This window comes from Elephas maximus, chromosome 3 (genome assembly GCF_024166365.1).
Source record: "Elephas maximus indicus isolate mEleMax1 chromosome 3, mEleMax1 primary haplotype, whole genome shotgun sequence".
Taxonomy (NCBI): Eukaryota; Metazoa; Chordata; class Mammalia; order Proboscidea; family Elephantidae; genus Elephas; species Elephas maximus.
Genome location: NC_064821.1, coordinates 143,929,289 through 144,073,467, shown reverse-complemented (window position 1 = coordinate 144,073,467; position 144,179 = coordinate 143,929,289). Strand labels below are relative to the sequence as shown.

The following is a 144,179-nucleotide window of genomic DNA, read 5'->3' as shown; positions in this document are numbered from 1 at the left end:
CTGTTGGCCCAGGACAGGAACCATTCCCAAAGCCAACTCTTCAGACAGGGTTAGGCTGGACAATGGGATGGAGAGGGATGCTGGAGAGGAGTGAGCTTCTTGGATCAGGTGGACACTTGAGACTATGTTGGCCTCTCCAGCCTGGAGGGGAGATGAGAGTGTAGAAAGGGTTAGAAGCTGGTGAAATGGACACAAAAAGAGAGAGTGGAGGGAGGGAGCAGGCTATCTCATTAGGGGGAGAGCAATTGGGAGTATGTAGCAAGGTGTATACAAGTTTTTGTGTGAAAGACTTACTTGGTTTATAGACTTTCACTTAAACTGCAATAAAAGTTTTTTTTAAAAAAAAGAGATTGGCTTAAGACACTAAAAAAAATTTAAAAAGGAATGGACTATCACAACACAACTGGCTTAGAATAATCCAAATTTGTCCCTGAATTACATGAAGGAAGAATAGGTGCTACAACAAAATGGCAGCTTTGCTTGCTACAAAGAAGGGCAGAGAGAAAAGAGTGATACCTATTGGTCGGCAACCAATACTGTCACAGCCTAAAAGGAAAATCCAAAAGAAGAAGACAGTTAAATGATAAAGATAAGTTCTAATTTGAACATGTTGAGTTTAAAGCATTTGTACAATACCAAGGCAGAGGTATATACAAGGCAACTGGTTATACTGGTCTAAAGCCTGAAGCCAAGATAAGCTGGAAACATAAATTTGGGAATTAGCAACACTTTTTCTATGTAGTAGTAGCTAAAAAATCAATGTAAGTTACTTATAGACAACATAGAAAGTGGGAAGAGTACTTCATCTGAGGACAAACTTGAGAAACACTAACATTGACCAAAGCAATACGAAAAATACCCCTTCAAACAGAAGAGAAAGAATGAAAGAAAAAAAAAAAAACAGCAGGAATAACCAGGAGATTGCAATGTCATGGAAACTAAGATTTCGAGAAGGGGAGAATGATAATGTAGTTAAGAAATATCTAATAGTTTGAAAATAGACCAATGAATATGAGAACTAGGGAGCCCTTGGTGAATTTTCAGAAAGCACAACTAACATGAAAAAGTGGTTGCTGGAGTCAGATTAGAACAGGTTGAGAAATAAATTGTGATGGGGAAAAAAAAAATTTTACCAAAAATTTTGAAAAAAATAAGGAGAAAAAGGAAGAGAGAGATTTGACCTAATACAGAGGGACATGGTAGGCACATATAATTGTGCAGGCTGTGCACAGGACCCACTGGCATCAAAGGTTTATGTACTTATTATGACAAATGTGGCAGAAAACATCAAAGTGCCTTGTTCTAATACATTTAATATATTATGACAATTTCCCAACAGATAAATGTTTTGAGGAAGGGATGCCTTTACTAATTCACACAATAGTGTCATATAGGTTAGCAACAAGCTTGATTCATGGTGTCAAAGCAGGAATTTTATTTGTTCGTGTGTGTGTGTGTGTGTGTATGTGTGTGTTGTGTTTAAGATGGGAGAGACTAGATTGTGTTTATAGGTCAGGAAGAGGCCAGCAAAGAGAAAAAGGTTAATGATAGAAAGGGGAAGTAATTGATGAATCAAGGATCCAGGTGGTACAGTGTCAAGAGCATAGAAAGATAAATTGATTTTGAATTGGAAGAATGACCCTTCATCCTCCAGAGTAGGGGAAAGGGGTAAAAGGGAGTGGTTTAAATATAAATTATTCCATAAGTAAGAGACCTGCAAGTTAAGAAGATTATGCATTATGGCCTCAGTTTTCCAAATGAAGGTGGTATTATCAAGTGGAGAACTTGATAAGATTTGTACAGATTTAGAATAGTAGCTGAGGGATATGGCATAGAAGGATAAGTAAAAATTAAAGGATCAACGGGAGAGGCTAAGAATCTAAGTGAGTTTTGAAAATATGGCTTTGTGGGGGCAGAAGTCTGTAAGACTGGGAAATTTTTCACTATCATCTCTAACTGCTCAGTTGTAGGAAAAAGAAGACAACAAATTGAAATTTGGAGTAAGATTTTTTGGGGCTGAGTTGGGAAGATAGTTATTCAGATTTTCCGTCTGGCAGTTAAGAGCTTTCTTTAGATGATCAAAACTTATATTTTAAAAATTTCTTTCCCAATAATCCTATAATGAGCTAGAGAAAATTGTATTCATCTGAGCTTCTCTTGGGGTTAACAATGTACAGTATCATTTGGAAGAATTATTTCATGAGGTTGAGGGTGAGACTCCCAAGAGCATGTTCAAGCAACAAATAATGCTCACTAAAATAATATGAATGAAAGGGAGAAAAAAAAGTTTTGTTCCATCAGGGAGAGAGAAGAGTACAAATCAGGAAGGAATGAGAAGGAAGATGAAAGAGTGCAAAATTCAATCTTCTGCAGGATATAACACCTCATTGCCACTCCAAAATTTTTGGAGACAACCTCATGAATATATGATGGAAACTGATTTATTGTATAAACTAGCCAAGGGGCTGAATTTTACATACAGGTTAGTGTAAAGGTGAACAGGCACAGAATACACAGATTCAAGACATGACATCAGAGTGGATCATGGAAATGCAAGCTCCCAGGAGTGGATTTTCACATGTTGTGAAATTTGGTCATTTCAGCCAAGTTTACCTTCAATGGCAGAAAGGCCCCCACTACAGCTTCTCAAGGACAGGATTCAAACTGATTCTTCTCTGTATCTCCAGACTGTATAGCATACACCTTATACCTAGGAAGCATCCAATAAAATAAACTGTTCTGAGGCATCCCTCTCATGGATGCATGCTACTTTTTGTAACAGGAGCTGTAGAGAAAGAATGACAGATCTCTGACCTTTCATTGCCTTCAGATAAACAACTCCAAGCACAGCTCAGCACTGCCATTTTCGTATAACAAGGGCATGACATTTTCAAACATCAGAGTACTATGATAGCACATGAAAATTTTCTGAGAGAGGCTGGATGGCCTGAAATGTATATTCAGTTACTATTGTAAATTCCTGTGATTGAGCTACAAGTAAAACTACCCTTATAACAACCTTGTACCAAAAGTCATAAGACATCTTTTCCCAAAGGTAAGAGCTGACTCTCGGTTCTCCTCTAGCTGGTCCAGAACATTGTCTAGAAAAAGCTTGTCAGGATGGTCACTATATAATGGCTAATGCTGGATTAACCAATAATCAGGCTAAGCTGGTGTTTAGGATGCCTCAAAACAGGGGCATCATATTTTTTCCAATGAAAAGCTTCCAAGTCCTCACTATTGGAAAACCTGTTGGGCAATGCTTAGAATTCTTTTGGTCTTGGATTACGTTGGAAGCTGGAGAGTTTGAAACTCCACTTTTGTTGGTAATTATGTCTTCAAAAAATATTCTTATGGCTTCTGTATTTGGATATTATCAGCAGACAAAATGGTGCTGGGTTTTAAAGTAAGAGGTAACAAACAAGTTGAGATCATCATTGAGGAGGGAAGGAAAAATATATCTAAATTCATTTGTTGCTGAAGGGCAAAAAATGCTTTGCATTTTTGCTTTGTTCATTCAGCTATCAGGTCCTAAGCAGCTCAAGCTAACACTGTGTTGAATAATAGAAGTCCTTGGGGGACCGATTTAGTGAATAGATAAGAATTATTCACACACAAATCATAATTAGCATATCAATTGTTTGTATGTAAATTAACTACTTCTGAAGTACTTGAGGGTGTTGAAGGTGCTTAGAAATGGTTTATAGTGTATATCATTTTAAACATCTTGCTTACAATTTTACTTATACAATTAGATTGCACTGTCTGTAAACAAAGAACCATTTAAGCACACATGAACTTCAAGTCCAGCTGAACCTCAGAAATTCAAATCATCATAAAATCTGAATGTTGTGGAGTTTTTTTGTTTTAATTTTTATTGTGCTTTAAGTGAAAGTTTACAAACCAAGTCAGTCTCTCATACAAAAACTTATATACACCTTGCTATACACTCCTAGTGGCTCTCCTCTACTAAGACAGTACAGTACTTCCCTCCAGTCTCTATTTTCATGTCCATTCGGCCAGTGGCCAGCTTCTGCCCTCTTCTGCCCTCTCATCTCTTCTCCAGACAAGAGCTCCCCATATAGTCTCATGTGTCTGTTTGATCCAAGGAGCTCACTCTTCACCAGTACCATTTTCTATCCCATAGTCCAGTCCAATCCCTGTCTGAAGAGTTTGCTTTGGGAATGGTTCCTGTATTGGTCTAACAGAAGGTCTGGGGACAATGACCTCTGGGTTCCTTTTAGTCTCAGTAGGACCATTAAAGTCTGGTCTTTTTACCAGAATTTGGGGTCTGCACCCCACTGCTCTCCTATTCCCTCAACGGTTCTCTGTTGTGTTCCCTGTCAAGGCAGTCATTGGTTTGTAGCCAGGCACCATCTAGTTCTTCTGGTCTCAGGCTGATGTAGTCTCTGGTTTATGTGGCCCTTTCTGTCTCTTGGGCTTATAATTACCTTGTGTCTTTGGTGTTCTTCATTCTCCTTTGATCCAGGTGCGTTGTGACCAATTGATGCATCTTAAATGGCCACTTGCTAGTGTTTAAGGCCCCAGACGCCACTCTTCAAATTAGGATGCAGAATGTTTTCTTAATAGATTTTATTATGACAATTGACTTAGATGTCCCCTAAAACCATGGTCCTCAAACCCCCACCCCTACAACGCTGGCCTTTGAAGCATTCAGTTTATTCAGGAAACGTCTTTGCTTTTGGTTTAGTTCAGCTGTGCTGACCTCGCCTGTATTGTGTGCTGTCTTTCCCTTCACCTTAAGTAGTTCTTATCTACTATCTAATTAGTGAAAACCTCTCTCCCACCCTCCCGCCTCCTCCCTCGCATAACCATCAAAGAATATTTTCTTCTCTGTTTAAACTATTTCTGTAGTTCTTATAATAGTGGTCTTATACAACATTTGTCCTTTTGCAACTGACTAATTTCACTCAGCATAATGCCTTCCAGGTTCCTACAGGTTATGAAATGTTTCACAGATTCATCATTGTTCTTTAATGCTGTATAGTATTCCATTGTGTGAATATACCAGAATTTATTTATCCATTCATCCATTGATGGGCACCTTGGTTGCTTCCATCTTTTTGCTATCGTAAACAGTGCTGCAATGAACATGGGTGTGCATATATCTGTTCGTGTAAAGGCTCTTATTTCTCTAGGATATATTCCAAGGAGTTGGATTGCTGGATAGTATGGTAGTTCTATTTCTAGCTTTTTAAGGAAGCGCCAAATCGATTTCCAAAGTGGTTGTAGCATTTTACCTTCCCACCAGCAGTGTATAAGAGTTCCAATCTCTCCACAGCTTCTCTAACACTTATTATTTTGCATTTTACAGATTGATGCCAGCCTCGTTGGAGTGAGGTGAAATCTCACTGTGGTTTTGATTTGCATTTTTCTTTTTTTTTTTAATAATTTTTATTGTGCTTTAAGTAAAAGTTTACAAATCAAGTCAGTCTGTCACATATAAGCTTATAAACACCTTACTCCATACTCCCACTTACTCTCTCCCTAATGAGTCAAACCGCTCCCTCCTTCCAGTCTCTCCTTTCGTGACAGTTTTGCCAGTTTCTAAACCTCTCTACCCTCCTATCTCCCCTCCAGACAGGAGACGCCAACACAGTCTCAAGCGTCCACATGATACAAGTAGCTCACTCTTCATCAGCATCTCTCTCCAACCCATTGTCCAGTCCCTTCCATGTCTGATGAGTTGTCTTCAGGAATGGTTCCTGTCCTGGGCCAAGAGAAGGTTTGGGGACCATGACCGCCGGGATTCTTCTAGTCTCAGTCAGACCATTAAGTCTGGTCTTTTTATGAGAATTTGGGGTCTGCATCCCACTGTTCTCCTGCTCCCTAAGGGGTTCTCTGTTGTGCTCCCTGTCAGGACAGTCATCGGTTGTGGCCGGGCACCATCTAGTTCTTCTGGTCTCAGAATGATGTAAGTCTCTAGTTCATGGGGCCCTTTCTGTCTCTTGGGTTCATAGTTATCGTATGACCTTGGTGTTCTTCATTCTCCTTTGATCCAGGTGGGTTGAGACCAATTGATCCATCTTAGACGGCCGCTTGTTAGAATTTAAGACCCCAGGAGCCACATTTCAAAGTGGGATGCAGGATGTTTTCATAATAGAATTTATTTTGCCAGTTGACTTAGAAGTCCCCTTAAGCCATAGTCCCCAAACCCCCGCCTTTGCGCCACTGACCTTCAAAGCATTCAGTTTATCCCAGAAACTTCTTAGCTTTTGGTCCAGTCCAGTTGAGCTGACCTTCCCTGTATTGAGTATTGTCTTTTCCCTTCATTTAAAGTAGTTCTTATCTACTAACTAATCAGTAAGTAACCCTCTCCCACTCTCCCTCCCTCCCCGCCCCGTAACAACATAAGTATGTGTTCTTCTCAGTTTATACTATTTCTCGAAAACTTATAATAGTGGTCTTATACAATATTTGTCCTTTTGCCTCTGACTAATTTCACTCAGCATAATGCCTTCCAGGTTCCTCCATGTTATGAAATATTTCACAGATTCATCATTGTTCTTTATCGATGCGTATTATTCCATTGTGTGACTATACCATAATTTTTTAACCTTTCATCTATTCTTGGACACCTTGGTTGCTTCCAGCTTTTTGCTATTGTAAACAGAACTGCAATAAACATGGGCATGCATATATCTGTTGGTGTAAAGGCTCTTATTTCATTAGGGTATAATCTGAGGAGTAGGATTTCTGGGTTGTATGGTAGTTCTATTTCTAACTTTTTAAGAAAACACCAGATAGATTTCCAAAGTGGTTGTACCATTTTACATTCCCACCAGCAGTGTATAAGAGTTCCAATCTCTCCACAGCCTCTCCAACATTTATTATTTTCTGTCTTTTGGATTAATGCCAGCCTTCTTGGAGTGAGATGGAATCTCATCGTAGTTTTAATTTGTATTTCTCTAATGGCTAATGATCAAGAGCATTTTCTCATGTATCTGTTAGCTGCCTGAATATCTTCTTTCGTGAAGTGCGTGTTCATATCCTTTGCCCACTTTTCAATTGGGTTGTTTGTCTTTTTGTGGTTGAGTATTAACAGAATCATAAAGATTTTAAAGATCAGGCGCTGGTCGGAGATGCCATAGCTGAAAATTTTTTCCCAATCTGTAGGTGGTCTTTTTACTCTTCTGGTGAAGGCTTTAGATGAGCATAGGTGTTTGATTTTTAGGAGCTCCCAGTTATCTGGTTTCTCTTTGTCATTTTTGGTAATGTTTTGTATTCTGTTTATGCCCTGTATTAGGGCTCCTAAGGTTGTCCCTATTTTTTCTTCCATGATCTTTATCGTTTTAGTCTTTATGTTTAGGTCTTTGATCCACTTGGAGTTAGTTTTTGTGCATGGTGTGAGGTATGAGTCTGTTTCATTTTTTTGCAGATGGATATCCAGTTATGCCAGCACCATTTGTTAAAAAGACTATCTTTTCCCCAAATAACTGACACTGGACCTTTGTCAAATATCAGCCACTCATATGTGGATGGATTTATATCTGGGTTCTCAATTCTGTTCCATTGGTCTATGTGCCTGTTGTTGTACCCATACCAGGCTGTTTTGACTACTGTGGCTGTATAACATGTTCTAAAATCAGGTAGTGTGAGGCCTCCCACTTTGTTCTTCTTTTTCAGTAATGCTTTACTTATCCGGGGCTTCTTTCCCTTCCATATGAAGTTGGTGATTTGTTTCTCCATCACATTAAAAAATGTCATTGGAATTTGGATCAGAAGTACATTGTATGTATAGATGGCTTTTGGTAGAATAGACATTTTTACTATGTTAAGTCTTCCTATCCATGAGCAAAGTATGTTTTTCCACTTATGTAGGTCCTTTTTAGTTTCTTGCACTAGTACTTTGTAGTTTTCTTTGTATAGGTCTTTTACATCTTTGGTAAGATTTATTCCTAAGTATTTTATCTTCTTGGGGGCTACTGTGAATGGTATTGATTTGATGATTTCCTCTTCGATGTGCTTTTTATTGATGTAGAGGAATCCAAGTGATTTTTGTATGTTTATCTTATAACCTGAGACTCTGCGAACTCTTCTATTAGTTTCAGTAGTTTTCTGGAGGATTCCTTAGGGTTTTCTGTGTATAAGATCATGTCGTCTGCAAATAGAGATAATTTTACTTCCTCCTTGCCAATCCGGATGCCCTTTATTTCTTTGTCTAGCCTAATTGCTCTGGCTAGGACTTGTAGCACAGTGTTGAATAAGAGTGGTGATAAAGGGCATCCTTGCCTGGTTCCCATTCTCAAGGGAAATGATTTCAGGCTCTCTCCTTTTAGAATGATGTTAGCTGTTGGCTTTGTATAGATGCCCTTTATTATGTTGAGGAATTTTCCTTCAATTCCTATTTTGCTGAGAGTTTTTATCATGAATGGGTGTTGGACTTTGTCAAATGCCTTTTCTGCATCAATTGATAAGATCATGTGGTTTTTGTCTTTTGTTGTATTTATATGGTAGATTACATTAACGGTTTTTCTAATATTAAACCAGCCTTGCATACCTGGTATAAATCCCACTTGGTCATGGTGGATTATTTTTTTGATATGTTGTTGAATTCTATTGGCTAGAATTTTGTTGAGGATTTTTGCATCTATGTTCATGAGGGATATAGGTCTGGAATTTTCTTTTTTTGTGGTATCTTTACCTGATTTGGGTATCAGGGATATGGTGGCTTCATAGAATGACTTAGGTAGTATTCCATCATTTTCTATGCTTTCAAATAGCTTTAGTAGTAGTGGTGTTAACTCTTCTCTGAAAGTTTGGTAGAACTCTGCAGTGAAGCCATCCGGGCCAGGGCTTTTTCTTGTTGGGAGTTTTTTGATTACCTTTTCAATCTCTTTTTTGTTATGGGTCTATTTAGTTGTTCTCCTTCTGATTGTGTTAGTTTAGGTAGGTAGTGTTTTTCTAGGAATTCATCCATTTCTTCTAGGTTTGCAAATTTGTTAGAATACAATTTTTTGTAATAATCTGATATGATTCTTTTAATTTCAGTTGGGTCTGTTGTGATGTGGCCCATCTCGTTTCTTATTCACATTATTTGTTTCCTTTCCTGTATTTCTTTAGTCAGCCTGGCCAATGGTTTATGAATTTTGTTAATTTTTTCAAAGAACCAGCTTTTGGCTTTGTTAATTCTCTCAGTTGTTTTTCTATTCCCTGATTCATTTTGTTCAGGTCTAATTTTTATTATTTGTTTTCTTCTGGTGCCTGATGGATTCTTTTGTTGCTCGCTTTCTATTTGTTCAAGTTGTAGGGACAGTTCTGTGATTTAGGCTCTTTCTTCTTTATGTATGTGTGCATTTATTGATATAAATTGACCTCTGCGCACTGCTTTTGCTGTGTCCCAGAGGTTTTGATAGGAAGTGTTTTCATTCTCATTGCATTCTATGAATTTCTTTATTCCCTCCTTAATGTCTTCTATAACGTAGTCTTTTTTGAACAGGGTATTGTTCACTGTCCAAGTATTTGATTTCTTTTCCCTGATTTTTCTGTTATTGATTTCCACTTTTATGGCCTTGTGGTCTGAGAAGATGCTTTGTAATATTTCGATAGTTTGGATTCTGCAAAGGTTTTTTATGACCTAATATGTGGTCTATTCTAGAGAATGTTCCATGTGTGCTAGAAAAAAAAAAGTATACTTTGCAGCTGTTGGGTGGAGTGTCCTGTATAAGTCAATGAGGTCATGTTGGTTGATTGTAGCAATTAGGTCTTCCGTGTCTCTATTGAGCTTCTTACTGGATGTCCTGTCCTCCGAAAGTTGTGTTTTGAAGTCTCCTACTATAATTGTGGAGGTGTCTATCTCACTCTTCAGTTCTGTTAATGTTTGTTTTATGTATCTTGCAGCCCTACCATTCGGTGCATAAATATTTAATATTGTTATAACTTCCCGGTCTAAAAAAGAAAAATTTTTTTTTTTTTTTTTTGTCCCTTTAATCATTATGTAGTGTCCTTCTTCATCCTTTCTGGTGGATTTAACTTTAAGGTCTATTTTGTCAAAAATTAATATTGCTACTCCCACTCTTTTTTGCTTGTTGTTTGCTTGATATATTTTTTTCCATTCTTTGAGTTTTAGTTTGTGTCTCTAAGTCTAAGGTGTGTCTCTTGTAGGCAGCATATAGACGCTTCGTGTTTCTTTATCCAGTCTGAGACTCTCTGTCTCTTTATTGGTGCATTTAGTCCATTTACATTGAGCATAATTAAAGATAAGTATGTGTTTAGTGCTGTCATTTTGATGCCTTTTTGTGTGTGTTGTTGACAATTTCATTTTTCCACTTACTTTTTTGTGCTGAGATGTTTTTCATTGTACATTGTGTGTTCCTCATTTTCATGGTAGTTGAATTTATGTCTGCTGAGTCGTTATGTATTTCTTGGTTTTTATTTTGAGTTGTGGAGTTGTTATACCTCTTTGTGGTTACCTTAATATTTACTCCTATTTTTCTAAGTAAAAACCTAACTTGTATTGTCCTATATCGCCTTGTTTTCCTCTCCATATGGCAGTTCTATGCCTCCTGTATTTAGTCCCTCTTTTTGATTATTGTGATCTTTTATGTATTGACTTCAATGATTCCCTGTTTTGAGAAATTTTTTCTTTTTAAAATTAATCTTAATTTGTTTTTGTAATTTCACTATTTGAGTTAATATCAGGATGTTCTGTTCTGTGACCTTATGTTGTACTGGTATCTGATATTATTGATTTTCTGACCAAACAATTTCCTTTAGTATTTCTTGTAGCTTTGGTTTGGTTTTTGCAAATTCTCTAAGCTTGTGTTTATCTGTAAATGTTTTAAATTCACCGTCATATTTGAGAGAGAGTTTTGCTGGATATATGATCCTTGGCTGGCAGTTTTTCTCCTTCAGTGCTCTATATATGTCATTCCATTGCCTTCTTGACTGTATGGTTTCTGCTAAGTAGTCTGAACTTATTCTTATTGATTCTCCTTTGTAGGAGACCTTTCTTTTATCCCTGGCTGCTTTTAAAATTTTCTCTTTTTCTTTGGTTTTGGCAAGTTTGATGATAATATGTCTTGGTGATTTTCTTTTTGGATCAATCTTATATGGGGTTCGATGAACATCTTGGATAGATATCCTTTTGTCTTTCATGATGTCAGGGAAGTTTTCTGCCAACAGATCTTCAACTATTCTCTCTGTACTTTCTGTTATCCTTCCCTGTTCTGGGACTCCAATCACACGCAAGTTATTCTTCTTGATAGAGTCCCACATGATTTTTAGGGTTTCGTCATTTTTTAAAATTCTTTTATCTGATGTTTTTTCAGCTATATTGGTGTCAATTCCCTTATCCTCCAGGTCCCCCACTCTGCATTCCAATTGCTGGATTCTGCTCCTCTGTCTTCCTATTGAGTTGTCTAATTCTGTAATTTTAGTGTTAATCTTTTGGATTTCTGAATGCTGTCTCTCTATGGATTCTTGTAGCTTATTAATTTTTCCACTATGTTCTTGAATAATCTTTTTGATTTCTTCAACTGCTTTATCAGTGTGTTCCTTGGCTTGTTCTGTAGATTGCCTGATTTCATTTCTGAGGTCATCCGTGATGTCTTGAAGCATTCTGTAAATTAGTTTTGTATATTCTGCATCTGGCAATTCCAGGATTATATGTTCATTTGGGAAAGATTTTGATTCTTTAGTTTGGGGAGTTGTAGAAGCAATCATGGTCTGCTTCTTTACGTGGTTTGATGTCGACTGCTGTCTCCAAGCCATCTACAAGATATTGTAAGGATTAATTTTATATTTGCTCACTGAGTCTTTTCTTGTTTTGTTTTCTTTCAATATAGGTAGATGGGCTACTAGATTGCACTGTCTTGATTGTTGTAGCCCTTGAATCACTTATGTCCTATTACCGGCTGGTTTGGGCTGTTACCAGATATATAAGCCTAAGAGTCCGTTCACTTTTCTTGAGTAGAATCTGATTTTGGGTCATCAAGTGTGTGGTGCAGACTGTCACCTATCCACCTAGAGGAGTAGTGGTGATAGTTGTGTGCACCAGATTCTAGTAGCACCAAGGGGTCACACTCCAGGGGAGCAGGATGCTGACAGACTTCCCCCAAGTGCCAGTGAGATAGGTGTGTCTCTATTCCTAAAGCACTTTGGTGGGTGGGCTCTGCAGCTGTACCTTAGGCACCCAATGCAAGTACCTCTACAGATTGGTAGGTGTCATGATCCTTAGACCCCTAAGGCAGGAGGCTAGGTGGTCTGAGGGGGAGCTTCAGCCCTCAGTTCCCCGTTGTGGGTCAGTGAGGGCTCTGTTGAATACGCAGATATATCAGACTTGGTAAACTTGTCTTTCCAGTAATCTGCTAAAACAATTACAGTCAGATCCCTATCAGAATAGCCTTTGCATTATAATAGCCACCTTGTTCCCTGCAGGGATGAAAGCCCAAGAGTGTGCATCTCATATGCTTGGCTATAGCTGGTTCTGTATTTTTAACCCAATTAGGGAAGGATTTTGGTCCCCGGGTTTTTTGGAGCTGCTTCTCTCAGGCCAGGAGAATGGGTTAAGAAAACAACCAAAAAGAAAGAAAAAACGCAGAGCACTTCGCTGTCTGGCTCAGAAAATTCCAATCTTAATGAAGCCTCCTGGGAAGGGGAGGGGAGGGATCAGATAAATAGGAGAGAGTAGCACCCGGGAATATAGACAAAGTTACTTATCTTGTTTGGTGATGACTGTTTTATCTGAGATTCCCGAGGGGCATGTAGCCTGTGTGCGTTGGCTGGGTCGAGAGTGCCCCCGAAGGTCAGGCCCGTGTCCTGTGCTTGTGCTGTCCCAGAAGCCGTGGTCAGTTCCTCTGCTCCCAGTCCAAAGCCCAGTGCCAAGGTTCCCCAGCTGGGATGCCGCACTCCAGGCTTCAAAACCAGTCGCTGCCTCCTGGTGATTTCTCCTCCTGTCAGCCATGTCACTGCGCTGCCTGCGTGCACTGGCTGGGCTTCCCCTGAGGTCACTTCTGGGGGCTAGGGCTGCGTCCCGTGTTTGAACCATGTCAGCGTGCCGTGCTCAGCTCCCCTGCGCCCAGTCCAAAGCCTGGCACCAAGGTTTTCTGACTGGGATACTGGCTCCAGGCTCCAAAAACAGTCATTGCTTCCCCGTGGTTGTTCGTTCTCAGTCTCTGTCACTCAGGTCAACTCTTTAGATCTGTGTTTGGTGGTCAGGGTTCGTAGATTGTCATGTATGTGATCGATTCACTTGTTTTTCCGCGTCTTTGTTGCAAGAGGGATCTGAGGTAGCTTCTACCTAGTTGGACATCTTGGCCCCGCCTCTTGATTTGCATTTTTCTAATGGCTAATGATCCTGAGCATTTCCTCGGGTATCTGTTAGCTACCTCAATATCTTCTTTAGTGAAGTGCCTGTTCATATTTTTTGCCCATTTTTTAATTGGTTTATTTGTCTTTTTGTAATTTAGTTTTTGCAGTATCATATAGGTTTTAGAGATCAGGTACTGATCAGAAATATCATAGCTAAAAACTTTTTCCCAGTCTGTAGGTAATCTTTTTACACTTTTGGTGAAGTCTTTGGATGAGCATAGGTGTTCAATTTTTAGGGGCTCCCTGTTATCTAGTTTCCCTTCTGCATTGTTAGTAATGTTTTGTATACTGTTTATGCCATGTGTTAGGGCTTCTAACGTCCCTATTTTTCTTCCATGATTTTTATCATTTTAGATTTTGTATTTAGGTCTTTGATCCATATTGAGCTCGTTTTTGTGCATGGAGTGAGGTATCGGTCTTATTTCACTTTTTTGCAGATGGATATCCAGTTATGCCAGCACCATTTAACTGTTTTGGGATCTTGTCAAATATCAACTGCTCATATGTGGAAGGATTTACGTTTGGATTCTCAATTCTGTTCCTTTGGTCTATGTATCTGTTGTTGTACCAGTACCAGGCTGTTTTGACTACTGTGGCTGTATAAAAGGTTCTAAAATCAGGTAGAGTAAGGCCTCCCACTTAGTTTTTCTTTTTCAGTAATGCTTTCCTTTTCCGGAGCCTCTTTCCATTCCATATGAAGTTGGTGATTTGTTTCTCCATCTAATTAAATAACGTCATTAGGATTTGGATCGGGATTGCATTAAATCTATAGATCGCTTTGGTAGAATAGACTTTTTTATAATGTTAACTCTTTCTATCCATGAGCAAGGTATGTATTTCCACTTGTGTAAGTCTCTTTGGGCTTCTTGCAGAAGTGTACTGTAGTTTTCTTTGTATAAATCTTTTACATCTCTGGTAAGGTTTATCCCTAAGTATTTTATCTTCTTGGGGGCTACCATAAATGGTATTGCTTTGGTGATTTCCTCTTTGATGTTCTTTTTGTTGGTGTAGAGGAATCCAACTGATTTTTGTATGTTTAACTTGTATCCCGATACTCCGCTGAACTCTTCTATTAGTTTCAGTAGTTTTCTTGAGGATTCCTTAGGGTTTTCTGTGTGTAAAATCATGTCATGTGCAAAGAGAGATATTTTTACTTCTTCCTTGCCAATACGGATGCCATTTCTTTCTTTCTTTCTGTTTTTTTTTTTTTTTTTTTTGGCTAATTTCTCTGGCAAGGACCTCCAGCACAATGTTGAAAAAGAGCAGTGATAAAGGTCATCCTTGTCTGGTTCCCGATCTCAAGGGGAATGCTTTCAGCCTCTCTCCATTTAGGATGATGTTGGCTATTGGTGTTCTATAAATGCCATTTATTATGTTGACAAATTTTCCTTCTATGCCTATTTTGCTAAGACCTTTTATCATGAATGGGTGTTGAACTTTGTCAAATGCCTTTTCTGCATCAGTTGATAAAATCATGTGCTTCTTGTCTTTTCCTTTATTTATGTGATGGATTACATTAATTTTTTTTCTAATGTTGAACCATCCCTGCATACCTGGTATGAATCCTACTTTGTTGTTGTTAGGTGCCGTCGAGTCAGTTCAGGCCCATAGCGACCCTATGCACAACAGAAAAAAACACAGCCGGTCCTACTCCATCCTTACAATCGTTGTTATGCTTGAGCTCATTGTTGCAGCCACTGTGACAATCCACCTCACTGAGGGTCTTCCTCTTTTCCACTGGCCCTGTACTCTGCCAAGCATGATGTCCTTCTCCAGGGACTGATCCCTCCCGACAACATGTCCAAAGTATGTAAGATGCAGTCTCACCATCCTTGCTTCTAAGGATCGTTCTGGCCTCACTTCCTCCAAGACAGATTTGTCCTTCTTTTGGCAGTCCATGGTATATTCAATATTCTTCGCCAACATCACAATTCAAAGGCGACAACTCTTCTTCGGTCTTCCTTATTCATTGTCCAGCTTTCACGTGCATATGATGTGACTGAAAACAACATGGCTTGTGTCAGGTGCACCTTAGTCTTCAAGGTGACATCTTTGCTCTTCAACACTTTAGAGAGGTCCTTGGCAGCAGATTTACCCAATGCAATGTGTCTTTTGATTTCTTGACTGCTGCTTCCACGGCTGTTGATTGTGGATCCAAGTAAAATGAAATCCTTAACAACTTCAATCTTTTCTCCATTTATCATGATGTTGCTCATTTGTCCAGTTGTGAGGATTTTTGTTTCCTTTGTGTTGAAGTGTAATCCATACTGAAGGCTGTGGTCTTTGATCTTCATTAGTAAGTGCTTCAAGTCCTCTTCACTTGCAGCAAGCAATGACACAGGTTGGTAATGAGTCTTCCTCCAATCCTGATGCCCCATTCTTCATATAGTCCAGCTTCTCGGATTATTTGTTCAGCATACATATTGAATAGGTATTTAACGCCTTTCCTGACTTTAAACCAATCAGTATCCCCTTGTTCTGTAGAACAACTGCCTCTTGATCTATGTAAATGTTCTTCATGAGCACAATTAAGTGTTCTGGAATTCCATTCTTCGCAATGTTATCCATAATTTGGTATGACCCACACAGTCAAACGCCTTTGCATAGTCAATAAAACACAGGTAAACATCCTTCTGGTATTCTCTGCTCTCAGCCAGGATCCATCTGACATCAACAATGACATCCCTGTTTCCACATCCTCTTCTGAAACCGGCCTGCATTTCTGGCAGTTCCCTGTCAATATACTGCAGCAGCCGTTTTTGAATGATCCTGAGCAAAATTTTGCTTGCATGTGATATTAATGATATTGTTCTATGATTTCCACATTCAGTTGAATCACCTTTCTTGGAAATAGGCATAAATATGGATCTCTTCCAGTCAGTTGGCCAGGAAGATGTCTTCTATATTTCTTGGCATGGACGAGTGAGCACCTCCAGCGCTGCATCTGTTTGTTGAAACACCTCAATCGATATTCCATCAGTTCCTGGAGCCTTGTTTTTCACCAATGCCTTCAGAGCAGCTTGGACTTCTTCCTTCAGTACCATCGGCTCCTGATCATATGCCACCTCTTGAAATGGTTGAATATCGGCTAATTCTTTTTGGTATAACGACTCTGTATATTCCTTCCATCTTCTTTTGATGTTTCCTGCTTGGTTTAATATTTTCCCTATGGACTTCTTCGCTATTGCAACTCGGGGCTTGAGTTTTTTCTTCAGTTCTTGCAGCTTGAGAAACGCCGAGCGTGTTCTTCCCTTTTGGTTTTCCATCTCCAGCTCTTTGCGGACGTCATTATAATACTTTACTTTGTCTTCTTGAGAGGCCCTTTGAAATCTTCTGCTCAGTTCTTTTACTTCATCAGTTCTTCCTTTTGCTTTAGCTGCTCAATGCTCAAGAGCAAGTTTCAGAGTCTCCTCTGACATCCATCTTGGTCTTTTCTTTCCTGTCTTTTCAGTGACCTCTTGCTTTCTTCATGGATGATGTCCGTGATGTCATTCCACAACTCATCTGGTCTGCGGTCACTAGTGTTCAATGAGTCAAATCTATTCTTGAGATGGTCTCTAAATTCAGGTGGGATATACTCAAGGTCATATTTTGGCTCTCGTGGACTTGCTCTGATTTTCTTCAGTTTCAACTTGAACTTGCATATGAGCAATTGATGGTCTGTTCCACAGTAGGCCTCTGGCCTTGTTCTGACTGATGATATTGAGCTTTTCCATCATCTCTTTCCAAGATGTAGTCAATTTGATTTCTGTGTGTTCCATCTGGCGAGGTCCATGTGTATAATCGCCATTTATGTTGGTGAAAGAAGGTATTTGCAATGAAGAAGTCATTGGTCTTGCAAAATCCTATCATTCAATCTCCGGCATTGTTTCTATTACCAAGGCCTTATTTTCCAACTACTGATCCTTCTTCTTTGTTTCCAACTTTCGCGTTGCCATTGCCAGTAATTATCAAAGCATCTTGATTGCACGTTAGATCAATTTCAGACTGCAGCAGCTGATAAAAAATCTTCTATTTCTTCATCTTTAGCCCTAGTGGTTGGTGTGTAAATTTGAATAATAGTCGTATTTACCCACTTGGTCTTCGTGAATTCTTTTTTTGATATCTTGTTGAATTCTATTGGCCAGAATTTTATTGAGGATTTTTGCATCTAAGTTCATGAGGTATATTGGTCTGTAATTTTCTTTTTTTGTGGAGTCTTTACCTGGTTTTGGTATCAGGGATATGCTGGCTTCATAGAATGAGCTTGGGAGTATTCCGTCCTTTTCTATGCTCTGAAATACCTTTAGTAGTAGTGGTGTTAACTCTTCCCTCAAAGTTTGGTAGAACTCTGCAGTAAAGCCATCTGGGCCAGGGCTTTTTTTTTTCTTGGGAGTTTTTTGATTACCTTTTGAATCTTTTCTTTTGTTATGTGTTTATTTAGTTGTTCTGCCTCAGTTTGTGTTAGTTTATGTAGGTAGTGTGTTTCTAGGAATTCATCCATTTCTTCTAGGTTTTCAAATTTGTTAGAGTACAATTTTTCATAGTAATCTGATATGATTCTTTTAATTTCAGTTGGATCTGTTGTAATATCGTTCATCTCATTTCTTATTTGGGTTATTTGCTTCCTCTCCTGTTTTTCTTTTGTCAGTTTGGCCAATGTTTTATCAATTTTGTTGATTTTTTTCAAAGAACCAGCTTTTGGTCTTGTTAATTCTTTCTGCTGTTTTTCTGTTTTCTATTTCATTTAGGTCTGCTCAGATTTTTATTATTCATTTTCTTCTGGTGCCTGAGGGTTTCTTTTGTTGCTCTCTATTTGTCCAAGTTGTATGGATAGTTTTTTGATTTTGGCCCTTTCTTCTTTTTGTGTGTGTGCTTTTATTGATATAAATTGACCTCTGAGCACTCTTTTCGCTGTGTCCCAAAGGTTCTGATAGGAAGTGTTTTCATTCTCATTGGATTCTATGAATTTCTTTATTCCATCCTTAATGTCTTCTATAATCCGGTCTTTTTTGAGTAGGGTATTGTTCAGAGTCCAAGAGTTTGATTTCTTTTCCCTGCTTTTTCTGTTACTGATTTGTACTTTTATGGCCTTATGGCCAGAGAAGATGTTTTGTAATATTTCAAAGTTTTGGATCCTGCTAAGGCTTGCTTTATGACCTAATGTGTGGTATATTCTAGAGAATGTTCCATGTGCACTAGAAAAGAAACTATACCTGTTTGCTGTTGGGTGGAGTGTTCTGTATGTATCTATGAGGTCAATTTGGTTGATTGTGGCATTTAGATTTTACATGTCTTTATTGAGCTTCTTTCTGGATGTCCTGCCCTTCACCGAAAGTGGTGTGTTGAAGTCTCCTCCTATTATCGTGGAGCTGTCTATCTCACTTTTCAATGCTGATAGACTTTGTTTTATGTATCTTGCAGCCCTGTCATTGGGTGCATAAATATTTAATATGGTTATATCTTCTTTGTGTATTCTGCCTTTAATCATTATATAGTGTCCTTTCTCCTTCTTTGTGGTGGATTTAACTTTAAAGTCTATTTCGTCAGAAATTAACATCGCCACTCCTGCTCTTCTTTGTTTGTTGTTTGCTTGATATGTTTTTTGCACCCTTTGAGTTTTAGTTTATTAGTGTCTTTAAGCCTAAGGTGTGTCTCTTGTAGGCAGTGTATAAACAGTTCATGTTTTTTAATGCATTCTGCCATTCTCTGTATCTTTATTGGTGTATTTAACCCATTTACATTCAGCGTAATTATGGATAGGTATGAATTTAGTTCTATCGTTTTGATGTCTTTTTTTGTGTGTTGTTGACAACTTCCTTTTCCCACCTAATTTTTTTGTGCTGAGTAGTTTATCGTTATATATTATCATTTCCTTTTGTTTGTTGTTGAATTTGCTTCTGCTGAGTCTCTATTTTTTTCTTGTATTTATTTTTGTACGAAGGATAGTTTGTCTCCCATGTGTTTACCTTAATATTTACCCCTATTTTTCTAAATTTAAACCTAAAATTTATTTCTTTGTATCCCCTTATCTTCCTCTCCATATGAAAGACCTATGACTACATTTCTTAGTCCCTCTTTATTGCTTTAATGTTGTCTTCTTTTACGTAATAACATCACTGCTTCCTTGTTTTGAGCCTTTGTTTGTTTTTTTGTTTTTCTTAACTTATTTTTGTGATTTCCCTGTCTGGGCTATCATCTGATTGCTCAGCGCAGTGTTTTAATCTTGGGTTGATACATGATATTATTGATTTTCTAACCAAAGAACTCCCTTTAGTATTTCTTGTAGTTTTGGTTTGGTTTTTATGAATTCCTTAAACTTCTTTTTATCTGGAAATGTCCTAATTTCACCTTCATATTTGAGAGAGAGTTTTCTGGATATATGATTCTTGGCACGCAATTTATGTTCTTCAATTTTTTATATAAGTCATCCCATTGCCTTCTTGCCTGCATGGTTTCTGCCAAGTAGTCCAAGCTTATTCTTATTGGCTTTCCTTTGTAGGTGACTTTTCATTTATCCCTAGATGCTCTTAAAATTGTCTGTTTATCTTTGGTTTTGGCAAATTTGATTATAATATGTCTTGGTGACTTTCTTCTGACTTCTACCTTATGTGGAGTTCGATGAGAATATTGGATAGATATCTTCTCATCTTTCATGATGTCAGGGAAGTTTTCTTCCAACAAATCTTCAACAATTCTCTCTGCACTTTCTGTTATCCTTCCCTGTTCTGGTACTCTAATCACTCATAGGTTATTTCTCTTAATAGAGTTCCACGTGATTCTTAAGGTTTCTTCATTTTTTTTTAATTCTTTTATCTGATTTTTCTTCAAATACATTAATGCCATGTGCTTTATCTTCATGTTCCAAAACTCTGCCTTCCGCTTGCTCAAATGTGCTTCTCTAACTTTCTGTTGAGTTGCCTACTTCTGTGATTTTATTGTTAATCTTCTGAATTTCTCATTGCTGCCTCCCTATGGATTTTTTCAGCTTATTATATTTTTCATTATGTTCCTGAATAATCTTTTTAATTTCTTCAATTACTTTATCTGTGTGTTTCTTGGCTTGTTCTGAGTATTGCCTCATTTCCTTCTTGATGTCTTCAAGGGTTCTGTATATCAAACTTTCGTATTCTGCCTCTGGTAATTCCAGGGATGCACTTCCGTCTAGAAGATCCCTGGATTCTTTATTTTGAGGGCTTGTTGAGGTGATCATGGTCTGTTTCTTTATGTGACTTGATATTGACTGCTGTCTCAGAGCCATCCATAAGTTATTAGTTTATTTTATGTTTGCTTACTGTGTCTTAACTTCTTGCTTTGTGTTGTTTTGATATGCCCAGATGGGTTGCTTGAGTGAGCTAGCTTGATTATTCTCACCTTTGGAGCTCTGATGTCCTGTCTCCAGATGGCTAAAGCTGTTATCAGATATATCAGTCTAGGAGTCCATTCACTTTTCTTGTATGAATTCAGCTCAGGTGTCCGGGCAGCTGATCATCACGTGTGTGGTACAGGCTCTGTCCTACAGTCTTAGAGGGGCAGGGGTGATTGGTGTAGGTACCGGTATCTGGTTGCAGCAGGGGGTCACATTCTGAACAAGACAGGGGGCTGAGTATCATCCACCATGTGTCTCTGGGAAAAGTGTGTTCCTGTTCCCTAGATGGTACAGGTGGGTAGGTTCTACAGATGGACCACGAGCACCCAATGTTTTTGGTTGTAAGGACTGGGAGGTACCAGTTATCGTTGGACCCCTGTCACAGGTGGCTGGGTGACCTGAGTGGAGCTACCAGTCCTTAGGCCCATGATGAGGGTAGGTGAGAACCCTGTTTGATAGGCGAAGCAATGTCAAACATGAAACACCCACCTCTCCACTGCACAGCTGAAATGGTTGGAGCCTGCCAACAAGGACCTATTCTCCTGAAATAGGCCCACACAGTTCAAGCAGAGAGTAGATGTACTCAAAGTCCACAGACCGTTTATGCCTGGACAGGAGCCGCTTCTGTCCTGAGCTCCCTCGGTTAGGGGAGCTGGCAAATAATTGCAAATTTATTCCTTCTCCAAGGCTGGAAGGATGCTCACTCGGGCCTATCTCAGGTCCAGGGAACTCAACATCCACTGAAGCCGGCTTGGAGGGAGGGGCGGTAAAATATACGCAAATACTTAGCTTTTGTGGAGAGCACCATTCTTCTCTGGTTCTGGAGGTGTGAGTATGCTGTGTGGCTGGCTGTTTCTCCCTGAGCAAACTGCATCTGAATGCCACCACTCCTGGAATGGTGCCTGAGGGCTTCCCGTGATTCAGGTCCGGTAACTCCTCTCTGTTTCTGAAATGTCTCTTCCTCCCCCTGACCCTCATTTTGTTTTCTCAGCTTTCCTTTGATGTTCAGGGCTCCTCAGTCATAAATATACTCATTTCACTTGTGTTTTCAGGTCTTTGTTGTAAAGAGTGCTCAACAGAAGCATCTGTCTTTCCACCATCTTGGCTCCGCCTCCCCAATACCTTTGAACTCTTGCAGCCTCACCCACCCCTCCTACACCTCTGCCTCTGCCTCCACCTCTGTCTCTCCGCCCCCCCCCCCACCTTTCTGCTCCTCCTCCACCACTGCCACAGCCCAGAGATCTCAGGGACTGCCACTGCACGGAGCATTGTGGTCTTGGTCCTGGGCATGACATGCAACGCACCCTGGCTGAGTGGGGCAGAGGCCCTGAGGGACATCCTCCTTGGTGGCTCCAGAGGCATCTGCACTGTCCTAGCCTTAGATGAGCACTGGTGTGACGGGTAGCTGCAGATATGCACTGGGATCCTCTCTCCCTGCCACCCCAAGGCCCAGGCTGGCATAAGACCCAAAGAACTAGTGAAGACAGATAGGATCTGCAATACTTATCAAAGTACATCAGCTACATCTTGTTCTCCAATCTGGATTTCTGAACTCTACTATAACCTTACAGGACCATGGAGGTATACACGTTTAGATGTTGCCTGAACAGATATTATGCCATGTATATATATACAAAAAAAAGTATACCTGTATATAAAAAAAAAAAACTGCATATAGAAGAACAGACCAAATGGAATAGAAGATATATTCATTCATTCATTCAACAAATATTTATACAGTACATATTTGTTCGTCCAATAAATATTTATCTAACCATAAATATTTATTTGACCACCCTATTTAATAGTGTAACCTGCCCCCTTAGCATGCTTGATATATATGAAGGTCCTGGGGTGGCACAAGTGGCTTGCAATCAGCTGCTAATTTAAAGGATGGTGGTTGGATGCCACCCAGCAGTGTCACAGGAGAAAGATTTGGTAATCTGCTTCCATAAATATTACACCCATGAAAACTCTATGAAGCAGTTCTCTTCTGTAATGCTTGGGGTCCCCATGAGTCAGAATAGACTGAACAGGAAAAAGTTTTATTCTTTTTATTATGTGTATATATGTGTATATATTTGTCATTAGCTTGGATTAGTTAAATTACTTTGGTTCACTAACAACAATATGAATGGAAACTTTTGGAATGAAAATTTCCTTTTGTTTGAATTGTATATTTCAGCTAATATAAAAAATGATTTGAAAATCTATATTTTTTAAGTAAGGTATTTGATCATAGAACTAAAGTAGTACACCTCCTAGTTATAACATTTCATGTCATTTCCTTTAGTGAAAAGAAGCTAAGTGATGTATCTAGCTTAGTCAGTAGAGGAAAAAACCAGTCTCCTAAACTATCAGTCCTCTGCTCTTTCCATTATATCAGGCTAGTTCCAAACCAAACTTTCATTTCTGAGTTGATCTACTAGCCTTTCATAAATGTAACACATGCTAGGTCTTTAGGTAAAGTCAATTTATTTGTTCTGTATTTCACTCCTTCAAGTTACAAAATAAGATTCACCAGAAATAATATTGTTCTTCAGTGAACTTTGTTTTAATACCCCACTTTTGCTCATTTGTCTTATAAAATGTACTTATTTATTTCTTATTTTCAAACATTTTTATTGAGTGCCAATTCTGGACTAGACACTGTGCTAAATACCAAGGATACCAGAGATGATTACCACTTGATTTAAGAGTCTACTTGTTAATTTATCCGAAAGTTATTTTTTGACTATTTGTGCCAGGCATTTTCTAGGTGCTGGGAGAGCAGCAAAGAACAAAAATTGCAAAGTCACTTCTCACAAGTAGCTTGCATTTTTGAAGGTGACACAAATAATCAACTAAACATATAGATATCATATTAGGCAGATAAATCTTTTTTTTTATTGTGGTAAAATATATATATAACAAAACATTTGCCACATCAACCACTTTTATGTGTACAAATTCAGTGAGATTAATTACATTCACCTTATTGAAGAACCATCACCACTATCGATTTCTAAATTTTTCATAATCTTTAACAGAATCTTAGTTAGGCAGATAATTCCTAAGAAGAAACATAAAATAAGGAAGGGGATAAAGGTGATGGGTTAGAAATATGTTGTTTTAAATAGGACTATAGGGTTGCTACGGGTTGGAATCAACTCAATGGCAATGGGTTTGGTTCTGGTTTTATCAGGAGAGGCCTCGCTGAGGCCACCCCCTCTAAGCAAGATCTGAATGAAGAAAAGGAGAAAACCATCCAAAAATTAGGGAGAAGTGCATTCAAGGCAGAAAGCACAGCCTAAGGCTGACCTGCTCAGAGTATTCTAGATAAAGCAGGGTAGCTTATACAATGGTGTGCTAGAATTGGTTTGTACAAAGCTCAGGAGAGCCCATTGTGCATATTTCTTCCAAACCTCATGTTTAGCCATGTTTGTAGCTTGAAATGAGCCATGGTAAGAGTATTTACACCATGCAAACTGGCAAACACTACAAATCGGTGCTATTCTCCTAGGGAGCTGGCTATAAAACATTTAGCAGCCCACCACAGCCTATGTGCCAGTGCAAGGAGGGAGGGAAGAGCACAGAGGTGAAGTCACCAGTGTAAGACTGTTTACAGGATGGAGACCTGGTCAAATGGTTGTGTTTGTTTCCTTGCATATCTTTACAGTCTCCCTTAAGGGATACTTGAGGTAAACTTAGTGGTTACTGCTCCTTGCAATTGGCAAATGGTGTCAGTGAAAACACTTCTTCCCACACTTGCCCTTATGCCCACAGTCCTGCCTTTTAAAAATGTTTAGTTTCTCCCTTTGATCTTTAATACATCACATTCACAATACCACTAACATCTAACCTGGAAGAATGAAAGAGCTAGGTTAAAGGCTAAGAACGGGAAGTGCTAATACCCTGAAGTGTCTAGGATATAACAAAGGCTTTAAGATATCCAAATAGAAATATGTAGTACATTTATGAAGTCCTAAAATACTCAACTTTTTAGAATTGTTACCACAATTTCCTTTAGAAATTTACATCAGGTATTAATATGATAGGCTACTATCTACAGAAAGCAATGCCATATATATGCGGTTCCAATTAATGTGTAAAGAGAGTCTTATATTTACCCTTCCTATACAAACGAAAACCCTGGTGGTGTATACAAACGAAAACCCTGGTGGTGTAGTGATTAAGTGCTATGGCTGCTAACCAAAGGGTCAGCAGTTCGGATCTGCCAGGCACTCCTTGGAAACTCTATGGGGTGGTTTTACTCTGTCCTACAGGGTCGCTAGGAGTCGGAATCGACTCGACAGCACTGGGTTTGGTTTTTTTTTGGGGGGGGGGGTTATACAAATGGTAAAAAGGTTTAGCTTATTGACCTAGCTCTTATAAATATGGATCAACAGAGATTAAAAGCAAAATAAAATATGTATTTGGTGCATGTAACAGAAGCAACTTGATTGTCTTAAAGAAAAATGAGAGAGAAAGAATTTTTATAGGTGTAAAGGAATGTCTTATTAAACTAAAGAATAAGAATACCATTAAGACTTAGGAAAGACTAGAACTAAGCACTGAAAAGTTATTGTAGTTACCCAGGCTATATTTTCTCTGTCACTTAGTTTTGCTCTCTCTTTGTATCAGCTTCATTCTTTTCTCCTGCAGACCAGTTATCACCACTCCTTGGTCTACGGCTGTCCTTTGTTTCTGAGTTAAGATGTTGCCTTTCTAATCCCACGAGGAGACTGACTGAGAGTCTTTTCTCCTGTCCTTAAATTTCTGGATAGAAGAATCTGATTGATGCATTTTGATAAGCTGCCCACTCCTGGTCCAGTCAACTAGGGCCAAAGGGAATGGACACATACAGTACAAATATGGTTGCTGAAAGTGTATCCATGCAAAGAGGCTCAAGAAATAAGGAAAGAAATAGCACACAGAAAAAAGAATTTGCTTATGGGGCGAGCAGATATCCTATAAGTGCCCACATCAAAATACTTCAAACCAAATTGTAGGATTGAAAGGGATCAAAAAAAAAAAAAAAAGAAATCACTAGTGCAGTAATCTCTTCTATTATCTCTCTGACAGATGCATTCAACCTCTGCTCGAACACCCATAATAATGGAAAGTTGGCCAAAGCATGAGGCAACTATTTCCACTGTAAGGCAATTTTCATTGTTAGAAGGTTTGTTCTTAGGTTGAGCTGAAATTTGCCTTTCTGTAACACTAATCCATCCTAATTTGTGGAACAATAAGTAATATGCGTAATTCCTTTTTTTTATATGACAGCCCTTTATTTGAAGATAGCTAATGTGTTCTTCACTGGTTTTCATTGTTTAGACATCTCCAATTTCTGCGAATATTTTTTCATTGATATGGATCCCTCATCCTTCACTATTTTAGTAGTTATTTTGTTTTCAATTGCCTAAAAAAGAAATTCCTACTCCAAGTGTATAAAGCAATAAAGGAATCACCTTGGCTCATATCACTGGCAAATCCAGAGTCAGTCTTCAGAAGGTGGGTGATCCAGCAGTTCAGTTACTCACTCATCCTTCAAAAAATGCTTAGGGAGTATCTACTATATACACCAAGTATTGCTCTAGGCACATGAGATAAATCAAAAACAAAACAAGTTGGCCTCCTACAACTTACGTTCTAGCAGAGGGAGATAGATACACACCTACACCTGTTGTCATATAGTTGATTCCAACTTGTAGCAACACTGTAGGACAGAGGAGAACTGCCCCATAGGGTTTCCAAGGCTGTAAATCTTTACAGAAGCAGACTGCCACATCTTCCTTCCTTGGAGTGGATGGTGATTCTAATCACTGACCTTTTGGTTAGCAGCCAAGCGCTTTAACCACTACACCACCTGGGCTTCTGGGGAGATAGATAGTAAATAATAAATGTAAAAATAAGCAAATTATGTGTTATGTTAGAATAGGATATACGCTTTGGGGGAAAAAAGAGTAGAGCAAGAAAAGGGGTATTGAGATTGTCAGGGTAGGGGGAACAGTTGGCAATATTAAAGAGAGTGATCAGTGTGCCACTCATTGAGAAGGAAAGATTTGAACAGACTCACAGATGAGGGAGTTATCTGTGGGACAGGTGATATTCGAGGGGAGAGTAGAGAATTAGCTTAAGCAAAGGCCCTAAAGTGAAACAATGTCTGGTATGTTCTAGGGATGGCAAAGTAGGCCAATGTAGTGGTGGTGAAAGGGAGAGTCGTAAGAGATGAGGTCAGAGAGAGGACAAGCAACCAGATCATGTAAGAGTTTCCATTTATGTTTCCGTTTGAATAAATCCACATAAATTATGATGCTGATTTTAAAATCTCTTTGTAATATTTCATAGTATATAACACTACAAAGCAAAAAGATGTTGTTTCCTTTGTATTTAGCATTTTTTTATCTTTTACTTTTCTGTTTTTTTTTCTTTTCCCATTCTCTCCCCTAGTTTAGTTCTTTATGCATGATCATTCTAAAAATTGCTGATCCACTCAAACTTTTGTGTTCTCTTCCAAGAATAATCTTCATTATGTGCCTGTATAGGAAGGGCAGCCAGCTACACCGAGCTTTATTCAGTGAACATATAGATAAGCAGTCACTGTTGCTGAATACAAAAGAGGCAGTGTTTGCGGTAAGACAGTCTTTTGCCTGCTACCATTTCATGCCTTTTTTTTTAAATGTAACATTTATTTTTTATTAAAGTAACACATGTATATAGGTTTAGAAGTAAATAGTTATTGAAGCTATATCATGAAATAAACAAAACCCAAAATAACAGCTTACGGTCTCACCCTTTTTCACCCCCAACCACCACTCCCTGGAAGCAAACTCTTTTAACTCTTCTCCCTGATTCTCCTAGTATTTACCACCTTGCTTTCAAAATAATATGCCTATACTGGTATTTCTTCCCCTACCAATTGTTTACATTCTCTATTGTCTTCCTACTTCGGAAGATGAGAATTTATAACCCTGCCACACACGTATGCTCACATCCATACTTTTCTTCCATCCTCCTACCTGGTTGTTTCACGATCTTGATTTAATTAATATTCTGTGCTTATATTATTATAAAAATGTAACTATTTTCACAACTGAGCCATAGTACTATGATTACATTGTCTTAAAACTTTTGTTTATCCTGGAGTTAACTTAAAAAATTAAAAAAAAAATTTCCATGTATTCTTCCCCTAAGCTTGCCAACAGAACTATAAAACACTGCTCAATTCAGACATTTTTGATACATCAGTCCCATGTTTTTCTTTTCATTTGTTGAAGACATCTTTTCTGGAGACCTCTAGCCTCATGCTCCTTTGGAACCCTAGGTCTGTGGTATTAGCTGTTGTCCTGGGACTTCTTTCACCAAAATCCTCTTAATTTCCTTCTCTGCTTTTCTGTGTTGGATCTCTGTTTTCCTCGATCCCCCACAATCTTCTTTTCTGATGTACTCCTTCATTATTGGGAACTACATCTTTCAGAAGATTTCAAAGAAAAAATGTACGGGAGAAGAGCTTTTCGATATTCAGTATATCTATCTTGTTATTGCTGTTAGCTGCCATTGAATCAGTCCCCAATGCGTGGTGACCTCAGCACAACAGAACAAAATGCTGCCTAGTCCTTCACCATCCCCATGATTGATCAGATCATTGTGATTCATAGGATTTTCGTCGGCTGGTTTCTTTTCCCTACAACCTGTTCGGCATCATAGCAACATGCAAGACTCTACTGACAGACGGGTAGCAGCTGCACACGAGGAGCATCGCTCAGGAACCAAATCTGTGTCTCCTGTATGGAAAGCGAGAATTATACCACTGACCCATCAATGTCCCCATTTTATCTTTATTCTATTCTCACACTTTATTGGTAGTTTGGAAAGGAATTCTTTTCCTCAGTACTCAGGAAATTTTGTGCCTATGGGTTTGTGTCTATCTAGAGGGGACATTGACACATCAAAAGAGCATCCTGGTACAGTTTTAACTTGAATTTCTTTTATTATAAGTGAGGCTGAGTATGTTTGTTTTTGTTTTTCTGTAACCAATCTGTTCACCTGCATTTATTCTTTAACCATTTTTCTAGTTGGTTGTTGGTCTTTGACTTCTTTATTTGTGGGAAAAACAAAACCAAAACAAAACTCATTGCCACTGAGTCGATTCCGACTCATAGTGACCCTATGGGACAGAGTAGAACTGCCCCTTAGGGTTTCCAAGGAGCAGCTGGTGGATTTGAACTGCCGATCTTTTGGTTAACTGCTGAGCTCTTACCCACTGTGTCACCAGGGCTCCACTCTCTATATATTAAACAAGCTAGCCCTTTGTTGATAATAGGAATTGCAAATATTTTCCCCTAAGGGCTAAAGCTCCATGGAGGGCAATTTGCTAGCATCTTTTAAAATGAAAAATGCATGTTACTCAATAATTTTAATTGTAGGTATTTATCCAGCAGATATATTCACATATGTGGAAAAAGACTTAAAAACAAGGGTATTTATTGCAGAACTGTTTGTAAATAGCAAGACTGGAGACAATCTAAATGTCTGTCAATAACATATAGTTAAATAAATCAAGATTTATTTTTTCAGTGGAATATTATGCAGCCATATATAGTGAGACAGTTTTAAATATACTGATAGGGAAAGACCTCTGATACACTTTTTAAGCTAAAAATTTTGCAGAACAGTTTGTCTAGTAATTACCACATTGGGATAAAAAAGGAAAACTGTGTGTAATCAATATGTGCATTAGAACATTTCTGTGAGGGCAAAAACTGGTGTATATAACCAGATATAAACCACAATGAACTGGTAAGAGGGTTTGCCTTAGAAGCTTGGAATTCTGTAGCTGAGAGCAGCAGTAGGAGGCATGTGCTTTTTCTTTTTTAACAGCTTTATTGAGATACAATTTACATACTCTGAAATTCACCTGCATTAGGTGTATAATTCAATGAATTTTAGTATATTTGCAGATTTGTATAACCACCACAATCTAGTTTTAAACCATTTGCATCATCCAAAAAAGAAACTTCGTGCCCATCTGTAGTCAGTGCCCTTTCCCACTTCCAGCCCTAGGTAACCACTAAAACCAAAACCCTAGACTACTTTTTTTCAATACATATTTGCATTTTCTGTTCATTTTGTATATGTCTTTCTACCTTTCCAATTAGTTTTGCCTATTTTGAGTTTACTTCACCTATTTAAAAATACTTACAAAAATAAAATACTACCTAATTGATCCTATTATTATTCCATCTTCTCATAAGCGGAAGCTGCAACACGAAAAAGTTAAATGTCTTGGGTGCTATAAGCAAACGAGACTAGGAAAAAAATAAGAACACTATGAACAAGATCCTACTTCCTACTTTTATTGCATCAATATTAGAGCTCATTTTAACTCAGCATACACTGAAATTTAGATTTAATTATTGTTCACGTAAGTATAAATCTCTGTAAAAGGTCAAAAAATTTACCACTCAGAAGGGAAAGAAGAAATCATTATACTGAAGAAAAAGATATGGGTATGAAAATAACACTGTGCAAGCACTTCACTTTTTATTGCCTTATTTTGTTAGGAATCCATAAACACTAACATAATCTTGTCATATATTACAAAGGTTGGCCATCTGCTAACGTTGAGATTAATAATCTACCCCATGGTTAACTCATAAAATCATACAAATTTAGATTTCGAAGGGCTTTAGAAACTTATTCATGACATTTTCCCAGATTTATTTCACTAGATAGCAGCCAATCTAATTACTTTAGTGACATGCTTAACCTTTGTGAAAATCTCTGTATAGATTTATATGAATATTGTTGGCTGTAAAAATCCAAAAGCCAAATTTGTGGCCAGTTCCTTCTCAAGTAAATAATAATAGTAATAATAAAAACAATAATGGATTATGATAGCACCCTTTATTGCGTATTTGCTATAGTCAGTCACTGGGTTAGGGAGGTGCTTCACATGCATTAAGATATTTAGACCTCACAACCATCTAGGATGTATGTCCTACTCTAATCCTATTTTACAGTAAAGGAAACTTTCCTGGAGAGATTAATGGACATGCACAACATCACATAGCTACTAAATGAAAGCTCCCAGACTTTAAGCAACATGCTTCTGTGGTACATGGGGCCCTGGCAGTGGTGCAGTGGTTAAGAGCTCAGCTGCTAACCGAAAGGTTGGCAGTTTGAATCCCCCAGCCACTCCTTGGAAACCCTACGGGGCAGTTCTACTCTGTCCTATAGGACCGTTATGAGTCGGAATTGACTCAACAGCAACGGGTGTATTCATTATTTAACTTCATTTATTTCATCTAGTACATTATGTGTCTTGACTTGTAAACAACTTTAAATTGTTTCTAGAAAGTGATAGGTTTAAATAAGCAAGCATATTGACTGTATGTTTGTAGGCTTGTATTTTGCTAGGATAAAAAATAAAGAAAAATGTGTTTTTGTGAATATAATAATTTCTTCTGCCACCTATGGACAGTTTGTTTTCGGCAATATAAGGTGAAAACCAATCAATCAATACTGATTGAACCAATGGGGGAAATATAGAGAATTATGCTACAGTTCCCGCCCTTTGGGAACGTACATATTTAATTGTTGAATGACAATACATGTACGAAACCACAAATATGTAAAAAAAAAAAAAAATGCAGAGTGTGATTATTAATTGTACTGATAATAGGTCCTCTATGAATCACAAGTCAGTCGTTGAAGTGAAGGCATTGTAGAAAATTTGATTTGATTTTTTTTAAACATTACCAAATCCCTGAGGCAAATAAAGAATTTTTAAACATTTAAGTGCTTTGAAGAGCTCTAGCAAAGTATTTGGACAAGATGCTCTTCTAAGATTCCACCTAACTTAAAAAATAGTATAATTTTAAGAATTTAAATAAATAAATAAATAAATAAATAAACCCGTTGCGGTCAAGTGGATTCCGACTCACAACGACCCTATCGGACAGAATAGAACTGCCTCATACGGTTTCCAAGGAGCACCTGGTGGATTTGAACTAGCTGACCTTTTGGTTAGCAGCCCTAGGTCTTAACCACTGCGCCACCAGGGTTTCTAACTACCTTAAAACGCAGTGAAATTTCAGTTAGTAGAAAGAGAAGATGTTTGGGCCTGAAGGAGATACACGAAAGCCCAGAGTGGGCATCGACAAGTAACTGGATGGATGTAGGGAGTATTTTTTATTCTAGGGATTAAAAAGAGTGTGTGTATACTAGGACTGGGATGAAGGGTGGGGGAGAGGGAGGTTGCTGGCAAAACAGTCACAACTACTGAGCAAATTCTCCAAAGTTTTTGACCCTCTGATAAACACACATTAAAGGAGAACGTCCAATATGCTATTAAAATTAAAATTGAGACTATAAGGCATGTAGAAAAGGAAGTCAAATTGTAGGCTTCAGACTCAGCTGCCCCCACGCCCACCCACACCTTCCCTTTCACGCCCCCAAATGTTAAACCATGACTATTTTCAGTATAAGCTCTTTAACACATCCATCAACCCGTGTGCGTATTTCCTACAGCTGCACCTAATCAAGTGAGATGAGACTCAGAAGTTCGTCTACTGCAAGTGTCTGGATGCAAAAGCCTATTTTCCGTCTGAAGAGATCTATTTGCTTTAGAAAGCATTGTTTTTATTAAACAATGGTCTTGTTTAATGGGGTAAAGTTTTTTATTCGATGGAATGGAGAGGGTCTGAAAATAAAAAATTGCATAGGAAGAAAGCTATAAAGTATTTTTTTCCTCCGCCTGCATTGGTCGGGGTTAGCCAAGTTGGAATTTCGATTTGAAGAAAAAGTGGAGGTTGTCTGGGGGCAGCCCTGCAGTCCAGGGGCCATCCTCCCGATGTCCAGTGCAGAAGGTGTGGGGAGCTGACGGGGGGGGCGGTGGATGTCCCACTCACACCGCCCAGAGTTGGGCTATAGGGATTTCCTAGTGGAACACACAAAAAAGAGCCCACGACGCCATGCTTCGCAGCAGCAAGCCACGTCCCAGAGGACGGAGGGCGGAGGGACCCGGGCGCGGCGGCGCGGAGGCGGCTGCGCCCACTCCCCCTCGTCCCCGCGCCCCGCCGTTCGCCGCCTGCAGCCGGGGCCCGCGCGCTCGGCTCTTTCCGCCGCCGCCGCTGCCGCGCGCTTCCCCGTGCGCTCCGGCACCTTCGGCAATTTCCGTCGGGCTGTGGCCGCCATTTTCTCGCCGCTTGTGTGTCTAGCTGGCTGCGTGGCTCGGTTCTTGTGAGCGAAGCTTTGTCCGGTTCGGCAATGGACGGGTAGGTAATCGGGCCAGCGAGGAGGTGTGTGTGAGAGAGGAGTTGGAGCCTCCTTCGACCCGTTTAGGGGTCGTGCATAAACCCTCCGGCGGCCCCTCCCAGGGTTGGGCTGCCGTTACCCAACCCCCGCCCCATCGCACACACCCCTCCCTGTGCTTTCCCCGTTGGGTTTCTAGTCGAGAAAATGAGAAGAAAGCGGGTTATGCAGGCAGGGGAGGCTTTGGGGCGATGGCGGTGGAGACGACCCCGAAGAGGGAGAGGGCACCGGCTTGGCTGCGGGGGATGGGGTAGGAACCCCAGGACGTATCGCCGGTCCCTGCCCCCTCTAGGAGCCATTTCGATCCGTAACCTGGGATCCGAACCCCGGGCTCGCGGCGCCTGTGGGGAGTGAGGGAGTGTGATGGCCGGAGAGAGGCCTGTGTGGGGATTTCTATGGGAGAGAGCAGAGAGGCACCCATTGTGAATCCTGGCCATCCTAAACCTCCCTGGCCTCGCCCGGCCCGCCCTGACGGGGAGATGCCGGTGGCGGGAGCTCCCGGAAAGCGAAGGGGGAGCCGCTGGGGAAGAGGGGGCGGGGAGGGCGTGCGGCGGCGGGAGGAAAGCGGAGGGCAGATGTCATACTCCTTTGTTTTCACTGGAGTCTCTGGTGGGGGCGGGAGGCAGGAAAAAAATGGCTTTTTGTGGGGCCTAAGGACATTCAAGGCTTGGCAGGAGGGCCAGAAATTAAATCATTTGAAAAACGAAGTGTTTGTGGTCGACATCAGTCACATGTGCAAAGGCCAACAGCCATGGCAGAAACAAGAGTAGATAGTCGACACAGGCCCATCTTTTTAGCTACTTTGACCAGTTTCTGGAAAAACAAAAAGAACTACAAAAAGCCAGAACCATGCTGCATCTTTGCGAGCCCGAGGGTGGTGGGTGATAGAATGCTGAGTGAGATGAGGGGAGGGCTGGGGGACATGATATGGACCAGTGCCTCTTTGGTACTACTGCTCCGGGTCTGAAAAGGCTCAATAATTTAACCCGTTGTTAGAAAGGGCACACTTCAGGGAGAAACTATAGGTGTAGTCAGCCTGTTTGGGGATAGAAAAACTAGCACTTTAAAAGTACATTTCTTGGAACCAGTGACAGTACTTGAAGAACCAGAAGTAAAATGTACATTTATTTTGGTTAAGGGTCTAGAGTTCGGTGTTTTTTTAAGATGTTAAATGATGATCATTTAAAAGTTGTTAATAGAATTTAAGTCATCCTAAAGGTTACCTGGAGATTATTTTACATGAGGAAACAGATCCAGAGTTCAGCATTCCCCCCGATCAACTTGGAAACTGATGGCAAAACTTGCATTGGAATTCACGTTTCTGCTCTTAACAGGATTTACTGAAAAGTTGGTCTAAGTGTTAAATTATTAATCTAAATGTACTAACCTTGCAGAAATGGCATTTTATAGTGTTTTGAGTTTTGCCGTTTTTAGTATTTATTTAAAGTAATGTTCACAAATACCATGAGTCTGCTGAATTTTGCCTCACTTTGAAAGTTATTTCCAGAAAACCAGAGTGAAATATTACAGAGAAGTGTCATTATCTGTGTTTTACTTTAGCATCTGTATTGAGGATGTATGGGAGATTTATGAACTACTCTAAAAAGTTGATAATCCACAGGAAAAAAAAGAGATTTAAATTATTTATTTTTTCTTTACAGAATTGTCACTGAGGTTGCAGTTGGCGTGAAGGTAGGATAAGATTGTTTGAAACTATTATGAAAGCAGGGATTGTTGAATCTGCTGTTTTCCTCGTTAATGGAAGTTTTCAGTAAGCTTTTGAAAACAATAGTGTAGCTGACAAAACTCAACTATAAATCTTTTGTTGGATTTATAAAGTTGTATTACATAGGTCACTAGCTAGAATGATTATGTATATGTTTTTCTAAAACTGGCAATTTTGAGAATAACAGAGTAGGTATGAGTGGTGTTCAAGGAATTAAAAATGTTTTTTCAGGAATGGTTTCCTGTGAATACAAAATGTTATCCCAATTTTCTGAGGGGAGACTGGTTCTGAGTGGAATCAAGAGTGATATGACCTAGAATATATAATTTTATTAATCTAAGGTTTTTTTTATTAACATTAGAAAACAAAATAGTTTTCTGACCTTTAAAAAGAAAAGAAACTTGTTTAGGCAGTTAGCTTCAAACTTGCTCTAGAAGTTAAGAGCTGGTTTGTCTTTCTGCTAAAGGAGTATAGGCCGTATGGTAGAGATTGTTTGGAATCTCTGCTCACTCACTTTTTGGCCAGGCAAACTCCTGTTCATCCTTTAAACTTTAATTCTAGTGCTTAGTGCTTTAGTTCCCTTGGGTCTTTGCAGATTTTAACATCATGGTGTATGATAATTTTTTGTTTGCAAGCTTGTTTGCCCTGTTAGGGTCCTTGTTTTTTATCGATAATTTCTCAAGCGTGACACATCTACCAAGCGTAGTACTCACACTTGACAAATACAGTGAGATTTTTTCCCTTACAAATGCTAGTAGTCTTGAGAGGCTGTGTGCTTACTCCATTGATGCTGATTATTCAAAATATTTTTTGGAACTCTTAAAATTGTGTTCATAACAGTGTGATAGTCTTTAGGGTATTCTTGAAGGTGGCCACTCTGTTTCTCAGAGGTGAATTTGGCTAGTATTACTGTAATACACATTTTAACATTAAAATACTAAGTTATACAGTAGTGATACTGATATTTCTTGTGTGGTTTGTAAATTGTCAGAATTATTCCGAAAATGTTTATGGTATAATTACTACATTGTTGAAGTGATAGTCTCTGAGGATGCTACTCTGAAGGATAACCTCGTAATTTAAAAAATTGTGTATATTAGGGTGCACTCAGTGTTTGCGGGGAATAATAAAAGGGTTGAAGTGTAAAAATAACCAAAAAAACCCAAACCTGTTGCCGTTGAGTCGGTTCCGCTCACAGCACCCCTATAAGACAGAGTAGAATTGCCCCATAGAGTTTCCAAGGAGCACCTGGTAGATTTGAACTGCCAGCCTTTTGGTGAGCAGCCATAGTCACTTAACCACTATACCACCAGGGTTTCCATGTGTAAAAATGAGTACAGTTAATTTACATGGGACTGGTTTAAAAATGTTTAAAGAAGATTTTGACCATAACAGATAATAAAATCTGAGCAAACCTGTACTAGGAAGAGACATTAGAACATGCAGTTGAGTTAGTTTGTCTTATGAGAGACTATAAGGAATTTATTAGGCATGACATGGTTAAAAGTTCTTGATTGTGATTTTTAATCTGTTGGAATAAGGTGAGAAGATTGAGCTGCTAAATTTATCTGTTTGAGGAAGTGAGCAAGTGACATGTGTATTTAATTCTCCCTGCCATCTTGAATGGATTTGATTGCACTGCATTGCCATATTACAGACCATTTCTAATTCTCCTTTGTTGCTGTGTCTTCTGCTTAACATCACATTCTCTTACTAGGTTGTCTAGGCATCCAGATATGCATCTGTAGCCCTCCGCTGATCCCTAGACCATCTATCCAACTCCCTATTTGATGTATTCTTTTAGTTATCTAGTGCTTTTTTTTTTTTTTCTCATTTCTTAAGATTATACGGCCAAAACTGAAGTCTTGAGTTCTCTCACTTTCCCAAACTTTTTTTTAACACCATTCTTTCCTAATTAAAAAAAGTGACACTACTAGTCATCTATGTGATCAAGCCAAAAACAAGAGCTCGTTTTGGAGTCTTTTTTCTCTCTTCCCCTAATGTTTACCAGCAAAACATTTGGCTTTGTATCTGCAATATGTCCTCATTCTGTCTGCTTCATACCATATCCTGCATTACTACCTTAGTTCAAACCCATTGTTCTCTCACCTGGGCAACTATAATTCTAGTCTCCCTAGATACTCTGGTGGTATAGTGGTTAAGAGCTACAGATGCTAAACAAATGTTCAGCAATTCGAATCCACCAGGTGCTCCGCGGAAACCCCGTGGGGCAGTTCTCTGTCCTGTAGAGTCACTGAGTCAGAATTGACTTGACAGCAATGGGTTTGGTCTTTTTTTTTTTTTAATTTTTTTTTAGACACTCTTCCAATTTTGCCTCTTTATCATCCATTCTCTTTGTAGTAGCCAGAAGATCTTTTTAAAATAAGTTATATCTTGTTACTTTCCTGGGTAAAGCCCCTGATTTGTTGCCCAGTGTGCTCAGTAAAGTTAAAATCTTATGTTGGTCTGCAAGGCCTCATATGATCAAACTTCGTCCTTTAATCGTCCTCTTTCTTCCCTTACTTGTGCCAGGCATACAGCCTGCTGTTCCGTGAACACAGTGAACTCCCACCTTAGTGCCTTTGCACTGGCTGGTTTTATTCTCTCTGAAAATTTCTCACGCCAAATAAAATCTGCGTTATTAGCTGCTGCTTGAACTGCGGTTTAAATGACACCTTAGATAGCTACGCTACGCATCTAGTAGCTGCCTACCCTAGTAGCTGATTCGAATCCTCTCAGTCACATCATTGTTTGACTTTATCTTGTTAATTTGTTCTCTTGCTTATTTTCTGTTCTCTGCTCTGTAGTGGGAAACCCTGGTGGTGTAGAGGTTAAGAGCTACAGCCACTAACCAAAAGTTCAGCAGTTCGAATCTGCCAGGTGCTCCTTGGAAACCCTATGGGGCAATTCTCCTTGCTTTCTCAAACCTGTGAGGGTCGCTATGAGTTGGAATCAACTTGACAGCAACGGGTTTTGTTTTTGGCTCTGTAGGGAACTAAATACTTGTCCATGTTTTAATATGTAGGCTTATTTCTTGAGTTCATACTGTGGAGACTGGGGAAGAGATATTGAGTTCTTTGGTGGTGGGGGGGAGCATATTTCATTTTATTTGGCATTGATATTTTCTAAGTTGAGATGATTGTAGAGTTTAAAGTCAGGGATAACTCAAAAGCTCAAGGTGTAGATGTAGTTGCCATCCAAACAGACTTCTGGAAGTGAATTCTGTAAGAGAATAAATGATACAAGTTTGAGGTGTCTGCTTCTACTGGATGAGGAGAAGAGGATCTTATAAAGACCCAGAAAGAAGTGAGGAGATTGGGAATATGATGTGTGGATATGGTTTATTGATTATACCAGTTTTTTGTGTTAGTGGTTTGACAGGAAAATATTAGAAAAAATACAAAAATAATTCCTACACATATTTTATCCATTATTTAATATAAAAGTTTGAATAACTGAAGTTATGTTTTAAAATTTTCTAAGTTAGTGGTTAAGAATTTTTACTTTAGTGTCAGATATGTATACAAGTAATTAAGTTTTTTTTAAAAGGATTTTTTAAAAAATTAATACACGTACATGGGTAAAAAAAAAAAAATTCAATGTGAAGTATTTTCCTGGATTCCCAGACCTATTCCTTAAGGTGTAGGTAATTACTTAAAAACTTTTTTTTTATTCCTTTTTCCTGAAATTATTAGTTTATATGTTAAACTGGTTGCTGTTGAGGTTGATTCTAATTTTTGGCGACCCCATGTGTGCTCCGTAGGGTTTTCAGTGACTGATTTTTCAGAAGTAGATTGCCAGCCCTTCCTTTCAAGGTCTCTTCGGGTAGACATGAATCTCCAACCTTTCACTTAGCAGCTGAGTATGTTAACTGTTGGCACCATTCAGGGACTCCTCCATTTACTTAGGTCTTTTTTAATTTAGCATTGTTTGTAGTTTTCACTGTGCAGATCTTTTGTTGGATTTATTTCTAAGTATTATTTTTTAATACCATTGTAAATAGTGTTTTTAAAAATTTCAGTTTCCAATTATTCATTGCTATCAAAAAATTTTTTTTTTCTCTAGCATATAGAAAAATAACTGATTTTTGCATACTGCTATTGTATTCTGCACTCTTGCTAAACTCCCTTATTAGTTCTAATAGCTTTTTTGGAGGTTGCATCAAATTTTCTACATAGACCGTTTGTGTCTGAAGGAAGTTTACTTCTTCCATCCCAATCTGGATTCCTTTTATTTATTTTTTTTTCGTGCTATGGCTTCTAGTACAATGTTGAATTAAAAAGCTAAGAGTAAGCATCTTTACCTTATACCTGATATTAAGGTAAAGCCCTAAATGGTATTATTTCTTCCTTAAATAATTGATAAAATTCACCTGTGAAGCCATGAGGGCCTGGTGTTTTCTTTCTGGGAAAGTTTTAATCTGTACATTTAATTTATTTAATAGATACAAGTTTATTCTGGGTATTTAATTCTTCAGTGAGCTTTGGTAATTTGTATCTTCCATAGAATTTGTTCATATCATCAAAGTTGATGATTTTTTTGCATAGTGTTGTTCATGATTTTACATTTTTATCCTTTTGATATCTTTAGAATCTATAATGATGTCACTTATTCCTGATAACTGGCAGTTCATGCCTTCTCTTTTTTTCCTCATCAGTCTGGCTGAAGATGTATTGATTTTATTAATCTTCTAAAAAAAAATCAGCTTTTGATTTCATTGATTTTTCTGTTTCCTATTTTATTGACTTGCTCTTTTTATTTTTTTCTGTGTACTTTCTGTTTAGTTTGCTTATTTTCTGCTTAGTTAGCATTGAAGCTGATATCATTGACTGGGTACCTTATCTAATTTAGGTGTTTAGTGCTATATGATTTCCTTTAGATACTGCTTTCAGTATGTTACTTAATTTCCAAATATTTTGGGGTTTCCAAGTAGGAGCCCTGGTGGCATGGTGGTTAAGAGCTCAGGCTGTTAAGCAAAAGGTCAGTTCGAATCCACCAGCCACTCCTTGGAAACCCTATGGGGTGGTTCTATTCTGTGGGGTTACTGTGAGCCAGAATCAACTCATCAGCAGTGAGTTTGCTTTTGGTTTGGGCTACATCAGTACGTCTAATAATTTCCACACTGCATTCTTTTTTATTATTATTATTCGTTAGAATAGTAAGTTATCTTTTTAAAAGATTTTAACGGTAAGGAAAATCCTTCTACATTTCCTCTTATAGTTAGATGTTTGCATTTGTTAGTACTCTGCTCAATACTTGAAGGGAGTTCTGTGCAGATCTCTGTAATTCTCTCTCCCTGCAACTCTTCCTTTCTGGTACTCTGCCATGCACACTCTAGTTGTTTTGGTCTCCTTGAACTCTTGGCTCCTTTCAACTCAGGGAGTCTTCCAGTCTCTGCCTGGATTCCTTATCTAAGCTGTGCCGTGGTCTGGACTTACTCTCAAGGAAATAACCTGGGGCATTCATGGACTCAACTTTGTTTTTCTGTCAGGGATCATCGTTCTTCATTGCCTGATGTCCAGTGTTTTGAAATCCTGCTTCTGTATATTTTGTGTCATTTTAAAATTGTTTTAACAGGATTAATTTAGTCCTACCTACTCCATCTTGGCTGGAGGCAGAAGTCCACTTTTTTTTTTTTTTTTTAAACCCCTCAGCTGCTGACTGAAAGGTTGGTGGTTCAGTTCTACCCCGATGTGCCTTAGGAGAAAGATCTGGCAGTCTACTTCCAAACCATCAGCCACTGAAAATCCTATGGAGCACTGTACTACCCTGACACATGTGGGGTGCCATGAGCTATAATCGACTCAGTGGCAGCTGGTTTGATTTTTGGTTTAATTATGTAATAAAGTATCAACAGTTATACATCTATCTCATTCTTTTTTAATGACACTGATACTCTTATATGGACGTACCAAATTTAGTTCCTAAATTGATGGATATTTTGGTTTGATTCTAGTTTACAACTTAAAAGTGTAGAAATATTTAGAAGTAGAAATCCTGTGTCAAATAAAATTTACATTTAAAAATTTATGAAAACTGCAATGCCAAAGAATTCACTAATATGCAGTCCCATAAACTGTATGAGAGTACCTGTTTCTCCACACCCTTGACAGTTCTGGGTTTTAACAAAATTCAGCATATTAACTAATTTTAGGCTAAAAAAGTATCTTATGATTTACATTTTAAAATAGTTGAGATTTTTCATATATTTGCTGCTAATAGTTCTTTTTCTGTGAACTGCCTTTTTGTAATTAACAACAAAAACAAAAACCAAACCTGTGGCCATCGAGTTGATTCCTACTCATAATGACCCTGTAGGACAGAGTAGAACTGGCCCATGGGGTTTCCAAGGAGCGACTGGTGGGTTTAAACTGCCAACCTTTTGGTTGGCAACCGAGCTGTTAACCATTGCACCACCAGGGCTCTGCCTTTTTGTTTACTTAACCTATTTTAATGATCCTGTTTATCTTATTTGTTACAACTCTTTGTAGAGAAAATTGTTTTCATATGCTTTGCAGATTCTTTTTCTTCCAGTTTATTTTTGTGTAGTATAATTTATTATTTTTTTGTCTACTGGGTACTTAATTCTGTTTCTTCATGCTTAAAATTGGGACTATAATAGTTACAAAGATTAAACGTGATTATGCATAAAATCCCCCATGTGCAAATAACCCCAGAAGCTGGACTGTATGAAGAAGAATGGGACATCAGTATTGGAGGAAGACTCATTAGTAACCTGAGTTATGCAGTGACACAACCTTGCTTGCTGAAACTGAAGAGGTCTTAAAGCACTTACTGATGAAGATCAAAGACCACAGCCTTCTGTATGGATTACACCGCAACATAAAGAAAACAAAAATCCTCACAACTGGACCAATAAACAACATGATAAGTGGAGAAAAGATCGAAGTCGTCAGGGATTTCATTTACTTGGATCCGCAATCAATGAACATGGAAGCAGCAGTCACGAAATCAAAAGACGCATTGCATTGGGCAAATTTGCTGCAAAAGACCTCCTTAAAGTGTTAAAAAGCAAAGATGTCATTTTAAGGACTAAACTGCGCCAGACCCAAGCCATGGTGTTTTCATTCGCCTAATAAGCATGCGAAAGCTGGGCAATGAGGAAGGAAGATTGAAGAAGGATTGATGCCTTTGAATTATAGTGTTGGCAAAGAATACTGAATATACCATGCACTGCCAGAAGAACGAACAAATCTGTCGTGGAGGAACTACAGCTGGAGCGCTCCTTAGAAGCAAGGATGGTAGACTGTGTCTAACATACTTTGGACCTGTTGTCAGGAGGGATCAGTCCTTGGACAAGGACATCATGCTTGGTAAAGGGTCAGCAAAAAAGAGGAAGATGCTTAAGGAGGTGGACTGACACAGTGGCTGCCACAGCGGGCTCAAGCATAACAGCAATCATGAGGATGGCGAAGGACTGGGCAGTGTTTCATTCTCTTGTCCATAGGGTCACTATGACTCGAAATGGACTTGACGGCACTTAATAACAACAGATGCATAAAATGTATTTTTTTACAAACTAGGTCCTCAACGTAAAGTGATGTGCACTGTATGAACAGCATCCAAGTTTTACAGCTTTAGGTCCCATGTTTAAATTTCCACTACTCTTTTATAAATATGCTGTAGTTATTCAGCTTCCGTTGATTTTAGGCTCCTTTTTGTTAGATCAGTGAGACTATAAAACAAGAAAGGAAGTTTGTGAATTTTCAATGAGGTTTGTTACATTTCTTTAAAATAGCTTTTTACATTCTTCCCAGTTTGGAATTTCTTGTAATTCCAGGGTTCATTTCTATACTCTACCGTCTTGCCGAGGTGAAATCTTTGCAAAATAATGCGTCTGTTATTTAGGAAGACAGAAACATGGAATGATTGCAGGATGACAAGGTGATACCCAGTATTGAAAAATGTTAACTTTTACATCGCAGATTTTAAATACAGGGAAATTTTAGGCAGTTCTTTCTTTAGTAAGTTAACTAAATGAAGACTTAACAACTGGATGACTTGAGGTCCTATTTGTGAAAATAAGTTGTTAGCTTTTTCCAAGTTCGATTTTACTAGTTTTCTGAAAGCACTGACTGTAAATTGTCAGAACTCGGTTTACATTGTGATGTGGCTATTGAATTCACCATCATTGGCTTTCTTAGATAAATTACAATTAAATAATGCTAAGAAACCTTTGTTTTTGTTGTTGTTAAATATAACTGGGTGTTTGTAATTGATATGTTATTGAAAAACTGTTTTGGTTTTTAGATTTTTATTTTTCTTAAAATGCAATGTGTGCATAATGCTAGGGTATTTGTATCAGAATTTCAATTTACAGACATAGTGTTTCTACTAAATCTGACTGCACTGTGTTAAAAACTAGTTCACAGACAATTGAGACAATATGCATACGCTCCTTAAGGAGCAAGGACCTTGTTTGTTTAGTTTACTACTAGTCCATCTTTAACAGTGCATATTACATAGTGCATACTTAGTAAATATTTAATGACTGTTGAATTGGCTTCATCTCATAATTTCATGAGCCATTTATCAATAAAAAGATAAATAACAATTTTATTGCACAACAGTCTTCCCGTTTGCTGAAGATGTAGAAGAAACATTGTCTTCCAGGACGTCACATAGTTGAAGAGATAACCTCACAGGGTTTTAATTTTAATTAAGTGCCGTATTGCTGTAGCGGGAGATATTAGTTTTGGTCTGTAAGTTCTGAGTAGGTTTCATGAAAATAAGTGGGGTGTGACCTGTGTCTGGTAGATAAGTGGCAGAGTGAGGAGTATACAGTGAGATAACATGAACAAAGTTTTGGAGATGGGATGGCACAATTCATGGCCATTGAACAGGGAGCTGAATAATTTGGGCTTGAGGTACACTGTAATTAAAATATGTAATTTAGGTGTGTGTATATATATTTTTAATCCACAAGAAGGCAGGGGATGAGGAAAAACTAAAAGAAAAAATGGGTCAGAAAGCGAGCTTGTATTTTGGAAGTGTTAAGAGAGGCTCTTATGGAGGATTTCTTTGAGCCTTTAAACAGCTTTTGAGAGAGGAATTGTCCTTGTTCATTTCAAGTGGAGGAAACTATAGTAATAGCAATGAGGAGGAAAACTGGGACATGTTGGAGATAAGTAGTTTGTTTGGAATGTAGATTGGAATAGTATGAGACAAAACCAGAAAAGTAGTTCGGACCATAATATGGAGAGCTTTGAATGCAAAGGATTTGCAGAGAGAACCTTGGAAGATTTGACCTGCTTGTTTAAATAACTTTATTATTGAATTTGTTGTATATGTTTTGAAAACCACTATTGTAGTATTTTTTTTTTTAACTAGTTTTGTTGTCAAGTCACACTACTGACTAAATATTTATGGGCTATTTTAAGGATTCTAGTCCCCATTTTTTAATGAACTTTTGAAAAGACCAAGGTTTTATGATGTTGAAGTCCTCTAATCGACATACTTCCACTTTCCTTAATTTCCCAAAAAGATACTTTACAATTTCATTACATATAATTACTATAGTCATAATATGACTAGAGTTTTAGGGTAAGACATAAGTAAGTATTGACTGTTAAGAGAAATACTCTATTCAGTAAAAACTGCAAAGTTTTACTATACTTATTTTTGTTAGTCTAACTTATAAAAATGAACAAGTGGTAATCATTGCAAAACTCCAAGAATGTAATGAGTGCCACTGAATTGTACGTGTAGAAACTGTTGAGTTGATGTATGTTTTGTTGTGTATATTCCGAGCAACAACATAATAAAAAACAAGTGGTATGTATAAGCTCCTGCTTGGCCTTTGTTTGAATGAATTTATGTGGTATATTCCTAAAAGATTTTTGTTTTTTCAGTATTACTGGTTACATTGATTGGGCTTGAGCCGCTGCTTTACTGCTTAATGTATGCTTATGGACAAGTCATTTATTCTCAGTCATCTTTTCGTAGTTTATAATATGGGGACGATTATTCCTATCTCGAGTGATTGTCGTGAAGATAAAAATACGACACTGATGTAGATAGGAGCAGTTTAGAGTATCTCTCACATACACAATGAACTATTTAAAAAAAAAAACATATGGGGGTTTTAATACAAAAATACCACTTTTAAAATTTTGGAATGAAATATGTACACTTCTAATGTGGGAGTATTTAAGGAGCACATCAATTATCCTGTAATCTCTAATGTCTTTTTATAACTTAGCATAATAAAATACATTTATAGATTAGTAATTTTTTTTCTGACTTTGTGAATATTCTGATTTATTTTTAAGTTTTCATTGTCATATTTTCAAAATAATATTTCCTTGGTGAAATAAATACTCAGTTTTACATGGCTGTTGATCAGTGATCCTTGATCTACTTTAGAAATGAATGCTTGTTCATATTCTTTTTCTTAGTGTTTTATCTTGGTAACTCTTAGAAGGAAATGATCAGGTGTGTGTGTATTTTATATATACAGGTGTTGATTTACATTAAATCATAGAAATAATATAAATGTAAAATGATAAAATAAATTATGTAGCTGCAGGGAACTAATAAACATTAGAAATGTTTTCTAAGTACTTTTAATGTAGTGAATTAAAAGCAGTGTTTTAAAAAAAAATGCTGTATATACAATTTCTGTGTGTTTCAAAAGCTGAAGGGAAGTACAAAGAGATGGAGTTGTTCCTCCTGGTTGATATGGTTAATTTTTTTATTCTTTTCTACGAATTCCAAATTTCCCAATATGATTTATTTTGTAATGAGATAGAAATACCTAATTTACTGTTTTGATAAAATTAGTTTTAACATGTAGCTTTTGTAGTTTCTTTAAAAAACAGTATATATCATAATTTGGTATCAATCTTAAATGATGTCTATTTCAGATTGATTGTTTAGTAGGTCTTTGTTTCTATTATGAAAGAAAAATAATTGTTAAAGTACTGAGGATTACCATTTAGAGGATAATACAGAAAAGTATAAAACTTTTATGAGTTGTGCTTTTTTATTTGGTATTTAGTTTTAATATATGGTTACATGCTGCATAACTCTCGTCAGGGCAACGTCCGAGTGCATATATGTCTGTGGTCTCAGAAGGTTGTGATAGAGTTTATAAATTCTGATTGGAGAACAGGACGTAGCAGATTTAGGGATGTCACACTGGCAAGTCACAATGATCCTCAAAAACAAAGGAAAAATTATTCGAGCTGTTAAAGGATCGGCTCCACAAACTACAGGGTTAAAAAAAATTCGAAAGGGGGGCCTATATCAGATATGGAGAAATTGCTAATGATGTGAATTGAGCTCTGTACACAAAAGCAAAGTCAGCTCGTTGATGATCACTGTTAAGGCATGAAGCTTGTTTGAGATGCTTAAAAGAAAAAAGCAGGACCAGACTACGATATTGAGTTTAGTGCTAGCTCTGGGTGGTTCAAACACTTCAGAAACCGTTTTTTGCTGCAAAATGGTGAGTCTGCAAGTGCTGATGCGAAGGCAGCAGAATTTTTTTAAGCCTTAGATAGATTAATTGTAGAGGGAGGTTATTTGCCCTAGCAAATTTTTAATATGGACGAAACCTCCTTGTTTTTATGGAAGTGAATGCCTGAAAGGACCTTCATCCATAATACGGTTTTCGCACAACATCCAAATCACGTGACTTTTTGTTTTACAGAACGTATCATGTACGATAAGCAATGCGTGACCATATACTTTTTAAAAATGAAGTATTTAATATAAAAAGGCACCTTTTCTCAAAGTGTGGTCTGGGGACCCCTGAGTATCCCTGGCATGCTTTTGGGGAATCTGCAAGGTTAAAACTATTTTCATTATTAATAGTAAGACATGGCTTTCATTTACTCATAAGTGTACAATAAGAGGTTTAAATATAGTTATTTTTCATAAAATTGATTAATGTGTAATGGGTTTATTACTAAATGAATTTAAAATATTATAAAAATTTCTCAGATATGATTTCTAATATGGTGAACACTGGCAGAATATAGAACATATCCAAATAAACAAATGCTCATTGGAATTCTCAAGTATAAAGGGTGCTGTAAGAGTGTAAAGACCAAAAAAATTGAGAGCCACTGATGATAATAATCCAATAACACCTGTTAGGATTGAATTGTGTCCCTCCAAAAATGTGTGTAAACTTGGCTAGTCCATGATTCCCAGTATTGTGTGATTGTACAGCATTTTGTCATCTGGTACAATTTTCCTGTGTGTTGTAAATCCTACCTCTATGATGTTAATGAAGTGGTATTAGCAGCAGTTATGTTAATGAGGCAGGACTTAATCTACAAGATTAGGTTGTGTCTTGAGTCCATCTCTTTTGAGATATAAAAGAGAGAAGCCGCAAGTAGAGAGGCAGGAGGCCCTCATACCACCAAGAAACAAGAGCCAGGAGAATATTGTGTCCTTTGGACCCTGAGTCCCTGTGCTGAGAAGCTCCTCGACTGGGTAAGATCCATGACAAGGACCTTCCCCCAGAGGTGGTACCGTGAACTCAGACTTCCCTAAACTGTGAAAGAATAAATTTTTCTTTGTTAAAGCCACCTACTTTTGCTATTTTTGTTATAGCAGCATTAGATAACTAAGGCACCTGCGTACCAAAATACTAGTACAGATGAAGCCTCCTGCGTGTATTTTCCCCACCACCACCCTAGGTAACCACTACTCTGAATTTGGTGTTTACCATTCCCTTGAAATTCTCTATAGTTTTACTACATGCTTATTTATCTTAAGCAGTCACGTGATTTTGTTTTGCATGTTTAAAGTATACACCTACTGTATGTAGTTTGTAATTTGCTTTTTGTTTGATACTATTTTTGTTTTATGTTTTACTCCAAGTTTGTAAGTGTAGCTCTAATTCATGTTTTTGTTGCCATATAGTGTGTGACTATATGAATATACCATTACCCTGTTGACAGATCTTGAGATTGTTAGAATTTTTTCTTATTAAAAACTTGTTGTGAACATTCATATGCATATTTCTATATGTATCTAAATTAGAATTTGTCTAGAAGTTGGACTGATGGATTACAGAGAGGTACTGCTGTCAGGTTAACTCTGACACATGGCTTATGAACAATAGAACAAAATGTCATCTGGTCCTGTGTCATCCTCATGATATTGTCGGAATGTTCAAGGTCATTGTTGTGGCTTTGTGCCAATCCATTTCACTGAGTCTTGTCCTCACCCTAGCCGTCCCTCTACTCCACCAAACATATCTTCCTCTATTTATTGTCCAAAGCAAGGGAGTCAGACAGTGTTCTGTTGTGATCTGTAGGTTTTAATTGGCTAATTTTCAAAAGTAGATCTCTAGTCTTTTCTTCCTGGTCTTAGTCTGGAAGCTCTACAGAAACCTGTTTACTGTGGGTGACTGCTGATATTTCAAATACCAATGGAATAGCTTCCAGCATCAGAAAAACACGCAAGGTACCACAGTATGACAAACTGACAGAAAATGGGCTGGATTATAGGATGTATCTAGTTTCAGGTTCACTGGATATTAGCATGTTGCTTGCCTAAGTAATTGTGTTAATTTATGCTCCATCAGTAATGTATGACAATTCCTGTTTCTTTATATCCTCTCTGATAATTACCATGGTCGGACTTCTTAATTTTGTCAGTTTAATTATTGTCAATATAATGTACATGCGAACGGTTTCTTGTTGTGGTTTTTATGAATTCCCTATTGCAATGGTTAAGCACTCAGCTGCTACATGAAAGGTTGGCAGTTCAAACCCACCAGCCACTCTGTGGAAGAAAGATGTGGCGATCTGCTTCCATAAAGATTTCAGCCTCGGAAACCTTTGGGGGCAGTTTTATACTGTCCTATTTTTTATAGGATTGCTGTGAGTCGAAATCGACTTGTTGGCACTGGATTTGGTGGTTTTTGGTTTACTATTGATGTTTTTTTATTAGTTTATTGGCAATTCATGTTCCTTCTCTGTTAAATGTGTGTTTATATAGGCTGTCAGTTTTCTTTATGTAGTTATGCATTTTTTATGTAGCTTATCTTTTTCTTATTGATTCATATGCATTTTTATGTATTCTGGATACTAACAGGAAATCCTGGTGGTTAAAAGCTACAGCTACTAACCAAAAGATTGGCAGTTCATATCTGCCGGGCGCTCCTTGGAAACTGTGGGGCAGTTCTCTGTCCTGTAGGGTTGCTGTGAGTCAGAATTGACTCAGCAGCGGATTTGGTTTGGATACTAATGCTTTGTCAGGTATATGTACTGCAGATAATCCCTCTGCTGATCCCCTTGTCCCCTGTTTGTGACTGTTTTTTTTTTTTTTACTTTGATGAATAGAAGTTGTAACATCTGAAATTGATTTTATGTCTTTCTTTTGAGATTTTTAAATTTAACTCAGTATATTATATACAGTCTTGTGAATTTTCTTCCACAAGTTTTAAAATTCTGGTTTTCACTTTTAGAGCCTCATTACACCTGGAGTTTATTTTATGTGTGCAGTGTGTGGTAAAGTTTTATTTTTTCCCTTATGAATAACAAACTGAGTACCCACTGAATAGAATAGTCCATTTTTTCCTCACTGATTTGCAGTATCAATTTCGTCAGGTTTTCATATATGCATGGAACTGTTTCTGGGCTATCTGTTCTGTTTCATTGTCTGTTTTGGTACCAGTACTACAGTGTCTTAATTACTATAGCATCAGAACAAGTCTTGGAATCTTGTAGGGTGGATTTCACACGTTTGTCAATTAAAATTGTTTTGGCATTTTCTTTACTGTATGTAAAATCAGTTGACCAAGTTCCATGATGAATTTTTGAGTTTTGATTATAATTGCATTAATTTTATAAGTTAATTGGGGATATTTGTATTTGCATATTTAATAAAATAAAATGGCAGTGTTTGCTTGAGCTCAAAGGCAGAGAACTATAACATTTCTTTGAGGAATTTCCCGTTTGTTTACCATAATATTGTCTCATTACAAAAGATATGCTTAAACAAATTATAGTCTGTTCACTCAGTGGAATACTATACAACAATAAAAGACCAATGATGAATTCTTGAAACATCTCATAACATGGAGGAATCTGGAAGGTATTATGCTGAGTGCAATTAGTCAGAAAAGGACAAATGTTGTATGAGATCACTATTTTAAGAACTCAAGAAAAGTTTAAACAGAAGAAAACATACTTTGATGGGTAGGAGGGTGAGGAGGGAGGGGGAGGGTATTCACTAATAGTAGATAAGAATTATCATAGGTGAAGGGAAGGACAACACACAATAGAGGGGACGTCAGCACAGTTGGACTAAACCAAAAGCTAAGAAGTTTCCTGAGTACAACCAAACTTTGAGGGACAGAGTAGCAGGGTTGGGGGTCCAGGGACCATGGCTTCAGGAGACATCTACGTCAATTGCTATAGCAAAGTTTGTTAAGAAAATGTTCTGCAACCCACTTGGATGAGTGGTGTCTGGAGTCTTAAAAGCTAGCAAGTGGCCATCTAAGATGGATCAGTTGGTCCCAAGCCACCTGGAGCAGAGAAGAATGAAGAACACCAAAGACACAAGGAAAATATGAACCCAAGAGACAGAAAGGGCTACATAAACCAGAGACTCCATCAGCCTGAGACTGGAAGAACTAAATGGTGCCCGGCTACCACCAGTGACTGCCCTGACAGGGAGCCCCTGATGGAGCAGGAGTAAAGTGGGATGCAAAATTCAAATTCTAGTAAAAAGACCAGACTTAAAAGTCGTACTGAGACTGAAGGGACCCCAGAGATTATGGTCCCTGGATTCTCTGTTAGCCCAAAACTGAAACCATTTCGCAAGGCAATTCAGACAGAGATTAGACTGGACTGTGAGACATAAACTGTTACTGGCGAGGAGTGTGCTGCTTAGCTCAAGTAGGCGCATGAGACTAAGTGGGTGGGTCCCATCCAGAGGCAAGATGAGAAGGCAGAAAGGGAGAGGAGCTGGTTGAATGGACATGGGAGATACAGGGTGGAAAGGAGGTGTCAACTAGGGTTACATAACAATGTGTGTATAAATATTTGTATGAGAAACTAACTTGAACTGTAAACCTTCACTTAAAGCATGATAAAAAAATAAAAGGCACGCTTAATGCAGAAGGGCATAGAGGAAAATAAGTTAATCACCAGTATTCCCACTACCAAAGCTAATCATCATTGTATGTACTTCCCATAATTTTTTCTGAGTAGTTAGAAGGATTTTAAACAGCTTTTATGTAATTCCCATGGCTTTTGAAGGAGGTTCAGGAGGTGAGGGAACAGTAATATTTTGATAAGTAGTCCATTTCTCCTTAAAGTTTATTCAGTGATTTAGCATTTTCCTAAAAAATTGTCTTTTGAGAGTTTCAAATTTCTCAGACCTATTATATAGCATTTTAAAATTTTCTCTTTTTTATTACTAATGTTGAACATTTTGTTTTCTCCTATTTATTGAGAAAACAAAATGTTCAACATTAGTAATAAAAAGGCATCTTATGAGAGATTTATTTTACTGTTTTTTTTTTCAAAGAACCAGCTTTTATATTTATTTTTTATTGTTTCATAACTCATAAATTTGTTTTTATCTTTTTCTACCTTATGTTAGATTTCTTTTACTGTTATTTTTTTTTTTTAAGTTAGAGTCTGAACCAGTTTATTTTCTTGCTTAAAAATTAATACATTCACCGTTAAGAATGAGCAATTATTATTGTTTTGGCAATACTTTTTGGCATTGAAAGATCCCTTTTTTTTTAAAACTTCATTTTAAAAGTTTCAAAATACACAAAGGTAGAGAAAGTGGAATTATAATTCACTTCTTTTTCCTTCCTGTTGGAGAATATTACAGCAAATCTCAAGAGATTATATATCATCCCCAAATACATCAGTATCTGCTTCTAACAAATAGGCTCTTTCTCTGGAAAATAGCGTTGATACCATTATTATACCTAATACAGTATAAAGTAACTTTTTAATATCGTCTACAGCAGTGTTCAAAATTTCTCAGTTGCCTAAAAAATCTTGGCCTTTTTCCTTTTAAGTTAGGAACCAAGGAAAGTCCATGGATCAATGTGGTTTATTTCTCTTCTCTTAAGTACCTATTACAGTTTAACACCTGCCCCTCTTTTGTTCCCATTTCTTTGTTAGAGAAACTGGGTCATCTATCCTGCACAATTTGCACATTCTGGATTTGGCTGATTGTATCTCCAAGTTATCATTTCATATGTATCTCATATTCTGTATATTTCCTGTGAAGTTATAGAGGGGGTTTGATCAGATTCAGGTTTATTTTTAGCAAGAATATTTTATAGATATGCTTTATAATTTGTATTGTATCATACTGGGAGGAACATAATGTCTAATTTTTGTGATATTATTAACATTTGTCATCCTGATGCATCCATTAGAGAATGCTCCATCATGCTTTCACCTAATAGGTTTTAGTAAGTATTGATTGCATAATTTGATTGGGTATTAAAAAATGGTGATACTCTTATCATTTTTCCCCTACATATATTAGCTAGAATCCCTCTATTAAAACTTTTTCCAGTACCTATTTGATCACACCGAAGTACACCTTGTGTAAGAAAAGCAAGCTAGATTTGTCCTTTTGTGTCCGACTTATTTCATTTAGGATATTTTCAGGGTCCATCCGTGTTGTCGCACGAGTCAGAACTTCACTTCTTGTTATGACTGAGTAATATTCCATTGTATGAATACACCTTTTTTTATTCATTTATCTGTTGGACACTTGGGTCGTTTCCACCTTTTGGTTTTGTTAAATTTTATGTATTGTATGAGGTACAGGTATGGGTCCAACTTCATTCTTTTATGGACCATGATCCACTTGTTCCAGCACCATTTATTAAAGAGACTCTTCTTTCACCATTGAATCAACTTAGCACCCATCCATACAGTGGAATTAATTGACCATAAATGTATGGGTTTGCTTCTGGACTCTCAGTTCTATTCCACTGGTCTATATTTCTATCCTTATACTAGTACAAGACTGTTTCAGTTATTGTAGCTTTATAGTATGTTTTGAAGTTAAGAAGTGTGACTCTTCCTACTTTGTTCTTTTTAAATATTGCTTTGACTATTTAGGGCCTTTGGAGTTCCTTATGAATTTGATAATTGACTTTACTGTTTCTGCTAAAAGGCTGTTGAGATTTTGATAGGTGTTGCGTTTGTAGATCATGTTGGGTAGCATAGGCATCTTAACAGTATTAAGTCTTCCACTCTGTACATAGGATATCTTTCAGTTTATTTAGATCTTTATCATTTCTTTCAGCAATATTTTATAGTTCTCAGTGGACAAGTCTTTCACCTACTTGGTTAAATATATTCCTAGGTAGCTTATTCTTTTAGATGCTATTGTAAATGGAATTGTTTTCTTAGTTTTTTTTTTTTTCCTATTGAGATTGTTCATTGTTGGTGTATAGGAACACAACTGATTTTTTGTGTGTTGATCTTGTACCTTAAAATTTTGATGAATTCATTTTTTTTAGCTCTAGTAGCTTTCTTGTGAATTCTTTGGGATATTATATATATATATATATAGGATCGTATCATCTAAGAATAGAGGTAGTTTTACTTTTTCCTTTCCAGTTGGATATATTTTATTTCTTTTTCTTGCCTAATTGCTTTGGCTAGAACTTCCAGTAGTGTTGAACAACAGCAGTGAAATGGGCATCCTTATCTTGTTGATGTTAAGGGAAATGCTTTCAGTCTTTACCATTATTGAGCATGATGTTAGCTCCGGGTTTTTGATAAATGCCCTTTATTATGTTGAGGAATTTCCCTTCTACTCCTAGTTTGTTGAGTGTTTTTATAATAAAAGGTTGATGGCTTTGATGAGGAAACTGGTGGCATAGTGGTTAAGTGCTGTGGCTGCTAATCAAAAGGTTGCAGTTTGAATCCACCAGGCGCTCCTTGGAAATTCTTTAAGGCAGTTCTACCCTGTCCTACAGGGTTTCTGTGAGTTGGAATCGACAGCAACGGGTTCAGTTTTTTTTTTTTTTTTTTTTTTTATGAAATCCCTTTTGTGTACCAATTGAGATGATCATTTGGTGGTTTTCCGGTTAATGTGGTATATTACATTGGTTTGTTTTCTTATGTTGATCCACCCTTGCATTCTTGGGATAAATCTCACTTGAATAATTCTTTTAGTATGCTGTTGGATTTGGTTTGCTAGTATTTTGTTGAGAATATTTACATCATATTCATCAGGGATATTGGTCTGTATTTTTCTTTTATTGTACCTTTTGCTTTGGTATAAGGGTAACACTGGCCTCCTAGAATGAGTTACATAGTGTTTCCTAGTCTTCAATTCTTTGGAAGCATCTCAGAAGGATTGGTGTCAGTTCTTTAAATGTTTGATAGAATTCCCCAGTGAAGCCATCTTGTACAAGACTTTTCTTTATTGAGAGGTTTTTAATTACTGATTTAATCTGTTCATTTGTTATGGCACTGTTGAGATTTTCTTCTGAAGTCAGTTTAGGTAATTTATGTGTTTCTAGGGATTTGTCCATTTCATTGAGGTTAATTCAATCTGTTGACGTGCAGTTGCTTATAGTGTTCTCTTGTAATTCTTTTTATTTCTGTACAGTTGGTAATAATGACCCTACTTTCATTTCTGATTTTAGTTATTTGCAGTTTTTTTTTTTAATAGACTGTGGTTGTTGATTTTCTTTTCATTTTATATTTTGCTTATATTTTCTCCAAGTTCACAGCTTGTCTTTTCACTCTTTTATGGTGTTTTTGGAAGTTATACTTTTATGAACTATTTAGAAATTATTGGCATGTTCCCAGTATTTCTCTGCTAATTTTTATTTTTCCCTGGTTATGGATGTCTTCCATGTTGATTGTTGGAAGTCTTTAAAGCAATCCTTCATAACTTCTTAAGTTTTCAACTGTTGTTGAAATACACTTTCTTAACATAGAAATTTTCTGACCACATTATAGTAGAATTTGTCATCAGTATTTTATGATTAGTTTGGTTTGTGTTTTAATTTCAGAAGTCTTAGCCAGCAATCATAAAGATATTTTCTTTTAAAATTTTACCTTTCAAATTTTTGTCTAATACATCAGAAAATTTTTTTGTGTGTGTGTATGGTATTTGATAGGGATGCAGTTTTGTTTCTTTGCCCTTGTAGGGATAACCAATTAAATTAAAATTCACGTGCCAGTTCTTCTATGAGTAGATAACATCTTAGGGTAAAGGCTAAGCTCTTCTAACAAAATGAAGAATATAGGGACATAAATAGGCTAGAACTTTTATTTCTCTCATAAACAAAAAATCCTGCTAGTCTAGGAAAATGGAACCACTTTGCTCCTTGAGGTTATTCACCAGGCCAACTTTTTCATCTTTTTGCTTCAGTATTCTAGGCTTAGACTTTTGTAATTATCTGTATGATCTGATGTTGTATAGTTGTGTCACCTTTTTTTCTCTTAATTATTCTTCCTGGAGGTTTGTCTGTTTTGTAGTCCCGTTTAGAAAATCAGCTTTTGCTGTTATTTATCCTCTTCATTGTATCTTTGTTTTCTCTATTCTGTATTTTTACTGGTTGTATGAATTAGTGCTTTTCCCATCTCTGGTAGGTAGGTGGCACTGAGTTCTTCCTGGCAGTACTTCATGTACAGGGAGACCAGAAATACATGGGTGAGTACTTTCCTTCCTCATCCAGAACTGTGTTCTCTTCAGGAATCTGATATTTGCATACCTGCCCCATGTCTTCCTGTCATGGTTCCCTTGGCTGACATCTCTAGAGGAGAAGTCCTTGGCCAGCTCTCAGCAGAGCCTGAGGACTCTTGTCAGCCTCAACCTTCAGCTCTTACCTGCCTTCCTGGTAGCTCCAACAGCTCTTCACCTGTGAGTAATAGATGGTAGTTGGATTGGAGTATTATGATGGACAGGTTATCCAGTAGCCAAAAGAAGACAGAACAAGAAAATTTATATCATTAGAATGAATGTCAACTGTCCATTATTCTGTATCTATTTTTCCATTTATCTTTTTTACTTATTTCTTTCTTTTGTGATTGACATAGAAATTGTGTCTTTCTGTGTCATCATTTTACTAATTGATTTTGTTTTGTAATACTAGTTTCTTTTGAAATGGTCATTGATATCACATAGGGGGAAAAGTTTCTGTGATGAGATTTAACAAAGGGCATTGATGTCAGTTTAACATTTAATTTCTTTTTTAATTGATACTGAGTTCAAATGACATCTATTTTAAATGAATTAAGTTAAAGATATATACACCAAATAAAGATACTGATTTTTGTGCTTAAGTACCACTAATTTAATAAGTCAGCAACCACTAGTGTGGAACAGCTATTAGTCTCTTTGCCATTGATTCATTTGGTTTCATATCTTCTCCAAATTAAACTAGGCTGAGATATTTAAAGTAAAATTGTTCTATCATGTTAACATTACTAATGGTGACTGCAGAATCACTTCTTTTGTGCATAATAGTGGTAGACTTTTTACTCAATGGAAAGTCAGACAATTTTTTTAAATAATAAATTTGTCAAAAACTTAAGTTTTATAAGTAATCACAAAGTTGCAAGTAATTTGGTATTAATTCTTCTGACTCAGTTATGAAGACTGTTACACTTACTCTCTTAGCAGCAGGTATGAAAATTTTGATAGGGTTTGGGGTGGGACTGACATGTCCTACATACTACACAGTAGAATGACAGGCTTTCTTTTTTACTTGAGTAGACCCGGAATTTCTCACCCATCTTCCAGAATTACTTGTGATCCACTGAGGTGGAAGGATTTTGACTCACAAGTAACCAAATGTCTAAATAATAAACTGATAAAATATGTTTGAAAAGAGATGAAATATACTTTTTGAAAACTAGGACAGTCATAGTATTTGCTGGAAGGAACTAAAGAGATACGATACTGAAAGTCTTTTAAGGGGCTGGTTATAAGTTTTGGTGAGTAAGACGTTAAGGATCTCTTCAGTTCTTCCCCCCCCTCCCCCCCCGCAACTTTTAGAATACTTGGTCTGGAATTCTCTTGATTTATTATGGAGGAGCTGATGTTATCCACTCTGTATGAGAAATTTCGCAGCGGTTAAGAGCTTGGCAGCTGACCTAAAGGTCAGCAGTTTGAATCCACCAGCCACTCCTTGGAAACCCTAAGGGGCAGTGAGTTCTGCTCTGTCCTGTGGGGTCGCTGTGGGTCGAAATTGACTTGACTGCAGTGGGTTTGATTTGGTTTATGGGGGGAGCTGACTTTGCTTTTGTGCATGGAGTAATTTGACTTCAGTTATTTGTTCTAAGAACAGAGACCAAAAAAATACAGCAATTGTTAGTAATAATAATCAGCATTCATTCATTTACTTAATAAAAAATATGTGTAGACCCTGTGCTTGGTTGAATTGTATTATAGAGAACACTAGTGAGGTGCGCCAAGCACTTTGCCTGGTGAATACTTCCTATGCATTTGCCACATCTGATCCTAAAGGCTGTGATGTAGATGTTATCACTGCTTTACAAATGAGGGAATTAAAGCTTAGAGTGGTTTAAGTAATTTACTAAAGTTATGTAAGTGGAAGTTGTGGGAGTTGGACCTCACAGCCCTTTTTCTTGACACCTTATTACAAACTTGTCATAAAAACATAATGAAAACTAGGAAATATTTATTGTTAATGGTGAACCAATAATATATAGCAGTGGTCCTTAAACTTTAGCATGCATCAGAAGCCCATGAAGAACTTTGGTAAAACTCAGGTTGCTGGACTTCATCCCCAGAGTTTCGTGTGTTCAGTAGGTCTGGAGTGACTTGAGAACATCCATTGCTAACAGATTTCTAGATCTAAGGCTGATAATGCTTGTCCATGGACCACATTTTGAGAATCTCTGATATAAAGTATCCTATTTGTGCTCATCATGTCCTTACACGACATTAATATTGACTCTCTTATGTCTTGTTAAGATCTTAGACTTGATGTAAATATAATAAATATTATATGGTTTGACACTATGTTTGTCTCGTATTTGTATGTCTTTGAGCATTTGATGTTAATGAGCTGAAAGCTTTTAAAACATTTAAGAGAGATGACCTATGGAGATCTGTTTGCTTCAAATTTTCGTTATTTTGTTGTAATGCTGCTCATTAATTTTGAGTTTAAGCTCAAATTAGCATAAAATTTATGGTTAATTTGAATTTTGAGGGGGGAGCTGTCTGAAATGCTTTGACATCTTTTTTGATATATTTTTGATGGTTATATTCGACTTCTGTGTACTGATCGGTTGTTTAAATTTGCCAGTATTGATTTAGCTATTTTAAATATTAGTACCTGTGCATATAATTATGCATATTTTAAAAATAGGCAGAACAGTTGATCTGGCTATTTTAAATAATGAGTTTGTTCATACACATTTTTGTAAATATACACATATTTAAAATAGCTTTAAAACAACAATTTGCTCATTTGAACAACTATGCAGTTCCCAGAATGTGTAATGATTTAACAACTGTGTTCTCTAGAGTTTAGAACATGATTCAAATCTTTCTTTATGTCGACAAAATTCTTATTTTATAGATTTTGCTTCTGCTTTCAATTTTCTAGCCGCTGAAGTTTATGCCTGACTGTTTAATTTTGGTAATGATGATACTGTTGGCCCACTCATCAGTATGAAGTTTAAAGACCTAAGTTATCTAGATGAATAAAGGGCTTTGTGGGGATGGAAGATTCACAGAACATTTCTGAGAAAGCCCAACTCCTGTGGGATTAGCTTGTTTATAAAGAATTGGAGTAGCTATTTTTTTTTCCTAAGCTTTTGATTGAGACGTAATCTTTTTTTTTTGCTTTTTGAACTTGGTGAACTGTTGGCTTTGTAGAAAAGGGAGAGGAAGGATACATAGGAAAATGGAGGGATGAAGTTAATTTTTTTGTCATATTTTGTACTTAGAGTAAAATTTTAACTGTAGTAGTGTAATACTCGACATAACACTTCTCAGTGAATATTTGAAAAGTTACAGGTATGTGACAGGCTTTCAGATTAACCTTTTAAATTTAAAGATTGTGTATGCTAATTTGTTATTGTCTTTATAGAGAGGATCTGACGAACTACTCTCAGGAAGTGTTCTCAGTAGTCCAAACTCTAACATGAGCAGCATGGTAGTTACAGGTAAGTGTTGTTCTCTCAAGTTTGTCATTATTTGCCTTGTTATGCGACAGAATGTTAAAACTGAAATTTAGTGCTTTGTGTTGAAATGTTTTAAGTGAAATTCTACTAGTGAATACATGTGCCAAATAAAAAACCCTGAAGTTGGTGACTTTTATAGGCAAATAACTCTTAAGTCTGATTTTTTTTTTTTTTTAGTTTAATCACAAAAATGCAATCTTTTGTCTGTCATGTTACAAGCCCTCTCACTCCCTCTGTACTTTTGTTTTTATTTTTTGTGTGTAGATGTCATAAGATTTTTTTATTTTTACTATTCTGTCCCATGAGCCCAAAAGCACAAACTGTAAATAACAACCAAATGATTCAACTACGTAATTGTTTTCTTCCTCGGTTTTCACCTTTTCTTTTTTTTCTTTGCTCTAACAATATTTTAATTCTTTGAATTGATTTCAGTATTACCTACTTGGGAATTTATTTGAGTTATTGAATCTACAAGATTAGGATTTTCCTTAAATGATATATGTCTGAAGTAATATATTTGGTTGTTTGTAATATCTGTCTGTGTAAACAAAAATAGACAAGTTTAGACCATAGTTTCATGGTTGATGGGCCCAGTTTTGTATCTGTTTATTGCTGTGGTTATTATTGAATGAGTTTATCTTATAACCCTACATTTCACATTATTTCCCTGAAACCAAAAAATTTCCTTTTTTCATACTTTTTCCTAAATTAGTTGCTTGATTCGTATTGGGTATCAAAAGACTAGTAAAAGATTATAAGGTGTTTTAACTTCCTTCAAGTAGCTACTGTGTATATCTAAGCCTAGGCACACACATAGACATCCTTGACAGTTCAGTTACAATTATAATGAAGTACTTACCAAATATAGTGATAATGATGTACTTATATGTGAAGATGAACCTGTCAGCACATCCTTACAGATTTTTCAGTGTCGTGATCACAAAGCAAAATAACTACGCAATGATGTACCATGTACACGTACCAAATAATTGAACAAATAGGTTCGAGTGGATATAACTCTGCTTCGTCAGTATTATTTTTCTCTTACATTGTATATAGTGATTGATAGGAAAATTTCTTTAAAATTAGTATGCAGAGCTGTAACAGAATAACTGGTACCAGCCTGGCCTCTCCCCTCACCAAAAAAAAAATCCGTAAAACTGAATAAAATGTGTGGGGCGACTGTTGTTTGGAATTGATGGACAGACAGAACAAGATCATGATTCTTGAGAAAAGGGAAACACACAGGGTGAATCCCATGATCACTCCAGCTTTCTGCTTTGGAGTACCATATTTTTATTCAAATAGTACATGCCTTCTACATTTGTTTGCCAGCCATGCCTTCTCCTCCATGAGATATTTTCGTAAGTGCACTATGCTGATTTTTTATGGCAACATGTAAAAAAAAAATTGATATAGTGGCACTTAGAAAAAGACTTCATAGATGGAGGGCACAGTTGGCAAACAGATGTAGAAGGAGTACGCTATTTGTGTAAAAATACGATACCTTACTGCTGTGGCACAGGGAAGTGAAGTCCAAACGGGCCATGCAGATCTCACTGAGCCAAAGAGGCTGAGACTGGAAAGCAAGGGTGCTCACACACCTGGAATTTTTGGGGCAGGGTCCCGGAGAAAAAGAAGCTGTCCAGCGGCTGAGGCATAGAGCAAGGGGGTAGAATTTGGTATGGGTAGTCATGTCATTCAGAACTTTGGATAACATCTGGGCTATACATGTACAGCTTGAGACTTTGCACGGTCTATCAAAAATTGCCTGTTTGGGGGCTGAGACCTAGGTGGTAATACCAACGGTTGTGCAGACATTGACATTCTTAGAAGGCAAGGTGGAGGCATCTTGCCGAGCACTTCAAACGTTTAATTTATACTGCAGAAAAGCCAAGCTTTAAGACAAAAGATCACATCTTATAGTTAACACGCCATAAGAGTAAGTTAAGAAAGTCAAATAGTCTAACTTGACAAGACCCGGAGAATTCACCAGGAATTTGATTCCCTGCTGAGACAAAATGACATCCCCTAAGGAAGATGACATGATTCAGGCTCCCTACAGCTATCACCTACGATATCCAGGATAGAATCAAAACTTAAAAACCATGTGATGAAGCAGGAAAATAATCCGTGAACTAGAGCAGCACTAGTCAATAGAAACATATCCCAAAATAACCTCACTCACTCACTCACTGCCGTCGAGTCGATTCCAACTCAGAGTGACCCTATAGGACAGAGTAGAACTGCCCCATAGAGTTCCCAAGGAGCGCCTGGTGGATGTGAACTGCCCACCTCTTGGTTAGCAGCTGAAGCACTTCACCACTACGCCAGCAGGATTTCCTAAAATAACCTAGATGTTTGAGATTTTTTTTTTTTTAGATTGGCAAAGACTACAGAATGTTTTCAAAGTTATAAAGGAAAAGATTGAAATGATCAGGGAACAGATGAGGGAATGTATTAAGAAATAAAGGAAAACCAATCATAGAAATGCTCTTAGTGCTCTTAGTGAAAAACTCAGTGTTTGAAGTGAAAAGTTCACTGGATGGGATTTAACAGTAGATGAAGACAACAAAAGAAACATTAGTGAGTCTGAAGAGAAATTGTTCAGTCTGCCAGAGAGAACTGAATATATCAGTGATACAATCAAGCTACGTGTAATTGGAATCCCAGAGGGAGAGGGGAGAGAGAATGAAGAAAAAATTATTTGAAGTAGTAATGGCCAAAAACTTCCAAAGTTTGAGGAAAAATACCAACTTAGAGTTTTAAGAAGCCTAGTAAATTTCATGTCAGATAAATAGAAGGAACCATACCTAGGCAGGTAATAGCCAAAGTATTAAAAACTAATGATTATATAGCAAATCAAGAAGCAGCCAGGAGAAAAACATTTAGCAGTAGACCAGCACTGTACATTACCAAAACACACGTGCAAACACAAATACACAAAAAACAGAAAAGCTCATAAAGTTGAGTGAAATGATACCAGATAAAAACTCAGATCTGCAGGAAGTAATGAAGAGCACTGGGAGTGGTAAATATGTGCATAAATTTAAAAAAGGCTATTGGTTTTTCTCTAATTTTCTCTGAAAGGACTTTAAGTAACAGTATGGTAACATTGTATTATGGGATTTATTTTATATATGTGTGTGTATATATATGTATATGTAAAATATAACAATGCGAAGGGAAGGTTAAATGGACTTTTGCAATTGTAAGGTTATTATATTTTACCTGAAGTGATACAGTATTAACTGTAATAGACTGATTATTAAGATTGTACATTGAAGTCTCTAGAACATCCTCTTAATAAAATACAAAACAGTTAAGTACTCGGCTGCTAACTGGAAGGTTGGTAGTTTGAACTTACCCAGTGGCACCATGGGAGAAAGACCTGGTAATCTGCTTTCATAAAGATTACAGCCTAGAAACCCTGTGGGGCAGTACTGCTGTGTCACATGGGGTTGCAGTGAGTCAACTCAACTCGACAATACCTAACAAAAACATAGCTGAAACCCAGTAGAGTAAAATAAAGTTGGGAGGACTGAGACTCCCTATTTCCCAGAACGACTGTAAAACTACATTAATCAAAAAAGATCATGTTGACATAAAAAAGATAAATAGATCAATGGAACAGAATAAAGAGTCCAGAAATAAATCCACATATATCTGGGCGACTGATTTTTAACGAAGGTACAAAGTGTGAATTTATTGGAGTAAGAACGGCCTTTCACCAAATGCAGCTTTAAAATTGGATATGCGTATGTTTACCTGCCCCCCTCCCCCCCATGTGTCTGTCACTTTGTGGTACTGTGAGGGCTTGCGTGTTGCTGTGATGCTGGAAGCTGTTCCACTGGTGTTCAGATACCAACAGGGTCACCCGTGGAGGACAGGTTTCAGATGAGCTTCCAGACTGAGACACAGTAGGAAGAAGGACCCGACAGTCTACTTCTGAAAAGCATTAGCCAGTGAAAACGTTACGAATAGCAGCAGAAAATTGTCTGATACATTGCTGGAAGGTAAGCCCCCAGGTTGGAAGGCACTCAAAAGGTGACTGGGGAAGAGTTGCCTCCTCAGAGTAGAGTCGACCTTAATGATGTGGATGGAGTAAAGCTTTCGGGACCTTCATTTGCTGATGTGGCACGACTCAAAATGAGAACAGCTGCAAACATCCATTAATAATCGGAACCTGGAATGTATGAAGTATGAATCTAGGAAAATTGGAAATCTTTAGAAATGAAATGGAATGCATAAACATCAATATCCTAGGCATTAGTGAGCTGAAATGGACTGGTATTGGCCATTTTGAATCAGACAATCATGTAGACAACTATGCTGGAAATGACAACTTAAAGAGGAATGGTGTTGCATTCATTGTCAAAATGAACGTTTCAAGATCTATCCTGAAGTGATAGGATAACGCCCGTACGCCTACAAGGAAGACCGGTTAATACGACTATTGCTCAAATTTGTGCACCAACCACTAAGGCCAGAGATGAAGAAATAGAAGATTTTTATCAGCTATTGCAGTCTGAAATTGATCGAACATGCAATCAAGATGCATTGATAATTACTGGTGATTGAAATGAGAAAGTTGGAGGCAAAGAAGTATCAGTAGTTGGAAAATATGTTCTTGGTGATAGAAATGATGCCGGAGATCAAATGATAGAACTTGCAAGACCAATGACTTCTTCGTTGCAAATACTTTCTTTCACCAACATCAACGGCAACTATACGCATGGACCTCACCATATGGAACACACAGGAATCAAATTGACTACATCTGTGGAAAGCGATGATAGAAAAGGTCAATATTATCAGTCAGAAGAAGGCCAGGGGCCGACTGTGGAACAGACCATCAACTGCTCATATGCAAGTTCAGGTTGGAACTGAAGAAAATCAGTTTCAAGATATGACCTTGAGTATATCCCACCGGAATTTAGAGGCAATCTGAAGAATAGATTTGAAACACTGACACTAGTGACTGAATAGATTTGAAACACTGACACTAGTGACTGAAGACCAGATGAGTTGTGGAAGGACATCATACATGAAGAAAGCAAGAGGTCATTGAAAAGACAGGAAAGAAAGAAAAGACCAAGATGGATGTCAGGGGAGACACTGAAACTTGCTTATGAATGTTGATCAGCTAAAGCAAAAGGAAGAAATGATGAAGTAAAAGAACTGAACAAAAGATTTCAGAGGGCGGCTCGAGAAGACAAAGTATTATAATGACATGTGCAAAGAGCTGGAGATGGAAAACCAAAAGGTAGGAACATGCTCGGCATTTCTGAAACTGAAGGAACTGAAAAAAAAAAATTCAAGCCTCGAGTTGCAGTAGTGAAGGATTCTATGGGGGAAATATTAAACGACGCAGGAACCATCAAAAAGAATTAGTTGATGTTCAGCCATTTCAAGAGGTGGCATATGCTCAGGAACCAAAAGTACTGAAGGAAGAAGTCCGAGCTGCTCTGAAGGCATTGGCAAGACACAAGGCTCCAGGAATTGATGGAATATCAATTAAGATGTTTCAACAAACGGATGCAGCGCTGGAGGTGCTCACTCATCTGTGCCAAGAAATGTGGAAGACAGCTTCCTGACCAACGGACTGGAAGAGATCTATATTTACGACTATTCCCAAGAAAGGTGATCCAACCGAATGTGGAAATGATAGAACGATATCATTAATATCACATGTAAGCAAAATTTTGCTGAAGATCATTCAAAAACGGCTGCAGGAAACTCCCAGAAATTCAGGCCGGTTTCAGGAGAGGACGTGGAACCAGGGATATCATTGCTGATGTCGCATGGATCCTGGCTGAGAGCAGAGAATACCAGAAGGATGCTTACCTTGTTTTATTGGCTGTGCAAAGGCCCTCGACTGTGTGGATCATAACACATTATGGATAACATTGCAAAGAATGGGAATTCCAGAACACTTAATTGAGCTCATGAGGAACCTTTACATAGATCAAGAGGCAGTTCGGACAGAACAAGGGGATACTGATTGATTTAAAGTCAGGAAAGGTGTGTGTCAGGGTTGTATCCTTTCAGCATACCTATTCAGTCTGTATGCTGAGCACATAATCTGAGAAGCTGGACTATATGAAGAAGAACGGGACATCGGGATTGGAGGAAGACTCATTAACAACCTGCATTATGCAGATGTCAGAACCTTGCTTGCCGAAAGTGAAAAGGACTTGAAGCACTCACTAATGAAGATCAAAGACCACAGCCTTCAGTATGGATTGCACCTCAACATAAAGAAAACAAAAATCCTCACAACTGGACCAGTGAGCAACACCATGATAAAAGGAGAAAAGATTGAACTTGACAAGGATTTCATTTTAATTGGATCCACAATCAACAGCCATGGAAGCAGCAGTCAAGAAATCAAAAGATGCGTTGCATTGGGTAAATCTGCAAAGGACCTCTATAAATTGTTGAAAAGCAAAGGTGTCACCTTGAAGACTAAGGTGCGCCTGACTCTAGCCGTGGTATTTTCAGTTGCATCGTATGCTTGTGAAAGTTGGACAGTGAATAAGGAAGACGGAAGAAGAATTGACGCCGTTGAATTGTGATGTTGGCGAAGAATATTGAATATACCATGGACTGCCAAAAGAACGAATAAATCTGTCTTGGAAGAAGTACCAGAACATTCCTTAGAAGCAAGGGTGGCGAGACCGCGTCCTACATACTTTGGACATGTTGTCAGGAGGGATCAGTCCCTGGAGAAGGCCATCATGCTTGGCAGAGTACAGGGTCAGTGGAAAAAAGGAAGACCCTCAACCAGGTGGATTGACACAGTGGCTGCAACAATGAGCTCAAGTATAACAGTGATTGTAAGGGTGGCGCAGGACCAGGCAGTATTTTGTTCTGTCATGCATAGTGTTGCTATGAGTCGGAACCAATTCAGCGGCACCTAAAAACAACAACAACAACACCCTCCTCCCTTAAAAAATCTTGCATCCATGCTTCACATCATATTTTAAAAACTCCTAATGGACCCTGGACCTGCATGTAAAACCTAAAATTATAAAATTTCTAAAAGAAACGATAGCAGAAAATCTTTGTGACCCTGAAGCAGAGATTTTTTAGATATGACCTTAAAAGCACAGTCTGTAAAAACGGATGGATAAATTAGACTTCATCTGAATTAAAAACTCGGCACTTCAAAAGCTACTGTTAAGAGAATAAATAGACGAGCCATAGATTTTCTTTGCAAAGCTTATAGATGTTAAAGGGCTCCTATCCAGAATATATGTGTGTGCATGTGTGTTGTGTGTATGTATATACTAAAACTCAACAATAAGGTAACAAGCAATCCAATTTAAAAAAATGGGCAAAGGATCTGAACAGATAGTTCAGCAAAGAAGATAAACAGGTAGCAAATAAGTATATGAAAAATGATGCTGCACATGATTCGTCAGTTGTTGGTAGTTTCCCTTGAGTCAGCTCTAACTCAGGGTGACCCTATGTATAACAGAATGAAATGTCGCCTGATCCTGTGCTGTATTCATGATCGATGGTGTGTTTGAGTCCATTTTTGCAGCTATTCTATCAATTCATCATTAGTTGTTGGGGAAATGCAAATTAAAACTATAGTCATAATATTACATACCTGTTAGAGTAGCTGAAATTAAAAAGACTGACCATACCAACTTTTGGAAAAGACATGGAGGAACTGTAGTGCTCATTTACAGCTAATGGGAATGTAAAATGGTGGAAATAGTTTTGAAAACAATTTGGCCGTTTTTTAAAACTTAAGTATGTTTCAGCCATTTGTCTCCTAGTCATTTTCTCAAGAAAAGTCATATAGTCATGAAATAAAACTTGTACATAAATGTTCATTGCAACTTTATTTGTAATAACCCAAACCTGGAAACAACTTAAATGTCCATCAACAGATGAATGAATAAAAAAATTGCTATTTGTCCATACAGTGGAAATATAGAATGAGCTGTTAATACACACAACAGCAGAGGTCAATCTTCAAATAATTATGCTGTGTGAAAGAAGGCAATAAAGAAGATACCCTGTATGATTCCATTTATATAAAACTCTAGAAAATGCAAAGTAATCTGTAGTTATGGAAAGCAAATTGGTGGCTGCTAGGATTTTGAGGTGGAGAAGGATAGGAAGCGAGGGATTGCAGAGGATCACGAGAAGATTTAATAGTGATAAAGGTTTCACAGGTGTACTATACATAGTTCAAAGATTATCAAATTGTACCCTTTTAATATATATATTAATATATAGTTAATGTGTGTGAATTTTACCTCAAAATGCTGTTTTTTGTTGGTGGTGGTGTTTTTAAAGCCCATAACGCAAAAAAAAAAACCAAACCCATTGCCATTGAGTCGATTCCAACTCATAGCGACCCTATATAGAATAATTAAAATGGAATACTATCAAATATTCCATTAACCCAGTGCGACAGAACAACAGTATGGGACAACTAAAAGATAAATAGCTGGAAGTTAGACCCAATCAAAAATCCCAACAGGCTTTGGTAATTTTCTCTATGCATTGTTAGAATTGTGTCATTTAATTTCTAAATATTTGGTAATTTTCTGTTTCTTATTTTTGATTTCTTATCAGTGACTACTGTATTTTTATATGCAAATAACGTGTGCTGTCTAAGTTTGCCAACCATTCCCTCCCCCCGCGAGGTATTTTCGTAGGTGTTGCTATGGCATGGTGACACTTATAAAAATACCTCCATAGGGGCTTACGAAAATACTTTGTGGGGTGAGAGAGCAGTTGGCAAACAAATGTAGAAGCTGCACGTTATTTGCATAAAACTATGTTATATAAGCGTTCAGTCATTTGAAATTTGTTGAGACTTAGAATAACGGAAACAATTTGGAAAAAGAAAAGAAAAGTTGCGCCAGTATATACTATCTGATTTCAAGACTCCCTGAAAACCTGTAGTAATCACAACAGTTTAGTGTTAGCATGATTACAGTCACAGAATAATGTTCAAAAATAAACTCATATTTAAGGTCAATTATTTCCAAAGATACCTTGGTCCTCAATGGGGAAAGAAAAGTTTTTTCAACAAATGATGCTAGAACACATGAACAACAACAAAAAAGAACCTCAAGCCCTACGTATTATACTGACCAAAACCAAACCCTTTGACGTTGATTCTGACTCATAGTGATCTTATCAGATACAATAGAACTATCCCATAGCATTTCCAAGAAGCGGCTGGTGGATTTGAACTGCTGACCTTTTGGTTAGCAGCCAAGTTCCTAACCATTATACCACCAAGGCTCAAAAACTGCATATCATACCATATATAAAAATGCATTTGAGATGAATTATATTCCTAAATCTAAAGGCTACTATATGAAACTATTAGGAAAAATCGTAGAGTATATTCTCAACCTGGGGATATACGAAGATTTCTTAGAAAAGACTCAAAAAGCAATAACCATAAAGAAATAATTTATAAACTAGACTCTACCAAAATAACTTCTTATCAAAAGACACTGTTAAAAAAAAAGGCAAGGCATAAACTGGAAGAAAATATTCATGACATATTTATCTGACAAGGGACTTGTGTTTAGAGTATATAAAGGACTCTTCCACACCAATAATTAAATACAGACAACCCACTTTTTTTTTTTTAAACAGGCAAAATAAGGTAAATGGCTAATAAACACATGAAAAGATACCTTAGTCATCAGGAAAAACCAACTTAAAACCACTGTGAGATACACCACCACCATGTCAGTTTGTCGTACTGTGGGGGCTTACACATTGCTGTGATGCTGGAAGCTATGCCACCAGTGTTCAGATACCAGCAGGGTCACCCATCGAGGACAGGTTTCAGCTGAGCTTCCAAACATACTGGGAACAAGGACTTCTGAAAAGCATTAGCCAGTGAAAACCTAATGAATAGCAGCAGAGCACTGTCTGATATAGTGCTGGAAGATGAGCCCCCCACGTTGGAAGGCACTCAAGAGATGACTGGGGAAGAGCTGCCTCCTCGAAGTAGAGTCGACCTTAATGACGTGGATGGAGTAAAGCTTTCGGGACCTTAATTTACTGACATGACACTACTCAAAATGAGAAGAAACAGCTGCAAACATCTATTAATAATCAGAACCTGGAATGTACAAAGTATGAATCTAGGAAAATGGGAAATTATCAAAAATGAAATGGAATGCATAAACATCGATATCCTAGGCATTAGTGAGCTGAAATGGACTGGTGTTGGCCATTGTGAATCAGACAGTCATATAGTCTACTATGCTGGCAGTGACAACTCAAAGAGGTATGGTATCGCATTCACCATCAAAAAAAAAAAGTTTCGAGCTCTATCCTAAAGTACAGTGCTGTCAGTGATAGGATAATATCTATACGCCTACAAGGAAGACCAGCTGATACGACTTATTCCAATTCACGCACCAACCACTAGGGCAAAAGATGAAGAAATAGAAGATTTTTATCAGCTGCTGCAGTCTGAAACTGATCGAACATGCAGTCAAGATGCATTGATAATTAATGGTGGTTGGAATGCGAAAGTTGGAAACAAGAGGGATCAGTAGTTGGAAAATATGGCCTCGGTGATAGAAACAATGCCGGAGATCGAATGATAGAATTTTGCAAGACCAACCACTTCTTCATTGCAAATATCTTCTTTCACCAACATAAACAGTGACTATACACATGGACCTTGCCAGATGGAACACACAGAAATCAAATTGACTATATCTGTGGGAAGAGATGATGGAAAAGCTCAATATCATCAGTCTGAAAAAGGCCAGGGGCCTACTGTGGAACAGACCATCAGTGGCTCATATGCATGTTAGAGCTGAAACTGAAGAAAATCAGAGCAAGTCCATGAGAGCCAAAATATGAGCTTGAGTATATCCCACCCGAATTTAGAGACTATCTGAAGTACAGATTTGACGCATTGAACACTAGTGACTGAAGACCAGACGAGTTGTGGAATGACATCAAGGACATCATACATGAAGAAAGCAAGAGATCATTGAAAAGACAGGAAAAAAAAGACCGAGGTGGATGTCAGAGGAGACTCTGAAACTTGCTCTTGAACGTTGAGCAGCTAAAGCTAAAAGGAAGAATTGAGGAAGTAAAAGAACTGAAGATTTCAAAGGGCCTTTCGAGAAGATAAAGTATTATAATGACATGTGCAAAGAGTTGGAGATGGAAAACCAAAAGGGAAGAACATGCTCGGTGTTTCTCAAGCTGAACTGAATAAAAAATTCAAGTCTCGAGTTGCAAAAGTGAAGGATTCTATGGGGAAAATACTAAACGACGAAGGAAACATCAAAAGAAGGTGGAAGGAATACACAGAGCCATTATATCAAAAAGAGTTAGTCGATCTTCAGCCATTTCAAGAGGTGGCATAAGCTCAGGAACCAATGGTACAGAAGGAAGCAGTCTGAGCTGTTTTGAAGGCATTGGCAAAAAACAAGGCTCCAGGAATTGATGGAATATCAATTGAGATGTTTCAACAAACAGATGCAGTGCTGGAGATGCTCACTTGTCTATGCCAAGAAATATGGAAGACAGCTTCCTGGCCAACTGACTGGAAGAGGTCCATATTTATGCCTATTTCCAAGAAAGGTGATTCAGCCGAATGTGGAAATGTTAGAAGAATATCATTAATATCACACACAAGCAAAATTTTGCTGAAGATCATTCAAAAATGGCTGCAGCAGTATATCAACAGGGAACTGCTAAGAGGATGTGGAACCAGGGATATCATTGCTGGTGCCAGATGGACCCTGGCTGAAAGCAGAGAATACCAGAAGGATGTTTACCTGTGTTTTATTGACTATGCAAAGGCATTCGATTGTGCGGATCATAACAAATTATGTATAGCATTGCGAAAAACGGGAATTCCAGAACACTTAATCATGTTCATGAGAAACCTTTATATAGATCAAGAGGCATTTGTTCAGACAGAACAAGGGGGTCCTGATTGGTTTAAAGTCCGGAAAGGTGTGCATCAGGGTTGTGTTTTTTCACCATACCTATTCAGTGTGTGTGCTGAGCAAATAATCCAAGAAGCTGGACTATATGAAGAGGAACGCGGCATCAGGATTGGAGGAAGACTCATTAACAACCTGCGTTATGCAGATGATACAACCTTGCTTGCTGAAAGTGAAGAGGACTTGAAGCACTTACTAATGAAGATCAAAGACCACAGCCTTCAGTATGGATTGCACCTCAACATAAAGAAAACAAAAATCCTCACAGCTGGACCAATGAGCAACATCATAATAAAAGGAGAAAAGATTGAAGTTGTCAAGGATTTCGTTTTATTTGGATCCACAATCAACAGCCATGGAAGCAGCAGTCAAGAAATCAAAAGACGCATTGCCTTGGGTAAATCTGCTGCTTTAAGGATGGCGCAGGACCGGGCAGTGTTTAGTTCTGTTGTGGATTGGGTGGCTATTAATCGGAACTGTCTCTACAGCACCTAACGCAAATAACGTGAGATACACTGCACAGCCACTAGAATGACTAAATAGATTGACAGCACCACATGCTGATGAGGATGTGGAGCAATTGGAACTTTCCTCCATGCTGGTGAGAGTGTAAAATATAAAATAGTTTGGAAAAGCATTTGACAGTTTCTGATAAACGTATCCTGTGACCTACTTCTATTTCTGTGTTTGTGTGTTGAAAACATACTATCATGGATTGAATTGTGTCCCTCCAAAACTATATGTCACCTTGTTTAGGCCGTGATCCCCAGTTCTGTGTGGTTGTCTTCCATTTTGTGATTGTTATTTTATGTTAAAGATGATTGGGTAGGATTGTAACACCCTTACTAAGGTCACATCCTGATTCATTGTAAAGAAGAGTTTCCCTAGGGTGTGGCCTGCACCACCTTTTATCTTACAAGAGATAAAAGGAAAGGGAAGCAAGCAGAGAGTTGGGGATCTCATACTACCAAGAAATCAGTGTCTGGTGCAGAGCGCATCCTTTAAACCCAGGTCCCTGCATGGAGAAGCGCCTAGTCCAGGGGAAGATTGATGAGCAGGCCAGCAGAGAGAGAAAGCATTTACCTGGAGCTGTCGCCTTGAATTTGGACTTTTAGCCTACTATACTGTAAGGAAATAAACATCTCTTCTTTAAAGCCACCCATTTGTGGTATTTCTGTTACAGCATCACTAGATGACTAAGACACATATGCTCACTACAACCCAAACCCATTGGCTTGGAGTCGATTCCATCTCCTAGTGACCCTATAGGACAGAGTAGAACTGCCCCATAGGGTTTCCGTGGATTTGAATTTTTGACCTTTTGGTTAGCAGCCAGGCTGTTAACTACTGTGCCACCAGGGCTGCATTCAATAAAAGACTTGTACAAAAGTGTATTTAAAAACTTTATTCATAATGGCCTCAAATTGAAAATAACCCAAATATGTATCAACTGGAAAACAGATAAATTATAATTATATAGCGTATTACCATTCATTCATAACAAAAGAATAGCTACTTATATGTACAACAACCTGGGTGAATCTTAATAAACATTACATGAAGTAAAGGAAGCCCGACACAGAAGTATACATACTGTATTTCCTTTTCTATAAACTTAAAAGCAGACAAAATTAATATTTAGAACAGATTCCAGAGTAGTGGTTATTTATGGGTGTTGAGACTTAACAGAAGGAAGTGCAAGGGAATTTTTTAGGGTGATGGAAATGTTCTTTATAAAATTATAAAGTAAATTTAAAAATGTTTTTGAAACAGTATGTTATCCGTGGGAAAATGAACTATAAATAGTTTGGTCTTGGAATGTAAAGTATGAGATGCGAATGATGAAAGGTGAGTCCAAGAGAGTTAGGGGCCTGGGGACAGAATTTGATTTGTTGTACTAAGAAACGCCGACTTCACCAGATCTACATTTAGAAAAGATTTTTGTTCCATTTGTATTTCAGAGGCAAGAGGGTCAATACTGTACATAGCCAGTTAAAAACTCTTCAATTATGTAGTCTAGTGATAGTAAGGTCCTGAATTTTAGGTTTTTGGAAGGAGGACGTGGAAGAGATGACGTATTAAGAAATGAGAACTTCTGAGGTTCTTGGAAATAGAGGAAGGAGTATTAGAGTTTTGGCTTAGAATCATTGTATAGGGAGATGGGTGCTGGAATCATTAACAAAGGAGAAAAGTATAAAAGGAGGTTTATTTTTGGTAGAAAGAGAATAAAGTGGATATGTAAGTTACTATTCTTATATTCTTAAGTTATGTTTACCAAAAACCAACCCAAAACCTGTTGCCGTGGAGTTGATTCCAGCTCATAACGATCTTGTAGGATAGGGTAGAACTGTCTGGTAGGGCTTCTAAGGAATGGCTGGTGGATTCAAACTGCCAGCCTCTTGGTTAGCAGCCTGAGCTCTTAACCACTGTACCACCAGGGCACCAGAGTATATCCCACATACATACCCATTGCCGTCAAGTCAATTCCGACTCACAGTGACCCTATAGGACACAATAGAACTGCCCCATAGGGTTTCCAAGGAGTGGCTGGTGGATTTGAACTGCCAGCCTTCTTGTTAGCAGCCAAACGCTTAATCACTGCACCACAAGGTATGTTTAGGAATGCATAAATATGCTTAATGTACTGTATGAATAAAGAATGAATCTAGTCTTTTTGTAATGATTGAATAAAATCCCTTAAAGCCATGTTGTATAATAAAGAGTTTGCTTGTGCACTGAGAAAACATTGAATTGTAAGGGTTTTTTGTTTTCTAATAATATGAGAGTCTTCATATGTTCTAACAGACCCCAATTTGAATACTGTTACTGCTGAGAACATATTAAAAGACCTTTAAAAACCAGTGATTACATTTGCTTGGATATATTTCATATCATTGTGCTCCAGATATCTCAAAAAGGAACCTTTGTAGGCCAGTGTTACAGGACCACTGTCACAGATAGCAAATACAGTACAGGATTTCATTCTTATATTCCAGCTTCTGGCTTTATCCAAAATGCTGCTTCTTCAGATTGACTTTACCATAGAATCCTGTTTCCAAGAGCGCCTGTCTCAACAGTCTTTACCTATCCAGAGCTCCTTTCTCTGTTTTATCTCTATATATACCAGATGTTTTGTGAAAAGAAAAAAAAAATTGTTTAGAAGTGAGAAAAATTAATATTATTGGAAACAATCTCAGGTAAATATCTAATAAATTGACACATTTAGACTATTTTATAATCAGTTCCTTCTTTAGGCGAAATAAAAATGAAATATTTAAAAACACAATTCCCCAACAGGCATTGGAATTAGGATTTATCGAAAGGAATTCGTAACTATTTGGCAGTAGGGAAGAGGCTTAACAATTTTAAGTATTATGGACTATTTCATTTTTCCGTTATTTCTTTATATTTGTGGAAATGGAATACGCATTTAAGTATATGTATTTCTGCCAGTGCTGATTGTCATTCTGTAATAACAGGGCTTCTTATTGTTAAAATGTGACATTTTGCTTTATGCGAAGGAACTGAAATCATTCTATAGATTCTGGTGCCTGTTGGAAACGCTGCTGGCATAGTGGTTAAGTGCTCCAGCTGCTAACCAAGAGGTCAGCAGTTCGAATCCGCCAGGCGCTCCTTGGACACTCTGTCCTATAGGGTCGCTGTGAGTCAGAATCGACTCGACGGCAGTAGGTTTGGTTTTGGTTTTTTTGGTGTCTGTTACTCAAAGCTCTTCAGAATTTCCATTTTAATTTTCACAGATACTTTTGATATGTCATTTTATTAAAATGCTTTTGAGAGAGTGTTCCAGCACAATGTTTGACATTTTGAATGTTTATGAGAATTATAACAACATATCTTCTTGTGCATATAGAGGTAACAACAGCCTTCCTCTAGTTGTAGTCTGTTTTTTTCTTCATCCATCTCATGCCTAAGGCACTTTAAACAACCGTGCTGCTACTCAGAAACCCAGAAAGGTATATCCAGCTTTTACAGTAGCTATTGGAGTTAACTAAATAGCTGGAAGAATAACAGAAGTACTATCTGTATATTCACTCTTCGTTGACATTTGTTTTTCCATATAGGAACATAAAGAGTCCCGACATTTATTTTTTTTTTTTTAGCTTAGATTATTTGTTTATTTTAAAGCCAGAAACTTTTGTAACCCTTTGTTTTGAAGTCTTAACTAAAATTGTTTAGAATTAAAATTGCTTTGAGTCTCAGTATCGTTTATGATAGATACCAATGTTTTATAAATGTTTGAATTTGAATGTGGGGAATTCAAATTGGGGAATGTGAAATTTAAGAAATAGAAGGGCTTTTGTCAAATAGCCAGTTTTAACAGGACAGATGAAAGTATGAAGTTGTGAAATGTTGTAGTTCAGGTTGGTGTATATTTATAAGAGTAAGCCGAGGATTCAAAGCAGGTATCAAATGAGTCAGGGAAGTAAGAACACTTAGAAATGGAAATTAGTAGGTGTGCTGTGATAATAGAGTGATTCACTAAGGAAGAGAGGGTTCACAGTTCTTCGGCTGGTTGATAGATTTGGTGACTTAAGTCACCCATGATCTTGGTGAGACCTGTTTATGTGAAAACCACAGGTAAAAGCCAAAACTAACAAAAAACCATAGCGATTGAGTCGGTCCTGGCTTAGTGACCCTGTAGGCTAGAGTAGAACTGCCCCTGTAGGGTTTCCAAGGATGTAAATCTTTATGGAAGCAGACCGCCAAACCTTTGTCCCACAGAGTGACTGGCGGGTTTGAATCTCCGACTTTTCGGTTAGCAGCTGAGTGCTTTAACCGTTGCACCACCAGGGCTCCTGGTAGGTAAAAACCAGAGGAGAGCAAAAGTCAGGAGAAGAAAAGTGATGGACTGATGAAAGCTGAAAATGTGGGTTTTAGAATTGAGGCAGAAAACTTTTTGAGTTTGGAAGAAAGAAGTACTAAGTGGAGACATTTTAAAATTTTCATTTGCATGTGGTTTATGAGTAGATGAACATCCTCCCAAAGCAAAAGGCTAAAAAGATTTTATATAAAATATAGTATTAAGGGCAATGATGTACTTAAAGATCTCTACTATTTATAGTACAACTTCTTTGCATAAGCATTACTATGTGCCTTGTTTATTGAGCATAAATTCTTTAAAATCATTTTAATTACGGTTGGTTTTATATACCCGAACCAAACGTTTTTGAGTTCACCTGGCGAATGAAAGGGGGAAGGATCATTGAAAAAAGTCCACATTATTTTGTTTTTGTCTTCTGAAGTAATCATAGATCTGTAAACCAGACAACCTAATCCTCCTTACTTCTGTGACAGGGTAATAAATGGTCTAGGAGTTTTTGAACCTGAGAGCCACATGTTTTTTGTTGCAGTTCTTTTCCAGGGAATGAAATTTTTTTATATGTGAAGATAGGCTTAGTTGTATGATTAAGGGAGTCCCCATCTCCCAGTTTCACATTCTTAAAATATCAATTATTTAATAGGAAAACATTCCTAATATTTAGCACTAAGGTGAGTATTAAAACCCCAAAATTCTGACTCATAGCGACTCCATAGGACAGAGTAGAACTGTCCCATAGGGCTTCCAAGGAGCGCCTGGTGGATTCAGACTTAATCACTATGCCACCAGGGTTTCCAAGGTAAGGGTTAAGGTAAGGTAAAAAACAAAACCCATACCAGTTGCCAGCAAGTCGATTCTGACTCATGGCAACCCCATGTGTTTCAGAGCAGAACTGTGCTCCCTAGGGTTTTCAGTGGCTTTGATCTTTCAGAAGTAGATTTCTAGATTGCCAGACCTTTTCTTTCATGGCACCCTGGGTAGATGCAAGCCACCAGCCTGTGGTTAGTAGCCCAGTGCTTAACCACTTGTGCCACCCAGGGACTCCTAAGGTAAGGTGGTGGTTGTTACATCTCAGCAACCCGTATGTGCAGAGCAGAACTGCTCCATAGGGTTTACAAGACTGTGACCTTTTAGAAGCAGAATGCCAGGCCTTACTTCCAAGACACCTCTGGGTGGGTTTGAACCGCCAACCTTTCAGTTAGTAGTCCAGCACTTAACCATTTCAGCCACCTGGTGACTCCTAAGGCCAACCCATTGCCGTCGAGTCGATTCTGAGTCCTGTTGACCCTGTGGGACAGAGTGGAGCTGCCCCATAGGGCTTCCAAGGAATGGCTAGTGTACTCAAACTGCTGACCTCTTCGTTAGCAGCCGTACCTCTTAACCACTGTGCCACCAGGGCTCCAAGGTAAGGTGAAGTTTAGTTAATATCAGGTAGTATCAGGTACTGTGAAAAGAGGGTATAGATTTTGATAGTTAAAAGGTAGCTTGCTTGGTCTTTGGTAGAAGAGGACAGATCTCTAGACCATCATATGTACGTACATAATGTGAAGTTTTTCTTTGAAACCATCTTAATAGTGTACTGGTTTATGAGCGCAGGGTATGGAGTTACACTCCCTGAGTTTTGATCCTTTTCTCCTACTTCCTGTCTTCAGTACTTAGTAACTGTCTGACCTTGGACAACTGTCTGACCTTGGACAACTTACTAGCTCCTTATCTATAAATGAGTTAAAGGGTCATGATAATAGCAATCTTAGAGTTGTGAAGTGCCTGTCAAATAGTCAGCTTGCAATCAGTGTTAAGTATTAATGCAAAAGAAAAGTAGCATTTTTTTTCTGTATTTCTCAAAAACAAAACAAAAGTGATATTTTTATCTTATTCTTTGACTATCCAAAGTATCTCACTTCCTAAATTATTTAGCTCTCTTCTTTCTGCCCACCATCCATTCCCCAGAAAATATCCAACAGAAATCCAAAACAAACTATTGTGTTCTCTTAATAGCCTTAAACAGACTTCTGCCTTTTGGCAATCATATTCTAAAAACCATTTGAAAAGGGAATTGTTTTTTGCCCCATATGTAGTTTTGGGTAGTATCTTCGTTGTGATGATTTTCCTTACCCTTCTCGCAGAAGGAGGACAGATTAAATTAGGAGAAAGTGAAATTTGCTGTTTTGAGTATCCTTATACCATAACTCGCTAGTCTCTGTTGGATTATGATTTGTCCTTGTGCAAAGACAAGCTTAATGAATAAGAACAACAAGCTGTTGGGTTTTTTCCTATACTCAGATTGCTTTACTAAGACCAGAAAAGGCCTCAGTCTGGCATCAGAAGAATATGTATTTGTATGCTAATGATATATTTTAAGGCATGTGTGTATTTTTTTATTCCTGCATTAGCTTAGTTTTTCAGTTAATAGACTAATTTCAATAGACTAATATTGATGATTTTAAAAAGAAAGTACAGCCTCTTTCTTTTTGATAAGTTCAGATGGCTATGCATGCACACATTTTCCTCAGTTAAAAGGCGAGGTGGAGAGCGTCTTGTAGTTTTCCGTATTGCAGGAGTGAGGGGGAGCTAGCCAGAAGATTTTCTTGGTTATATGTTCAGAAACCAAAACTTAATACTCTTCTGTACCAAGTCAACTTAAGGATATTTGAAAATGCTGGCCATTGGGGTATATAAACTTGAGTGAAACTCTTAGAGTAAAATATAACAAGTGTAACTCAAGTAAATTATCGAGTGAGTTCACATATTATCTTCTAGAGATACCTTCTCTGACCATCCAACAGAGACGCCACACTACCTTCTTGCAGTCTTCAGCGAAGGCACTTTTCACCGCATCACTTTGTTGTACTTTCTTTATAGCACTTATCACTGGAAGAAATTAACTTGCTCATGTATTAATCTGCCTCTCCCACTAGACTATAGGAACCTGTTCATCTTGTTCACTGCTGTACTCCCAGAGTCTAGATCAGTACCAGACACATCATTAATACTCAGTAAATGTTTAAAGAATAAATGAATGAATTTTTTTTTCCTGTGTTTTATTCATCCAGTTTTAGGCAACCTGAACACCAGTCTTTGAGTCTAAATAATGATTTATGGTAGTAAGTATCGGCTGTGATTGTGTATTGTAGTAACTTGAGAGGCTTTGTAGAGATGTGCATTCTTGGTCTCATCCCTCAAGATTTCTAATCAAGATTTTGATAAACAGCCAGGTTTACAAATCACAAGTTTAGACTGACTTGAACAATATCATTTGGAGCTAAACATTTATGGTTTAACTAAGAATGAGTTTATTTATGTTATAAAATTTAATATTTTTGTTGTTCTTATGTACCACCTAGACAATTTTGACTCATAGCGACTGCATGCAATGGTGCAGCTGCCCCGTGGGGGTGTGATTGAATGAATTTTGAGGTCATGTAGAGATGAAGATGATCTCAGGTGTATGGATTGTGCAGAATGTTTGGGAAAGTCCCATGAAGTACCTAAAGTTATATGCAAAATGGAGTACACATGTATATTCACAGTTCATGAGGGTCTTTCATTTTAGTTAGATTCTCAAAAAGACCGTTGAGTCTAAGAAGATTAAGAACCACTGATCTGGCATCGTGGATAGATTGCAAGTCCTTTAAACAAGTCCTTTATGTATAAAGCATCACCTATTTTATTGGCATCTTTAAAGATTTTTATCTCTGATGAAGCTTTGGAATGAAGGTAGCTATCTACTTTGTGGATTGAAATCTATCAGTTTAAAAGTCAGCATAACAATAAATTGGTGAAATTCATGAGTGATTTGTAGTATAGATAGTGACAAATACTAATTTTTAAGTAGATATGGTGGTAATGCTAACCAATTAGAGGCTCCTTGTAGATAAGTCATAATGTATATTGACTGCGTAATCATTTTTACAGCATTGCCTTCTTTGATCCTGCTTTTAAGTACACTAGTTTCCTTATTGAACAATTTATATTTCTCAGGTATAATACAACCTCACTTATTTTTGCCAATCCAAATTTTTCACATTTTTTCCCTCTTTATTTCTGTTAGTCTATTAAAAAACAAAAAACGTTGCCTTTGAGTTGAGTCCGACTGCTAACGACCCTATAGGGCAGAGTAGAACTGCCCCATAGAGTTTTCAAGGAGCACCTGGTGGATTTGAACTGCTAACCTTTCGGTTAGCAGTTATAGCACCTAACCACTATACCACCAGGGTGCCCTAATCTATAATAAGACAATTAAATTGCATGCTAATTGTGTTCTTTAGCTATTGGGCAATAATATCTTTATGAAACTGTTAGTTTTTTTTATGTTTTTGCTTATTTATTTTCACATGAACTGTTCAGAAACATATTACTAGACCATAATCTTAAGTAGTTGATGACAATTCCATTTACTAATAATTGGTGGGTATGATTCTCCATTCCTTTGAAAGCCCTGTTTTTTATTCCTTAGGAATGATTCAGGTACCCTCAGCTAAGTTTTTAAGTTTCTTTAAACTTTTGTTTTGCTGTTTTTCACACATATAAAGAAAAATTAATACGTTATTTCATTGTTCATCTATGAAGATTGTGTTTTTTTAAATATCTTTCAGCCAATGGTAATGATAGTAAAAAATTTAAAGGAGAAGATAAAATGGATGGTGCCCCTTCTCGTGTACTTCATATTCGAAAATTACCTGGTGAAGTGACAGAAACTGAAGTTATTGCTTTAGGCTTACCTTTTGGTAAGGTGACCAACATCCTTATGCTGAAAGGAAAAAATCAGGTATACTTCTTTCAGGGCTTGTAAAATGTTAAACCTCAAACTACCCAGCAGGCATAAATCAACTATATATAGTAAAGGGGGTACAGCACAGTAGGTTAATTTTCTGAAAGAACATTATGAAAGTCTCAAATTGGAATTCTCTTGGTAGCTTTGTGGGAAACTACTTGTAGGGAGCCAGAATGAGTGAGTCGCCATAGTTGTCGATTCTTACCTTTTGAATTCACTTTAGGACTCTTAACTGAACAATTGTTACATCGAGGTTGTGGAAAATACAAATAAAGTATTTCTTTTATTGTGACTTTGTTCCTTGTAGTATCAGAAATTAGTAGGGGCAGTAGTACCATCTTATCCTTTAAGTTTGCCCCATGAAAATATTTATCTGGCAACATTAGAATAAATTAGTCATTAATCCTGAACATTCTTCATCGAATAGATGTGCTTACAGCGGTAGTCCCAGGTACATTAAATATGACATTTAACATCCCCTCGATATAGTTAATGTCACTAATAATCTGACACTTAATGTTTAAATTTTTTTTTCATCTCTTAAATTATATTGCTTTTCAAAAGCTTTGAGATCTCTTACGTTCTCTAGGTTAAGAGTGGCAAAATTCTAATGCTAGGAAATATTTTGATTTGATTTTCTCTAGTTGTGTTGTGGGGAATAAATTTATGGGGAATGGATAATCGTAGGAAAATGGAAGCAGCACATACTCAGCATTCCTCTGAGCTTAGCTTTAACTGTATACCTAAGCTTAGTAAGGGGATTCTAATTCTACTTATTAGAACATCTAAATGCAGTTTGAAAGGTTATATTCTAGACATTGATTTTTTGTAAATCAGCTGAATAGATTACATAGATATTGAAGTTTATTTGAATTTAATTCATAGTATTAAAATTTTTGTTATTTAAATTTTATTTCAGGCATTTTTGGAACTAGCAACAGAGGAAGCAGCTATTACTATGGTTAATTATTATTCTGCTGTGACACCTCATCTTCGTAACCAACCGATTTATATCCAGTATTCTAATCACAAAGAACTAAAGACAGATAATACATTAAACCAAGTGAGTATGTGTAGGTACATAATTGGCCTAGAACGTATTAAGAATCTCATAAACGTGTTAACAGAAAATAAAATGTTTAGCCATTCAGAAGATGTGTCTGTAGGAATTTTCTTATTTTTAAGGTATTTTCTTACAGTATGTCCCTACATGTTAAATATTACATTAATTTAGAAGGAAAATGTGTGGTCTGTTATTTTCATATGTCTAAAGTGTTAGTGCTGTATGATTTCAGTTAAATTTTTAAAGTTCTTTTAAGGTCCCGTTCAAAGGAATTCTAGAATAATAGCTTAATGTGTGGGGAATCGGAATGTTCTTATTCTTGTTGCAAGTTAAAATTGTTGTATACAGACTTGATGAGATAGGACTTACTAGAAAAAAACTGTACAATTCTGTTTAGACTTTAAGGCATGGCGTTCTGTGCATTTGGTTATTGGGCTTATACGTCTTATTTTCTTGTGGAAGAATTCCTATTAAAAAATGTTAATGATTTTCTTGAACAAAACCTAAGAATGGAGAATATATGAATAGATTGATTTTGTGAAAAATAGAAGATACTTTTAAATTAATATATTAAAAAAATAGTATAAGAATGCCTTTAGACCTAAATATATACAACTGCAGTAATGCTAAATCTTTAATGTTCAGAATATAGTTTTTTAGCTAATTATGTCTGTTTCAGTAAAATATAAACTGTATCTGTCTTTATCTTACAGAAAACTTAATGGAAAATAATTCTGCATAGATTTTAACCTTTGAATGACTTGAAATTATTTTGATAGTTTATGAAAAATAATTATAAGAACACTACAAATCTGCGTAGTGCTCACAGGTCGTGCCCAATTTCTAGACAGCCAGGAGGCCATTAGAAAAAGGACACCAATAACTAGTATGGATTGCTCCATAAGCAAGATCTTCCCCATCAGCCTGAGCACACATTAGCACATGGAAGGTAGATTTTATTACTTAGAAGAATCAGACAGTATACAGCACGAAAAGTTCATCATGAACAGTACCTCATAGCTCAAAAGCTATCTAGGCAGAAATGACAACTCTTCCATGTACATACAACTTTGTGCCTTGGGTGATGGGACTCTCCTACTGCTCTTCTCCCTGTGGCCAGACAGGTGCACTTAGGTGGACTGTAAGCTTAAGTTATGTGTTCCCCACCTGCACCATAGCTGAAGAGACAAAGAAAATTTCCTTTCCCAATTACTTTATACCCCTAGCCTAAGGGGCCAATTTTATCTTTTTAACACTGCTGACAAACATCCCACTGCATCATGCCCCTTGACTTCCTGAGAAGGAGGTATGGTTAGCCCAGAATTATATCTTCTTAACCTTGCTAACAAGGAGCCCTGGTGGTGCTGTGGTTAAAAGTGCACAGCTGCTAACTGAAAGGTTAGTATTTCGAACCCACGCACCACTCTGCAGGAGAAAGGTGTGGCAGTCTGCTTCTGTAAAGATTACAGCCTTGACAACCCTATGGGGCAGTTCTAATCTGTTGTATAGGATCGGTGTGAGTTTGGTTTTTAGTTTTAGCCTTGCTAACAAATATCAGGCCTCGGTGAGGGTGGTGGTTGGTTTTGGGGCCTAACGATGCTAGCAGGGAGAGGAACAGAGGCCTTCTGGCTTATCTGAAGGACTTGCTCCTCACAATGAACTTGTACATTCTTTTAACTAAAAGGTAAGACTTTTTTTTTTTAATTTGGTAATTTTTTTTTTTTTTTGAAACAAATTGTACTTCTAAGAATTTATCATGAGGAAATATGCCAAAGGAAAATAGCTTTTTATTTATAATTTAAAATGGCATTTGAAAGCCCAGTTTTATTTAAAAATATTTTTATTAATGAAATAATTCAGAACGCATTCTCCTTTATAAAGATTGAAATGAAAGGGAAGTGTAAAGAGTAAAAAGATAGGGAGTATATAGATGTATGTGAGGGAGGAGGGCTTGTATATTAAATAGGAACCGTGAAAGCTCTATTTAGAAGTTAATGAACTTCAAAGAGGTATGGGAATAAACCATTTATTCTAGTCTGGATTATTCTAGACAGAGGAAACAATGCAGAGTTCCTTCTATTGAAGAAAAAAAATTGAATTTATATTTTTAATTTTCAAAAGCCTTTTGATGTTTTTTACATTGCAGTTGGTCATGATTTACAGCTTCCCTCTGTCTTCCCTCCCTCCCTGTCTTTACTCGTTCCCCACCCCTACCCATGTGTGTGTCCTCTCTCTTCATATTTTGGAATGGACAATTAGGTTTTATTGGACTTGCATGCTTTCCTTTAGGGCAAAGTAATGGGTACTAAGTTGAGTTTCCTAGATGCCAAAGGAGGCTTTTGTTTGGGCCAGCAAAACTCCCTTTAGAGTTTTTTTTTTTTTTTTTTTTAAGGAGTTGCTTTTTTTAATGGTGAGAGTAATAGATTGGGCGGAGGGGGGAAAGAGGAGTTCACCTGTTATTAGTTAGCCAGCCTTTCCATTAGTCCCATTGTTTTCACCCTATCCTTCCTCCTGTGAACCTGCCAATTTTTAACCTGCAGCCTTTTTAGGGTTCCTGTTTGCTCCTTTGCTCTGTGACTTCTGTAAATTTGTCACCATTCATTTTCTCTATTCCAGGCATTTGATAAAAATTATTCTGAGCTAATGATGACCTTCCTCTCATCAGTATTGCATTTATTCCCTTTTATATTCATTTACAGATATTTTAATAGGGTTTTATAGTGAAAGAAAGGCAAAAGAATATGTGTCAGCCATGACGTCTTCCTCAGCCCTTCATCAAATTACCAAGTCCTATCAGTTCATTCCTTAATACCTGCCTAGTTTTCACTATCCCTCGTGCTGCTTTTATTGCTCAGACACAATCACCTCTTGACAATATTACCGCAACAGCTCCCTTACTGATCAACTTATGTAACTTTTCCCTCTTGAGTTCTTTTCTTTTAGTGCAGCCAAGCGTCTGTCTTTCTAAAATGCTCAAATTTGTTGTTCCGCTGCAGCGGGTCATTTTTGAGCCCAGGATATAAGAGCCTTTTTTCTGAGATGGCCACTACTCTGTCTTCTGTCTTTTTCCCAGTCCCACCATATTTGCCTGTGCTTCTGTCCTAGAAGTAATTGTAGATCCTCTAACGTGGTATAAGGACCCCTGGCTGTGCAGTGGCTAAAGAGCTCAGCTGCTAACAGAAAGGTTGGCCGTTCGAACTCACCAGCTGCTGTACCGGAGAAATGTGTGCAGTCTTCTTCCATGAAGATTTATAGCCTTGTAACCCTGTGGGACCGTTCTACTCTGTCCTGCAGGGTTACTGTGAGTCAGAATCAACTTGACGGCAGTGGGTTTGATTTGTGCTTTAACCTGGTGTGCTTTCTCTTGATTTCAGTCTTTTGCATATGCTGCCACTTTTACTTAGAATATTATGGTCTGCCGTCCTTTGGGCTACCTCTTGTCCCCCTCCCCACTTCTCGTGGCTAGTTGTTTAATAACTTTAGGTCTCACCTTACCTTTTTCTTCCTCCAGAAAGCCACCCCCTGATTCATAGAACAGATTAGATTTGGATTGAGTGCCTTTAATGCAAATTAAAATCACAGTGAGATACTACTGTACACATACCAGATTGGCTAAAATTAAAAAGACAGGTAACACCTAGTGTTGGTGACAGCATAGAGAAGCTTGGGCTTTCATGTATTTAAGTGGTGGGAATGTAAATGGTAGAGGCATTTTGGAAAACTTAATTTATTTACTTAAGCGGGGGTATATGTGAATTCTTTGGCTCAGTAAATCCATTCCTTGTTACATACTTGAGAAAAATGTGTATACATATGCGTATACATATGTAACAAAAGATATGTATGAGACTATATATAATAGCCATTGATGGCAACAATCCAGATGTCCAACAGCTGTGAAATATGTTATTGTGTATTCATTCAGTGGGATACCATTTGACAACAAGAATGACCAAAACTGAAAACCAAACTCATTGCTGCAAAGTCAAATCTGACTTGTAGAGACCCTATAGGACAGAGTGGAACTGCCCAATAGGGTTTCCAAGGAGTGGCTGGTGGATTTGACCTGCCAGCTTTTTGGTTAGCAGCCGAGCTCTTAACCAACCACTGAGGCACCAGGGCTTCTGGAGTCCAGATACGATTAAAAAAAAAATTATTTCCTTATCAGAGAATCTGTCGAAATAATAGTTGGAAATAATAAAGACAGTTGTTCTAAAACATTTAATATATGATTTGATTGACAGATTTTCTAAAAAAAATAACTTTCTTCAATTCTATATGTATATTTCACATTTCAAAATCTCAGAAATTAGGATGGGTCTTAAAGTAGTTGATCTGTAATGGTTTAATTGGCAGTATGTTACTAGTCATATACAAAATAATAGTGCAATTTATAATTGTTGGTGTAATAGATACCATAAAATATATGGAAAATATCCTTCATATTATATCTTGAATAATTACTGAAAGTGTTGTGGTTTTGTACTAAAGCGTACATCAATTTTTTTCTAAAATTTCTGGTATATTAGAATAGTATGAAAAAAGGCTTATTTTACCCTGAATATTCTTCTTTTAAGGTTGTTTTAGAAATAACAACCTTTATTGGAGTTCTTTTGGATAATTCAGTAATACACTTGAGAAGTCTTTCATGACACCTGTTCTATGAAGTGACTGATGTTCAGCTGAATTTCGAGTCTTCTAAGTTTCTCTTTAAAGTATTTTCTGGTTATGTGGATCAGCCAAACTACATCTTCTTTTGAGAATAAGTTACATTGCCTATGTTTTCTTTTTCAACATTGGTTCTGAACCCTAGATAGTTGTTTTGAAGTAAATACTAGTAGAATTCTTGAATTGTACACAGACAATATTAGGCTTGTAGCAGTTCCTTAAAAACTTAAAAACAGTATTAAATTTTGTGCAATCTGTGTTCTAGAAGACAAATCAACTAGTAGTGTAATATGTAGCAAAGTCTGTAATGGCTCTGTTTCTAAAGTACTTTCCTTTCAATTTGTAGCGTGCTCAGGCTGTTCTTCAAGCTGTGACAGCAGTGCAGACAGCAAATACTCCTCTTAGCGGCACCACAGTTAGTGAGAGTGCAGTGACTCCAGCCCAGAGTCCAGTACTTAGAATAATTATTGACAATATGTACTACCCTGTAACACTTGATGTTCTGCACCAAGTAAGTTCGATTTAATTTGCTTATTTACCTATAAATTAGAGAAATAGTCACCCGGTATATAAATAATATCTTAAATTTAATGTTTTAACAGATATTTTCTAAGTTTGGTGCTGTACTGAAGATAATCACATTTACAAAAAATAACCAGTTTCAAGCTTTGCTCCAGTATGGTGATCCAGTAAATGCTCAACAAGCAAAACTAGTAAGTCTAGAGATTCTTTTGAGATGGTAATATTTTTCAACAGCAATGTTATTAATACTGATCTAGCTTAACAATAGCATGTAGCCTTTTATAGGTGGTAGACATTTGTGTAAGCAAGAAATTAGAAAGCCTTTGTATTTGTCATAAAAAGAAATATGTTTATTTTTTGAACTAGCTTAAATAAGAATTTATTCTTATCCATAATATAAAAACCAATTGCTGCCTAGTCAAATCCAATGCTTGGTGACCCCCCCCTCCCCCCCCCCCCCCCACCGGCAGCCCAGTGTGTGTCAGAGTAGAACTGTGCCCCATAGGATTTTCAGTGACCAATTTTTCGGAAGTAGATCTCCAGGATTTTCTTCCCAGGTGTCTCTGGGTGGTCTCAAACCTCTAGCCTTCCTGTTAGTAGCCGAGCGTGTTAACCTTTTGCACCCCCAAGGGACTCCTATCCATAGTATAGGTTTATATTTGCATTTTTGTTAATTTGGGTGCAAAAGTTTTGTGCTCTTAAGGAGATAGTAGGGTTATGTTTTGCATGCATACCACCATGAAATTTTAAGTGATTTTCAGTAGTGAAGAGTCTTGGTAATTAACTGTTGAGATAATTTGTCTGAAGTACCATATCCGTACAGATGTGGCCCAGAAGGCTGTGAAATGCTCTCGATTTACTTGAGACTATGTCTAATGTTATTTCTGTGACCTAGAACAATTGAACGAATCAGATTTAACAGAAATTTTCTTGAAGGGAGCTTACAGATTAAGGTTTTCCACTAATTACTATGTATCATTTTAGAAAGATGGAGAAATTATTTGTTACCTATATTTTTTCACTTCAGTGAGCTATAATAAGCTCACCTATGAAGAGTCCCATGTGAGTTGTAAAACATTTTAATTTTTGTATTCAAAGATAGATTTTCTGAATAGGTTTTAGTCTTAGTCAACCCATTTATCTTTTTGTTGTTGTTATTGTTATATATGATTGCTAAGATACGGTGACAAGAAGCAGAATCTTCCAGTGTCATGGCTACCGTTGAAAACTGCATGTCGTATCTTTACTTCCAAGTCTGTTAATTTTCTCTTTGTATATCATACTTAACTCTACCCTTGCTGTGTATCTCTTTAGTTTTTCTGTGCCATTCTGTATCATTGTATATTTCTTCATTATTAAACTACTAAATCAGCTGTCTTTATATACCCTTGCCTTACCCCCTCTTTTTCATTTTACTCTTCATTTGCATGTTCTACTCTTAGACTGATTATGGTCTCTGATATTGCAGTGATTTTCCACGTCTAAATTACTTATATACAGCACAGGCTATTTTTGATTATTGTTTTATTTCATTTCCAATCTCCAAATCTCATTCAAGGAAAAAAAGTAAAATTGCTTCAGGTAGTAGAAAGGATATATCGATAATAATAGCATATTTGGAATAGTTTACCAAGTACCATTATCTCATGTTTTCTGACCACTGCTCTATATTGTAAACTGAAGAGGAATTTTTCCTGTTACAAGGGGCTGCCAAGATTTAAAGAGGTGAATTACTTGTCGTGCACTGTTGTAAGGTAGACATTTTCAGTCTACCTTTCAGATATATTTTTTCTTTCCATAATGTTGCTACTCACTGATGCCCATGCTATATAACCTAATCTTAAATTTTCTTCCTCAGACATAGGTTAACAATTAGAATTTTTCTTTCTTCAGAATGATTGTCTTTCTCCACACACCCCAGCAAGCCAACCTCAGAGATGTTTTTTTTTTTAATTAGTTACCAAATGTATGTGGTATGATTTGAGGTGACCTGTAGGGGACAGTCTAGAAGCCATGGTCTCTGTGGCATTTTTTATAGCTTCAAATATTTTTAAATATAGTGTACATTTTTCTTAATGTAGAGTATTTTCTTTGTTGTACCTATTGTTTCCTTCTAATCCAGAGGAAGAGTATTTGTTGATTTAAAGGACCAATGAAATGAAATTTGATTTGTAATTGTGCTGCATTTGAGCTGTCATTTTTATGGGGAAATTGTTTAATGTATATCTTGTCTGAATTAATGTATAATTACATTTATTATTACAATAAAGATAAAAGGTAGTATCTTTTATGTTCATTAAATACTTGAGGCTTTCATGTAACCAATCTACAAACAGATAATAAGCATCTCAAGAGAATCCAAACTGTAATGTGACTGTATAGATGTATTCACTGAGGCCCTCTCTACAAAGATCTAAAATTATAATTCTAAGAGAATAGATGATTGTTTTAAGTTTTTGTCCTAGTGTCTGGACTCAGCTTCACTTATTAGGGAAGGAAAAAGGAGTTTGTATCCCAAACCTGCTTGTCCCAATATCTTGTAATTCATACTCCTTGGTAAAATTTGTATTTTGATGACTTCAGTCATTTTCCTTCTTTATGCCTGCATCAGAGCTGTTGAGTATATGTAGAGAATAACACATAAATCTAACAGTTTGTACCAGTTTAAATTCATGAGTATCAACCACAGATAGTTGGCTTTACCCTGCTTCAGAAATCTCACCACATTCCTCTAGTCAACACATTCTTCCGTATCAGATGGAAATTCCCCTTCCAACCATGTCTCTTCTAACTCCTGCTTATGACTTTACCTTCTACTTCACAGGAAAAAATAGAAACTATCAGATGAAAACTCAGTCAGCTTTTCTTTCAAAATCTGCAATACCCACACCTATTTTTTCTTCTGATAAAAGGCATAGTATTTTTTTTTTTTTTTTTTAACTATGTAAGACCAGGAAACCCTGGACCCAGTCCCCTTGTGCCTCCCAGGAAACTTTGCACTACCTGTCAGTCCCATTTCTCCCATATTTTTCTCTCTAGTGGCTACTTCTTACTAGTGTTACAAGCATGCTCAAGTCTCTCCCATTTAAACTTATCCTTAACTTCTTGTATGTTCATATATCACCCTGTGTCTTCTTTCTTTTCCTGTTTATGACCAGACTTCTTATATAAGCTGTCTATGCTGTTTATACTTCTTACCTTCTTCTCATTCCTCTACCCACTGTAATTTGGTTTCTACCCTCAATTCACCTAAATTGCTCTTCCTAGTGCACCAGTGATCATTTGGAGTAGCTAAATCCCAGTAACCCTATTTAGTTCTTATACCTAACCTCTAGGTAACATTCGATAGTGCAGACCACTCTTTTTCTTAAAACTCTTCTGGTCTCTGATACAGCTCACCTAGACTTATCCTGCCTCTCTGATGAGTTCTTCCTTGTCACATCCCTTCCTCTCTGCCTAGAGACTCACCTGCTCCTAAAGCTCAGGTATACCTTTGTGACTCTGACTATGCTCACATTACTTTCTCTAGCTCAGGCCTTTCCTACGAGTCCCAGACTAGGAGCCCGGTGGGACCATAAGGTGACCTTCAAGCTTAATCAGTGCAACTCCTTACTCCCCCTCCCCTACTGCTTAACCTCTGGTGTTCACTGTATCAATAAAGTTAAAGATATGAACTTCAGTCTAGTTGGCCACCCAGAAAACATGGTCAGCCTTTATTCTTCTCCCTTCAGCCAATCACCAAATCTTAATGATTCTGGCTCCTCAGTTTTTGTTGAATATTCTTGTCTTCAACTCTGCTACTAATCTAGTCTAAGCCAGTGCTACTCAAAGTATTGATCTCTGTTGCTGTAAGGAACTTGTGTTACCGTACAAGTCAGCACACTTACAGCTACAGCATGTTTAGCATTGATGTTGATTTAAATTTTGGCATAAACTCCTAATCTTCATGCATTGTGATCCAGGCTTCCGGTAAGGCTGCACACCACTTTGCCTTCTTCTCCCACATTCATTATTTTTCCAGAGTTGTAAGAATTATCTCAACTTAAAGTCATATTACTTCCATTCTTAATGCCCTTCAGTGACTGACTTTTGCCCTTAGGATAAAATCTACTGCCTTAACATAGTTTACGAGGCCTCTGTAATCAATATTCAGCATGCCTCTCCAGTCTCAGCTCCTACCTCTTTACCTGTGCTGGACTTCTTTAAATAGCTTATATCTATCCTGTATTTCTCTGTTCTGTCAGACTTTCAACTTGCTATTATTATGGTTTTGCTAGTAATTTGCTAGTACTGTGTTTTCTCTTTACCTCCTTAGCCCAGCTCCTGTTGTTATCTTCCTCTTTCAGTTAAGTGAAACTGTGAGAGCCAGAACTGGACAGGACTGTGTTGCTTTTCTGGGTCTTGCAGATTTTCCGCCATTGACAGGGTGCAGCCTTACCACTTTTCTGTTGTTCTTTTAAGTGGAAAAACATTTGTGTTTTCCTTCTCTGACAGGTTTCTGCCTTATGCAGGTTTCAGCTTTTGCAGGTTTTACTATATAAGGTCAGAAGTCACATCTCAGAGTGGTCTTCCATGACCTTTTAACTAGATTGATCCCTTCCTTTCTTAATTCTTATTGCCACACATCAATTATATGTTAAATGTAGTTTCTCTTGGCCAATTGTTACATAAAGTATCATGTCCACTTTGTTTTTTGATACGTTCCTGGCACAAGGTATGGCATACTTTAGACAGTAGGAAGTTCTTTATCTTGTGTCACAACTTTCCCAATGCCTAGTGTGCTGTATATCTCTTCTGCTCTTCAACTATCAGTGTGTGTCTCAGCATATTATAAAATGAGTTGGTTCTAAACTCAGATTTTTAAACTTGTTAAAACAATGGAGGTTATGTAACATTATAGGCAAGAAATAATTTGAGAAGAGAATCTCAATTTTCTCTCGGCTTCTAATGATAGTTTTTTAAATGGATGAGAGATTTCAAAATATCTCTTATTAAGCAGTGAGAATTCATTTAGCATGCAAAAAGTACCTTTCAGGTTTTGAGAAAGAGAATTTATAGTGTTCTTCAAAGTATGGTCCAGAGACCACCTTTATTCTTGTCATTAGAGATGGTACTCCTGGGTCACCTTAGCTCCCATATCAGATTATTGGGCTTTGGGGCACAGTACTCTTTTTTTTTTTTTTTTCAGAAAGCACTGGGAGTCAGTGCTGTTTAAAGACAGCTTTGAGTGACAGAGCCAACCGAACTCTTCCCATTCACTAGTTATCTAATCTTTGGCAAGTACTTTCAGTTAATTTTTTTTTTTCCTTCTAGCATTTTGCTTTTTAAGACAGTAGCAATTGAGGAAAAAGAAGATTAATGATATTATGAGGGTTGGGGGCAGGAGCCAATAATCTCCTTTATTGGTCCTTTGGTTAATATGTATTATATTCCAGTCTCTTAATAATCTCTTCAGTCAGCAGCAAAAGATATTGTTTATATTGAAAAGTCGACATTCAGGATGATAATCTCAAGTCATAGTAATGGTCGTAATTATCAGATAAAAAGTAAATGTTTTATATGATCCTCGTATTTATTACAATAAGAAAACCCCCTAATTTTTTTTAGAAAGTCTTGTTTAATGGTAAGCACTTCATTGGACAAAGATAGCCCTTTCTTTGGCTTTCTAGTTGAGGTGTTACAGTTCTGTTGTTGTTGAAATATTATGAGTTTATTCACATACATCAGCAGTTCACGAATTGGGCAACAACCAAACTGAAAATGGTTGGAAGTTCTGAAGAAAGAGTGGAAAAAGCTTTTGTAGAATAAATGAGGAAGCAAAGCTAGATTTAAACGTGATTGGCTGGAACTGGTTGTTGTTGTTAGGTGCTGTCGAGTCAGCTTCGACTCATAGCAACCCTGTGTACAACAGAATGAAACACTGCCTGGCCCTGAGCCATCCTTACAATTGTTGTTATGCTTGAGCTCATTGTTGCAGCCACTGTGTCAATCCACCTCGTTGAGGGTCTTCGTCTTTTCCACTGACCCTGTACTCTGCCAAGCATGATGTACTTCTCCAGGGCCTGATCCCTCCTGACAACATGTCCAAATTATGTAAGACTCACTCTCGCCATCCTATTTCTAAGGAGCATTGTGGTTATACTTCTTCTAAGACAAATCTGTTCGTTGTTTTGGCAGTCCGTGGTATATTCAGTATTCTTCGCCAACACCACAATTCAAAGGCGTCAATTCTTCATTCTTCCTTATCCATTGTCCAGCTTTCACATGCATATGATGCGACTGAAAATACCATGGTTTGAGTCAGGTGCACGTTAGTCTTCAAGGTGACATCTTTGCTCTTCAACATTTTAAAGAGGTCCTTTGCAGCGGATTCACCCAATGCAACGCATCTTTTGATTTCTTGACTGCTGCTTCCATGGCTGTTGATTGTGGATCCAAGTAAAATGAAATCCTTGATAACTTCAACCTTTACTCCTTTTATCATGATGTTCCTTATTGGTCCAGTTGTGAGGATTTTTGTTTTCTTTATGCTGAGGTCAAATCCATACTGAAGGCTGTGGTCTTTGATCGTCATTAGTAAGTGCTTCAAGTCCTCTTCACTTTCAGCAAGCAAGCTTGTGTCATCTGCATAACGCAGGTTGTTAATGAGTCTTCCTCCAGTCCAGATGCCCCGTTCTTCTTCATATAGTCCGGCTTCTCATATTATTTGTTCAGCATACAGATTAATAGGTATGGTGAAAGAATATCACCCTGACACACACCTTTCCTGACTTTAAACCAATCGGTATCCCCTTGTTCTGTCCAAACAACTGCCTCTTGATCTATGTAAAGGTTCCTCATGAGCACAATTCAGTGTTCTGGAATTCCCATTCTTCGCAACGTTATCCATAATTTGTTATGATCCACACAGTCAAATGCCTTTGCATAGTCAATGAAACACAGGTAAACATCCTTCTGGTATTCTCTACTTTCAGCCAGGATCCATCTGACATCATCAGTGATATCCCCGGTACCACGTCCTCTTCTGAAACCAGCCTGAATTTCTGGCAATTTCCTGTTGATATACTGCTGCAGCTGTTTTTGAATGATCCTTCAGCAAAATTTTGCTTGCGTATGATATTCTATAATTTCCACATTTGGTTGGATCACCTTTCTTGGGAATAGGCATAACTATGGATCTCTTCCAGTCAGTTGGCCAGGAAGCTGTCTTCCATATTTCTTGGCATAGACCAGTGAGCACCTCCAGCACTGCATCCGTTTCTTGAAACATCTCAATTGATATTCCATCAATTCCTGGAGCCTTGTTTTTCGCCAGTGCCTTCAGAACAGCTTAGACTTCTTCCTTCAGTACCATTGGTTCCTGATCATATGCTACCTCCTGAAATGGCTGAACATTGACTAGTTCTTTTTGGAACTGGAACCTAACCTTACTTGAGTTGAGGGGCTTGTTTTTAGCTGATTTGGTAACTACTGATTGGCCATTGATGATTCTTTCTTACCCACTTTTCATTGCTTCACGTAATTCTTTGAGAGAACTAATAAAATTTATCCTTTCTTATTTTCTTAGACAAAGATTCTCCTTGACACCTGCTTAATTCTTTTTACCTTTGTAGTGTTTAGAATCTATGTCTTCCATATTCATATGGTTGGAAGCTACTGATGATTGAAACCATTGATTTTGCATGAGCTACTAGTCTGAGGTTATTTTATTACTTTGACAAATAATTAGTCTGAAGTATTTTATTGATGTTATAAAACCATTTTTACATTCTGAATTTTGATGATTTTTTCATGACTACTAAAAATTAAGTTAGTTATTTAGGGATTTGGAGCTTAAGATTTCCTTGAGCATCTTTTAAATCTGTGGCCCCCTTTCCCTCTGCAACCATCTCCTCAAAAAAAGTAAGATATGTAAATAAATGGTAACAAACATTGAGATAAAATTGGAAGTTTTCTTGTGGCTTTCTGCATTTTTGATCCATATCCAGTGTATCATTGTGCTGCTTTAAGTGTTCGTTCTGTGTCTACAACCTATTCCCTGAGTTTTGATTATATTATATTATTATTTTAGCTAAATCCTATATTTACTATGAAAATTTTTTTCATGATTGTTTTTACTTGCTCCCTAAACTTTCCCTATGAATAGATGTATTTGATTGGTCTTTCTGTAAATTATCTTTTGTTTTTACTGTCAGAAAATCTTTACTCCAGCGGTATCATTGCATTCCTGATTGCTAAAATACAGGACTGATTGTGTGCTACTGTTATTTCCTGAGATTTTGAGTGTGAAGTGAGACTGCTTACAGTGAGATTGCATATATATATTCTAATCTAATTTTTCTTCTTACCTTATTTGTTCATGGTCACCTTAGTTCAGACTATTGAAAATGCCTAGGTTCCTATTTTCTTGCATCTTCAGCTTCTACTCTTTTTCTCTTGCTAACAGGTTTTTAATTTGCATATTACTATTTGCTGATATCTCTAGATTTTACAATGCAGGTGTACTGTGTAAATTCCACCTACATAAAGATTTTTTTTTTTTTTTTAATTAAAAGGGAAAAAATCAAAATAGAGGGCTTTTTAAAAATCGGCACATTCATTCTAGACATTTGGCAGGGTCAACCAGCCTTAGTATTGCTTGGAAAGAACTCAGCCCAAAGAAATTGCACTTATGTTATTGTTAATTTAGTAATTTTAGGTCAGTGTTTTAACATTAACTTGAACACTGACTCAAAGCCAGGTCTGTTTTTCCAAGATAACATTTTTCCTTTGATAGTATCAGTTACCTAAGAGTAAATTTTTGCTCCTCATCTTTTGATACTTGCATATTTCATTGAGACACAGATTTTATTACTTTTCTCATATTTCCACTATAGGAATGCTGCAAAGGTAAATGAATACCTATTTTCAGTGCTTTTATTGCCTTTACAGCAGGGTATTGAATTCATAATTATGTTATTCTCACTAATAGAGTTGATACTTGGCTTCCATTCTTATGTGGTGGTAGGTGCCTTGCCTGACCCAAGTGTATTTCAGACCCTGAGAGGTATGTAGTTCCTTTAGTTGAATTTTCACCAGTACTCTTTTGAAATGGATGAACTTATGTTAAAAATTCAGGAATTATTTTTAGGTTAGTTCTTAGGTTGATAAATATATAAAGTTTAATTTTGTATATTAAGAGAAAGCAGTTTATATTTCCAGAGTGGGAATATTTGAAGGCATTATAAGTTTTTACGTACATTAGTAGCTATAGAAGCTTACTTTCTCCATAACAAGACATTCCTGGTTTTAATTATGTTTCAGTTATTTTCCATAGTCAACCATATGACAATTAAAATAGTCATACTGAAGTAATATAAAAGTTATCTTGCAAACATCCAGTATATGACCAAAAATATTTGGTCTGATGTTAAGTCTGCTGTTAACACAGTTCTGGATTTACTTTTACATGCCTAATGGATTTCGGACTAGGTAAAACATCAGATTTGATCCCTTTGTCTGCTGTTACCAGAAGTGTTGTTTGATTTCACAGTGATTCATAGAGCTAAGCATGTTCTTCATTTTTGAGCTGTTGTATTATTGCAGTAAATGTTGTATTATTCTAATGAAGAATTAACAGTATATTACCTTGTTCTCTAGTTTGTTCCAGGCTTGTATCCAGCTAGTCTAGAAATGGTGACTATATAGGAGCAGAATAAAACATAATAATCATGACAGCAGTATTTTCTTAGTTCTTTATAATTCGTGATGTACTTTCATTCACATATTTGATTTTATTTGATCCTCACAGTAACCCTGTGAGGAAGCATGGCAACCATTATCATCTGTTTCCAGATTAAGAAATTGAGATTCATAGAGAGGCTAAGTAACTTGTTCAAGATGACCTCATTGAGTCCAGACTTCCAGCTCTATACCTGGCATTCTTTTATCCCAGAACTTCACTGAAATAGTATTAGATTTGCCAATTTCCTCTAGTTATTTTGGTTCAGATTGAACACCTGAGGTTCTAATATCTGTTCAGTTTCAGGGAAATTGCTGTTATGCACCACAGTGATACTTACTTCGTTTGAGCCAGCCTCATATAGTGTGGCATTAAAAAGACGTTACTTTATAACTGTACCAATTCATATGAGTACTGCCATCCACCAAAAATACATATATATATGTATAAAATCGAAACTTGTGCAGACTGTTATTCTAGTGGTTCAACTACCGTGGTAGAGCCAACTATATATTTGTGTCCCTCATCTCATTAATTTTCTAAATTATACTATTTGCAGCTTTTAAATTTTTTAATTAAAAATATTATAATGGATGCTCAACTGGTTATATTTTAGATTTAAGTAACACTTTCTATTAAAGAGTGCTACTTAAATCTTAAAAAAAATAGAACGACTCAACGGCAACGGGTTTTCTATTAAAGAAGATAGTATTTGGTGGTAACTAAAAAGTCGGAGCCAACTCGATGGCAGCTAACAAACACAGCAAAGTATGATGTGTGCAATTTGGTCACTTTCCTGATGGCATTTTTTATGTACAGGTTTTTATTGTTGGGTTTTATTATCAAATCTTTACTTTTTCCTAATTTTAATGCCTTACTTAAGATTGCTGACATACATAATTCCCTTTTACAGGCCCTAGATGGTCAGAATATTTATAATGCTTGCTGTACCCTAAGGATTGATTTTTCCAAACTTGTGAATTTGAATGTAAAATACAACAATGATAAAAGTAGGGATTATACTCGACCTGATCTTCCATCCGGAGATGGGCAACCTGCATTGGACCCAGCTATTGCTGCAGCATTTGCCAAGGAAACATCTCTTTTAGGTATGATTTTTAATGTCTCTACCACTTTTCTCCCATTTTACCAAAAGGGAAAGTGCCTGTTAAACTCCAGTAAGTATAATGAATTCTGCATTTTGGTAGTTAACAGATTGTGTTAAGTTTTATGGGTTTTGTTTTTCTCAGGTGAGAAAGCTGATGAATGCTGTTAAGAGAAAAATGTAGCATTCTTCATAAGTGTAATTAAAAGTATATCCTCTTTATTCCTTTCTTCACCCTCACCTTTTTGTTCTGTACCATTCTCCACAAACAAAAGAAGAAAAGCTCTAATGAAGAAATTCTTCAGACTTCTTAATGTAATATTTACACTTCAGACTTGATGTTTATGTGACCATGTGCGTATACTTTAGGACTAATCTGGTTGTTTTAATTTAATGTTACATAGAAACAGTGAAGTGTGAAAAGACAAAATATATGTAATAGGAGGAGACACATGGGTTTTTTTGAAGCATATTATAGCCTCTCTTAAAAAACAAATTAGAATTTTCTATAGAGATTATTTTGCTGTTCATTTTGTCTTAATTATTTATATTTCACTCTGTTCTACAATGATTTTAAACCACCGAACAAAAATACAGTGCAAAAATGTACAAATAAGAGTTGATGGAGTTGAGATGAAGAAAAAATAAGGGGAAATGTTATTTTGTAAGTAAAACGAGTAAAGTGATGGTTATACCTTAAGATGAAACTATATAGTTTCCTTTTATTTGATGAGTTTGGGAAATTGTTTTTTGATTTCTGACATTTGTAAGGTTGTATTTTAAATGAGGGTTTCTATCCATACGGACTGTGAGACTGATGAGTCACAAACTAGCTCTTAGTTTATGTCCATCAATAAAAAAGAAAATGCATTATAATTAATTCTTAGAAATATATATTAATTTTGAGGGCATGTGGAGCCCTGGTGGCACAGTGGTTAAGAGCTCTGCTGCTAACCAAAAGATCAGCAGTTTGAATCCAACAGCCACTCGTTGGAAACCCTATGGGGCAATTCTGCTCTGTCCTATAGGGTCCCTGTGAGTTGGAATCAACTTGATGTCAATAGGCTTGGTTTTGTTTTTTTTAACAATAAGCCCTTTTAGTTAGCAGTAGAGCTCTTAACTGCTGCACCACCAGGGCTGTTTTTAACAATAGTGCTGTCCATTTGTATGACATACATAAGTGATGCATCTATGAAGAGAGACACCATAACACACAAGAAAAACAATTGATATTTGAAGTTAATGCTAGTGACTTAAACAAAACTGATCCCTTATTCTAATTTTTTGAGTAATCTAGCACAGGTCATAGCTATTTATCACAATTATAACAGATGCTTTAGGGTTGATAACAGTCTTTGTGACAGAATCTGGGTCTCTAATTGGTTTGGTTTAAGCCTTATTTCCCTCATCTCAGCTCAAAAATTATTAATATTGATTATTTTATAGTGTATAATTTTTAAAGACACCATCTAAGGGTGAGAAAATAGTGAATTATATATGGCCCTTATAACTACTACTATAGATAGTTAAATTCTTTGCTGAGAGAGATTGTATTATTTTTATAGAAAAGACTCAACATTTACTGAGTAGCTTCTGGGTCTGCTGGCAGATCTGCACTAACAGATACATCATTTAATCCTTACAGTAGCCAAATGAAATAGTTGATGGCATCTGGATTTTACATGCAGTTTCTGAGAGGTTTACAAATTCACACGCAGCTCATTAAAGTAACAAAGATAATAATAGCAAGGTACTCCAGCTGGCATCAGGCATACGCCCCTACTTCGTAAGAACATACGCCCATCACTACCTAAGACTTCAAGGAGTCCATCTGGATATATTTAGATGTGTTTGTTTATGTTTGGAACTTGGGTGTAGGCATGGCTAGGAGTCACTTGGACACTTCTAGGAAATTCTACAGTTTTTCTCTGCAATCTCATGGCCTTCATGTAATTTTTTAAAATGTAAGAGCAAGTCTTTCTCAAAAACAATTTTGAAGCCTTGGCACACGTAACTTCTATCTTGCCCCCTGTGCTTTTATTCATTTTTCAAGGATTCTGTGTTTTTACGTTAAAAGCATATAAGTAATTTGCTCAGTTCTTAATAAGTTATATAGCATATCTTTGATTTATATGGCATTATCTTTGAGCTCTGTGTTGAATTTTTTAATGTAATGCATTTTTGTTTCTACATCTGTGCCTGATAAGAAAAATGCCAGTTTTGTGGTGCTCCTTTGAAAATATGGTGAATTTACATCCTTTACTGGATGTTGGAAACCCTCGTGGCGTAGCGGTAAATAGCTGCAGCTGCTAATGAAAAGGTCATCAGTTCGAATCCACCAGGTGCTTCTTGGAAACCCTATGGGGCAGTTATACTCTGTCCTTTGGGGTCAGTATGAGTCAGAATCAACTCAACGGCAACGGGTTTGGTTTGGTTTGGGTTTACTGGATGTCGTCATCTTTTTTCCCTTTTTAATGATTTCATATCTTGTTGTAACTGGGCTTTTTATTTTAAATATTCTCAAATAGTTTTTGGAAGTAAGTAAGTTACAAGTTTTGAAAACCAAATAGCGGACACTTTCGTTTTGATAATTCACAAAAGATAACCACTCTTAAATTTTGTTAATATTGCTTCTCACTTTTTCTTTTAGTCAGTATATCTATGTATTTTTGTATAAAATTAAAATCACACCATGTTTGCAACTTCGTGTTGTATTTTACTGTAACTGTCATGTTATAAACTAACATGAATGATATATGAGAGGAGCTGTCCTGACACTGTATTATTTTTATTTGATAGGAAAGTGTCTAGTTATTATTTTAATTTTATTACTTTAAGAGCTAGTTTGATCTTTTTAAATGCTTGTTAGGCATTTGCCGTTCTTCTTTGCATTAGCTGTTCACATTCTTTCTGTTGAGATGTATAGTAATTCCTGTAAAATACTTATTAAGGATATTATGTTCATATTTGATGGGAGGTGAGTCTTCAAATTTATTTCTTTTGGACATTTTTTAAAAATTATTTTTAAATCTCAATCCAAAAGTATCAATTTACCAGACATTAAGATAAAGTTATCACATACTTAGGGGATATTTGTGATCTTTCTGAGTAACCGGTTACTGTATTTGTTTTTAAAGAAGTCTTCAAAAGCTCTTTACAGTGACATTCAGAATTGTAGTAGTGAGGTCATTCCTCCTGGAATGATGACTAAATCTTTCCTATATTTCTTTGCCTCAATTTAATTAGCTTGGTCACTTCAAAGTAAAATTAAACTAGTATTGATTGGATTCATTTTCAGATGAGTCTGCTACAAATAGTACTTGTTTTAAAATGAAGTAATTGGGAGAGTATCCTTTTATTTCAAAGATTTTATAAAAACAAATGCAAGGTTACACTTTCTTATACTAAGTATTTAGAGGGAAATTACCTTATATGATTTTCATAGCCACTTCACTAAATTTACTTACTTAGAATCAGTGTTATAAATGTTAATTGATTTATTTTGCATGGTACTTTCTTAACACTAACACTTACACTTGGTTTCTCTGCTTTTCTCTTTTAATGCTAGCGATCACAGTATCCCAGAAAATGTAATTTATTTAAAAAAGGGAGACTTTCAGTGCTTTGTAATTAGTTAGAAATCTGACATCTAAATACATTATCATAGACCTGGCAGACTATTAGTCATTCACGTATTCTGCTTCAAAGAACAAGGTGATCAAAAAATCCTTGAGATTTTATAAATTGAGATAACATTATAATGATCATTTTATCATGTTTAAGAGGTGTAGTTAATTTATTAAGGGGTGGATTACTTTGAAAAATTGCCAGAAATAATTTTTGGTGATTGTGTTGTCTACATTAAAAGAAAATTAAGGCAGATAATACCTATGAATACTTATTTTAGAACTTTGTATGTAATTAAGTTGAATAAAGTAGCACCCATTCCCATGATACAGTCTAAACAGAAAGGCAAAGAAAGCTTTTTGTGGGAAATCTGTTAACATTTAAATAATTAATAGGGAATAAATATAAAAAAAAAAAGTAAACATTTAATCAAGAAGGTAAAATACAGGCATTACAGATTGGTGTTTCTCAAACCTTACTGCACATGGAAATCACCAGGTCCCACCCCAGTCTTAAGAATCATTGGATGTGGGTCTCGGGCACTAGTCTTTTTTAAAAGATCCCAACAAGGTGGTTTACTGTGTAGGGAAAGTTGAGAACTGCTACTGTAGAAAAACATCTGTAGTTTTTTAGATGCTAAATTTTAGCTTTTTGGCAGAGTTACTAGTGGTGCCCTCATAAAAATATTTCTTAAAGTCATTAAGTAGTATCTTAATACTTCTTCTCTATTTATGTGATTTAAGGTTAACATCAGATTTACATAGCTAAGTATTTTGATAACTGTTCTGCAGATAAGATTACTGTTCAGTTTGGCTGGTAAATTGATTTTATTTTTTTCTCCACTGTGTTGATGATGCATGAAATTTAGCATGTAAGCTTATTTTGAAATGATTCCTGAAAGCTTTAGTTTTTCTTCTTTGTTATTTTTGGATAGGTCATTCACATGGTAATTTAAAAAAAAAACTGTGTAATCCACAGATTATAATCATCATGTAAATGCTGTATGTCCATCATCTTAATTCAGTAGTTCCCACACTTGCTTTATCTACTCATTTTTTTCCATTGTATTTAAAGGAAATCCTTGACATCATGTCATGTCATCTCAAAGGTTACCATAAAACCAAAACAAATCTTACTGTTGAGTTGACTCTGACTCATAGCAACCCTATAGGATGGAATAGAACTGCCCCGTTAGGTTTCCAAGGAGCAGGCTGGTGAATTTAAACTGCTGACCTTTTGGTTAGCAGCAGAGCTCTTTGCCACTGAGCCACCAGGGCTCCATCATTACCATAGTATTTCTAAAATAATGACATGGCTCTGGTGGCACAATGGTTAAAGCACTCAGCTACAAACTTAAAGGTTGGCGGTTCAAACTCACCAGCTGCTCCATGGGAGAAAGATGTGGCAGCCTGCTTCCATAAAGATTTACAGCCTTGGAAACCCTGTGGGGCAGTTCTGCTCTATCCTGTAGTGTTGCTGTGAGTTGGGATCAGTTTGACAGCATGAGTTTGGTTTTGGTTTGGTAACCATAATATGATTATCATTAATCAAAAATCTTTCTTATCTGTGTCTTGCATTGCAGAGCATGAAAGGATAATAGTATGTGAGCAAAATGGTGGTCCAGAAGGCTCAGGCTGCTTTGTAAAGTAAATCCAAGGGAGATGAGAAAGGAAACTGTCTACCGTAAAGGCCAAAAGTGGTTTCAGTGGTTCTGTGGGAGTAGGAGGATCAAGGAGGTTGAAGAATGAAGTCAGAAAAATAAATTTAAGTGTTAGAAATTGGCAAAAATGAAAACGTGTTAAAGTGAATTGATGTAAAAATCATCAAAGTAGAGGTTTTTAAAAAAATTGAGAGACCAGAATTAACAGGCTTGTGGTGAAGAGAGAAATAAAGGCAGTTGCTGGCTATTTTAATAAGAAGAGGGTGGTCTGATTGGATGGTGTTGATATTAGAAGTCAGCCAAATTGATGATGCTAGAACAGCCTGCAAGTAACAGTGTGTAGTGGGGAAGAGTGCTGAATAATGCATCCTTTTTCTTCTCTTTGAAGAAGGATTCGTTGAGATAAAAATGAGTTTTTTGAGAGGGTTATAAGAGAAGTGTCATTAGGACAAAGCAACCTTCTAATTAAAAAGTTTGTCTAAGGAACAAGTTGAATAAAAATGCAATTGTTAATGATTAGAAAAGAGAATGGATTTCAGAGGTAAAATAGGAATTGAAGGGAAGGTTGATGGAAGAGGAGAAATGTACTATAATGAATAACAATTATTCTTGTCAAAAGTAACATTTTCTTTTGCCAATCAAGAAATAAAGTAAAAACTTCCTTCTTCCATACTTCAGGAATTAGAAGGGACCACTGAGTCCTACCACTAATCCTGTGTATGAGACTAACAACTACCAGATGTCTTGAACGGGAAGCAGTTGGCTTAGGATAGGAGTTTTAGAATGAGAAATAAGGTAAAACAAATTCTCCATCCTAAAAATCTTCACATGTAACTCTCACAACCAGGAGGAATCTAGGGAAACAGAACAACTGAATGTAATATGGGATCCTGGATGGCATTCTGGAAAAAATAAAAAAGATATTAGGTACAAACTAAGGAAATACAAATAAAATATAGATGTTAGTGTGTAAATACTGGTTCATTAACTGCAACAAATATACTAATCTAAGTAGTAATAATAGGGGAAAATGGAGACTGTAGTATCTTTGCAATTTTTCTAGAAATCTAAAACCATTCTAAAATAAAATTTATTTAAAAATTAGATAAAATTTATAAATGATTTAGAATAAGTGAAGGAATTCTTCAGTATTCCAGCAAGTAAAAATGGGCAAGATTCAGGATGCCTTGGTTTGTCAATGAAATACGACCTAGAGGGGAGAAGAAGGGTAAATAATTCATATTTTTGTCTCTGGACTTTGGAACTTTGAGTCTATATCATAGACATGGCTTTGTGTCCATCAGTTTCAGTGGAGGAAGGATTAGAAATAATACAGTGTCAGAACCAATGTTGTATATTTATAAAATTGCTGAATCATTCAAAATGTGTGGGTGACCTGGCTAATGAGAATCATTTCACGTGAAAAGGATCCCTGTAACACCTTCCTTTTCTTCAGCATCTGGCAGTTCATGAAGCCTTTTTAGATTACCTTTTCCTTACAACAGTCTTATAACAGGAATTTTTGTCATCCATCTTCAGTATGCATAACTAAACCAAGAACCCAAACCTTCTGCCACTGAATCGATCTCAATCCATAGTGACCCTGTAGGACAGAGTAGAACTGCTCCATAGGGTTTCCAAAGCTGTAAATCTTTATGGAAGCAGATTGCTACATCCTTCTTCTGCAGAGCAGCTGGTGGGCTAGAACTTTTGGTTAGCAGCCGAGCACTTAACCACTGTGCCACCAGGGCTCCTCAATATGCATAAACTTTTTTTTTTCCTACCATGCTGCTGCTTTAGCTAAAGGTGTAAATTATACAGTTAGAATTATTTTATCACTAAAAACAATCCATTGGAACCAATGTGTATATATATAATGCATGTAACGTTTTATAATTTTTCAAAGGAAAGATGGTACATTTATTGTTTTACAGCTGGAATTTAGCATTTGTATCAGAAATATACTACAGGTTTCTTCAGAATTTATCATTTTGTTATAAAGACTATCATGAAATATTTTATAGGTTTTTATATTTTTATTGGACAAAAACGTATTAAATCTAAAGAAGTTTTATTCATTGACAAAATTTATCAAAGAAGAGTATAATGAGGGAAATGGTAGAATCTGTCTTTGTGTTGTGTGCTCTTGAGTTGGTCCCAGCTCACAGCAACCCTGTTCGTAGGGTCACTATGAACCTGTCCTTTGTGGTGTGTAGGGCTCTAAAATTCCTTGAAAATTTAGATTGCTCCAATGATTTATAGCTGCCTAAAGGTGGCTTGAGTAGTTTTTCTAAGTTATCCGCCCAGAAGAAGAAATAATGAAGAAAAATACCTCTAGTAGCATAAGGATAAACAGTGAGTGCCCCTCATGCTTTGGCTGCCTAAAATGAAGAAGGATCATTTGGCAGATGAGTAGATCACCTGACTTAGTAGCACGATAGCCCAGAATAATAAATTGGAAAGTAAGGAGACTATGAAGTAGCATTTGGACAGCGATAACAATGGTGGGGCCCTCACTGAGAGCTTATACTCTACTTCCAGGTAAGCTCTCAGATAGCCTTACTAAACCAAAGAAACCAAACCCATTGCTGTCGGGTCGATTCCAACTCATAGCAACCCTGTAGGACAGAGTATATCTGCCCCATAGGGTTTCCAAGGAGCGCCTGGTGGATTCGAACTGCAGACCTTTATGGTTAGCAGCCAATCTCTTAACCACTGCGCCACCAGGGTTTTCAGCATCCTTACTAGAAGGAGGTAGATTGCGTCTATTTGAGCCCACGTTTTTCTCACTAGCAAAATTGTAGTCATATTTTTACTAAAACACAATATTCATAAAATTAATGATGTTCTCTGGCATTTTTTAAAAAATTGTCAAGTTTACCACCCTAAAAAGAGTGTTCGCCTAGACTTTTAAAATGTTTTTCTCAGTTATCATTTTTCTGTGGTAAGGCTTGGTGTTCTAAATCATACTGTGCCACCAAGTTATCCCTTTTAAAACTTGTACTTCAAGAAGGAAATTTATCTTAACTCAGTGTCTTGAGTATTGCAAGTTTTTTTTCCCCCATAAGTTTTTGGAATTTTTTTGGTAATTTTCATTAAATTAATTTTATGAACTGTGTATTTGCATGATAGATATTTTAGAAGAAACCACTTTCTGCAAAATGAAGTGTTTACCTTACACTGTTGTGTTTAGATTGGTATGTTGAATTTAAGTAGATATTTTGAGTATGTTACACTTGTTAGTAGTTTTTCTGGGGACAGCAACAGGGAAAGGCGTAATAGATGACTTAGAGCTATACATTTTCAGAGTGTCATAGGGTATAATCCAACTGCATTCCTCAACGTTCTTTATTAAACGTGTCTGTTAAATATGATAGCATTTTCTTTGACATGAATAAATGCATCTTTTTTTATCCCATAGTATTTTTTGAGCTCATATGTATACACAAGGCATCATACCAAGTGTATATGGCAGCGATTTGCAGAATGTTTCCAAAGATCCTTAGGAATCCATGAGACCTTCTCAGGGAGTCTACAACGGGAAAACTGTTTTCATGGTGGTACTGAAATGTTATTTGCTTTTTCACTCTCATTGTCTCACTAGTGTACAATAGAGTTTTCTACATCATTCTGAAAGCTAATGGATATGTGATCATGTGTTCTTGTGCCTTAAAAAGTTCTCAGTTTTAATTTCTGATACAATAAATATCAACCATAACCCACAGATAACAAAAGATGCAGATACAAATATATATAGATAAAACAAAATCACTTTGGAGTCCTCGGTAATTTTTATAAGTGTAAAGGGGCACCCTGACCAAAAAGTTTTGAGAACTGCATCACTGTGATATACAAAGTTCAAGATACTTATAGTAGATTAGTTGTAGGATATACAGAATATTACAATAAATATGAAATGGTGGTAAGAACAGAGAAAATTTTAGGGACTAGGCAGTTTTTTAAGAATATTTTAATTTTGGTGAATAATTATAACTAGTTATCAGTAGTTTTTCTGTATTAATGGGCTCTGATAATCACCTCATGAAATGAAACCAGAAGTTAAACTGATAGTTTTTTATCGTGCATGAGAGCTGGTCAGAATTCTTTAGTAGATTTCAAAAAAAAGACACCTGTTGTCAGAAGGAAATTTGAGGCTTGATGACCAAGTAAACTAGTTGCCTTCAAGTTGATTAGGACTCGTGGTGACCCCATGTGTGTCAGAGTAGAACCGATCCATAGAGTTTTTAATGGATGATTTTTCAGAAATAGATTGCCAGACCTTTCTTCTGAGGCACCTCTGGGGACTGAATTTGTTTTCTTCTGCATGCCACATTACTTTTTTTTTTTTTGCTGTCAAGTGGATACCATTAAAGACCAAGGAACTTAATAGAGTTTTGTTACTTTTTCTAATAAAAGATGGTATTTTGCCAGTTAAATAAATACCAATTAAAGGCAAGAAAACAGAGGGATGATTTGACAGTATAAATAAATCAGGAGTTTCTGCTGCTATTAAATAAATCTCTGCTGGGTAAACTTCAGTGGAATGCTATGTGTATTCAGCTAAAGTTATCTGAAAATTCTGAGGAACAGTGTTAAAAAATAATAGAAGCTATGCAAGAACAAAGTTATTATGAGTGAATTCTTAGGAATTAGGAATGCATCTTTATACACTAGATCCTTATCTCTGGGATTTACTTTAAAAAGAAAGTGGGTGAGTAGATCAAACAAGTTTGGTTATGAGTTAATAATTGTTGAACCTGGGTGCTGGCTCATTGGGGGTTCATTATTCTCATCTCTGCTTTTGTATATGTTAGAAAATTTCCAAACAGAAAAATGGAAAAGTAAGAAAAAAGAGGGGAATCTTAAAAAATGATGTGAGTAAAAAATGTAAAATAAACTCATCCAGAGCAAAAGAAACGTATCATTTCACTGATGGAATCCTCAGAAATGATCCAAACAGAACTAAGAGGAGATTGGAGGGAAAATATTTTTAAGTAAAAAACTAAAGAGGGTAAGAATTATGATACTAAAGAATGCTTCAGACTGCCAATGACAGGTTATAGTAGTTTCCATAAAGTAAAAAAATCGAAAAGATAACTAAAAGAATATTTGAAACCAAAGATAACAATTCCTCTTGACAAACACAAGAAGACTGAAAAGAGAAGAAATAAAACTTCAACTTATGGGACCACAGTGTTAAGGGCCAATTTTATCCAGGTATGTTCTGAAGTCAACTTCATTTAGGTTGGAGATTTTTTCCTTTCTCATAGAAAGGTAAAAAGGAACAATATGGTTCATTTTTTTTAGTGAATTAATATTGAGAAATAAGCTGATATGTAAGAATTTAAGAGATGAAAAGATTTTGAGTTCATTGATAATTGAGAAGCACTCAAACAGAAGGGTATTCTGTATAGAAAAAATGACTGAAGATACAATTATTTAAAGATTATAGGACAAAAGTAAGACTAGAAAGTGGAACAATAGAAATAAGTGTTAAAACTGGTTGGCAAAGGGTAGGAAAATCGGAAGGAGAAGGTCTGCTTCCTGTAGTGAGGTCTTCACATTCTACTGGGAACGTGTTTTTGAGAAACTTGTGTTCATTGTAACTACTTGAGTGTGGAATTTAATAGGCAAATAAATTTCGATAAGATTTTCCTTAGGTCATTGAAATAATGATGTTTGTGGTGTTTTGCCTCTAGGAGCTCAAGAGCCTTAGACTGTACGTTTTTCATAAGCTGTAACTATATTATTCCAAGTGGGAGTTTATGAAGAAGGTAGCAATTTTAGAAAAAATATATGTTACGTTAGAGATAATTTTTTATATTTGGCTTCTCACTATAAACTATGAAAGTAAATTTTCAAGTCTCTGACTTGGAAGCAATGTATTTTTTTATGCTTTGTTTGCTTTTTCATAGGAAATGAATTACTACATACTTTTTAAAAAAATACAGGTAGGTACTTTAGTTCTAATAATTAATGGCTTCTCTGAAGCCAGTTATTTTTCTCTAATTACTGCATATTGGGATACATTTTTCTAAATGTTATAAAAATTAACTTTCAGGAACCATTTGGAATGGTCAGCCAGCCGTAAGCCGTTGCAGCCAGCCATCATGGTTAAATTGGTTTTTGTAAACGACTTGTGTGTGTTTCGTAAAATATGCTTTATTTTAAAATTAGGGCTTCCTGTTGCAGCTGTTCCAGGAGCTCTGAGTCCTTTGGCTATTCCAAATGCTGCTGCAGCAGCTGCTGCAGCTGCCGCTGGCCGAGTGGGTATGCCTGGAGTCTCAGCTGGTGGCAATACAGTCCTGTTGGTTAGCAATTTAAACGAAGAGGTTAGTGCATTAATTTTCTAATGTTTATCCTTTAACTTCATTTCATTCGTGAAAGTTTTTCATGTTTATATCATTTTGCACTTGCCTTTCTTTTTATGTACATTCATTAGTCAGAGTATTTTCTGTATGTTTCTGTTTCTGAATAAAATCTACGTACTTGTTTAGGTAATACTTTATTTTTTATATCTATATATATATTATTATTATTATTTTTAATCTAACTACCTATTTTTCCTAAGAAAAATATGGTGAAGTACTGTAGTTTGGCTTTTTATCTTTTTTTTGTTGTTCTCAGAAGCAAATGTGATCTAATTTGCAGATTTAACTGTAAAAGTTTTGCCCTTTGCCTTTTCTAATTATTTGCTTGTTCATTTCATGCTTATGTGTCATTGCATTTTTTAAATCTTATTTTATGTGAACTACTCTAATACGTTTTTCTTTGAAGGTTCTTCCAAAGATCTTGACGAGGCACTCTTCCAGTCTTTCTTAGTAATTTTTTTCTTTGCAGTTTAAATTAGTCATTGTCTTCTAAAAATATTCTCCAACTTTATTTTCCCTCCTCCCTTTCTTGTTAAATGAAGTCTATTGCTAAGTTGTTTTCTTTAGTTGTACATTTTATGTCTGATATATTTTATTTTGATTGCTATGAAAGCTGGTATGAAATGTGGGAAGTTCAGTGTATCAGTTTTTGATGTCTAATTTAAATATTTGTTTCATTTTTAATTGGCCTCTGTTAATGTAAACATTAAGCATATTTTATCATTTAATACTGTTGTCATTCACAGTTCTGCATGTAAAATGTTTGGATCAGAGTGCCTTTGTTCTTATTTTAAGACTTTTGCCTGCATTTCATAACCAGCCATGCTTATGCAGTTAAAGTTCAAAGTTTAAAATTCCCTATGCATGCTTTCCTCCCCTATGTTGAGATGAAATGCTGTAATTTACTCTTTGATATAGATGTACTTTACCCATATTTGTCTTGGATGACTACATTTTACTCAGTTTTTCTTGTACAGTACATAAACCAACCATTTTCTGACCAAATTCCTGCATTTCCTATGTACTGACCTATATTTTATTTTTTTTTTTTTGTTCCCCAAATCCTTATTTTTTTCTTCTGCATTGCTGTTTCCCTTCCCCATTTCATCCTTCCCTCTGTGTGTTCACCTTCCCTTTCCTTGTCTTTTCCCAAATGCCCACCCCCCTCCCTGTCTTATCCTTTATTTTCCTTGTCCTTGTCTTCATTCCCTGTCTCCATTCCCTATGTTCATGCTTCTGTGCTTGAACAAATGTTCCTCGGACCAACTTGCCCCAATTAACCGCCTTGAACCATGATCCATGACCACCTCACCATTCTGCGGGAACCACCCTTCGTTATGGATGATCTGTTCATCTCCGCTCTTCCTCGACTCTTCTCTCTTCTTGTCTTACGCTGCTTGCTCTTCTCTCCTTCTAAAGATGGTTACGCCCCAAAGTCTGTTTACCCTCTTCGGTATGTTATTGTTAGCACTATACTTTTATTATTGATTTGATTTTTGTTTCACCTTAATTCTTATTTGTAGCTAGCACTTTGGCTTAAAGTTGAATAGTAAATCTTTTGCTATTTTTCTTTGCTATTTAAAACTCTCCATAGACACAAAATTTGTTTTAATGCATGCTGATTTATTTTGCATGGTCTTTAATTTAATATCATTCACATAGCTTTGAGGGTTTATCAAAAATTATTCTTTTCAAAATTCACTGTTCAAAATCTTGATCTTCTTTATTCATTTGTGAGAATGATGAGATTGAATGAGTGATCATGTTGATGTCTGAGTGTTTCATTGATATGTCAGAAAGATAAGCTTTAGATGACTTGCACTTAAAATTAATTCCATTTTTGGATTACCTCTCTGTGGCTCCAAAAAAGGTGTTTATGGAGATGTGCAGCGTGTGAAGATTTTGTACAATAAGAAAGACAGTGCGCTAATACAGATGGCTGATGGAAATCAATCACAACTTGGTAAGGTGGTACTATGTGTTATCTGTGTCTAACAACAAAGTGTCTTATGCCTGTAAGAGATCATTTTTTATTTTTTTGATAGCCAGGGCTTCAATGTCATTGCAGTTTTCATATCTTAATATAAATGGTTGTAGTGATGAGCATATTTGTGTTTTCCTGCCAGCCTCCGGTCGTTTTTCTCAAGTGTAGTCCACTGGAAAAAGGTTTGCGCTCCAAAATTACAATAACAATTTCACAAATAAGAATTATAGCATTTGTATTAGAGATCCTTCTTAGTGGTTTTCATTGCTGATTTCTCCCTGTACAGAAATTAACTGTTCTTTATAGTCTTTGGAATCCTGATTAATGCTGTATTGTTTTAATTTATCTGAATTCATTTATATAAGCATTTTTTCTTTTTGGCTAAACTGATGAATGGGAAGCTTCGCGTGGAAACTGTCTTTTAGAGATACCAGAGTCTTAGAAAATGAAAAACATGTATCATAACTGTTACTTAGTTTTTTTTGTAAACCAACCATTTTCCTGACCAAGTTCCTGCATTTCCTCCGTACAGATTTTTTTTTTTTTTGGTCTCCAGTTCCTTATTTTTTTCTTCTGCGTTGCTGTGTCCTTCCCCTATTCCATCCTTTCCCCTGTGTGTTCACCTTCCCTTTCCATGTCTTTTCCCAAATGCCCATCCCCTTCTCTGTCTTATCCATTACTATTGCTAATCACTTTTGAAATCTTAAAATGTACTTTAGTACATTTTATTCCTTACATATGGAATTGATGATTTTAATTAAGCATCTGATTTGGCATTGTACACACAAAGTCAAATCATTTACCTAGAATACAACTGCATTGTTACAATGTCATTGACTATAAATGTCAGTATATGCTTAGTTTTTATAATTTCATTCATTGAAATTCAAGATGATGGTAACTTCTGACTGGCTGTATTCATATTGTAAATTTTTTAATTTGTCAGTTTTTAAAATAAGGATCGGTGTGGTTTTGCTGTTACATCTAAATGAGACTTGTATACAAACAGTGTACTGGGCTGATTTTAAGCTTTGGAATCAGAAGTTTGACTTTCAGTGTTTCTTACCATCTATTTTGGCAGCTCAGACAAGGTATAAAACTATCCATTTGATTCTCTATTTATTAAATGAAGATACCTGTTTAAATGTGAAAGTATTTTTCTCATAATAGGTACTTGGTGAATCTTTTCCTCTGTTTATGTACACTTTATACTCCGGTGGGAGTGGTCATTGCCATTGTTTTTATTTGTAATAGCGTCTTATAATGCTTCATAGTTAACAAAACACTCGAATATTTCATTTTTTTTTCTAATCACCATGTGAGGTGTGAGTGGCATTTACCCTCACTGTGTTAAAAATGGATGCAGAATCATCATGGTCGAGATTTGCTTGTGGTAGAATTTAAGCAAATCTTCTGGCTGTTTCTGTTTTATGTAACAATTATTTTAAATGAGTGCTTTTTAATTCATAGCGTTCTTATGTTTGTATACCTTTTACCCTCAATTTTTGTAAGGTCTTTATACCAGCGCTTTGATTTCTTACAGCAAGATTTATAATTTTTGGACTATGTGTAGTAGTATATAATTTGCTGTTTCTCATTGCTGCTAGGATAGATTTTATTTTCCTTTCTTGAAGTACATGACCATGAAAACACATATTCATACCACCAGTGCCTTCAGAACACATACACATACTCAACATTGTCAAAAAACCAGAGCATGCTATTGAGAAAAGTGAGACTAAAAGAAATTTAATGTGCCTTGTTTCTGGGCCCTGTTCTCATTCTTTTTGGTTTTCATGGCAGTGTATTTGGAAACACTCACCGTTTATGATATACCAGGTGGGTGTGTTTATTTTTAAGAAGTATAGAATGGGAGAAAAAAATGGTAAGCAAAATTGTTGAGATATAGTCAGTAATTTTTAAATGTGAGTGGGATTATTACAAGTCTTAGAAGCCATAGTAAATCATTTTTAAACTAAAGTTTTAAAATTTACAAACATTGAAGTTTTTTAAAAAAACTTTTTAAAGTCTTTTTAATTGATAATAGTGTTATTTTCTTAAGTCAGATATTTTCTGAATGAAACTGCTTTCCAAAATTTTAAATAAATGAATTCCAACAAAAGCAAAAAACTTGTTTCTTATGATAAAGTAATTATCAGGTTTCTTCAATTCGTATTTTCAAGAACTACCTAAAAATGGCCCCAACTGTTTTTAACATGTAGCTGCCATCTCTGAAGTAAATTTATTTAGTTCTTACTCAAAGCAGACTTTAACCTATTAAATCATACCTATCAAATTGTACTGTAAAGTAAATGGCAATCATATCATTCTGGCGTAGGATATTTGATCAACTTCTAAGTATGTGTATGTATTGGCTTTGAAAGTTAAAAATACATGTAACTCTAATCTCGGACTGGTTCATTCATTTAAAAAATAACCCAACAGCTACTCAAGAAGTAGGCACATATCATTCTGTGGTCAGGCACTGTATTGTGTGCTGGGGTAGGGACAAGTGGTTCCTGCTTTCCTGTTCCTCACAGTCTGAAGAAGGATATAACTACTGTAAATTATGATGAATTTAAAAAGTTAGAGTACTACATGAGAAGTATTTAGTGAGGTTCCAGACCTTTCCAGCTGATGAAGAAAGGCTTTCCTGAGAATGTGACGTTAAAGGATGAGATTAATAGGGAAAGTTTAAGGAGATGCAAAGTTGTTAGTGATAGAACAACATGTACATCGGACTAAAGGTAAGAAAAACTCATACTAAGTTTGAGGAAATATGTTCTGTGTAGCTGAAGCATAAAGTGCGAGGAGTATAGTGCTAAGATCCTATAAGTTCCACGAAGGCTGGGATAGTACGTTGTCTTAACTACTTTATTCCCAGCGCTAGCACAGTGAGTGGTTGGTATTACACATCATCAATGAATATCTGTTAAAAGGATGACGAGATATTTAAGAGTCAGACTGCAAAAGGTATAGCCATGTTAAAGAATGACTTTAGACTATGCCTAAGGGTTTTAAGCAGGAAATGACATGATCAGAGTTGAAATTAGGAAAGGTCAGTCCAACTGCTGTAAAGAGAATGGATTGGAGAAAAGATTCACTAGGAAGACAAATTAGGAGACTGAGTTATCTAGATCAAAAACAATGTCCGTGAAAAGTGAAGAAATGGAGAAAACATGAATTTAAGAGATAATTAGGAAAAAGAAAATCACAGGACTTAGTAGTTACGACATAGAACAGAAGGGAGAAAAAGCATTAAGGATGACTGCTAAAGTTTCTTTCTTGGGAATTACGTATGATTTATTGAGATAATGAACACGCCTGAAGCAGCAGGATTGTTGGAGGCTCATAATCAAGATTTTCATTCTATGAAAGAAGCTGTTTTTGTTTGCCAAACTGTTATGTCTAGTGCAAATGAAAATTGAGTTTGCCGTGCCACCAGTGCTATGGTAAACTCATGATTTATTTTAAAGCCATATAAAAATTCAGATTTTTAAACTATTACTTTTAAATGAGAATCCGTTTTGTTTTGAACTTTGTAGGTACTGTTTTTTAAAAGGTATCCTTTCTTTTTATAGCCATGAACCATCTTAATGGACAAAAAATGTATGGGAAAATTATTCGTGTTACTCTCTCTAAACATCAGACTGTACAACTACCTCGAGAGGGACTTGATGATCAAGGGCTAACAAAAGATTTTGGTAATTCCCCATTGCATCGTTTTAAGAAACCTGGATCCAAAAATTTTCAGAACATTTTTCCTCCGTCTGCAACCCTTCACCTATCTAATATCCCGTAAGTATTTAAGCTAAAGGTTTTTAAGGACATGAAGTTTAAAACTAAATATATAAATTTTATCATTAATCTTTACCTATTTTTTCCTCCAATTTTCCTAGTCCTTCAGTAGCAGAAGAGGATCTACGAACACTGTTTGCTAACACTGGGGGCACTGTGAAAGCATTTAAGTTTTTTCAGTAAGCAAGCTTCCTTGTCTTTAAATTAATGACTCAATAGAAGTAAAAGTTTTCTTCAAGTAGTTTTTATTCTTTTTGTTTATAGAAATTTTTGATTGTAGAATGGAGAAAACTGATTTAAGCTTTTTGTATTTTTTCTTATAAAGTATCTAATTTCATAATTTTGTTTCAGAAGAGATCACAAAATGGCTCTTCTTCAGATGGCAACGGTGGAAGAAGCTATCCAGGCCTTGATCGATCTTCATAATTATAACCTTGGCGAAAACCATCATCTGAGAGTGTCTTTCTCCAAGTCAACAATTTAAGAAGGGGGAGATGAAGATTGGGAGTGAATCACATTGTTTGGTGTTATCACCTATTGACTGTTCAGAAAAGTCGGGACCAGAGTTTGATTTTTTTTGTTGTTGTTTTCATTTTTTTTTTTTTTTTCCACGCTGTTATCATTCCTTGGTTATAAAAATGAAAATGGCATACATAAAGGCAGAGTTATTAACTGCTGTATTTCATCTGTTCTATAGGGAAGCCATTTTTACTGTCTAAAATTTCAGTTGAATTTTACTTTTTTTTCAACTTAGTTGACATACGTGCCTTAAAAAGGAAAACTAGTGTTGCTATTGTGCATTTACTAGAAAAGAGAAATTGGTTGTCTAGGGCACATTGTTACATGGGAATTAAAATATGTTTAGGCAGGGGTGTGTAAAAAGGTTAAGTTTTTTTTTTTTTTCTCCTGCTTGGAACTTTTAATTATTGGCTTGTCATGTTTCTTTCCATTTAATCAAATAATATACATGATATTGAAAGAATAAAACAGCATTTTTAGTTTTTACTACCATAGGCTTTATTGCTTTAAAAAAAAAAACATTGGCCTTTTGTATCTCACAGTTCTGGTCTAGATTCAGTTATGAATGTAGGCATTAGTTAAAATTAACAAGATGCAGAGTATTAATTTCTTAAGACAACAAAGCGATTTCTGTAAGTTTGAGCCCTATGTGGAAAGCATTGTGGAATCTTAACCTTTTTGTACACACTCTTGTGGGACGTATCATATAAATGTCAGCACTAAGTAATGTCTTGTTTGTGGCTGAATATTTTTCGTAGATGTTTTTGAAGTTGACATGACTTATGTGCATTTAAATATATATTGCCATCTTTAGTTTGTAATTAAGATTTGGAATATGGTTGTGGATTTCTGAGCATGTGCAGACTGGTCTAGCTAGTTCAGGAACTGGTGCATGTATTTTTCAAAGATAAAGAAAGTGTACTGCGAAAATTTGCAGGAAGATTAATTTTGTGGCAGTTTTCTAAAACTGACAACCAGGTGGGACCAAAGTTTATGTGCCTTTAGTCTTAATTTACCTTGCATTGTAATATTCAGTTTTAATAAATCTTCAAAATATTTTGTATTTAGGAATAGATCTGACTTTAATAAAAACATGGCTCAGAATCTACAGGTCAAATTAATTTGAACAGTTCTTGTCAATCTGAATTGTTGATTCTGTTTAAATGACCAATACTTTTTGAAATTGATGTACTTAGTTTCAAGATTCATAGATTCTGTTATCTATGTAGACAGAATGGTCATGTATATTTTCTATTAGTTGAGTTTTTACATCTTTAGAAATGTAAAATTCAGTATAGTTTGAAAGCGGCACAATTAAAAATTAATTTTCTAACAAAGTTGGGAGGTTTGATGGTTGTTTAATTTCCTTTTGTGTGTACTCTGCTTACCTCTGTAGCATGCTCAATAAACACTTCTGTAGCTCTGTATTCACCTTTTCTGTCTTTCTCTGCTGCCTTTTCTCTCTTCTCTTCTCTGTTTTCACCCCACTGTGCTTCTGAATTCATGTTTATTCTCTGCCAGGGTGGGAAAGGAGTAATAATACAATTCTATGGCTTTATACCATAAATAAATCTAGATGCCGTGAAAATATGCCAGCTGGGTTTTGTTTTGTTTTGTTCTTGGTTTTTTGGTTTGTTTTTTAATTTGAAAGATGATAACTGCTTTTTAGGAGGACATGTATTAAACATTTCCCACCCTGTTATAATCTACAGCTTTAATTACATAACTTTTGTTGTAGCTTGTTAATTCTTTTTTTTTTTTTTTTTTGGTTTTTTTGTTTGTTTCTTCTAGTAGATTTATGGACTAATAGATCTTTTGGATTTGCCATGCTCTCTTGCTGCAGTTTCATCTTTCATCTTTTGTGTCTGCTAAAGATTTCCTACTAATCTTAGACTACCTTGTGAGGTTAAAAAAAAAACGATGTTATTATAAAGAAAGTAGCATATCATATACTTTTTGCCTTGGGTGGGAAGGCAAATACTCATTCAGGTATTTAAAAAGTTTTAGAGTAATTTACATTTTACAACTGGAAAAATTGTTACTTTTGCAATTTTTAAAGTGTTGCTGTTATGGTACCCTGGTGGTTAAGAGCTCAGACTGCTAACCTGAATGTCGCCAGTTCGAATTTAACCAGCCACTCCTTGGAAACCCTATGGGGCAGTTCTCCTCTGCCCTGTAGGGCCTCTGTGAGTTGGAATCAGTTCAGTGGCAGTGAGTTTGGATTTTGGTTTATTAGGGTGCTATTTATATTCAAAATATTTTTGGTTACTTTTTCTAAACTGGTATATTCATGTTCCTTAGGTTTTATTATAAAATACCTGACAGTTATGCAAAATTCATGAATTAGAATAAAAGAATAAATGAAGCAGCATGAGGCACATTTAAATGAATTATACTTCATACGATAATTCAGTCACCTCCAAGAAATAGTAAATAAAAATTTTATTGAGTTTACATTTACTTCCAGCAACACGGGGTTGGTTTGAAAGCTAGGTGATCGCCCATGTTTTTTCTTCTTAAAATAGCATTTTAGTACAGAACCACTCTAGCAACATGAAATTAGTCTATTAAAAAAAAAAAAATACAGTGGTTAATGAGTAATAACAATTTAACAAAGTTTCTTTAAGAGAAGTTACTTGGTTGAGGAGGATTTTAGGATAAGCTCAGTTTTTCTCAGTTTTGGGGGGTGGTTAGACCTGAAACGAGATTTTTTTCTGCTTTTTCAGATAATTCCTTGTATATGGGGTTGGCTTGGAAGGAGAAACAAAGTCTCGAGGTGTGCAAGTAATCGGGTTGGTCCAATTGCTGAGCTGGGAAGAGTTCGATGTATTTCCCTGATGGAGATAACCAGAAATGAAATTTCTTCCAGCCCAGGGAATGTGGCATATTATAGTCTTTCACAGTATGTTCCAATAGAGCTGTCCTTCCAAAACACCAAGTCGGTGAAGTGGGAATTTTGTTGACATTGTAGAATGTATTAACCCTGGCCTTGGCACATGGTAAATTGCTTATGATAGAAGTAGTAGTATCAGCATCATTGTCATAATTTCTATACCTATATATGTCATAGTCTTACCTCTACGGTAAGCTAGCTAGTGGTGAAGTGAAGTGTTCTAAGGACTCAGCTACTTTGTTAATAGAGGCCATGCTATATAACGCATGTTGGGACCTTAAATACTTAGAAACTTGATTTTTTTTTTTCTATGAATGGGAGAAAATTGATTTGTTAACATTAAATACAATTCATTTTGGAAATGGGTTTCAAAGCACCTGCTTAAAGAATAGATTCATAACAGTTAAATGTGAAAACCTAATTTAGCATTTGAAAATAGCTAAGAAACCCTTTGCTCTGCCAGAAAAGTTAACAAATTATTCTGTTGTATTAGAATGCATCAACACTTTGGAAGCGTTTAGTTCAAAGTTTCAAACTTAATGTAAAGTATGTTGTGTTCTGTGAGCTCAGCTCTGACTCAGTGACCCTATGGAACAGAGCAGAACTACCCCATAGGGTTTCCTAGGCCAGTTTTTTTTTTCCTGTGGAGTCATTGGAGGGTTCAAACCTCTGACCTCTTGGTTAGCACCCATGCACTTAACCGTTGCATCAGCACCACTCCTTAATGTAAGAAGAATCGAATTACAGTAATTAGCCTAATTGGTTCGTGTAGTTCCATTTGGATCACCTTGTAGTTTCCAGGAAAAGGACAAGTTGTTTTTTTAAGCCTCAGTTTCCGTATTTATAAAACGGAGCCAATGAATTCTGCTCTGCCTCACAGGATTATTATGAAGCTCAGATAGCATAATTGCAGAAATACGGTGCAATTGGTAAACCACTGTATAAGTAAAAAAATACGATGTCCCAAGTTTCCAGGCTGCCACAGATTTGTCCGTAAACTTAGTTATCCACAATAGATATTATCCTAATATGTTTTCTCTTGCTAAGAAGAAATGTTTGTTAATATCTTAAAATTATTTTAAATGTTTGTTAAAAAGACATAGAATGCAATTATATGGGTGCCTCCCAAAGCCAAATGAAAGGAGACTTTGATTTAGCCTTATGTTTTGTTAGTCAACTATTTGATAGTCCAGTAATAAAATGTAGATACGTATTTAGATACACACGACATGTTGTCAGGAGGGATCAGTCCCTGGAGAAGGACATCATGCTTGGCAAAGTACAGGGTCAGCAGAAAAGAGGAAGACCCTCAACAAGGTGGATTGACACAGTGGCTACAATAATGAGCTCAAGCATAACGACGATTGTGAGGATGGCGCAGGACCGGGCAGTGTTTTGTTGTGTTGTGCATAGAATCACTGAGTCAGAACTGACTCAACATCACCCAACAACATTTAATTAGAAATCCCTTAGCAGTGAGATTTTATATGCGTAAATCTTTAAAAGTTGGTGCAAAAATGTGGGTAAATTTAGCACTTAAAGGCTTTCAAGGCTATGAAAGGAAGAATACATTCTCATGAGTAGCTCAGGATTTTGAACAAGATTTCCTGGGCTACCTTAATGTTTTAAAGTGGAGCATAAACCTGAAAAAAAATTTTTTTTTTTTTTTCAGGAGGAAAGGGTACAGAATTGTTCAGTGAAATCCAATATACTTTATGTTCCTATTTTAGCTGAATTTTGTTTCTAGAAAATCTGGTGTAAGAATTCAGGGGAAAAAAACATTAATTTAGGCCACAGCATTAGAATACGTGTACTGATTACCAAAAAATCTCAATTTTATACATTATTCTTTTGAACATATTTATCTTTTTTAGTTTCAGAATTTGCAAATGAAAGTCAACATTTGAAGCTAGGAGGAGTATCAGATTACCCACATTAAACGCAAAGTGAAGCGTTCAAATACACAGAAAAGTATAAAGACAGAATGAACTATGCACCTACCACTCTTGTACCTGGTTGGAATCGCAGTGCCTACTTCATTCCTTCCCCAGAGGTCACCCCTATCATGAGCTTAGTGTTTTGTCATTCAGTAGTTGGTTTTCAAAGGAACTGTTCAAATTCTACAGCCTAAATTTATGTTTCTGCCTAGTTACAAAGATACTGCGAATACTGTAATTACTCACAGTAATTAAATACCACAGTGTTCTTAGTAGCACACACTTTATAATTTTAAGATTAGAATGTTTGGACATTAATAAAACTCTCCGTACCAACTGTGACATTTAATCAATTTTAAGATTTTTAACTCAATCCCTACCCAGAAAATACAGAATGAGGTGCATCTCAAATTTCAAGTAAAAAATGTAAGAAAAGCAAGCAGCTATTGTTAGTATTTTTAAAAGCTTGAATTATGTCTAAGATACCGAAGTACAAGTATACCCTTTCAAGGTTCACATTGTAACCACTTGCAACTTTAATCAAAGCCTGCCTTCTTTCCTTCCTTCCTTCCCCTTTCCCCTCCCTCCCTACTTCCCTCCCTCCCTCTCTTTCCTTCCCCTCTCCTTTTTAAATTTCAGTGGACAAAGAAGATTTGGCATGTTAATTTTCTTCACTTTAACTGAAAGCTAGTGTTGGTATTTTGAGCCAAGGGATTTTAACCTTTTATTATGAAAGATTTCAGACCATGTAAAAGTAGAGTAATACGATGAACCTCATTACTCAGCTTCAGTTAAGAACTTGAAACCTTTGTTTTTTCCACCTGCTGCTCACCTCCCTTATTAAGGCAAATCCCAGACGTATTTCATCAAACAACTTTCTGGCATCTTTTCCTTACGGTGTTTTATTCCTGATCGTAGTCACTATTCTCTAATAATATTTGAGCTTGCTTATCTTGTCCCGTTGAAAAGGCAGTCCCTAGACCAGCAGCGATTAGTATCACCTGGGAACTTACTGGACTGCAGAATCTTTGGCCCCACCTCAGACTTGCTGAATCTAAAGTTTGACAAGATCTGCAGGTGATTATTTGGACATGAAAGTTTGAGAAGTAGTAGAACATGTACTTTTGATACTATAAAAATGAGCTTAAAAGTAGTTTTTTTTTTTCCCTGTGACAATTATTGGTAAATTTAAATTACCTAAAGATATGTATTGTTCATAACATCAAGGAAGAATTGTAGAACTGAAAAGAACCCTAGATACCTAGTTGTAACCTCTTGTTTTAAAGATATTCCAGAGAAAAATGAATAGCAACACATTTATTGTGACTTGGCTGTAATTAGAAAACAGGTCTCTGGGTTTCCAGTCCAGTCTTTGTACTATACCAAGAAAAGGAAATAGAGGCATGACGTTAGTTATTCACAAATTACACTTATTGTAATTTACATGTTTTTAAATAGCTAATGATAGAAATTAACTTTTTTTTTTTAATTTAGTGCTAATCATCAAATTTAGTCTTATAGGGAAAGAACCTCCATGTTGATTGATTTTTTTCCAAATGACTGCAAATAAACACTAAACACTGACTCCTTTGTTATATTGTGTGGTATAATAAAATAATGCCATTGGGTCACTAGTAAATAGTTTTCCTACTCACTGAACACTTCAATCCCTTTCTCCCACCAATTGCATTGCACAATCTTAGAGGTGAAATATTTAAGCATTCTTGAGTGATTACTGATCCTCAGAGTTTGTGCTGTGCTATAAATACAGACTTAGCTGTGCAATTGCCTGCGTCCAGGGCCTAATCCTCATAGTTTTTAATGTTCTTTTGTGCATAGGCCTGTTCTCTACTGTCCTGTCTTACCGTTCCTGGAGCCTTTCCTGCTTACCACACCCATTGCTATCTCTAATCCTTGTTGCTGCTTTAGCTGTTTCTCCTCCATTTTTCTTCGCCTTTCTTCTCTACAATTATGTTTCTTGCTCCTGTGACTTGGGTTTTATAACCAACCAATTAAAGTACTCTTGTTTACTTCTGTTTAATGAACTGACATCATGGTGCATTGTATTTATATTTAGGTGTGTTGCTGTTTTTATTGTCTGGTTCAGGTTTAAATCCCTTTCCTTTTGTTTTTAACCTCTGGGATGGTAACAGTTCCAGATGGTTGAAATTGCTAAAAGTCTCCAGAAAGTTGAAGCATTCATGTATTTATCCTAGTGTATTCAACTCTACTACAGTGGAGGGGAATTCACCAAAGAATTATTTACTCTTGGTTTGGGGCGAGTGATTAAAAAGCCCCTTTGAGGAGACTTGTAAATTTTAAAGGCTGATTTCAATTTATACAATAATTATTTCTAAAATTGAAAGCATTTGTGTTCAAAAGAATAATTTTACTTAAGTATTTTAAAAGAAGTAAGTAAAAGCTGCAGAGAGCGTAATAACTTAATAGTTGTCTCCTCCCTAAGTTGGAATTTAATAAGTTAATATATTAAATATTTTTTAAACTGGCAAAAGCATAGGCATTCACGTTAGACTTAAACTGTATGCAAACCTTATGCACCTACCCACTAGCTATGAGACCTTTAAAAGCCTTAATTTTCTCATCTGTAAAATTGAGATATCTACCTTATATGTTCACTATCAGGATGGTGTGAAATATAATTCCATTCCATTGGTAGTTTATTTTCCCTGTTTTGAGGGGTACGTTTTTTTGCCATACGTTTATGGAGCTTTTTGTCCCTGCCCCCCCCCCCGAATACTAATTTTGACTTCTTGTAAGTATGCAAATGGAGTCCCTGGATGGTTGAGCGCTTGACTACTAACCGAAAGGTGGGCAGTTGGGACCCACCCAGAGGTGCCACAGAAGACAAAGGTTGGAACCTCTGGAGCATAGTTCTACCCTGAAACGTGGAGTCGCCATGAGCCGGAATCAACAACAAGTATCAAAAGACATTTATTGAACACTTGTTACATGCCTGGTGGGGAATACAAAGATGACTAGAACCACAGTACAGTTATTCTATAATGCTTATTTTGAAAATGCAAGTTTGTTCCAACATATCTGATATTTTAAGGAGAAGTTTGAGCATAACGTGAGCTTCATGTTTATGTGTGATTTCTTTGTGAGAAACACTAGATGAAAGCAGAAAACTACCCAGCTGAACCAGATTGTGTAGCAAAACACACACATCCACACACTGGCTACCTGGATTCTCTAGGTTTGTTGGCCACACTCATCCAAATCTGATCTTAAAAACTTTCTGTCTGATTTCAGATAACTCTCCTTCCAGCACTTCATAATAACTCACAAGCTGCAAGCTGTCCTGTGCCCACTTCCACAAACCTCAGATCCTTTTCAAGATATGGTGTCATAATTACTACAGTATTTATAAATTTCTTAGCCATTTAGCATACGTAAAACTGAGCTGTCATTATTAGGTTTCTATCATTTTTTGTGTGTCAGTGAAGAAGTTTTTGAGTGTTGTGCCCCTAATACCATTTTGCTCATAAGCATGTGGTTCTTACTGCACAATTTTGCAAAGTGTGGCAATTTTTGGAAACACATGCTGTGTTATAATAGAACTGACTACTTTCAAGGAGTTCCTAGTCTTAATTGACATTATGGCAGACAGTGTATAAATATATATATAACCTGAGAAAAAAATGCAGCACTAGATGTCAGAAAACAGCATGTGAGACTGAGCATCACTATTAATCAGGGTAGTATGGACAAGGCACTTAGCTATCTGACCCCATTTCCTCATTTGCAAAATGGAGTTGATAATAATCTATGTCTTTTCTGTCTTATCAGGTTATTTTTAGTTTCAAGCAAGATAATTTATGGAAGCATGTTATATCAGTGCACTACAATTGTAGGGATAGTAATGTCTGTACCAGAGTCTCTGGGTGGTGCAGAGGGTTAAGTGCTCAGCTACTAACCAAAAGGCTGGTGGTTCCAATCCACCCAGAGATGCCTTGGAAGAAAGGCCTGGCAATCTACTTCTAAAGATTAAAGCCATTGAAAACCCTATGGAGTGCAGGTCTATGGTGAACCACTTGGGGTCACCAAGAGTTGAAATTTGTTCAATGGCAACAAGAATATCGTGGTACAAAAATCATCTTTAAGACCAGGTTTAAGGTGAGATGATTATAAGATTATTTTCTGAATGGGCTCCTTTTTGACCTTAAAGCCATGCTCTTTTCCCTCTAAACCACAGTGAATAACACAGTCTACATAAGTTATCTGTGATTCATTTATTCCCTTGTCTTTTCCATCCTTGTGTTTTCAAAGTAATAAATGAATTTAATTATTTGTGTTTATCTATAAAATTAGCTATAAGAGAATCCCAGAAGAGGTAGATTTCAGTTTAAAGGTTGTGTTTCAGTGTAAAACATCAAGTGTTATGCTTTCAAATGAAATATTAGCCCTAAACATGCGAGAAGGATCCCTGGCAGCACAGTCATTAAGCACTTAGCTGCTAACAAAAAGGTTCAAACCCACCAGCAGCTCTGTGGGAGAAAGATGTGGCAATCTGCTCCTGTAAAGATCACAGCCTTGGAAACCTTATGGGGCAGTTCTACTCTGTCCTATAGGGTCGCTGTGAGTTAGAATAGACTCAACAGTAGTGGGTAACTATGTGCCAGGTTTGATGCTGTGAGCAAAACAGCAACTAAACCATGGTTCCTTCCTACCATGGAGCTTTCAGTCTGGCGTGAGATAAGTAAATAAGCAATTATCATATAGTTTATGTGTTTTATGTAGAAGGTACTAGGAATTATTATAGTATACTCACCCGTTAGAGGTTATGAAAGGATTCTCAAAGGTAGTTATGTTTAAGAGTTAGCTGGTTTAAAAAGATGGGGTGGAGGGGGGAATTGTCCCAGGCGAAGAGAATAGTTGGTTAAAAAAAAAAAAAAAAAAAAAACAGAATCAAGATAGCAGTACCTTGGAACACCTTGGAATAGAGAAAGAGTTTGAGTAGGAAGAGACTGTTTGAATAGAGTCTCTATTCAAAAGCCTTAGCATTTTGGACTCTGTTCTAAGATCGGTTGAGATCCATTAAAGGTTTTCACCATTATTGGTAAGATTATGAAGATTATTTATTATCTTTCTTGGCTCCATTGCCTGGAGTAGATTTAGAAGAGGGAACAGGGTTGGTGTCACAGGATTGGTGAATTTATCATAGTCATTAAAGAACTTTTTTAATTGATTTTTTTATGAGTTTTTCCAAATTAAAAATCACATAAACTTTAAAGTTTATTTAAACATATCCACCTAAAAACCTCAAACACAATATTAAATTCTTCTTAAAAATAAAAAATGAAGATTTCTGAAAGACTTTTTGTTGAATATTATTCAATAAGGCTTCATTATCCTCCGGTAATTTAAACCCCCGTGTACGGTACTATATGATAAGAATTAGACAAGGCCATGAAATAAACATGCTGCATGCTTTGGGATTATATATATATATCCTGGATATATCATGAGAAGAACATAAAACATAAAAGTTTGTAAGTTACAACATAGGATTTGGAATAAAATTTCAAAGCTTATAATGGGCCATCTTAAACTCTGCTTCAAAACACCCCAAGAATATTGGTTCACACTCATGCTACTGTTTTGGTTTTAAGAAATTTGAGACTGTTTAATATAAAAAATTTAAATCTGATGATGTACCACAACTACCACAGCCTCCATCAGACTGAGTCCAACACAATTAGATGGTGCCCTGGTACCCCCACCAACTGCTCTGACAGGGATCACAATAGAGGGTCCTGGCCAGAGCTGGAGAAAAATGAAGAACAAAATTCTAGCTCACAAAAAAAGACGAGACTCACTAGCCTGACAGAGACTGGAGAAACCCCAAGAGGATGGCCCCTGGACACTCCTTTAACTCAGTACTGAAACCGTTCCTGAGGTTCACCATTCAGCCAAAGATTAGACAGGCCCATAAATGGGCACACCAGCCCAGGGGCAAGGACTAGAAGGTAGGCGGGGAGAGGAAAGCTGGTAATGGGGAACCCAAGGTCAAGAAGTGGAGAGTGTTGACATGTCGTGGGGTTGGCAACCAGTATCACAAAACAATATGCGTATTTTTAATGAGAAAGTAATTTGCTCTGTAAATCATCGAAAGCAAAAAAAAAAAAATCAGAGAAAAAAAATTTTAATCTGAAATGTCATTAATAATTTTGTTGAGTCAGAAGAATTAATGTACAGACAAGCAAAGACCCCTTTATATAAAATGTTTTACGATTTAAGAAAATTTCAAGCCTCATAGTAAATTTTAATACTACTTGCTATTAAGATAAAAGTACCTGTTAACCATAATTGATCTTTTAGATAATTCAGGTAGAATTATGCATACACTATATTTTGAGTTGAGGACCTCACACAAAACCAGTAAAGATTGAAAATTCAACATACTTTCCTTTACAACTCCCACGTCTCTCTATTTGTTATCTACCTCAGCTTACCATTTTGTATATAAAAGTATTATGTAATTGACTTTAATGAGAATAATAAATCAAATAGATAAACAAGGTTTTAATAGATAGGTGGAATTTCCAAAAATATTTTTGTCAGCATTTGTTTTGTTTCTGATCACTGAATCATTATATTTACCTAGAACTGAAGAAGTCTTTTACAAATATTATATTCTCTTTCCCTCAAGTATATTCTCTTTCTGTCTCTTTATTAATGATTCTTAACCAAGGTGATGTACGGAGTAGATATAGATGTCAGATTTCAGTTTAGTAACCCCAAAAGACTGCCTAATTTTTGACACATTTTAAATGAATTGTTATTGGGCAGAGATAATTTAGTTGTCTACCACATGTCTGTTAGTTTGTCGTACTGTGGGGGCTTGCGTGTTGCTGTGATGCTGGAAGCCATGCCATTGGCATTCAGATACCAGCAGGTTCACCCATAGAGGACAGGTTTCAGCTGAGCTTCCAGATTAAGACAGACTAGGAAGAAGGACCCAGCAGTCTACTTCTGAAAAGCATTAGCCAGTGAAAACCTTATGAATAGCAGCAGAACATTGTCTGATATAGTGCTGGAAGATGAGCCCCCAAGGTTGGAAGGCACTCAAAAGATGGTTGGGGAAAAGTTGCCTCCTCAAAGTAGAGTCGACCTTAATGACGTGGACGGGGTAAAGCTTTTGGGACCTTCATTTGCTGATGTGGCAAGACTCAAAATGAGAAGAAACATCTGCAAATATCCATTAATAATCAGAACCTGAAATGTACAAAGTATGAATCTAGGAAAATTGGAAATCGTCAAAAATGAAATGGAACACATAAACATCGATATCCTAGGCATTAGTGAGCTGAAATGGACTGGTATTGGCCATTTTGAATTGGACAATCATATAGTTTACTATGCTGGGAATGACAACTTGAAGAGAAGGGTGTTGCATTCATTGTCAAAAGAATGTTCCAAGATCTATCCTGAAGTACAACACTGTCAGTGATAGGATAATATCCACACCCCTACAAGGAAGACCAGTGAATATGACTATTATTCAAATTTATGCACCAACCACTAGGGCCAAAGATGAAGAAATAGAAGATTTTTATCAGCTCCTGCAGTCTGAAATTGGTCGAACATGCAATCAAGATGCATTGATAATTACTGGCGATTGGAGTGCGAAAGTTGGAAACAGAAGGAGGATCAGTAGTTGGAAAACATGGCCTTGGTGATAGAAACAATGCCAGAGATCGAATGATAGAATTTTGCAACACCAACGACTTCTTCATTGCAAATACCTTCTTTCACCAACATAAACGGTGACTATACACATGGACCTCGCCAGATGGAACGCACAGAAATCAAATTGACCACATCTGTGGAAAGAGACAGTGCAAAAGCTCAATATCATCAGTCAGAACAAGGCCAGGGGCTGACTGTGGAATAGATCATCAATTGCTCATATCCAAGTTCAAGCTGAAACTGAAGAAAATCAGAGCAAGTCCACAAGAGCCAAAATACGACCTTGAGTATATCCCACCTGAATTTAGAGACAATCTGAAGAATAGATTTGACGCATTGAACACTAGACAACGAAGACCAGACGAGTTGTGGAATGACATCAAGGACATCACACATGAAGAAAGCAAGAGGTCATTGAAAAGACAGGAAAGATGGATGTCAGAGGAGACTCTGAAACTTGCTCTAGAACGTTGAGCAGCTAAAGCAAAAGGAAGAATTGATGAAGTAAAAGAACTGAACAGAAGATTTCAAAGGGCCTCTCGAGAAGACAAAGTAAAGTATTATAATGACATGTGCAAAGAGCTGGAGATGGAAAACCAAAAGGGAAGAACACACTCAGCTTTTCTCAAGCTGAAAGAACTGAAGAAAAAATTCAAGTCTTGAGTTGCAATAGTGAAGGATTCCATGGGGAAAATATTAAATGATGCAGGAAACATCAAAAGAAGCTGGAAGGAATACACAGAGTCATTATACCAAAAAGAATTAGTTGATATTCAACCATTTCAAGAGGTGGCATATGCTCAGGAACCAATGGTACTGAAGGAAGAAGTCCAAGCTGCTCTGAAGTCATTGGTGAAAAACAAGGCTCCAGGAATTGATGGAATATCAACTGAGATCTTTCAACAAACAGATACAGCGCTGGAGGTGCTCACTCATCTATGCCAACAAATATGGAAGACAGTTTTTTGGCCAACTGACTGGAAGAGATCCGTATTTATGCCTATTCCCAAGAAAGGTGATCCAACCGAATGTGGAAATTATAGAACAATATCGTTAGTATCACAAGCAAGCAAAATTTTTCTGAAGATCATTCAAAAACAGGTGCAGCAGTATATCGACAGGGAACTGCCAGAAATTCAGGCTGGTTTCAGAAGAGGACGTGGAACCAGGGATATCATTGCTGATGTCAGATGGATCCTGGCTGAAAGCAGAGAATACCAGAAGGATGTTTACCTGTGTTTTATTGACTATGCAAAGGCATTCAACTGTGTGGATCGTAACAAACTACAGATAACACTGCGAAGAATGGGAATTCCAGAACACTTAATTGTGCTCATGAGGAACCTTTACATAGATCAAGAGGCAGTTGTTCAGACAGAACAAGGGGATACTGATTGGTTTAAAGTCAGGAAAGGTGTGAGTCAGGGTTGTATTCTTTCACCATACCTATTCAATGTGTGTGCTGACCAAATAATCCAAGAAGCTGGACTATATGAAGAAGAACGGCGCGTCTGGATTGGAGGAAGACTCATTAACAACCTGTGTTATGCAGATGACAAAACCTTGCTTGCTGAAAGTGAAGAGGACTTGAAGTACTTACTAATGAAGGTTAAAGACCACAGCCTTCAGTATGGATTTCACCTCACATAAAGAAAACAAAACTCCTCACAACTGGACCACTGAGCAACATCATGATAAATGGAGAAAAGATTGAAGTTGTCAAGGATTTCATTTTATTTGGATCCAGAATCAACAGCCATGGAAGCAGCAGTCAAGAAATCAAGCGATGCATTGCATTGGGTAAATCTGCTGCAAAGTGCCTCTTTAAAGTGTTGAAGAGCAAAGATGTCACCTTGAAGACTAAGGTGCGCCTGACCCAAGCCACGGTATTTTCAATCGCATCATAAGCATATGAAAGCTGGACAATGAATATGGAAGACCGAAGAATTGACGCCTTTGAATTGTGGTGTTGGCGAAGAATATTGAATATACATACCATGGACTGCCAAAAGAATGAACAAATCTCTTAGAAGAAGTACAACTAGAATGCTCCTTAGAAGCAAGGGTGGCAAGACTGAGTCTTACATACTTTGGACATGTTGTCTGGAGGGAGCAGTCCCTGGAGAAGGACATCATGCTTGGCAGAGTACAGGGTAAGCAGAAAAGAGGAAGACCCTCTACGAAGTGGATTGACACATTGGTTGCAGCAATGAGCTCAAGCATAACTATTGTAAGGATGGCTCAGGACTGGGCAGTGTTTCATTCTGTTGTGCATGGGGCCACTATGAGTCGGAAGAGACTCAACTGAACCTAAAAACAACAACAATTTAGTCATGATTAGTTTAATAGTTTTTGATAGCACCTATCTAAGCAGATCAAAGAACTCATATTTGTTCTGCATTTAATATATTTATTGCATAAATCTCAACTATCCTGATCTAACAAACATGGTCTAATAGTTGCAAAATAAGTGGCAAAATTAGTCCATTTTTTAAAAATTTCCCCTCTCACTACTTTCACTAATTTTTAAACCTAAACATCCATATACATAGGGACTAGTATACAGAAGTTCTCTTTTTTTCCAAGAGTAATTACAACGTCTTCTCTTTGGATTGGTTGGTTGTTTTTTTTTTTTTTTTTTTTTTTCTCTTTGGATTGGACAGCTGAAGTACATATTTTAACACTGAAAGCAAACTATCCATAAAGTAGCTCTTTAGGCAAAGGAAGATGAAGAAAAGAACTTTCTTGAATCCTCTTGGTTCTGGTCCCTTATCCATAACTGCTATCCTTAGCACAGTTTTATTTTACTCAACTTTTCTACTGCCCTTCAAATGTAATCTTTGCACATTGTTATCACAAGACCTAAATGCATCTTTGCAATAGAAAGCCAGGAAAGGAAGGCAAGCCAAAATGGATGTCAGAAGGGACTCTGAAACTTGCTCTTAGACGTATAGTGGCTAAAGTGAATGGAAGAAACAATGAAGTAAAAGCTGAAAGATTTCAAAGGGTTGCCCAAGAAGACAAAGTAAAGTATCACAATGAAACGTGCAAAGACCTGGAGTAAAAACCAAAAGGGAAGAACACGCTTGGCATTTCTCAAGCTGAAAGAACGGAGGAAAAATTCAAGCATTGAGTTGCAATATTGAAGGATCCTATGGACAAAATATTGAACAATGCAGGAGGGAAGCATCAAAAGAAGGTGGAAGGAATGCACAAAGTCACTGTAGCAAAAAGAATTGGTCGATGTTCAACCATTTCTGGAGGTATATATGATCAAGAACAAATGGTACTGAAGAAACAAGTCCAAGCTGCACTAAAGACATTGGAGAAAAACAAGTGTCCAGAAATTGACAGAATACTAACTGAGATGTTTCAACAAACAGATGCATTGCTGGAAGCACTCACATGCCTATGCCAAGAAATCTGGAAAACAGCTTCTTGGCCAACCAGCTGGAAAAGATCCACATTTGTGCCCATTCCAAAGAAAGGTTATCCAATAGAATGCAGAAATCATTGAACAGTATCATTAATATCACATGCAAGTAAAATTTTGCTGAGGATAATTCAAAAGTGGTTGCAGCATTACATCGACAGAGAGCTGCCAGAAATACATTCCAGATGCAGAAGTGGGCATAGAACGACGGATATCATTGCTGATGTCAGATGGATCTTGGGTGGAAGCAGAGAATGCCAGAAAGATGTTTACCTGTGTTTTATTAACTATGCAAAGGCATTCTACTGTGTGGATCATAACAAGTTATGGATAACACTGGAAAGAATGGGAATTCCAGAACACTTAGTTGTGCTCATGAGGAACATATACATAGAAGCAACAGTCAAGAAATAAAATGTTGCATTGCATTGGGCAAATCTGCTACAAAAGACCTCTTTAAAGTGTTAATAAGGAAAGATGTCACTTTAAGGACTAAGGTGCACCTGCCCCAAGCCAAGATATTTTCAATTGCCTCATATACATGCAAAACCTGAGCCATGAATAAAGACTGAAGAATTGATGCCTTTGAATTATGGTGTTGGCAAAGAATATTGAATATACTGTGGACTGCCAGAAGAATGAACAACTCTGTCTTGGAAGAAATACAGCCAGAATGCTCCTTAAACGTGAGGATGGCAAGACTTTGTCTCATGTACTTTGGACATGTTATCAGGAAGCACCAGTTCCCTGGAGAAGTACATCATGCTTGGTAAAGTAAAGTATCAGAGAAAAAGAAGACCCTCAAGGAGATGGATTGACACAGTGGCTGCAACAATGAGCTCAAACACAGCAACAATTATGAGGGCGAAGCAGGATTGGGCAATGTTTCGTTCTGTTGCCATAGGGTTGCTATGAGTTGGAACCAACTCCATGGCACCTAACAACAACATACACAATAAAGCTTTAGGAAATGACAAACTCAGGTTTAACAAAGCTTCAGGAAATGACACATTTTAGGAAACGGCAATGCCAAAATGCAGATCTGACTTCCAGTAAGTCTGGATTTATAGCTGCAGTAACTTTTAACATTTAGAGAATATTTTTGTTAAGGCTTACATATGTTAAACTCTATATGGCTTCACTCACTTAATTCTTATGGCAATGGTGTAAGGTAAACACTATTTCCATATTAGATGAAAATGAGTCTTAGTAGATGACACTACCAAGGTCATATGGTAAATGGCAAAGCTAGAGCCCATGTTTTAACTACTAATTCTCCTAATATAATAATCCCAGCCTATAGACCTTTAAAAAAAAAAAAAAAGTTTTTTTTTCTTTTTTTATAGACCTTTAGTGATAGCACTTTATCATATGCTTCTATAAATATGCATACTATTCTTTTGACACATTTATTCTTTATCCTGTCTCATTGCCCTGTCTACCTCAGGCTCAAGGGTTCATAACCTAGGGATAGGGCAACCAGAAAACACTGGGTGTTTCCAGAGGGTATGGGTTAGTTATCAGAGGCCAAGTAATGGCCTTTACCTTTAAGTCTATAAGTTGGGCAGGCATATCAAATCTCTGCCTAAAAGGGATGTATGTCTCTGTGAAATAATTATATCTCACTGCTTCAGCTAGGCTAGCTGCTTTCTAGCACAAAAAACACTTGTTCCTGGAGTTGTGTTTTTGTTTGTGTTTTTCTTCCACTTCAGACTTCTCCCTTATAGCTCTCTGATGTCTGTATATCCATCAAACTTGATTATAAAACCTCTTTCTGTAAAGATTTCTCAGATGTTTTGTGGCCACATGGATTTTTCTCCATACTATTTAGTCTATCACTTTATTCACTTAAAAAGACCTCTTATTACTGAATTCTGATTGCCAAGGATGCATCTTAATTAGTGCTGAAATTTGCGGTTTTCAAAGTGTAGTCCCTGGACCAGCAGCATCAGCATCACTTAGGAATTTATTGTACACGGAAATTATCATCTCTCACCGTAGCTCTATTGAATTAGAAACCATATCAGTGGAGCCCAGGAATCTGTATTTTAACAAGACTTCCAGATAATTCTTATGGACACTAGAGTTTTAGAATGATTGGCCTAAAGAACTAGGCCAGGAGCTGAAAAGACCAAGATGCAGCAAAGACCTGAAAAACCAAGTAAAACAGATACAGATGTCAATCTTGGAACCCTGAACAGCAAATGAAGGGATAAAGAACTGTGCTCCTCACCCAGGATTACAGCTGTCTTTGTCTTAAGATGGCCCTGGGCCATGTGGCTAGGCACCTCCGCTCAGCCTTTTCTTGATCACTGTTTCCAGTTTCAATAAACTGACTGGAAACAGTGATCAAGAAAAGGCTGAGCGGAGGTGCCTAGCCACATGGCCCAGGGCCATCTTAAGACAAAGACAGCTGTAATCCTGGGTGAGGAGCACAGGAAGCAACTTCATGGAACTCCCATCAGGACACAGAGAAACTAAGAAGACACACCTGAATTAAAACAAAGTGATGAGCAGCACTAGCCCCCCCATCCTGGCAGACCAATCCACTGGGGGCTGTGGTGTGAACCCTCCCTCGTTTTCTTTCCTTCTTTCTCTCCCCCACCACTTGGCTGTCCACCCCACCTCACCTGCCCACATGGAGCTCTTGCATGGCTTCAGCCCCACCCTGACCCCTGAGCACAGACAGGGAGCTCTGCACAGGTTCAGCCTTGCCTTGTCTCCCATCTGAACAACCTGAGCTCAGGTAGGAAGCTCTGTGTGGCTTCAGCCCCACCCCATCCCCCAAATGCAGGCAGAGAGCTCCATGCAGCTTCAGGCCTGCCCTGTCCCCCATCTGAATAACTCAAGTGCCAGCAGCCAGCCCCACACTGTCTTACCCAGCAAATACAGGTGCCCACGCCCCAGTGCCTAGCCACCAGTGCCAGGGCCATGATCTAGTGGTGCCTTCTGTTTCCGCCAACCACCAGCTTCAGAGCCCAAGGATTGGTAGCACACTCTACCCTATAGCGCACTCTAGCAGACAGGGGCACACCTTTCAACTGGGCACCTGTGGGCTGGCAACATCTCCCTATCTTGCCCCCTACATCACCCCTCTACCATAACTGGAGGCTTGTGCTCATTTCAACCACCGCCACCTAGCGCCGGCCAGCCAGGGATAATTGGTGAAGGTTCCATGCTGCTTACCTGGTGGCTGATGACCTGGACACCCTCGACCAGAACACCTGACAACTGACAGTGCGCACACACAGTACCCAACCCAGTGACCAGTGAGAATGCTCCTCTGCACCCACGTCCAGATGACCAACCAGACAAACACATCATCTCACCAGAAATGCCAGCTATATCCTCAGCTGCCCTGCAAAACCAGCGAAGAGAAAACTGAGCTCTCATACCCAGTTACTGCCCCAGTCAGGTTGTGAATCCCCCAGTGTACCCAGACTAGTGACCAGAATAGCATACACACTCCACCTACCTGGATATACCAAAACAAAAAATCAAGCTGCAGCAAACGAACATACAATAAATATGATAACACTTGATGCCTCAAGAAAACAGACAATATCGAATCACATAAAGAAGCAGGTCAAGATGTATCCAGTAAGGGACCAAAATAAAGAACCAGGTAACCTTCCAGAGGAAGAAATGGTAATGGAACTACCTGAAAAGGAATTCAAAAGACTAATATACAAGTTTTTCCAGGAAACCAAGAAAAGATCAAGGAAAACACAGATAAAACCAAGGGAAACACTGACAAGGTAATAGAAGATTCAGGAAAAGAATACAAGAAAAAACAGGAGGCAGAGCCAAGATGGTGCTATAGACAGAAGCACTATGCTGTCCCTCTGCAGCAAAGACCCAAAAAACTAAGTAAAACAGACACAAACATGAATCCTGAAACCCTAAGCATCAAATGAAGGAATAAAGAACTAGATTAAGCACTGAATGGAAGAAGAAACTGACAGAAAACAGAGAACGAGGAGCACTACAGAGTGGAAGCCCCCTGCTAGGTAACACAGCACTCACCATCTTGGAGCACAGCCACCAATGACCCCAGACAGGCAGTATGGGAAGGCAACTTCACAAAGCTCCCAATGGGAAATAGAGCACCAGCTCCGCACATCATATTCTGTCCCTTTCTTCCTGCCTGTCTACACTGCATGCCGAACACCGTACCTCTGAGTGACACTGGCATGGACCCTCTAGAACCCACCCAATGCTGCCCCCCGACCCTGCCCTGCCAAGCACCACACCCCCGAGCAGGATTGACATGGGCTTCTGGAACCCTGGACTCTGCCCCACTGTGCCACACTCAGACCCACCCAGCTGGCTTCAGTTCATGCCAAAAACAAACCAGCCCTGCCTCTTCCCCCACCACTGGACCTGCCCTGCTGCACCATAGCTAGTGACTGGCCCTGTCCACCTGGACGAGGCGGTGAGAACTATCATGCCTACAGACGAGCAAGCAACAAAACACGCCCTGCCTGCCAGACAGAAACAAATATAACAAAAAAGAAGGATGAAACAAACAAACCTGCAATCAGTAAATGAAGAAAATAGTTGCTGAATGTCTCAGAGACAGCAGACAATATCAAAACGTAAAAAAACAGGACAGGATGGCTCTAGTAAGAGATCAAAATAAAAACCAGATGACCTTCTTGTTGAAGAAAAGACACCGAAACTACCTGATAGGGAATTTGAAAGTTTAATATTCAGGGCTTTCCAAAGATTAGGAAAGAGATGAAGGAAAACACAGACAAAATCAGGGAAGACACAAAGCAATGGAAGAAGTCAGGAAAAAATAATACAAGAACAAAATGTCAAACAAGCAATTAGAAATCATACAAAAACAGCAGTTAGAGATTCAAAAGATAAACAGTATTGTATTCCCAGTATTGTATGATTGTCTACCATTTGGGGCAAAGGACATGAACAGGACAGATACTTCTCTAAAGAAGACCTTTAGGCAGATGAAAAACTTATGAGGAAATGCTCACAATCACTAGCCATTAAAGAAATGCAAATCAAATCTACAATGAGATACCATCTCACCCCCACATTATTGGCACTAATTAAAAAAAAAAAATGTTGGAGAGGCTTTGGGATGATTGGAACACTTACACACTGCTGGTGGGAATGCAAAATGGTACAACTACTTTGGAAAACAGCATGGCGCTTATTTAAAAAACCAGAAGTAGAAATACCATAAGATCCAGGAATCCCACTCCAAGGAATATATCCTACAGAAATAAGAGTTGTCACATGAATAGACATATGCACCTACATGTTCATTGCAGCATTATTCACAATAGCAAAAAGATGGAAATAATCTAAGTGCCCGTCAACAGATGAATGGATAAACAAACTATGGTACATACACACAAAGAAATATTATGCAACGATAAAGAACGGTGATGAATCTGCAAAACATTTCACAACATGGATGAATCTCATGCTCAGTGAAATAAACCATTCACAAAAGGTCAACTACTGTGTGAAGCCACTATTACAAAAACACATGAAAAAGTTTACACATAGAAAGAAACAATCTTTAATGGTTATGAGGGAGGGGAGGGGTGAAGAGGGAAAAACACTAATTAGACAATAAATAAGTGGTAACTCTGGTGAAGGGTAAGACAATACACAATTCTGGGGAAGTCAGCACAACTTGACAAGGCAAAGTCATAGAAGCTTCATCAACACATCCAAACTCCCTGATGGACCAAGTTACTGGGCTGAGGGCTGGGGACCATGGTCTCGGGGGACATCTAGCTCAACTGGCATAACATAGTTTATAAAGAAAATGTTTTACATCCTACTTTGGTGAGTAGCATCTGGGGTCTTAAAAGCTTGTGAGTGGCCATCTAAGATATATCTACTTGTTTCACCCTGCCTGGAGCAAGGGAGAATGAAGAAAATCACAGACACAAGGGAAAGATTTGTCCAAAGGACTAGTGGAACACAGCTACCACAGCCTTCTCCAGGCTGAATCCAGCACAACTAGATAGTGCCTGGTTACCACCACTGACTGCTCTGACAGGAATAAAAATAGAGGGTCCCAGACCGAGCTGGAGAACAATGTAGAACAAAATCCTAACTCACAAAAAACCACCAGACTCACTGGTCTGACAGAGACCGGGAAAACCTCAAGAGTATGGCCCCCAGACACCCTTTTAACTCAGTACTGAAGTTACTCCTGAGGTTTACCCTTCAGCCAAAGATTAGACAGGCCTATAAAATAAACAATAACACATGTAGACTAAATGGGAGCCTAGAGGTAGGAACGAAAAGGCAAAAGGCAACAGGAAAGCTGATGAATGGAAATGGGGAGTCCAAGGTCGAGAAGGGAGAGTGTTGCATTAATTGTTTAGTGAGAAATTAATTTCCTTGAAAATCTTTCACCTAAAGCACACACAAAAAACAACGAAATAAACAACTAGAAACCATACAAAAACTGAAACTAGAAATTCAAAAGCTTAACAATAAATTCTCAGAATGGACAATATAATAGTAAGATATGGGAGCAGAATTAAATTACTGGAAGACAGACATTAAAATGGAGGACAAGTTCCTTGGCTCCAACTTGTTTGAGGGAAAATTAGAAAAAAGAATGGAGAAAAATGAAGAAAGCTTAAGAATTATGTGGAACACTGTCATGGATTGAATTGTGTTCCCTAAAAATATGTCTATCAATTTGGCTAGAACACTATTCCCAGTACTGTGTGATTGCCCACCATTTGTCATCTGATGTAATATTCCTCTCTGTTGTAAATCCTATTACTATGATGTTAATGAGATGGATTAGCGACAGTTATGTGGATGAGCTATACAAGATTATATTGTGTCTCAAGCCAATCTCTTTTGAGATTTAAAAGACAGAAGCGAGCAGGGAGACATGGGTACCTCAAACCACCAAGAAAGCAGTGCTGGGAACAGGGTGTGTCCTTTAGGCCTGAATTTCCTGCATGGAGAAACTCCTAGACCCAGGAAAGTTGATGACAAGGACCTTCCTCCAGAACTGACAGAGAGAAAAACGTTCCCCTGGAGCTGACACCCTGAATTTGGACTTCTAGCCTACTAGGCTGTGAGAGAATAAACTTCTGTTTGTTGAAGCCATACAGTTGTGGTATTTCTGCTAGAGCAGTACTAGATAACTAAGGCAGACGCCATCAAAAGGAAAAATTTTTGCGTGATCAGAGTTCCAGAACAGGGGGAGACAATGGAAAACACAGAGAGAATTGTCGAAGATTTGCCGAAAATAATACGTCTTTTATTGAGAAGATAACCATCCAAGAAGCTCAGCCAAAACTTTAAACAGGATAGACTACAAAAGAAAGTCACCACACAAATCATAATTAAATTTTCCAAAACCAAAGACAAAAAAAAAAAAAAAAAAACACTGAGAGCAGCTAGGGAAAAATGAAAAACTATTCTACAAAGGGGCATCAATAAAACTAAGCTCTGATTACTCAGCAGAAGCCATGCAGGCAAGAAGGCAATGGGAGGAGATACATAAAACTTTAAAAGAACTGCTAGCCAAAAATCGTATATCCAGCAGAACGATCTCTCAAATATGATGGCAAAACTAGGACATTTCCAGATAAACAGAAATTAAGGGAATTTGTAAAAAAAACAGACCAAAATGACAAGAAATATTACAGGGAGTTCTTTGGATAGAAAATCATCAACATCAGACAACAACCTGAGATTAGGACACAGGTCAGTGTCAGCCAGATACCAACCCAGATAAAGAATTCTCAAAAATAAAACAAAGTTAAAAACTGAAAGCAGGGAACTGTGACATCAATCTGTAAATGATAACAACATCAAAACAAAAAGAGAATACATGGTGTAGTTATAGAACTTTCATATGAAGAGGAAGACAAGGTGAAAACAAGAAGAAAAAGACTGCTTTAAAATTAGGAAGGTAAAGGTAAATTTCAAGGTAACCACTAAGGAAGTTAACAAAACTAATCATCAAAAAAAATAAAATAAAAAGAAGAAAAACATGAAGTCTCAGTATTCACAAAATCAACCACAATGAAAGAAATGAAAAGAACCATCACAAACCAAAAGAAATCACTGCAGAAAATTAAGTGGAACAAAGAAATCTTCAACACCACAAAACACAGCAAAATGGCAATGGTAAACACAGGACTGTAATAACCACACTGAATGTAAATGGCTTAAATACACCAGTAAAGAGAAAGAGTATAGCAGAATAGATTCAAAAGCATGACCCATCAATATGCTGTCTGCAAGAGACACACCTTAGACACAAAGACAAAGATATATTAAAAATCAAAGGATGGGAAAAAACATATCAAGCAAACAATAACCAAAATAAAGCAGGAGTGGCAATATTAATCTCTGATAAAATAGATTTTAAGGCAAAACCCACCATAAAAGATAAGGAAGGACATTATATAATGATTAAAGGGTCAATCCACCAAGAGCACATAACCATAGTAAATATATACCTACCCAATGAAAGGATGTCAAAAATACATGAAACAAACTGACGGCTTTGAAAAGGGTTATAGACAGTTCCACAATAATAGCAGGAGATATCAACACATCACTTTTGGTGAAGGATATAACAATTAAAAAGAAATTCAACAGAGATACAGGAGACCTAATTGCCATAATCAATCAACTCATAGACTTATATAGAACACTCCACCCAAAAGCAGCAAAGTTTACATTCTTTTCCGATGCACATAGATCATTTTCAGAATAGACACATTTTAGGCCACAAAGCAACCCTTGATAAAATCCAAAACACTGAAATAATACAAAATATTTTCTCTGATCACAATGCTATAAAAATTGAAATCAATAAAAGGAAGAGCAAGGAAAAAAATCAAATATGTGTAAACTGAATAACATCTTACTTAAAAACCAGTAAGTAATAGAAGAAATTAAAGATAAAATTAAAAAATTTCTGGAATCAAATGAGAATAAAAATACATCTCACCAAAACCTTGAGGACACAGCAAAAGCAGTGCTCAGAGGACAATTTGTAGCAATAGACACACATCAGAAAAGAAAAAAAAGACCAAAATCAAAACATTAACCCTACAATTTGAACAAATAGAAAAGAGAACAGCAAAAGAAGTCCACAGCCACCAGAAGAAAGGAAATAATAGAGTTCAGAGCAGAAATAAATGAAATAGAGAACAGAAAAACAATACAAAGAATCAACAAGACCAGAAGTTAGTTCTTTGAAAGGATCAACAAAATAGACAAAACTCTGGCCAAACTGACAAAAGAAAGCCAGGAGAGGAAGCAAATAACTCAAATTAAAAATTAAAAATGTGACATTACAACAGATCCAAGAGAAATAAAAAGGATCATAACAGAGTACTAAGAAAAATTGTATTCCAATAAATTTGGAAACCTAGAGGAAATGAACACGTTTCTAGAAATACACTACGTATCTAAACTAACACAAACTGAGATAGAAAATCTGAACAGATACATAAAAAAAAAGAAGGTAATTAAAGGGGTGAAAAAAAAAAGAACTGCCAGCAACAACAACAAAAAACCCTGGCCCGGGTACCTTCACTGGAGAACTCTACCAAACATTCAGAGAAGAGCTCACACCAATACTACTCAAACTATTTCAGAGTGTAGAAAAGGAAGGAATATTTCCAAATTCATTCTATGAAGCCAGCACAACCCTGATAACAAAGCCAAGCAAAGACTCCACAAAAAAAGAATATTACAGACAAATATCCCTCATGAACATGATGCAAAAATTCTCAACAAAATTCTAGCTAATAGAATTCAACAGCATACCAAAAAAAAAAAAAATAAATACATATTGACCAAGGAGGATTCATACCAGGTAAGCAAGGATGGTTCAACATTAGCAAATCAATCAACACAATCCACAACATGAATAGAACAAAAGAAAAGAATCACATGATCATCTCAGTAAATTCAGCAAAGGCATTTAATAAAGTCCAACATCCACTCCTATTAAAAACTCTCAGCAAAATAGGAGTAGAAGGGAAATTCCTCAACATAATAAAGGGCATTTATGCAAAACCAACAACCAACATTACTCTCAATGAAGAGAGACTGAAAGGATTCCCCTTGAGAATGGGAACCAGAAAGGATGCCCTTTATCACGACTCTCCAACATTGGGCTAGAAGTCCTAGCTAGAGCAATAAGGTAAGAAAAGGAAATAAGGGTCATACAAATTGGTAAGTAAGAAGTAAAACTATCACTATTTGCAGATGATATGTTCCTATAGATAGAAAATCCCAAGGATTCCACAAGAAAGCTACTTAAATAGAAGGATTTGACAAAGTAGCGGGATACAAGATCAACATACAAAAATCAGTTAGATTCCTATACAAAGGAGAGAACTTTGAAAAAGGAATCAGGAAAATAATACCATTTACAATATCTCCCATAAGATAAAATACTTAGGAATAAATTTAACCAGGGACATAAAAGGTCTATATAAAGGAACCTACAAAACACCACTGCAAGAAACCAAAAGAGACCTACATAAGTGGGAAAACATACCATGCTCAAGGATAGGAAGGCTCAACATTGCTAAATGTTGATACTACCTAAACGATCTACAGACATAATTCAATCCCTATCCAAATTCCAGGAAAATTCTTTTTTTTTTTTTTTATTAAGTGAAAGATTACAAATCAAGTCAGTCTCTCATACAAAAATTTACATACACCTTGCTATATACTCCTAGTTGCTCTCCACTTAATGAGACAGCATGTTCATTCTCTCCACCTTCTATTTCCGTGTCTATTCAGCCAGCCTCTGTCTCCCTCTTCCCTCTCATCTCCCCTCCAGACAGGAGCTATCCACATAGTCTCATGTGTCTACTTGATTCAAGGAGCTCACTCCTCAGCAGTATGATTTTCTGTCCTATAGTCCAGTCAATCCTTCTCTGAAGAGTTGGCACTGTGAATGGTTCATGTCTTGGGCTAACATAAGGTCTGGAGGCCATGACTTCTGGGGTCCTTCTAGTCTCAGTCAGACCATTAAGTCTTGTCTTTTTACAAGAATTTGAGGTCTGCATCCCACTGGTCTCCTACTCTCTCAGGGATTCTCTGTAGTGTCCCTTGTCAGGGCAGTCATCGGTTGTAGCTGGGCACCATCTAGTTCTTCTGATTTCAGGTTGGTGTAGTCTCTGGTTCATGTGGCCCTTTCTGTCTCTTGGGCTCGTAATCGTCTTGTGTCTTTGGTGTTCTTCACTCTCCTTTGATCCAGGTGGGTTGAGACCCATTGATGCACCTTAGATGGCTGCTTGCTGACGTTTAAGACCTCGGATGCCACTCTCCAAAGTGGGATGCAGAATGTTTTCTTAATAGATTTTATTATGCCAATTGACCTACATGTCCGCTGAAACCATGGTCCCCAAACCTCCGCCCCTGCTACGCTGGCCTTCAAAACTTCAGGAAACTTCTTTGCTTTTGGTTTAGTCCAGTTGTGCTGACCTCTCCTGTGTTGTGTGTTGTCTTTCCCTTTACCTAAAATAATTCTTCTCTACTATCTAATTAGTGAATACCCCTCTCCTTCCCTCACCGCGCTCAAAGAATATTTTCTTCTGAGTTTAAACTATTTCTTGAGTTATTATAATTGTGGTCTCGTACAATATTTGTCCTTTTGCAACTGACTAATTTCACTCAGCCTTCCAGATTCCTCCATGTTATGAAATGTTTCATGGATTCATCACTGTTCTTTACTGATGCGTAGTATTGAATTCTGTGAATATACCCTAACTTATTTATCCATTCATCCATTGATGGGCACCTTGGTTGCTTCCATCTTTTTGCTATTGTAAACAGTGCTGCAATGAACATGAGTGTGCATATATCTGTTCATATAAAGGCTCTTATTTCTCTAGAATATATTCCAAGGAGAAGGATTGCTGGATCGTATGGTAGTTCTATTTCTAGCTTTTTAAGGAAGCACCAAATTGATTTCCAAAGTGGCTATACCATTTTATATTTCCACTAGCAGTGTGTAAGTGTTCCAGTCTCTCCACAACCTCTCCAACGTTTATTATTTTGTGTGTTTTGGATTAATGCCAGCCTTGTTGGAGTGAGATAGAATCTCATTGTAGTTTTGATTTGCATTTCTCTAATGGCTAATGATCATGAGCACTTCCTCATGTATCTGTTAGCTACCTGAATGTCTTCTTTAGGGAAGTGCCTGTTCATATCCTTTGCCCATTTTTAATTGGGTTATTTCCCTTTTTGTTGTTGAATTTTTGCAGTATCATGTAGATTTCAGAGATCAGACGCTGATCAGAAATGTCACAGCTAAAAACTTTTTCCCAGTCTGTAGGTAGCCTTTTTAGTCTTTTGGTGAAGTCTTTGGATGAGCATAGGTGTTTGATTTTTAGGAGCTCCCAGTTATCTAGTTTCTCTTCTGGTATTTGTACATCGTTAGTAATGTTTTGTATACAGTTTATGCCTTGTATTAGAGCTGCTAGCGTTGTCCCTATTTTTTCTTTCATGATCTTTATGGTTTTAGATTTTATATTTAGGTCTTTGATCCATTTTCAGTTAGTTTTGTGCAGGGTGTGAGGTATGGGTTTTAAAAAAAAAAAAAAATTTTTTTTTTTTTTATCCAGTTATGCCAGCACCATTTCTTAAAGAGACCGTCTTTTCCCCTTTTAACTGACTTTGGGCCTTTGTCAAATATCAACTGCTCATATGTAAAAACAAATAAAATTTTTTTTTT

The 144,179-nt window shown here is 36.9% G+C and overlaps 1 protein-coding gene across 4 annotated transcripts; it reads left to right on the top strand.

The window, feature by feature from the left end:
• The first annotated feature begins 32,767 nt into the window (after positions 1–32,767).
• Positions 32,768–117,085, top strand: PTBP2 (polypyrimidine tract binding protein 2). Of its 4 annotated transcripts, none has more exons than XM_049879705.1 (14): positions 32,768–32,940; positions 34,639–34,669; positions 58,759–58,834; positions 80,257–80,429; positions 81,355–81,498; positions 86,513–86,677; positions 86,769–86,879; positions 97,323–97,518; positions 108,994–109,133; positions 110,592–110,625; positions 111,043–111,135; positions 114,738–114,954; positions 115,056–115,133; positions 115,306–117,085. In XM_049879705.1, the coding sequence occupies exons 1-14, from the start codon at positions 32,933–32,935 to the stop codon at positions 115,436–115,438; spliced, it is 1,599 nt and encodes a 532-aa protein (XP_049735662.1). In that variant the 5' UTR covers positions 32,768–32,932; the 3' UTR covers positions 115,439–117,085. The 4 variants fall into 4 exon arrangements, with proteins under 4 accessions (XP_049735662.1, XP_049735661.1, XP_049735660.1 ...); XM_049879704.1 differs by having other exon boundaries at positions 108,979–109,133; positions 115,309–117,085; XM_049879703.1 differs by having other exon boundaries at positions 108,979–109,133.
• The last annotated feature ends 27,094 nt before the right edge of the window (positions 117,086–144,179 follow it).

What these genes read in the sequence shown, in the direction of transcription:
- PTBP2 (XM_049879703.1), top strand. An exon ending in AGGTTGCAGTTGGCGTGAAG is followed by an intron (nt 34,670 to 58,758) that starts GTAGGATAAGAT and finishes TTGTCTTTATAG; the next exon opens with AGAGGATCTGACGAACTACT. An exon ending in GAGCAGCATGGTAGTTACAG is followed by an intron (nt 58,835 to 80,256) that starts GTAAGTGTTGTT and finishes AATATCTTTCAG; the next exon opens with CCAATGGTAATGATAGTAAA.